The following is a 144,179-nucleotide window of genomic DNA, read 5'->3' on the forward strand; positions in this document are numbered from 1 at the left end:
GAGTGCAGGAGTCAGGAGTGTGTAATGCAGAGAGTACAGGAGTCAGGAGTGTGTATTGCAGAGAGTGCAGGAGTCAGGATTGTGTAATGCAGAGAGTACAGGAGTCAGGAGTGTGTAATGCAGAGAGCGCAGAAGTCAGGATTGTGTAATGTAGAGTGCGCAGGAGTCAGGAGTGTGTAATGCAGAGTGCCGTAATCAGGACTCTGTAATGCAGAGAGTTCAGGAGTCAGGAGTGTGTAGTGGCAAGAGTACAAGATTCAGGAGTATGTAATGCAGAAAGTGCAGAGCTCAGGAGTGTTTAATGCAGGGAATGAAGTTGTCAAGGGGTGTGAAATGCAGAGAGCACAGGACACAGGAGTAATGAAGAGAGTGCAGGATCCAGTTGTGTGTAATGCAGAGAGTGCAGAGCTTGGGAATGTGTAATGCAGAGAATGCAGGAGTCAGGAGTGTGTAAGACAGAAAGTGCTGGAGTCGTAAATGCATTTCACAGAGACTGCAGGACTCAGGAGTGTGCAATGCAGAGAGTGCAGGACACAGGAGTGTTTAATGAAGAGAGTACTGGACACAGAAGTGTGTAATACAGAGAGTGCAGGACTCCAAATGGAGGTTCAGGCCACACATAAGAAAGCAGAAATGGAGCCTCAGGCCGCACATCAGAAAGCAGAGAAAGAAGCTGAAGCCACACGCCAAAAGGCAAAAATTGAAGTTTTGGAAAAACAATGTGAACATGCCACAGCCATGGCAAGGTTACGGGTCTTAGAACAAGCCGCTCGTGAAAACGAAAGAGACAACAGTTCCAAACACTCAGTTGTATCTTATGTCTCAGATTTTTCACACACCTCTCCAGAACATCAACTCCCTGTCACAGCAGCCAAAGTACTCAATCAAAGTCTCTTCTCTGCACCTCAAGACCATTTGCCCTTATATCCTCCAATGCATCAGACTGCAACATCTCAGCTAGCCGCAAACACTGGTATGTATTTAATAGACCGTCCATCTTACTTTGGCACCAACAGAGTACCTCCTAGGAAACGCACCACTCTACAAACCAACATGCCAATAGACTTTAAGCCAGCTCCGGCATTGAATGCCTTAGCAGCAACATATGTTCCCAAGTCACTCCACGTAAGTCCACCAACCGTCAAAACCAACTCTGTTCCACCTGCAGTCATGCACCCAAAATTTGAAAACACAGACTTGTCACAGTTTGCTAAATACATGCTCCACAGAGAGCTTGTTAAGACAGGCCTCACCAAGTTTGATGACAAGCCTGAAAATTAAAGAGGCTGGAAATCCACTTTTAAGGCCACAATGAGTGACCTAGACATCAATGCCACAGAGGAATTAGATCTGCTCATCAGATGGCTAGGTTCCCAGTCCACTGATCGCATCAAGAGGCTCAAAGCAGTTCATATTGACAACCCTGCTGCAGGCCTTAATGCTGCTTGGGGCAGACTTGAACATACCTTTTGCAGCCCAGAGGCCATTGAAGATGCTTTATTCAAAAGGTTGCAAAGCTTCCCAAGAATTTCTGCTAGTGACAATCTAAAGTTTCAAGAACTCAGCGATGTTCTATTAGAGCTTTAAATTGCTAAGGCTGACATCAACTTATCTGGTCTCAGTTACCTTGACACCTCTCATGGCATCAAATCTATTGTTCTCAAGCTACCATATGGAATTCAAGAAAGATGGGCAGCGCTTGGATCAAAGTATAAGGAAGAACATAGGGTTGCCTTTCCTCCTTTTTCCTACTTCTACGAGATCATCAAAAGAATTGCAGACACTAAGAATGACCCAAGTTTCTCATATGGGGAATGTAACCTTCTCAGTACACTCTCTCCAAGATCTACAAACACACGTATGTCGCACAGAGACCATAGAGGTCCAGCGTTAGTGAAAAGGACGAATGTTCTACCTGCACCTGCTACAGTTCTTGAAAAGACTGATCAAAAAAGAAAATTGAGGACCCAAATCAGCAATGTCCAATACATAACAAACCACATCCACTTAAGAAATGTATCGGCTTCAGAAAGAAAACCCTCCAAGAACGTAAGGAACTTTTGAAGAAATTTGGGGTTTGCTACAAATGCTGTGCCTCCACAGAACATTTTACAAAGGACTGTAAAGCGCTCATCAAATGTATAGAGTGTGACAGTGATGACCATGTGCAAGCTCTTCATCAATATTCGCACAACTCTACTACGCTCACAAACAATCCTCCAGAGGCAAAGCAAGGTGGGGAGAGCCCAGATCAAGCAGCACCTAGCATCCCAGTGTTCTCTACATGTATAGAGGTCTGTGGAGAAGGATTCTGTGACAAATTCTGTGCAAAGATATGCTTGGTATGTGTATACCCCAAAGGTCAACCTGAAAAGGCCATAAGACTGTATACTATTCTGGATGATCAGAGTAACAGATCTCTTGCAAGAACTCAGTTTTTTGAACTGTTGAACTTAACTGGAGATGCTCTGCCTTATACTCTAAGCACTTGTTCCGGCACTACAGAAGTCTTAGGTAGGAGAACCAGTGGTCTGGTAGTTGCTCCTCTGAATGACAATGTGGAAATATCTTTGCCCACTATCATTGAGTGCAACCAGATTACAAACACCAAAGAGGAGATCCCTACTCCTGAAGCTGCTTTTCACCATTCTCACTTAAAGCACATAGCCAACCAAATACCAGCCCTCGATGAAAGTGCTGATATCCTGCTGTTACTCAGTCAAGACATCCTAAGGGTGCACAAAGTTCGTCATCAAATCAACGGTCCACACAATGCACCATATTCTCAGCGTCTGGATCTAGGATGGGTCATCATAGACAATGTCTGCCTAGACAAGGACAGGAGGTCCCACTCAGTCTCTTCCTTTAAAACACATGTCTTGTCAAATGGGCAAACAACTTGTTCTTCACAACGACCACATAAATATATCGTGAAAGAAAGACTGTTTGAAAAAGGTGCACAACAGCACATCATACAAGGCAAAAAGAAAGCTCTTAATCTCTGGGATGACAACATCGGCAACACAGTGTTCGAGGTAACCACTAAAGACAATGAGTTGGCAGCTACCATAGAAGACAAAGAATTCTTGAAAACCATGAGTAAAGAGTTCTACCAAGATGATTCCAACAGTTTGGTAGCACCTCTACCGTTTCGTACCCCAAGAAAGAGACCACCAAACAATAGGGTACAAGCAGAATCACGATTTGTTTCTTTAAATCACAGTTTGAACCAGAAGCCTGAGATGAAAAAGCACTTTGTGGACTTTATGCAGAAGGTGTTTGAGAAAGATCATGCTGAGCCTGCACCTTCTCTTACAGAAGGAGAAGAATGTTGGTATCTACCATGCTTTGGTGTCTACCATCCTCGCAAGCCTGATCAGATTAGGGTGGTCTTTGACTCAAGTGCTCGTCATAAAGGTGTCTCCCTCAATGACAATCTTCTTACTGGCCTAATCTGAACAATCTCATAGGAGTTTTACTTCGCTTCAGACAAGAGCCAATTGCTGTTATGGCTGACATTCAGATGTTCCACTGTTTCATCATCCGTGAAGAGTACAGAAACTTCCTTAGGTTCCGATGGTACCCCAATAATGATGTCAACGATGAAGTTATAGACTACCGAATGAAGGTACATGTTTTCGGTAACAGTCCTTCTCCTGCAGTAGCAATTTATGGACCAAGGAAAAAAGCTCAAGAGGGTGAGAAAGAATTTGGATCTGATGCAAGACAGTTCATCGAAAGGAAATTCTATGTAGACGACGGACTCAAATCTTTGCCCAATGATGAAGAAGCTATTGACCTTCTTACTAGAACCCAGAACATGCTTGCCACTGCAAACCTTACACTTCACAAAATCATCTCTAACAGCAACAAGGTCATGATAGCCTTTCCTTCTGATGACCATGCTGTCAGTGTGAAGAAATTCCAACTAGGATCGGACCTTTCTGTTACACAATGCAGTCTTGGATTTTTTTGGAATGTTAAACAAGACACATTCACATTTCAAGCATCAGCCTGTGACAAGCCCTTCACAAAGCAAAGAGTTTTGTCTACAGTGAACAGCATTTATGATCCCTTAGGTTTCATTACATCTCTCATCATTAATATTGTTATTATACAGGACTTACTGTATATAGCGCCAACAGTTTGCGCAGCGCTTTACAATATAAGGGAGACAGTACAATTACAATACATTTCAGTACAGAAGGAATGTGAGGGCCCTGCTCATGGAGCTTAAAATCTAAAGGAAGGGGGAGGTGATACAAAAGGAGATAGCTGTGGGGGATGATCTGGTGGAGGTGATTCAAGTACAGTTCTTAGGAGGAGGTGGGGTAGGCTTCCATTGAATAAGTGAGTTTTCAGGGTAAGATACTGCTAAGACAACTTACTTCTGAAAGCTCAGACTAGGATACCCCCTTACCCAGGGAAAAACAACAAAGGTGGGAATCCTGGAAACAGTCTCTAAAAGCATTAGAATAACTCCAGATACCACACTCTTACACCCAAGCATCCTTAAAGAATGCCACCAGAAAAGAGATTCATGTCTTCTCCGATGCATCCAACGAAGCCATTTCTGCGGTGGCTTATCTTCGAGCTACCCAGAGGTGAAGTGGGTATAGAATTTATCATGGGCAAGACCAAGCTCACACCAAAACCTGGACATAATATTCCAAGGCTCGAACTTTGTGCAGCTGTGTTAGCTGTGGAAATTGCTGAGCTTATAGAACTTGAAACAGATATTGAAACAGACTCCTTTGACCTTTATACAGACAGTAACATAGTGCTAGGATATATACACAATCACACAAGACAGTTCTACGTGTATGTTGGCAACAGAGTGGAAGCATAAGGAAGTTCTCTACACCTGAACAATGGCACTATGTTCCCATTAGCCTTAACCCTGCTGACCGTGGTAGTCGTGCAGTACACACTACTGCATTTCGGGGCACATCTTGGCTATATCCACCATGAAAGAAGGTTCAGCACACCTTTACTTCAGGCCCATAAAGGAACTAGTACTTCTTTTGCCCAAAGAGGAAGACAAGTCATCGACTTGATTTAAAGGGAGGTAAGAAGGAATAGTGCATGTTGCTGCCTTCCCCTCTGAATATAGATTTCCATGTCTCAGCCTGGACTTTCGAGACCAACATCTGCAAGTATTATGCTAAATGTTTGCATTGTTTTCCTTTTTCTTCCCTTCCCTCTTGTTTTGCAGATGTTCCTGGAAAGAATCTTCATTTCTTATATTGGACTAAAGTTTGTTATATTAGAAATCATAGATTTCGACGGGGAGTGTCATGTTTCACATGACTGTCATATGCCTTTAAGTGTTCTTTGTATTTTGTCTCTGCTCCTCCCTTTCCTTTGGTTTAATTAATGCTGTATAGATCGCCCACCCTGTGGCAGGCGCAGCACCCTTTGGTGCCTAGTGCACTGTGGCATTAGAAAAATTATGCAATTGCTGTTTCTTTGATTAGACTGACTTTACTCTGTAATTTCTCCAATGCCGCTCTATGGATGCAGTAGGTTTAAAGAGCACACCGAATACTTTAGTTAACTTCTTTAATAACTTCTATCTTCTTCATATAACACTGCTTACAATGGCTTGTTTCTTTCATATTACAATGGTTTAATTCGTATTACATTGGGTTGATTCGATAGCTTATCTCGATAGATTCGATAGGATTCCTTCGATTATGATTACTGTACAGTGACTTGATTCGTTAAATTCGTTAGATTACTCTACAGTGACTTGATTCGTAAGTTCGTAAGTTCGGTGGAACTACAAGTAAACACACTTACAACAGTTTTTACATACAGATCTACCTGCATTACTAAACAACAGAGGAACACACAAGTGCATTAAATACCTATTTGGCCTTCTCTGTTTCCATGGAGCTTCTCTGATTGGAACTCTGTCTGTTTCCTCCTCTGTCTGGTGAGCATGTGTCTCTAGAAAATCCTAGCAGGGAGTTTTACACAGGCATAAATGTGAAACTGGCTGGGATTGGTTAAGGCTCTGTACAGTGTGAGGCTGTCTGTGATTGGCTCACCTTTAACTAACTCTTAAAGGCATATTTTCCTTTTTCTGCTTCTGCTAACACAATGAATATATAAATGTCATATAACAATCAAAGACATAAATTACAGCAATGATTCTGCTCTTGGCTCTAACATATGCACATATATACTGTACTGAGGTTATTGGCAGGTTTGGTATACACATATATGTGAACCATATTAGCAACCTAGGACTGGTCTTAGCTGGCCAGCTACACTCCCACCAAAATTACCTATAATTCTATGTTCTCAGTAATAGGATTCGAACATGAATTTGAGGAATTTTCCATCAGTTTCTCAACTCTCAAGTGTCTTTGTTACTCTCAAGCAGAACAACTAACTTTTGTATTGGACGTTCCAACTTGAGTGGAGTTGTGAGACGTTTTCCCTTTTTGTCCAGTTTTGAGTCTCCCATTTGTAACAAAACTCTTCTTACTAGTCCTTCTTCATCCTTTCGAGCTTCTAGGACTTTGGCCAATTTCCATTGACTTCTAGGTAAGTCGTCTTCCTTTACTAACACTATGTCATCAACATGAACATTTCTTCTAGGCGTTTGCCATTTACTTCTTAGTATGAGATGAGCTAAGTACTCCTTGCTCCATCTATTCCAAAACTGCTCTGATAGATATTGAACTCTTCTCCATCTTTTCCTTGCGTATAAATCCTCTTTGGTGAAGTTGCCAGGTGGTGGCTGTACGTAATCAGACTTAAGGTGAAGTAGATGGTTGGGAGTTAGAGGTTCCAAACTTGTTGGGTCGTTGATGTTGTTGACTGTAAGTGGATGACTGTTAACAATAGACATTACTTCATAGAATAGTGTCCTAAGTGAAGCATCATCTAATCTTCCGGTGTTCTTTTTCAACACTGAACTTAGTACGTTTCTTACAGTTCTGATTTGCCTCTCCCAGACTCCGCCTGTATGGCTTGCATGTGGAGCATTCATGTGAAAATCAAACTGTTTCTCTAACAAGTACTCAGTAACCTTTTCTTTATCAATCTCTTTTAAAGCCTTGTTCAATTCGTTCTTTGCTCCAACAAAATTAGATCCTTGGTCAGATCTAAGTTCTCTGACAGTACCTCTAATGGCTATGAAACATCTTAAGGCGTTGATAAAGGCGTCGGTTGACATATCTTCCAACATTTCCAGGTGAATTGCTCTGGAGCTTAGACATGTAAATATCAGTCCACATCTCTGGTACTCCTTGCGGTTTTGTTTGGTGATAAATGGGCCAAAGCAATCCATTCCGCTATAAAGAAATGGTGGTGATGGGTTTACACGATCAGCTGGTAGATCAGCCATTCTTTGTTCTTCTGTAGGTCTACGTGCCTTTCTACAGATTACACATTTGCTTATGTACTTTGCTATAACTTTGCTTCCTTTCACTATCCAGTAACCACCTTCTCTCAAACAGCTTTGAGTAAAGCTTCTTCCTTGATGCAAGGATTTGTTGTGGTAGTGACTGATAATCAATCTTGTGAAGGTAGACTTTCTGGGTAGAATTGCTGGATGCTTAACTCTGTTAGGTAGCGACGCATTTTCCAGCCTCCCTCCCACCTTCAGTATACCATCCTGCAGAATAAGATTAAGCTTGTACAATGGGTGGTTGTTTGGAAGTCTCTTAGGTTCTTGACTAAGTCTCTTCAATTCTTCACTGTAGAATCTTTGATGAATGAGTCTTATAACCGTTTCTTCAGCTTTCACTCTTTCCTCTACATTCAACGATTCTTTCTTTCTGATTCCTTTTGCTAAGCGTTGAATTTGAGCTACAATGTTTATGACTGTATTCCACTTTGAACATCTGGCTAGTCATTCAAGTATGTCATCTTGACACTTGGCAGCAGTGCTCAATGTTTGAACTACCTTTACTTCTGGATCACCCATAGACAGTTCTGTATAACCTTCACTGGGTATGATTTCCCTTTCCCAAAGGAACTCTGGACCGATGAACCAGTTTGAATTCTTCAATTCTGTTACATTTAGGCCTCTTGAAGCATGATCTGCCGGGTTTTGCTTTGTGTCAACATAATGCCAATGTTCTGGATTCGTTGCTTTTCGAATTTTTTGAACTCTGTTAGCGACAAAGGTGTGGAATCTTCGAGCTTCATTGTTTATGTAACCTAGGACAACTTGTGAGTCTGTCCAAAAATGCTCTTCATCTATTTTCAATTCCAATTCTTCTTTCAGAAACTGACTTACTGATGCTGAAACGACTGCTACCGTTAGTTCAAGTCTTGGTGTTGTCTGAATATTGTTGGGTGCTACTCTGGCCTTTCCCATAACTAGGGCACAGTGTATCTTTTCTTCTCCTATTACTCTGATGTAGGAGCACTGACCATAACCATGACTACTGGCATCTGAAAAGTGATGAAGTTCTATTTTCTTGTACTTTCCGAAATCAGGAGGTACAAAACATCTGGGTATCCGAATTTCTTTCAAATTTTGCAAGTCTCTTATCCAACTCTCCCACCTTGGCCTCAAGCCTGCAGGTATGGATTCGTCCCATCCCAACTTTTGTCTGCATAATTCTTGCAGTATTTCTTTTGCTCTGAGGATTACTGGTGCCAAGAATCCCAACGGATCATATATTGAGGCTACTGCGGAAAGCATGGTACGTCTAGTTGGAACTTTCTCTTCCATGGATATTTCAAAGAAAAAAATTGTCGTTTTCTACATTCCATCCCAATCCGAGTATATTCTGAACTGGAAGAGGATCATAGTTAAGATCCACATTCTTTATTGTTGATGCACGTTCGGAGTCACTGATGGATTCTAGTACCTCTCTGCCGTTTGAGATGAATTTGTGAAGACGCAGGTTTGCCTTTGCGCATAACTCTTGGCTCTCTCTCACCAACTGAATTGCCGATTCTGAGGATTCTAGGCTTATAAGACCATCATCTACATAAAAGTTTTTCTTCAAAAAATTTGCTGCTGATGGACAATCCTTTTCATTCTGATTGGCCAGATACTTCAAACCATAATTGGCACAACCTGGGGATGATGCTGCTCCAAACAAGTGTACTTTCATCCTGTATTCCGCTGGCTCTGTATCTGTATCTCCGTCTTCCCACCATAGGAACCTCAGGAAGTCTCTATCTTCTTCCTTCACATGAAATTGGTGGAACATCTTTTCAATGTCGCACATGACTGCTATGGGATACTTTCTGAATCTACAGAGTACTCCAGGTACAGTGTTTGTAAGATCTGGTCCCTTAAGTAGATGATTGTTCAATGCAACATCATTGTACCTTGCTGAGCAATCAAAAACTACCCTGATCTTATCCGGTTTCTTTGGGTGATAGACACCTTGATGTGGGATGTACCACACTTCTCCATTTTTAGGCTGACCATCAACTTTCTCTGCGTGCCCTTCTTTGAGGATATCTTTCATGAATGTCAAATAATCGTCTTTGAGTTTGGGATCTCTTCCCATCCTTTTCTTTAAGCTTTTCAATCTTGCCAGAGCAAGATCTCTGTTATTTGGCAGATGAGGTCATTCTCTAAAAGGTAGGGGCATTTCAAGATAACCTTGTTCATTTTGCTGAATATTATCTTCTAGAACTTGTACAAACTTTATGTCCTCTTGGGAGACACTCTTTTCATTAGAACTTACGTCTGCAAAGTCGGATTCTAGAATTTTGAGTACTTTCGCTGGACTTACAGTTGGTAACTCTTGGACAGATATTCTATGACACAATCCTGTCACCTGTCCTGAATCTGCAATCTGTCATTTTCCTCCAACAACACCCCATCCTAGATCAGTTTGGACTGCATAGGGTTCACCCTTTCCTCCTGCGATTATCTTTCGTGGCACCAACGCCTCAGGACAGTCGTAGCCTATCAACAGTCCAACACCAAATTCCTTCAGCGGGGACATTTCATGAGATATGACAGATAGGTGTTCCCATTTGTTGGCTGTTTCACAGGTAGTTTTGCGATCTCGATCCAGAGGTATGTCGTCTTTTGTATAAGCTGGAGGTAGATCTAATATGCAGTTTGAGTGGAGTCCTCTAACTCTCAGTCCTTTGACTCTTTGACTGTTCACCAATGTGTCTCTTCCTGTCATTGTGGTGAGTTTGAGTTTCACTGGTTCTGTGGCCACTTGTAATTTCTTGCAGATTTCTTGATCAATGAAGGTGACGTCACTCTGGGCATCCAGTAGGCATAGGCGTATACCTTCTTGTTCTTCCTTTTAGGATTTGAAATACACACTGGTACAACCATTGACGTGCCATTGATTTCTCTTTCTCTCACTCTGCAAGAGAATACTGTTGCTTTATTTTCTTCCTCAGTGTCCTTGGGCATTAAGGATTTCTCTTTCTTTGGACGTTCTTCATGTAGTGGTGTAGGATGACGTCCTTTACAAACGCTGCAAGTGGCCTTTTTCTTGCATTCTTTAGTAATATGGCATTTTCTGAAACATCCAAAACACAGCTGATTATCAAACACAAACTTCTTCTTTTCGTCTGGAGACCTTTCCTTCAATCGTTGGCACTTATGTATGGAGTGATTCTCTTCACAGAACATACACTTGAAGGTTCAAACTCTTTACTGATCCCAGTAGTGATGTTGAACCTGCTCTCATGGGCATCTGGACCTTTAGTAGCTGTGTTGGTTGCAAAGCTAGTTGCTCTTGAGCGTCTTATCTTTCTTGTAGGCCTTTCTTCTAAGGGTTTTAAGACATAAGATGCTGTTACTGGATTACACGCTATTCATGCTTCCTTATTGACAAATTCAGAGAACTCTTTGAAACTTGGGAAGTTTTTGCCGTTATCTAACTGTTCAGTCACATAGCGATTCCATCCAGAAGCCACTTGTTCTGGTAGCTTGGCTAGCATCCTGTGGTTTTCTAGATAGTCGTTCAATACTTCTAGTCCTTGAACATGTGGGATAGCATTGCTGCATGCTTGCAGGAAGTCGCCATACTCTTGGAGCTTGAAGTGTTCTTTAGGACCTATTTTAGGCCAGTTTATCAACTTCTCTCTGAAAGCTCTTTGTACTAAGAAAGGATGACCATATCTTGCATTTAATTTTTCCCAAGCTTGCTTGTAGGCTTCTTCATCTTTCCTATAGAAGTTACCTTCAAGAACCTTTTTTGCTTCTCCGCCAGTATACCGCTGGAGGTAGAATAACTTGTCCACTGGACGGGAGCAATGACGTTCAATGATCATTTCAAAACTTGCCTTCCACTCTATAAACTTCAGTACGTCTCCGGAGAATACAGTAGGTTCCGGAACAGGAAGTCTAGTGAGAAATATTCTCTGAGGTTTCGCCGGGTCAACAGTTGTAACTAGAGATGAGCGAATCGAACCAGGCGAACCGGAATTCGAGTCGAATTTCAGGAAATATTCGATTCGCGTCGAATCCGAAATTTTGCCTACTTCGGGTGCGCGAATCGAATATTTCCCGATCAGCCGGCAAAAGTGTCCCTGCAGTGAGCTCTGCTATTTCTGACAGTTCTCTGACAGAAGGAACACATGTTTAGCGGTTGAAACATTGTATCTATTAGTTTCCATTTAGGATACAGATGTTTCAACCGCTGTACATGTGAAGAAGCTGTCAGAGAACTGTCAGAAATAGAGGAACTCTGCACATACACTTTTTGCCGGCTTGGAATTATTCTTATTTTCATCCTACTTCTTCTTCTTCTTCTTCATCCTCATCCTCTTCTTCTGAGGATGAGGATGAAGAAGAAGAAGAAGAAGTAGGATGAAAATAAGAATAATTCCAAGCCGGCAAAAAGTGTATGTGCAGAGTTCCTCTATTCTGCAGATACACTTAGAGGAGCTCTGCAGATACACTTAGAGGAGCTCTGCACATACACTTTTTGCCGGCTTGGAATTAATCTTATTTTCATCCTACTTCTTCTTCTTCTTCTTCATCCTCATCCCCAGAAGAAGAAGAAGAGGATGAGGATGAAGAAGAAGAAGAAGAAGTAGGATGAAAATAAGAATAATTCCAAGCCGGCAAAAAGTGTATGTGCAGAGTTCCTCTATTCTGCAGATACACTTAGAGGAGCTCTGCAGATACACTTAGAGGAGCTCTGCACATACACTTTTTGCCGGCTTGGAATTAATCTTATTTTCATCCTACTTCTTCTTCTTCTTCTTCATCCTCATCCTCATCCTCAGAAGAAGAAGAAGAGGATGAGGATGAAGAAGAAGAAGAAGAAGTAGGATGAAAATAAGAATAATTCCAAGCCGGCAAAAAGTGTATGTGCAGAGTTCCTCTATTCTGCAGATACACTTAGAGGAGCTCTGCACATACACTTAGAGGGACTCTGCACATACACTTTTTGCCGGCTTGGAATTAATCTTATTTTCATCCTACTTCTTCTTCTTCTTCATCCTCATCCTCAGAAGAAGAAGAAGAGGATGAGGATGAAGAAGAAGAAGAAGAAGTAGGATGAAAATAAGAATAATTCCAAGCCGGCAAAAAGTGTATGTGCAGAGCTCCTCTAAGTGTATCTGCAGAGCTCCTCTAAGTGTATCTGCAGAATAGAGGAACTCTGCACATACACTTTTTGCCGGAAACCGCTGTATGGAGTGAATGTCCCAGAACTGTCAGAAATAGACTATTTCTGACAATTCTGGGACATTCCTTCCATACAGCGGTTGAAACATTGAAACATTGAAACATTGAAACATTGTATCTATTTGTTTCCATAAATGGATCCATTTATGGAAACAAATAGATACAATGTTTCAACCGCTGTATGGAGTGAATGTCCCAGAACTGTCAGAAATAGTCTATTTCTGACAGTTCTATGACATTCCCTCCATACAGCGGATGAAACCGCTGTATGGAGTGAATGTCCCAGAACTGTCAGAAATAGACAGAAACTGTCACAGAACTGTCCTTCTTCTCATCCTTCTCCTTCTTCTCATCCTTCTTCTCATCCTTCTCCTTCTTCTCATCCTTCTCCTTCTTCTCATCCTTCTCCTTCTTCTCATCCTTCTCCTTCTCCATCTTCTCATCCTTCTCCTTCTCCTTCTTCTCATCCTTCTCCTTCTCCTTCTTCTCATCCTTCTCCTTCTTCTCATCCTTCTCCTTCTCCTTCTCCTTCTTCTCATCCTTCTCCTTCTCCTTCTTCTCATCCTTCTCCTTCTCCTTCTCCTTCTTCTCATCCTTCTCCTTCTTCTCATCCTTCTCCTTCTTCTCATCCTTCTCCTTCTTCTCATCCTTCTCCTTCTTCTCATCCTTCTTCTCATCCTTCTCCTTCTTCTCATCCTTCTTCTCATCCTTCTCCTTCTTCTCATCCTTCTCCTTCTTCTCATCCTTCTCCTTCTTCTCATCCTTCTCCTTCTCCTTCTTCTCATCCTTCTCCTTCTCCTTCTTCTCATCCTTATCCTTCTCCTTCTTCTCATCCTTCTCCTTCTTCTCATCCTTCTCCTTCTCCATCTTCTCATCCTTCTCCTTCTCCTTCTTCTCATCCTTCTCCTTCTCCTTCTCCTTCTTCTCATCCTTCTCCTTCTTCTCATCCTTCTCCTTCTTCTCATCCTTCTCCTTCTCCTTCTTCTCATCCTTCTCCTTCTCCTTCCTCATCTCCAAGGGCATTTAAATTAAAGGTACAGTGTTCTGCACTAATTTAAAGGCTCTCTGAAGCCTAGCAACCCTTTTAATAAGTTAACTTCGTAGCGAATTAATTCGCATCGAATCGAATTTCATACTGGAATTCGCCGAATCGAATTTTTGAGAAATTCGCTCATCTCTAGTTGTAACATTCTCGTGACCACTGCCATGACATATGGGAGTTGAATTATCTGGTTCTCTTTTTCCACTTTGCTCCGAATCAAGTGAGTCTCTCTTCTTTTCTCTCTGAGCAGGGATGGAAGGACTATGACTTATTTCTTCACTACATGCTGGAGATTTCCTTCCATTTTCCTGGGCGTAAGGAAGAACGTAGGAGTCAGCTTCTCCACTTAGCACTGATTTGGATCTATGACTACCCTGATTCGTATCCTCTTCATGCACTCTGAGTCTGGCTTCTATAATCTTAACTTCCTTCTGCCTTTCCAGACTTTTCATTTCAGCTTCCATTTTATGACGCTGAGCATCCATTTTATGGTGCTGAGCTTCCATTTCGGCTTCCATTTTATGACGCTGAGCCTCCATTTTATGGTGCTGAGCTTCCATTTCCTGGCGCTGAGCCTCAATGGCAGATTCCATCTCTACTTCTGCTCTTTTGGCAGCGAGTTGTTCAGCTAATTCCTTTCTTTTGGCTGACGTACTTAAGAACTCTGTTATGTGGCTGGCGCTTCTGCTAGTGATGGAAGTCACACTTGAGATTGTGGTTCCTCCTAAGGACCTAGCATAGTCTTTCATGAAGAGCTCATTCATTCCCTTTTGTGCCTTGACTTCATCATAATTTGCTGCAGATGATAGTTCTCTCATAAGCTTCACTAAATCCCTAGTGACTGCTGTACATGTATCCATGTTCCTTACAATATCCTGGGAGGGTGTCAAGGACGACCGCAAGTTGACTTATGCTGTCATAAGCTCTGACTCAGAATCTTCTACCGTCTCTATTATTTAACTCAAATTCTCCTTTATGCTTTCTTGTTTTAGCTTTCTGCGAATGTCTTTGATGTATGCTTTCCACCTCTCATATATTCGGACAAACTTTTTTCCTTTCAGTGCTGCCTCTTGCTCCAAATTTTCTAGCACCTTTTGGGTCGGTTTTCTGTCCCGTGATGAACGTCTTAGTTCACTTGTTTCAGCTATATTTGTATGGGGCGAGACTAATGTTACATTGCACCTTTCAGATTCAGACAGGTTCTTTTGCTCTTCATCTTCTACCATATCTATCATTGCATCCGCTAACAGTGGGGTGGCAATGCTAGGCTCAGCCATTTCTGAATGCTATAACAATTAATATGAAAAATAAGGACCTGTCACTTTAAATGCAATACTAACAAATGCAAGAATAAATGACTTTCACTTTACATGTAATAGCACCAAAATGCAGGCAATAAATGACTTTCACTTTAAATACATCAGAATCATATACTATAACTGTCTCTTTTTTATTAAAAGTCTGTATTCTCTTGAGCACAAAAATGTCTCATGCAGAAACCTATGTGCATAAGTGAGTAATAAAGGAAAGCTCTGACCTTAATTGAAAAGCAGGATACCGTGATCTGAAGGTTGCAGAAACAAACGTCAGTCTTAAAGGAGACTTTTCTTTTCTTGCGGTGACTTGCGATGCTCTTCGGTGACTTTGCGATGCTCTGCGGTGACTTTGCGATGCTCTGCGGTGACTATACGATGCTCTGCGGTGACTTGCAATGCTCTGCGGTGACTTGTGATGCTCTGCGTTGACTATACGATGCTCTGCGGTGACTTGCGATGCTCTGCGGTGACTATACAATGCTCTGCGGTGACTTGCGATGCTCTGCGGTGACTTGCGATGCTCTGCGTGAACTCTCTGGATGCAACACGTGGTCTCTTGATGGATAGCGGTGCGGGCAGTCTAGCTCTGGACTCTGGCCCTCCCCCCATGCATCTCTTTCTCTCTCTAGGGGTGCAGGAGGTTTGGCGCTCTTTCTCTGACTGTCTTGCCTTTGCCGTTATGCCACTTTAAGAGTCGTCTGCAGTCTGACTAATGCACACGTGCTATGGCCTGTACTGTTGTTCCGCTGAGGTGTCTCCGCGTGGCGGTATATGCTGGCACTCTATTTCTTAGTGTACTCTTTACTGTGCAAGTTGAGGAGCGCTGTTGCTTGACCTCTGAGGGTAATAGTTCCACTATGGCAGGCGCAGCACCCTTTGGTGCCTAGTGCGCTGTGGCATTAGAAAAATTATGCAATTGCTGTTTCTTTGATTAGACTGACTTTACTCTGTAATTCCTCCAATGCCGCTCTATGGATGCAGTAGGTTTAAAGAGCACACCGAATACTTTAGTTAACTTCTTTAATAACTTCTATCTTCTTCATATAACACTGCTTACAATGGCTTATTTCTTTCATATTACAATGGTTTAATTCGTATTACATTGGGTTGATTCGATAGCTTATCTCGATAGATTCGATAGGATTCGTTCGATTATGATTACTCTACAGTGACTTGATTCGTTAAATTCGTTAGATTACTCTACAGTGACTTGATTCGTAAGTTCGTAAGTTCGGTGGAACTACAAGTAAACACATACAACAGTTTTTACATACAGATCTACCTGCATTACTAAACAACAGAGGAACACACAAGTGCATTAAATACCTATTTGGCCTTCTCTGTTTCCATGGAGCTTCTCTGATTGGAACTCTGTCTGTTTCCTCCTCTGTCTGGTGAGCATGTGTCTCTAGAAAATCCTAGCAGGGAGTTTTACACAGGCATAAATGTGAAACTGGCTGGGATTGGTTAAGGCTCTGTACAGTGTGAGGCTGTCTGTGATTGGCTCACCTTTAACTAACTCTTAAAGGCATATTTTCCTTTTTCTGCTTCTGCTAACACAATGAATATATAAATGTCATATAACAATCAAAGACATACATTACAGCAATGATTCTGCTTTTGGCTTTAACATATGCACATATACACTGTACTGAGGTTATTGGCAGGTTTGGTATACACATATATGTGAACCATATTAGCAACCTAGGACTGGTCTTAGCTGGCCAGCTACACACCCCTTTTCCCAGAAATGCATTGCAGCTTCTAGCCCCATGTCATGAAACAGATCACATTATGATCTTTTGACCTATCCAATGTTCGTTGATGTAAGATTCTCTCAGTTTATGGAATAAACTTCACAAGATCTACAAGATGTCTTCTGGATTGAGTCACTGCCTGTGATATTCAACTAAGATTGGAGCTATCGCTATCTCATCACAACTGTAAGTTACAGAGATCACACTTTCAATGCTTAGATTGGAGAGACAGAACAAATAGTGTATTGGTACATAGGGGAGCTGGATTAAAAAAGAAAAAACAAAAAACGCAGACTTAGACTTTAAGCCCCAGTCCCAAGGTTTGACAGCAAGCATTATATAAAATGATTAGGCAGTATAAGTGGATTTGAACTCTTGAAAAAAAAATTAAAACCTGTGGCATTTAATAATACCCAAACTATTCTTTTTAACTAATGTATTTTAAAAACTCAGTGTCTTGTAACCTTATTTTTTTGGCAAGTATCCCTATGTTCTTCAGTCAGGGGTCTCCAAATTTTTCAGTATGAAGACTACATTATATATTTTATTATTAATCATGGGCTTGAAAAAAAATCTCCTTTAAGGTCCCTCTTGCATCTTGGTTCATATCAGGGTTCCCATTTACATCAGGGTCCCTATCAGAGTTCCTCCTTTTATCAGAGTCCCCTTTAGAGCCCCTTCTTTTATCAGGGTCCCGATTAGAGTCCTTCATTATATCAGGGCCCCCCTTAGATTAGAGCGAGAAGTACATATATCATCAGCACACCTTGATCTCCAAAAAACAGGTCCATAGTTTTATTCAAAAATCATATCATGGTTTTTATACTGATGTTTCAAAGCCATGCAGGACCCATTCATCAGACATAACGGGTTCCTGCATGGCTCCAAAAAATTCCTATAATAACCATAGTGTGATTGTTGAATAAAGCTTTGGATCCATGTTTGGATATCCTGGTGAGCTAGTAACATACTTCTGACTTTGAACATTCTTGTTTCCAACCCATGATTACTGCAGCCCCCACCTATATCTACATGCATTTTTAGGAATGTATTCATTAGGAATATTGTACTCCCCCTAGATTAGGGTCCCCATCAAAGCCCCCCTTATATTCAAAGAGGAGACCATAGACAGCCTCTGCGGACCTTCGGTCACAAGGAGTGCACATTGAGGATATATCACTGACCCTAGCTGAGGGCCAGATAAAATCTTGTAGCAGGTCAGATGTGGCCCTTGGGGCCATAGTTTGAAAACCCTTGTTCTAAGTAATATACTGGGCAAAGGGCTTTGTCCAAATTGAGAATTGTTTTATTTCCAATTCTGAGAAACTTCTTCCACACTTCTTACCAGATCAGCCAATCAAGGAACCATGGAACCAGAAGAAAAGAGGAAGGATGGAGCAACTGTCAATTATCATGAAGAATGATTCCCCCTTGACCTTATAAGAAATGTTTGGTAACTGCATACGCATTCATATTATAATATCAACATTTTAACAGCAATACAATACAACATGTTATATTTGACAATCCAATATCAGCTTACCTAAGAAAAATCTCCTTTCATGTGAGTACCGCCTGTCTGCTGACTTCTAAAGAGAAGCCACAACTTCATTGATTCCGTGCATGCTTTGAAGCTTCTCCTGCTGTTCTTCTGCTGTTTACTTTAAATTTCTAAGGACTACCCATATGTAAGAAAAATATATTTGGAATATATTTTAAAAATATTCTTCCCAAATATACAGTATTGCCATATATTTGATATGCTACAATTTTGGCCATATTCAATATATTTCAATAAAAATCTGAAGAATATATTTAAAAAATATATATACTTTTAAAATATATTTTTTTAAATATATTCTTCAGATTTTTTTAAACATATAAAAAAGTAATTTTAACATATATTTTTACATATTTTTTTTTTTTGGTTCCAAAAGAGTTTTATTGAAATATGAAAGGCAAAACAAGTCATAGACAGATACGGATCACAGTCCGCGCACATCCTCTTACATGTTCTCCCGTAACACAGACGGGCTCATGACATTTAACTAAATTGTAGATCAACCAGAAATGAAGTCCCACAGTAAGGCAGATGCAAAATATATAACCATAGCAATAATGATAACAATATGTAATTTAGATAAATACGGTGTACACTATTCCTTGTGTAGGGAGAGCTCAAGTAACAGGACTGTGAAGTGCAAGACAAAAGTGTCATCTCAAGGCATATGTGTCCTATGTTTCCATATCCGAAAAGTGTGGGTTAGTTTTGTGGATTATTGTTACACCTGTACATCTATGAGTGCTCCGGACCTTATGAAAAATATAGTTAGTTAGAATATAAACAAGGGGTGCGAAAGAGAGAAAGAAAAGAAAAGAAAGAGACGAGCGCGGGAATGGAGGAAGAATATGAAAGGTAATATTATAATGAGGTAGGGGGGAACAAAGAGGACAAATATATAGGGAAGAGGGGAGAGAGAGAAAAAAAAAAAAGGGGGGGGGAGGATGAGGTTTAAAATTAAATAGGCATAACCAAACCAATCACATCAATAAGCATCGGCCAGGCTGTAATAGATTCTATCTTTAATTAGGGATATAATTCAGTTAAAAGTCCATTCATGGAGCTATTTCTGAGGTGAAAGTTCTAGAGGCTTTCCGTGTCTCCAAATCTTTTCTCGCTCAATCCTTCATTAAACCATGATAAGTATCAGTAGTTTGGAAATGAGTCCAACAAGCCCAAGTCTTCCTGAATCGCTCGGGGTGTTCTTTTGCCACTGAAATCAGCTCCTCCATTTCCGCAATCTTAATAATCCTAAGAATCCACTCTCGCACGGTGGGAATATAGTCTGATCGCCAATGAACAGGAATACACTGCTTTGCCGCATTTATCATGTGTAATGCAAGCGACTTACGATACGTCCTCACAGGAAGTGAGGAGTGATGGAGTAGACATTGCGCTGGGGTAAAGTCTAGGGTGTATGTAGTTACTTGTGCGATAATGTCCAAAACTTTTCTCCAGAAGGGCTGCAGCAGCGGGCATTCCCACCATATATGTAGAAGAGTACCTGTTGCCTGGCAACATCTCCAGCATAAGTCTGAAACGTTAGGATCAAATTTATGAATCACCGACGGAACTCTGTACCATCTGGAAAATAATTTATAGTTGCCTTCTTGTGTAGAGACACATATGGAACCTTTAATATTTTTACATATATTTGTAAATGCATTCCAAAAATGTGGATTTGTATTTTTAAAGACATACAGTATATTTGAAATGTATTTTTAAAAATATTTTCATATATTTTGTAATAAAAATGCATTTCAACATGCAGTGTGTATATTTTGACTATGGCCAAAATTGTAGCATTTCAAATATATGGTAATATATTTGGGAAGAATATTTTTAAAATATATTTCAAATATATTTTTCTTCCATGTGGGTACATACTCCATGGTACCTTGCTGCCTGCAAACGGTGCTTCCTGTACTGACTCCACCTCCTGAAACTCCTCCTCTCAGCCCTCCTGTAGACTCCATGAAACAAGTGACACAACAGTGCCTACCCATAGAGCATAGTGAATACATGTCACAAAATTCAAGGGATTAAATGCGTGAGGATCTTCACAAAGTAATTTTAAAAACTTCAAGTTCATCCAGAATAATAGAAGTAAAAGGAGCAGGCTAGAAATAATTGAAATTCAATATAGAAGTTAATATATGATTTTACATTTTGACCATAGATACGCATTAAGTTAGAAAACATAAAAGGTCAAGATTGGCTAAGGTCAAATAGGGAAGGTAGTTTAACCGCATGCCGCCCAGCCACTGTACATATATGGCGGTAGGGTGGCACTCGCAGGCAAAACCACGTTTTAAGACGTGTGTTTTATAAACAAATAGGGGGAATTTGTTTCCCCCTGTAGTTCAGAGGGTGATCCGCCCTATCTGTCCTGCGGATCACCGCTGCAGATGTCAGTCGCCAGGTCACAGCCGCTCGTTAGCGGCTATGTTCCGGCGATCGGCGGCAAACAGTGACAGACAGCACAGCTGCAGTAGCTGTGCTGTCTGTCACTTCCCTGTCAGCTCGAGGATGAGCTGATCGAGAAAGAAGAGTTTCTCTTTCTCGATCGGCCTTGTCCCGCCCAGTACACACCCCTCCCCCTAGTAAAACACTCCCCTCACTCCTATAACCCTTCCCTGCAAAATAAAGTTAACCCCTTCCTCCCCATTGCCATTAGTACAGTGTCTGTGTTTTTTTTATTGCACTGATCACTGAATTAGTGTTTTTTGGGGATGTCAGTGACCCCAAGTCAGTACCCCCCAATGTCAGAATGTCCGCCGCAGTCCCGCATTCCCGCAGTCCCACCATAAGTCGCTGGTCGCTGCCATAAGTCCCTGATCGCTGCCATAATTCGCTGATCGCCGCCATTATTAGTATAAAAAAAACCCTAAAAATCCCAGTATCTTTCCCGCCATTTGTAAACGCTATAACTTTCACGTAAACCAATTAATTTACACGTATTGGGGTTTTTTTTTAGCAAAGACATGTCGCAGAATGCATTTTGGCAGAAATTTATGACTAAATTTGATTTTTGCATTTTTTTTTACTGGACATGTTTTATAGCAAAAAGTCCAAAATATATTTTTTTTCCTCAAAATTGTCATCCTTTTTTTTTATAGCGCAAAAAATAAAAACCGCACAGGCGATCAAATACCACCAAAAGAAAGCTCAATTTGTGGGGAAAAAAAGGATGTAAATTTCATTTATGTACCGTATTGCATGACCGCGCAATTGTTCGTTAAACTAGCACAGTGCTGTATAGCAGAAAAATGGCGTAAATTGCAGTATCTATACCATAGTTTGTAGACGCTATAACTTCCACACAAAGCAATCAATATACACTCATTGGGATTTTTTTTACCAAAAACATGTATCAGAATACATTTTGGCCTCAATTTATAACCAACTTTGAGTTTACTATATATTTTTTATAGCTGAAAGTAAAAAATATTGTTTTTCTTCAAAATTTTTGGCCTTTTTATGTTTATAGCGTGAAAAATAAAAAGCGCACAGATGATCAAATACCACCAAAAGAAAGCTCTATTTGTGTGAAAAAAAGGACGTAAATTTCGTTTGGGTGCAGCATTGCATGACTGCGCAATTATCAGTCGAATTAGTGCAGCGCCGAGTAGCAAAAAGAGGCCTGGTCATTAAGGGGGGTAAATCCTCTGGAGCTCAAGTGGTTAAGAGGCTGTAAAAGGGGCTGTAAAAGGGGATGATCTGCCATCAAGCAAGTGCCTGTCCACCATCCAGTTTGAAATGTATTTATTATTTAGGCCAGTGGTCTTCAAACTTTTTAAACAAAGGGCCAGTTTACTGTCCTTCAGGCTTTAGGGGGGTCAGACTGTGGCCAGAGTGGAAAATGGCTCTGCATAAGTGGGAGTAAACCCTGCCCCATCATTGGTTTTACCAGGAGGAATAGTGTCCCAGCAATAGTGTCAGTGGGAGAAATAGTGCCTCAGCGATGGTATCAGTGGAAGGAATAGTGCCCCAGCGATGGTATCAGTGGGAGGAATAGTGCCCCAGGGATGGTATCAGTGGGAGGAATAGTGCCCCAGCGATGGTATCAGTGGGAGGAATAGTGCCCCAGGGATGGTATCAGTGGGAGGAATAGTGCCCCAGCGATGGTATCAGTGGGAGGAATAGTGCCCCAGGGATGGTATCAGTGGGAGGAATAGTGCCCCAGCGATGGTATCAGTGGGAGGAATAGTGCCCCAGCGATGGTATCAGTGGGAGGAATAGTGCCCCAGCGATGGTATCAGTGGAAGGAATAGTGCCCCAGCGATGGTATCAGTGGAAGGAATAGTGCCCCAGCGATGGTATTAGTGTGAGGAATAGTGCCCCATCATTGGTATCAGTGGGAGGAATAGTGCCCAAGCAATGGTGTCAGTGGGAGGAATAGTGCCCCAGGGATGGTGTCAGTGGGAGGAATAGTGTCTCATCATTGGTATCAGTGGGAGAAATAGTACCTCATCATTGGTATCAGAGGGAGGAATAGTGCAGCATCATTGCTATCAGTGGGAGGAATCAGTGGGAGGAATAGTGCCCCATCATTGGCGACAGTGGGAGGAATGGTGCCTCCTCACTGGTGTCAGTTGGAGGAATAGTGTCCCAAGGGCTGCATAAAAGCAAACAAAGGGCTACAGTTTGGAGACCACTGCTTTAGGCTATAAGTCCTATTGGTTTGCTGGACGCCTGTCTGGAGCTTACAGTGAAGACTGGTGTTTAGACAATGTTATACTGTTAAGGTAATACGGGGTGATTGCAGTATGTGGGCAGACAAAAGAGAAACAAGGTGCGACTAGCAGGTGCATGATCCAGAGTTGCCCATCTGTTGAAAGTCTCATTGAAGAAATTGATCCACACTACCACCACCACACTAAAATCATCCTTTATTGCATTAACCACAGAAAATTACATCAAGGATACAGTAGGTTAGCATTATAGGTTATGACAAAGGCTGTGTAGCTGAAACATGTCAACCTACAGTATCCTCAATGTAATTTTGTGTGGTCGATGTAATAAAGGACGATTTTAGCGCAGTGACAGTAGTGCGGATTAATTTCTTCACTGTAATCACAGTATACCTGTGACCTACACTAACTTATGATGAATTTATGTTTCTTTAAAAAGATGTTGAGTAAATTGTGGTTTTGAGTCCAATAAACTGTGGCCTTGCCCTTCCAACAACTCTGCACTGAGTATTATTCCATAAAAGTCATGGAGACACATGATGGGGTGAAAGGTTCTACAAGGGGTTTTGTACACCAATATTTCTCAGCAGTCAGAGACTGTATTAGGTGTAATGCACAGTGGGCAGCACAGTGGCTAAATCGTTAGCACTTCCACCTGGCAATACTAGGGTTGCTGGTTCGAATCCCAACCACGGCACCACCTGCCTGGAGTTTGCATGTTCTCCCTGTGCCTGCATGGGTTTCCTCCTGGTACTCCGGTTTCCTCCCACACTCCAAAGACATGCTGGTAGGTTAATTGGATCCTGTCTTAATTCTCCCTAATATGTATATGAATGTATGTTAGGGACCTTAGATTGTACACCCCTTGAGGGTTAGGGACTGATGTGAATGTACAATATATATGTGTAAAGTGCTGCATAAATTGACGTCACTATATAAGTACCTGAAATAAATAAAATAAAAATAAAAGCACCTACATGGAAATGATCTGCCTCTTTATCATAAGTTACAACACTTTCTTACTTGAAAGTGACTGTCACTATGGAGCCTTGTAGTCTAGCAGTGGAGAAGGTGACAACGCCTGAAATTTCAAAGAGCACATTACAGTTATTTTTTATGAAATGCATCGGTAGAAGACTAGTATGCTGATTTCCTCATGCCTGCTGATGTGAGTGCCACTGATTTTATCCCCTGTATACTTTTATGTTCATGAGTACAAATTGGTTTTAATAAATCCACACAAATTTACTGGATTGCCCTATGCGCAGTGCTTTCTTCCTCTTTTCATGGTTTAGGTTGAGTTATAGTCTCTGAGGCATCTATTAGTCCTTGGGGGATTGCTACAGAAGTTGCCCAGTGAGGACCAATAGGTTTCATATGAGCATATGACCTCGGTTAAGTAAGTTTGTGTGATCTGCAAAGAGGTTTGAAATTATTTTCTTGGTGGTGGTTTGAAAAATCAGTGGATTTGACACGTACTGTATGAAAAATCTGTTTCACTTTTAGAAGATTTGAAAACATAATAAAGACTCATGAACAACAACAACAACAAAAAAGATATTATGTGATTAAATGCTTGTATGCTGCTAAACCTAAATCAGTGCACCACATACCACGCTATAAAAATTGCAAAATTAATTGTTTCAGACCTGAACCAATTTATTTTACACCTTTACAAGATTTATTTTGGATGTGGATTATCACATACTGTATTATTACGGGGGTTATTATGTTTAACTGAAGCAGTTATATTTCACTGGATTACTGTCAATTTTATTACATTATAGTACATTATGTTGTTTAATTCACATAGTTTTAACAGAATATTTAGTTTAAGACGTCTATTATCTTGTATTCAGATATTTTTCATGCAGCCTTCCAATTGAAATTCTAGTTACAGTTGCAAGAAAAAGTATGTGAACCCCTTGGGATTACGTGGAGTTTTGCATGAATTGGGCATAAAATGTGCTCTGAACGTCATCTAAGTCACAACAATAGAAGAACACAGTCTGCTGAACATAATACTACACAAACATTAGATGTTGCCATGGTTTAATTGCACATAACATGTAAACATTCACAGTGCAGGGAGGAAAAAGTATGTGAGGCCCTAGCTCAGCAATGGGCAAACTACGGCCCGCAGGCCATATACGGCCCGGGGGACCTTTTAATCCGGCCCGTGGAGCTAGGCTCCCGCTAGGCTCCTCTCACAGTCCGCCCTGAAGACTGGTGTAGCATGAAAATCTGTCTCCTATGAGGATCTGTCCCCCTCGACGTATCTGCGCATGTGCCGGAGATCGCCGATCGGCTGCTAATGCCTGAAACTGGCACATGCGCAGATACGTCGAGGGGGACAGATCCTCATAGGAGACAGATTTTCATGCTACACCGGAACGGCGCGGGAACATGGCGAGAGGAACGCGTGGAGCAAAGGTAAGTGAATTGACACAGGGGGGACTTGGGGACTTAATATGGGGGATGAATTAATATGGGGAATGAATTACTATAGGGGGGATGAATTACTATATGGGGGATGAATTACTATATGGGGGATGAATTACTATGGGGGATGAATTACTATATGGGGGATGAATTACTATATGGGGGATGAATTACTATGGGGGATGAATTACTATATGGGGGATGAATTACTATGGGGGATGAATTACTATATGGGGGATGAATTACTATATGGGGGATGAATTACTATGGGGGATGAATTACTATATGGGGGATGAATTACTATATGGGGGATGAATTACTATATGGGGGATGAATTACTATGGGGGATGAATTACTATATGGGGGATGAATTACTATATGGGGGATGAATTACTGTGGGGGATGAATTACTATATGGAGGATGAATTACTGTGGGGGATGAATTACTATATGGGGGATGAATTACTATGGGGGATGAATTACTATATGGGGGATGAATTACTATATGGGGGATGAATTACTATGGGGGATGAATTACTATATGGGGGATGAATTACTATGGGGGATGAATTACTCTATGGGGGATGAATTACTATGGGGGATGAATTACTATATGGGGGATGAATTACTATATGGGGGATGAATTACTATATGGGGGATTAATTACTATGCTTACTATGGGGGAATATTACTATACTTACTATGGATGACACATACACATCATTCATCTACTCTTGGTCCGGCCCCCCGGGTCCAATATATGAACCCATTGCGGCCCTCAAGTCAAAAAGTTTGCCCACCCCTGCCCTAGCTTAATGACTTCTCCCAGAGCTAATTGGAGCCAGGAGTGAGCCAACCTTGACTCCAATCAGTGTGATGATATCGGATGTGTTGCTGACAGCTGTCCTGCCCTTAAAAAACACACACCTGTTTTGGGTTTACTGGTTTCAAGAAGCACTGTATGATGTGAACCATGCCTCGCAGAAAAGAGCTCTCAGAAGACTTACGATCAAGAATTGTTGACTTGCTTGAAGCTGGAAAGGGTTACAAAAGTATCCCCGAAAGCCTTGATGTTCATGTGTCCACGGTAAGACAGACTGTCTACAAATGGAGAAAGTTTAGCACTGTTGCTACTCTCCCTAGGCGTGGTCGTCCTGTACAAATGACTGCAAGAGCACAGCGCAGAATGCTGCATGAGGTAAAGAAGAATCCCAGAGTGTCAGCTAAAGACCTACAGAAATCTTTAGCACATGCTAACATTTTTGTTGACACATCTACAATAAGGAAAACATTAAACAAGAATGGAGTACATGGAAGGACAACACGGAGGAAGCCATTGCTGTCCAAAAAGAATATTGCAGCACGTTTGAAGTTTGCAAAAGAGCACCTGGATGTTCCACAGCACTACTGGCAAAATATACTGTGGACAGATGAAACCAAGATTGAGTTGTTTGGGAAGAACACACAACACTATGTGTGGAGAAAAAAAGGCACAGCACACCAACATCAAAACCTCATCCCCACTGTAAAACATGGCGGAGGGAGCATCATGGTTTAGGGCTGCTTTGCTGCCTCAGGGCCTGGACGGGTTGTTGTCATTGATGGGAAAAATAATTCCAGAGTTTATCAAGACATTTTGCAGGAAAACGTACGACCATCTGTCCGCCAACTGAAGCTCCGCAGAGGATGGGTGATGCAACAGGACAATGACCCAAAGCATACAAGTAATTCAACAAAACAATATCTGCAACAGCACAGAATACGCCTTCTGGAGTGGCCCAGTCAGAGTCCTGACCTCAACCCGATTGAAATGCTGTGGCATGACCTTAAGAGAGCGATTCACACCAGACATCCCAAGAATATTGCTACACTGAAACAGTTTTGTGAAGAGGAGTGGTCCAAAATGACTCCAGATCGTTGTGCAGGTCTGATCTGCAACTACAGGAAACGTTTGGTTGAGGTTATTGCTGCCAAAGGAGGGTCAACCAGTTATTAAGTCCAAAGGTTCACATACTTTTTCCTCCCTGCACTGTGAATGTTTACATGTTATGTGCAATTAAACCATGGCAACATCTAATGTTTGTGTAGTATTATGTTCAGCAGACTGTGTTCTTCTATTGTTGTGACTTAGATGACGTTCAGAGCACATTTCATGCAAAACTCCACGTAATCCCAAGGGGTTCACATACTTTTTCTTGCAACTGTATATATTTTTATTTTAATCACACTTTTTTGGTACATTTTGTTTGTTTTGTTTTTGAGTACTGAGTGCAGACTTAACACATTTTAGTTTATTTACACATAACAACATAGTCACTATACACCAGACAGTGAAAAAGAGAATGTGAACCTGGGAAGAAGTTTACTCATGAGTTCATTCTATTATACATTTAAATTTCCATTTTTTTTCCTGCACACACCCTTTACATTTTGAGTATCTAACAAAATAAAACTATTGTCCTTTGAGGTACAGCACTATAATTATACATTTTGTTGTAATAGGGAGGCAGGAGCCTATTGAAGTAAAGGGTGTACTTATCTTTTAATATAAAATGTAATTTTCAGCAGAAACACTTTATTTTCCTTTGTCCCAGCAGCATGCTCAAAAATCTGTATAGCAGTAATCACCGATTTCAGCCACCAGTATAGTTTAAATACTTTTCTCGTTTTTTTCTGCAGCCATTCTTGGCCTGAAATGGTAATGTTATGTTCAGACTAATGTAGAGGCTGCTTCTTATATCCCAAAAGTGTCTACATAGGTCAGTGGAAGTGGCCTCTGCAAAAAAAGACAACACATATTAACACAAGGGAATTAGAATTCTATTTTTGTTGGGACTTTAAGGGCACGCACCTTCAGTTATGTTCAGACCAACTGAAGGTGATCTTCTGTGATCTTGGTAACTGCTCTACCGCCCCTGACGAGGTCAGGTGTTTATGAGCCTTCATTGAGGGAGGGACCTTTGCTGTTATAATTCAGGCTTATTATTTGTGTTCTAACACCCTTTGTATATGTATGGCTACTCCAACCCCTTGAAAAAGAATACATTTGAATTTTGAAATGCATTGGAAATTTTTATACATCATTGTAAGGCTCCATGTACACGGGACGTTTGGAAAACACTTCTGAACGATGGAAACTGATTGCTGGAAAACGTAGGTTAAAAAACATCTGTTTAGCCACGTTTACATACCGCATTTATGCACGTTTATGAGCATTTGTGTTTAGAAGCGTTTTTTAAGATAACCTCAGGAGACCTTCCAAAATGCCCAGAATGCACTGAAAAACAGTAAAAAATTTACTATTTCAGACATTTTGATAGAAATAGAGAGAGCAGAAGCAGAGAGAGCAGTATGTGTTGAGATGACCTGTCTTTTCCAGTTGTTTTCACTATGGATCCCATCATGAGCATAATGCAGCACGTTCTACCATTTTTTCTTTCACGCAAAACCTGGAACTGACTGCGCTGGTGTACCGGGTCTATTTGAATACATGGAAAATCCTTTGAATGCATTCCTGATGATGAAAAAAGGCTCTGGACAGCATTTGGATATGGAACAGTTAAAAAACGCTTATAAACGCAAATGCCTATAAACGCAGTTAGCCGCGTTTACATGCATTTACAAGAGTTTGGCCTTTGAAACGCTGATAAAATCTACTCCTGAACGCAAGTTAGGTGCGTTAAAAAATACGACTGTAAACTCAACTGCCTGTAAATGACTAAACGACGATGTGTACATGGACACATAGGAAAACATTAGGGAGAGTTCAGGGGCTGCTGAAAAAAATGCAGAAAAGCTCCTAAACGTGAGTTTATCAGCTGCAGTGTACATGAGACCTAAGAATTGTCTTATTTCATGTTCCCATGTAGCAATCAAAGTGGATAGGTGATATATATACACATGTCTAAAGGGGTATGATAAACTATATACCAGCTATTGATCTTTTTTATCCTAATGGTTTTACTTCAAGTTGCGTAATAGTAAATAAAAAAAAAAAGTGTGTATATATATATATACACACTGATACTATCTATCTATCTATCTATCTATCTATCTATCTATCTATCTATCTATCTATCTATCTATCTGTGTATCTAGAGGTCCTTAAAGTCCCAACAAAAATAGTCTTCTAGTTCCCTTGTGTTAATATGTGTTGTCTTTATGCCACTCCAGCTAACCTGTGTAGACACTTTTGGGATAAAGGAAGCAGCCTTTATATTGGTCTGAACATAACATTACCATTTAGAGCATAGCCCATCTCAGAAAAGTCCAAGAGAGGGTCTATATGTTCCTACATATAGTGGGTCCAAGGAAAACAAAGGTAGCCAACCAAGGTTGGCCTTAGATGGATAGGATTTCAAATGAAAATTCTTAGGAAAGTTCACAAGAATATTTTCAGAACATTAATTTGCCATTCAAAAGATTTCATTAGCTTTTAAAATTTAATTTTGGAATAAATGGACTTTACTAAACAACAACAACATACATCGTTAGAAAAATGGAGAAACATTTTTCATCCTGCTCCTTCAAATTTTCTTGTAGCTGCCGAAAATGAAAGTCAAATTTAAGCCACTAATAATTAGGAAAATTAATAAACTTTCTTTGAACCTTTTGTTCCCATGAATTTTCATTTCAATTTTTTCCATCTATGGTCAGCTTAATAGGAAGTCGGATAAGGAATTTGGAGATTTGGAGGAGCTGAGAGCAATAGAAGGGACTTTTTTGAGTTAAGAATACATACTTGAGTAGAATTTTTTTAAACAAAAATTTAGAGTCACTTTAAACCCATCACTTTGTAGAATCAGGCATCATTTTATATTATACATTTTAGAGCTTTCTAGTGACCTAATCCATATGTAGACTAATAAAAGGTAAATTAACCTGCCTAGCGGTATTCCCGAGTGTAGCTCGGGGTAAAATGTCAGTGCCAAAAGCGGTAACCCCGAGCTACACTCGGGCTTACCATGCAGCGCTGCATAGGGATTCCCTGCAGCACTTACCTTGTCCTTCGCTCCCGCAATGTGTCCCCTGCAGCGTCCCCGGCCATCTCCTCCGGCCGATGCCGGCATCCGGCTTCTGTGTTCCGGTCCCTGTGACGTCAGGATGTACGGGCGCCACCGGCGGCAGGAAATTTGAAAATTTTAAATGTCATTTTTTTCCAAACAAATTTTACATAGTAAAACATTGCTGTTTCAACCCATTTCACATACATTTTGTCCCGAGTGCTTTGTCCTGTCCCCTGCCTGCATTTTGACTGTTCTTTCTGCCTGGAAACTTAGAAGAGTCCATGGCGTCCAAAAAGTGGCCCTTTAGGTCAAAAGCGGTTTTAGACCAGCTAGAGAACAGCGATAGTAAATTAGAACCACTTGCAGAATTGAGTGATAATGATTCGTGGGGAAAATTCGTCATCAGACACTGAAAACGATTCTGTGACTTTGCTCAGCAATGTGCGAACTTGGCACTCTATTTCAAATTTCAGTGTTTTCGGTTTGATTATATTATTGAATTAAATGTATTATTATTATATTGTTATTTTTTATGATTATTTATTAAATTATAATTTATGATTTCGTGTTTCAAATTTTATCATATCCGGGATGTTTAATAGACTCTTGTTCGGACAGATTTCAGTGAGTTATTCCTAAAAATTACAGGCCTACAGTAAAAAACTACATATTTCCATGCAAAATAATGGTACCGCTTTCAGCACCAAAAATCTGAAATAATCATACCGCTAGGGAGGTTAAAGATGCAGGCTTGGCCCTCATAAATTGTTAAATGCAGTTTAACTTTTTTTCCTCCTTTATGAACAAAATCAGGAAACATTTTTTTTTTCCTCCGGCATTTGAAATTGTATGCATGTTTCCATCTGAAAGGAGGTAAAAGAAACAATGACTGTAAAACAATAAACATGGGGAAAGTGCACAAGTTAAACATAATTTATAAATAATTCTTGCTTTAAATCAACAAAAAGTACTCTGGAGTACATGTTCAGCTTTAAAAGCCTTATAATTACTGTTCTCCCACCAACAGATTTATTTTTTGCTTTAACTCATCTGTATGCACATTTGTATTTTTCTGGCTGGCATTTAAATCCACTAATTAATGATTGCATCCAACATGTCAAGGATTATTTACTTAGAAGAGGATAGAGTATTAACATTTTAAAAGGATGATGAATGTATGATTGGAAATCATATTATATCATTCCAAGCTTACATCATAGCTGTAGGAATGTTAGAATGCGCAATGTCTATTTATATGCATATGTGCTGACTCTCTTGTTTCTATTTATCCTTTGTTTGACTATGTGAGGGTGATGTTCAAACCTCTGACCTGTAGATGTCACTATTTACAGTTATAACACTGATAATACTTTCTATAATCTCTTCCAGTTAGTTGCTGTTGCTGCTATGATGCACTCAGGAGCCTTCATATGTACCAGGGGCGGACTGACAACTCATGGGGCCCCCGGGCAATAGGGGATCATGGGGCCCCTGTGTCCTTGCCCAAACTCAAAAAAGCCTATGAAAAAGGTACCAGGGGCATCTCATGGGGCCCCCTACTGACCCCAGGCCCTCGGGCAGTGCCCAAGTTTCCAAATGGTCAGTCCGCCCCTGATATGTACTATGGATGCCTGAATTACAACATATTAATAAAGCACTCTATAATTACACTGCTTTCCAGTCTTCAGGACTCAATAAGATTGGTGATGAGGATGTCTCCTCTATTTCTACAGTATCCTGCATTTTTTCTTCTACACCCTGGTGAGTGATCAATGCCTTTTATTGTTTGAATTCATATGTTTGAAAACTTTTACTATCATTTTTTTAATGTATTTATTCTATTATATTTTTTATTAAATTTTCTTTATAAAATACACTACAAAACAACCATATATTCTTATTACATCATACACATACACAATATCCCCATTCCCTCTCAACACCCCCAACCCCCAAGAACAAAAATCCCATCCAATTTCATCTTATCATCTCTTTCCCCTCCTATTAGTCTAACCATGTATATAGATCTATTTAACCATTTAAATTCTCTGACTCTGCTACCTGGGAACCTTTTATTTTTAAATATTTTTCTGATGTTTTAAACTCATACTATCTACCCCACATCTTTGTAAAATTTCCCATTTCATCTTTCTCCATGTAACAAAGTTCCTCCATCCTATTAACATATTCAATTCTGTCTATTCAATCCCTCATTGTTGTAGGGTCCTGAGCCTGCCAAAACTTAGGGAGTAAACCTTTTGCTGCGCTAATCAGATGGTATAATAAGCTATTTTTTATTGTTTGACTGATATCTCTGTTTTATAGAAAAGACACACTCACAGATCCTTCTGAATAGATGTCCCCCAAATCTCCTGTATATGATAAATTATCTCTTGACAAAATACCTAAATTTTTGGGGACTCCCACCACATGTGAGCCATTGTCCCTATTGCCCCACATCCTCTCCAACATAAAGGTGATACCTCTTCACGCTGCTTATGTGCCACATTCGGTGTACAATACCATCTAGACAAACATTTATAATTCATCTCAACTATATTCATGTTCATCACCCTGTGCATTACCTTAATCATTTTTCTCTTCTGTTGATCATTCATTTTTGTACCAAATTCTCTTTCCCATCCCTCTAAGAACGATGTGGGAGGGATGGGAAAGAGGGATGGGAAGATTCTCTTTCCCATCCCTCCAGCTCCCACCAGTTTAACCAGGATCTTATAAATCCTAGATATTATATGTTCTGTCTATAGTTACACTGCTATAGTTACACTGCTATCCAGTCTACACAATGGGGTTTATTTACTAAAGCTGGAGAGTCCAAAATCAGACTCCCTTCTGCCTAGAAACCAATCAGCTTCTAATCTCAGCTTGTTCAATGAAGCTTTGGCAATGAAACCTGGAAGCTGATTGGTTTCTATGCAGAAGGGAGTCTGATTTTGGACTCTCCAGCTTTAGTAAATAAACCCCAATATGTTGCCTCCTCACCACCTGATTTAAACCCATGATTGCCATGCAATGCATGAGATTGCAACAGTATGGCAATTAGAGATCTAAATCAGGTGTGAGGAGGCAACACTGGGCGACACTGTGCCTGGTGATCTTTGACTTCTCCCACGTTGCTCAGGTAGATCTCCACCTCTTTATGGTTGCCTATCCCTTACGTACATGTACGTGATCCGGAGAAGAAGAGCAGCTGCCCCGCTGTTTAAATACATGGGCAGTTGGCAAGTAGTTAACCACTTGCCAACCAGCAGTTAAACTTTTACTGCTGGCCAGCGGCTCTGTTGTTCCCTCTAAAGGTACCTGTACGTCGTGGGGGAACCTTCAGGTTTCCAGGCGCTAATGCACACCCCCTGATGCTCATGCCGTGGTTGGACACAGAACAAATTTTTTAGCAGACAAGGATTTTGGCTGTGAACCTGCTGACAGCTGTGCCCAACCATAGCACAGAGATCAGTGTGTTAGTAAACCCAGAACACAGATCTGGCTGGTTCTGCTTCCGGATCTCATTTACTGTTCACAGCTGAGATCAGGGAGAAAAAACAGGCAGTCTGTGAGTAAAATCAGCACCCCTTGACTGTCCTCCTGATCACTCCTGTGACCCAACCAGTGTCAATAGTACAGTGAGAGTGTACAGTTTTATTATGGATCACTGTATTAATGTCATTAGCAATGTCAGATAGTGTCAGTTAGAGTCAGTGCCCTCCCAGTCAGTATCAGTTAGCACCAGTCCCTGATTGCCTGCCACACTATCACAGTCACACTATAAGTTGCTGATCACTGCCATTACTAGTATAGTGTCTGTCACTATCCTGTGATCAGTATTCTAGTCACAGTGAGAACTATACTAGTGTCCGAATATTATAGTGTCCCAAAAAACACTATTAGATGTGAGGTTTATTTTTACCACAGACATACATTTTGACTTAAATTTCAGAAAAAAAAATTATTTTATTGGATATGTTTTATGACAGAAAGTAGAAAATAATGTTAATTTTTCAAAATTTTCAGTCTTTATCATTTATATAATAAAAAAATAAAAAAAACGGTGGTGATCAAATACCACCAAAAGAAGCTCTATTTGTGTGACAATAATGGTAGAAATGTAATTTGGGTACTGTGTTGCATGACTAAGCAATTGCCAGTTAAGCAGCACAGTGCTGAATAGGAAAAAATGCACTGGTAAAACCGTCCCGTTGTCAAATGATTAAAGAACTTAAAGTGGAACTTTATCCATAACACATAACAACTTGATAAAAAAAATTAATGATCTTTAGCAAGGAACATACATTCAACAAAACCAGTGTGCGCTGTCCAATGCCACCAGCATTGTTCCTGTTTCTTCTTGCTAGAGGTTGCCATTTTGCTGAAGCCCAGAGCCCCTGAGCAGCAGTAAATCTATAGGCTGTCAGCAAATTAGCCTCTACATTTTTGACATAGTGCCAAAAATAGAGAGCAGTTGAGCATGTGCATAGCAGGATGAGACAGTGTATTACAGGACTATAAACATCATAGGCACTTATTTTTAATGTTTTACATAGCTATACCTGCAAAAGGGGCCAGCCTGAAATGATCTAGCAGAAGTTAATTTTCTGACTAAAGTTCCACTTTAAAAACTTGATTGCAAATCAATATAATTTTTTTAGCAACTTTGAGAGCATTGGTGGTTAGCTGTGAGTTTTGTACTCAAAAGGATTAAATGATTAGAGACCAAAACATAGAAAAAACAAAGTCCTGATTAGAGAAAGGTTGCTCTTGAAACATGATTTAACTCTATTGAAGGCTATTGCAATTTCAATCCAAAGTGAAATTGTAGTGATTGAGGCAAAACCCCTCAGTCAGGGGACTACTGGCCCCATACAGGCTGTGAATTCAGAATCTCAAAAGTCACATATTCAGGCCCGATACAAAGGTCCAAAGGGAAATTCATCTAAACTACAATGCAGATCTGCTCATATATTGTACAAGTGATATGTTATGCGTGGCATAACACAGGACATTGCAAACTATGCAACATGCCCTGCAAAAGTTTCATGTACTCTATATGACAAAGGGCATTTTCCTTTTATTTAAAAAACATTTTTTGTTTAGCTTTGGTTTTTATCAATAATATAAACACACCCCCACACGTCACAAAATAATGTAACATGGACAGTACGTGTAAGTAAGTTGTACATCAGGATATGCAAAAACTGAACACGATACAGATCAAATTGTAATTACTGGACTATGAGGAAATAAACAGCTAAACATAAAACTTACACATATGAATTATCATTCAGTGATAATATACTTGAGTAACATGTTGCTGCTGGTACTGAAGTCCCCCCCCCCCCTCCCCCCAAGAAACCGAGAATATTCAAGTCCTTGCAATCTGCACAGTAATAGCATAGAGTATTGTGTGGAAAAAAGAGAAAAAAGCCAGTAGAGGAAGAAGAGGGGAGAGGAAGGAAACTTGGTAGAGTAAATGTATAATCCTCCTGCGCTTAATGGATAATCTAACCAATCTCCTTAAAAAGCTGCCAGCACTAGGTCTGATACCCAACAGTTGGTTTAAAATGTATAAAAAGGTAGTGCAGTACTACACAAAAAATATACAATTAATAAAAATAAATATAAATCACACATAAATAGATAAACGAATAGATAGTGACCAGACACATAGGAAACTAACAATAGCCGTGCCCCCCTCACTCCCACTCTACAAAATAGTGTGTGAGATAGGTATATAAAACACAAAGTTCTCAGTGAGTGATGGTGCCTGCACCGCAGTAAATCTTCATCCAAAGTGCAAGAATAGAAAACTCGGGTGATGGTGAGTGACAATCCTCCTCTGGCTGAATTGCCCCCTCACCTTAATACAACGGCCCAATGGACCTACACGCCTTCAAGATCACTAGTGGGATCTTAATCACACTTGCTGTCGGATCAGCTCCTCCACGCCTTGCATCATTTAGCGATAGATACACTGGACACCTTGGTTCCTGATCTCAGCTGTGCTCATCCACTCGTCAGACACTTTCATCTCCAATTAAGAGATTAAATGAGCAGATGGTGTTCAGATCCCACACTGACACCCAATCATTAGATGTGGTGTCAGCTTTAGTTTTCTTTTCTTGGGCTTTTTTCCCTTTGTTTTCACCCAGTGATTTGAACAGTAACACACTTCAGGTATGAGAGGGCCCTGAATCCAGCGGTAGGCGTGTCAGACCGTTTCAACAGAACAAGCTGCGCTGCAGCTGTAGAAGTTAGATGGTTGAGACAAACCATTTACCACTGGAAGGGTTGCTAACAATGATCAGCTTTTATTTATTAATTTAAAACTTTTATCCCAAAACAAAAAAAAACCTAAAAAACTGTTTGCTGTAACTGCTTATAAAGTGTTAGCTTGAGTTTGGCTTCAATTTGTTAGTGTACCTCAATCTGCTAGCACATCTAACACTCCCCTCCCCCCAGACCGATAAAGCTGCTGTGCCCCCAGTGCTCTTTCATCTCTAATACAGCAGGTGGTTACTGGCCAGATCGCCAGGTGACAACAGGGGGAATAAAGCCTAAAAAATAAAACTAATGCAACCACCACTTCTAATGATTGGTAAACTACAATATGTTACATTTTTGTGTATATACTGTATATGAGTGTTACATAAATGGACAAATCAAACACTCACCCTTTCCTACACGTGCCTTTTCACTCGCTCCATTTTATTTTTCTGTCACTTCTCCCTTACACTTCTGTCACTTTTTGCTTCCTTCTCCCCAATTTTCAGTCCCATGCCTGCTCCCAGTTCTCTCTGATTTCTTGCCTCTGGCACCGTTTTGCATTTAAAAAGGCACCTAGTCACTCCAGCGATAATATGCTGCCAGAATCAGTTTTATTCCGCCTGTAAATCATTCATTATTTTTATATTATTTTACTTTTATTTTTGACTCTAGGGTATAGTTTTTTGAAAGTTTCTTCTTTTTATAGTTCTCTTGGTTTGTTTTCTTTTAAGTCTTGACAGTGTTTTCTGTTTAATTTCTCCCAGACCTCTCTTATTTATTGACCCAAACTGAGTCCTGTTTTTAAGCTCACCGAATATTTTACAGTATTCTTTAATTAGCGCTGACATTTGACATACCCATTTTTATTCCTAACATATGATTTAAAGATGTTATATACCATCTTATTAGTTGAAATATTCTTTAGGACAAAGTGCTACATTTGAAGTATTGGTTAATTAAGGTTTGAAGTTTCTGATACATTGTTTGAAATTTGTATTCAGCGACCGCTGTTCTTATTTTTGATCTTTTATTAGGACACCTTTCTTTGTGTTCAACAGACAGTATGTCATCTTGTTATAATGATAGAAGATTTCAAACTTTCATTGTTGTGCCAGCAGAACTTTTTTTTCTAAGCATGTGCTGTCAGCAATATAAATTGTTTTTGATATTAAGTAACAATCAACACACAACAATCACATACCAATCAACAACAAACAATCAACATTAATGCATATATATATATATATATATATATATATATATGTGTATATATATATATATATATATATTTATTTATTTTTTAAACTATGAGTGTTGAATTGTATCTTAGCTGTTCCTGATGTCATCACGCCCATAGACCGGTTTTGGATGTGAAACTGGATTTCTTCTTTAAATTATTGAAAATATAAAATAAAAAGTACACAATAAGAATTTTCAGCTTCTCATTAATTTTTCAGCAAGCAAAAATGATCAAGCAAAGATACAATTCAACACTCATAGTTAAAAAATAAATATATATATATATATATACTGTGTATATTTTATATATATATATATATATATATATATATACACATACAGTATATATAATTTTTTTTAACTATGAGTGTTGAGTTGTATCTTTGCTTGATCATTTTTGCTTGATGAAAAATTAATGGGAAGCTGAAAATTCTTATTTTGTACTTATTTTTTTATTTTCAATAATTTAAAGGAGAAATCTAGTTTCACATCTGAAACCGGTCTATGGGCGTGATGACATCAGGAACAGCAAAGATACAATTCAACACTCATAGAAGAAATACTTTTCTTTTATTCTGTCCACACTGCGTGGGTTGAATGCTTGTTTTTGTGAAGGGGCTCAGAAAGTAAAGATATACTTACCTAATTTGCCGATGCTCCGAGTGCTATACCAATCCCTGCCACTCCTGCTCCCCCCCGCACACTAGTGATCTTGTGAATGGGCTGTTCCTGATGTCATCATGCCCATAGACCATTTCCAGATGTGAGGACAGCAGGTACAGTCCACCGCTGGGTATGGGGGAGCGTGGTTTTCCAGAGGATCGGTGGAATGGGTAAGTATATCTTATCCCTGAGCCCCTAGACAAATCGAGCACTTAACCCATGCAGTGCGGGCACAGCCCCACAGCATGGGAAAGTTACATTTTTAACCAGAGTTCTGCTTTAAGATACACAATCTAAAAAAAAAATCAGCAATATAATCAAGACCACTGAACGGGTTACACAAGTGCAAGATATAGCATTAACACAAAAAGAACAGAAAAAAAACCATATGATCAAATATAAGCCATCAGTAGTTGCTAAGTATAATAAGTTTATCCACTTGAGCTCCGAAAGATTTTACCCCCTTCATGACCAGGGCATTTTTTGCTATTCAGGACTGCCCTGGCACACTAAACACTGTTTATTTACTTTTTTTTGTACGTTTTTATTATATTCACTGGTGATGCAAAATTTCATAATATATTATATTATAAGTTTTTAGGTTTGGGTATATCAAAGTTTGTTTGCCAGCAGCCACATGTGCTATCACAGCGCAAATTCATTATGATACGTTCATTATTACCCTTGATATCAGGTGATTGCCTAGTGCGGGGTCCATACATATATAATACATATATATATATATATAATACATAAAACAAAAAGTACAAAGTGGGCAGCCATAACAATTTCCATCACTATTCTAAAATGAAGTGGAGGTGTCATGCGTTAATTTGAGGTATGCAGATTGGGATGAGTAGAGATGTGTAATAGCTATAGAAAATGGACCAGTGATTTGTACGTGAATTATTATTTGTATCAAGAAGGGCCGACTAAGATGATCAAAGGTCTTTCCTTGGTCTAAGCTTCAAATAAAAGTTTCCACTTTAGTGCAGTTGACTATGTTGATTACATTAACAATTCAATGGGCGTTGTGTTCTGTTTGACTATTAGTCAGGAATCCAACTTCTGTATGAATAATATCAGGTAAAAGTTAAAGCTGAACTACATGCAAAACCTTTTTTTTTAATTTTGGATAGAGTAAGGAAGGGTTATAACCCTTGTAAGATTTTTTTTTCACCATTTGCGTGCCATTGCATTTCCTTTTACTTCCTGTCCCATAGCCAAAAGTCAGAAGAAATCCCTGCAAATTAAGGAAACTCCTTGGAAGATTTCCCCTCTAATACTTTTCTGGGGACAACCCAAAATGTGGGATTTCCTTTTACTTTCACTTTCAATGATAATGGTAAACAGGACAAATAGAGAGGGTGAACCTCCCTAACAGGGGCACATACAGCAATAAAAAAATGGCATGTATTCTAATCCCTCTCCACTCCATCCAAAACTAAAAAAAAAGTTGTGCCTTTGCTTATAATTTAAGTCAGCCTTTTCTCCAGAATTTTAGTAAAAATATTTAAATGCGTAATAAAGAATGCTATGGGCCAATAATGTATACAGAGTGCTGAGTCTTTGGGGTTGATTTATGAAAGGAAATTGGCTTTTGCAATGAGGGTTTTTCTTAGAGCTCAGTAAATGCCATGAAGCTCTGCTGATTTTCATCATCCAAACATGTAAAAGGAAAAATGCTGTGTTTTTTTTTTACTTTCCTTGCACGCCATTGGGTATTCTTTGCAAAGTGAAATTTCGCCATTTTTCTAAACTCTGGAGAAATTTCTCTTGCAAAATGCAGTTTCCCTTTCAAAGTGAATAAATCAATTCCTTTGTCCAGTATAGGCATCACTGTGACATTAGAATATAGCATTGTGTTTGGGATTGGTTGGTCCTGAAGAAAAGCATCATATAAATAGTTGAGGAACAAGAATATGTAGAAATATTTTATAGTAAGAATAGGTCAAACCATCAGGCTCGGAATTTCCCATTATGGAGACAGAATCTGCAAGTTATATGTTTGGTATGCCACACTGATTTAAATAGCTGGTGTTGCGAGTGTCAAGAGTTGCACTGGTTTTTATCAAAGGCTGGATCTTTGCAATTATATAGTTTATTATGAAATTCATGGAATATGTCAACGGTTTTTGATGGATGTCGGTGTTCTACTCCCTTTGTGTCTCTAAAAGCATGTATCTGTTTAGATCCACTAAAGGCAAGTATGATTTATGTCATCTCTCATAATATTTCTGCTTTAAATAAATCATGTATTCTTATACTTGATACAGTTGTAAGTGTATATGTATTATGTACTGTGTGTACACGTTGGATTTGTATATACAGTTGCAAGAAAAAGTATGTGAACCCCTTGGGATTACGTGGAGTTTTGCATGCATTGGGCATAAAATTTGCTCTGAACGTCATCTAAGTCACAACAATAGAAGAACACAGTCTGCTGAACATAATACTACACAAACATTAGATGTTACCATGGTTTAATTGCACATAACATGTAAACATTCACAGTGCAGGGAGGAAAAAGTATGTGAGGCCCTAGCTTAATGACTTCTCCCAGAGCTAATTGGAGCCAGGAGTGAGCCAACCTTGACTCCAATCAGTGCGATGATATTGGATGTGTTGCTGACAGCTGTCCTGCCCTTAAAAAACACACACCTGTTTTGGGTTTACTGGTTTCAAGAAGCACTGTCTGATGTGAACCATGCCTCGCAGAAAAGAGCTCTCAGAAGACCTACGATCAAAAATTGTTGACTTGCATGAAGCTGGAAAGGGTTACAAAAGTATCTCCAAAAGCCTTGATGTTCATGTGTCCACGGTAAGACAGACTGTCTACAAATGGAGAAAGTTTAGCACTATTGCTACTCTCCCTAGGCGTGGTTGTCCTGTAAAAATGACTGCAAGAGCACAGCGCAGAATGCTGCATGAGGTAAAGAAGCATCCCAGAGTGTCAGCTAAAGACCTACAGAAATCTCGGGCACATGCTAACATTTTTGTTGACACATCTACAACAAGGAAAACATTAAACAAGAATGGAGTACATGGGAGGACACCACGGAGGAAGCCATTGCTGTCCAAAAAGAAGTTTGCAGCACGTTTGAAGTATGCAAAAGAGCACCTGGATGTTCCACAGCACTACTGGCAAAATATACTGTGGACAGATGAAACCAAGATTGAGTTGTTTGGGAAGAACACACAACACTATGTGTGGAGAAAAAAAGGCACAGCACACCAACATCAAAACCTCATCCCCACTGTAAAACATGGCGGAGGGAGCATCATGGTTTGGGGCTGCTTTGCTGCCTCAGGGCCTGGACAGATTGTTGTCATTGATGGGAAAATGAATTCCAGAGTTTATCAAGACATTTTGCAGGAAAACGTACGACCATCTGTCCGCCAACTGAAGCTCCGCAGAGGATGGGTGATGCAACAGGACAATGACCCAAAGCATACAAGTAATTCAACAAAACAATGGCTGCAACAGCACAGAATACGCCTTCTGGAGTGGCCCAGTCAGAGTCCTGACCTCAACCCGATTGAAATGCTGTGGCATGACCTTAAGAGAGCGATTCACACCAGACATCCCAAGAATATTGCTACACTGAAACAGTTTTGTGAAGAGGAGTGGTCCAAAATGACTCCAGATCGTTGTGCAGGTCTGATCTGCAACTACAGGAAACGTTTGGTTGAGGGTATTGCTGCCAAAGGAGGGTCAACCAATTATTAAGTCCAAAGGTTCACATACTTTTTCCTCCCTGCACTGTGAATGCTTACATGTTATGTGCAATTAAACCATGGCAACATCCAATGTTTGTGTAGTATTATGTTCAGCAGACTGTGTTCTTCTATTGTTGTGACTTAGATGACGTTCAGAGCAAATTTTATGCCCAATTCATGCAAAACTCCACGTAATCCCAAGGGGTTCACATACTTTTTCTTGCAACTGTATGCTCTGGTGTATGGTTGACAGCATTGGTTTAGCGGCTAGTTGTTACATAGTTAGTCTGGCAGAAAAAAGACAAAAGTCCATCCAGTTCAACCATTAAAAAAAAAAAAAAGTTATAATCCTATAACAAAAGTTGATCCAGAGGAAGGCAAAAAAACCCAGCAAAGCATGATCCAATTTGCTCCTGCAGGGAAAAAAATTCCTTCCTGATCCCCCGAGAGGCAATTGGATATTCCCTGGATCAACTTTACCTATAAATGTTAGTATCCAGTTATATTCTGTGTATCTAAGAAACAATCCAGGCCTTTTTTAAAGCAATCCACTGAGCTGGCCAGAACTAACTCTTGAGGGAGTCTATTCCACATTTTCACAGCTCTCACTATGAAGAAACCTTTCCATGTTTGGAGATTACATTTCTTTTCCTCCAGACGTAAAGAGTGCCCCCTTGTCCTCTGTGATGACCTCAGAGTGAATAGCTCTACACCAAGTTCACTATATGAACCACTGATTGTTGATCACGAGTAAGTAGTTTGTGCTTTAGGCTTGTAATTGAGTTGTTAAGTAATGAGACTTAAGAAATATAACATCCTCAAATCACCGATTTATGAGCTTCCCTTACCTTCCCTCATTATTTGAAAGTATTGTTTCAGAGCATGTGCCATACGTAGTTTAGTGTGATCCTTCACCAGTGACATTGCTTTATTATAGAGGGATTACAGAAAACTGTAAGGTCGGTGTTATGAAAGCATGGGCTGACCACAGTATGGTTCCTATTTTTGTAGAAATTGTATTCTTAAGGACCAGAGTAAGTAATCAAGTCTGATGTGTGCCATGTACATGAGAGAAAAATGAATACCTTTCTAATGGAATTTCATCGATTAGATGGAGTATCCTTCAAGAATCAGGTAAAGAGTTCAGTCTCAATAATTGGTGAAAATGTTTGGACTGTAGCAAGCTAGTTCTTGATAAGGTTTGTTACGTAGTGGTAGGTGATCCAGGGTTATGGAGAGCTGTCTCCTCCAACTATCAAATAAAAGTAAATATGTTGTATATAGGTGAGCGCTGGTAATAAATAAATAAATATAAAGCTGCTAGCACACAAGGTATAGGTAACAATCCCCACAAATATAAAATATAAAAAAGAAAAAAGTGCGCTAATATTACAGTAAAAAGCTTAATAAATCAAGTGGAACAGTAAAGTGCATCTTATAAGTGCAAATAAAAAAAAAAGAATATTATGGTAAGAATGCCCATGATTACAAGTGATAATTAGTTAGGCAATAAAAATAAATAAACTGGTATAGTCCAAAAAAGTATAAATAAATGTCCGTAGGATCACAAGGTGCAGCAATCTTAGGTGCAAAATATAAATGCGGTAATGATCAACTGAGGGAATTCACCACCTGTGTCAGATGTAAACTCACCAGGAAGTTACTGGTAATAGACATGTATGTATATCATATCTGAAGACCTGGAGGCAGCCAGGGGGTTTAACACAAACTGCTCCGTCATAGGCAAAGATGGAAGATGAGCCCTTGTCCTAGGGGAGATACCTCACCACAGGAGCCAGAGATCATATATAGTGTAGTCATTTTTATTATAATGCAAAAAAAAACATCCACGTGGAGTAAATATAAGAACAGGTAAAAAGGAAATACCAAGATGGCTGCCGCTCTATCTTTCGGCAGCGGCAGGGTGACGTCAGCAAGTGTGGCTCTGACCGACGCGTTTCGTGCACATGCACATCTTCAGGGGTACAAGTTGAGTTAACCATTGGTAGTACCCTCCATAGGTGATTAGATGTCACTGTCCATGCTGTCACTGTCCATGCAGTTATATCAAATAAGAGTGCTCTCAGTTAGAAATGTTAGCAAATATTTTTGAGGGAATTGTGATTAGTTTGCATTGCGGGCATATATATTGCTAATATATTGATAATATTTGTATCAAGCCTCTTCCCACTGAGCAGAATATATATTTCCAGTTTGTTAAGGAGAACATTACTGGTTTAAAAGGAAGAGTCTTTTTCACTAAATGGCCACTTATGATTTTTCAGGTTTAGCAGAAGATTCATAGATTCTTTGGTAATGTTTGTGGTTAAATTTAAAGGAGCATTTAGAGTCAAAATGAGTCCCTTGTGTTAGGATAATATTAGTCCAGGAGGCTTAGAACTTGTTAAAGGCAAACCTCTGTTTAGCATTAGAGTTCAGTCCATTTACATTGAAAAGGACAGATGACAGTGCTCCCATGGCTACTACAAGGGAACAAAGGAGGGACAGCTGTCTGGGTGCAGTGTGTTCATGGGCTAGAGAGGGGCATTGCGTGCTGAGCTACAGTCTGGTGCCTGGATGCCAGCAGCCCATCATGATGAACCCACTGGCACTGCTGGCAAATTGGGAGAAGCAGAGCTGCAAATGAGAGTGCACTGTGTGGGTAAAACAAACTGTGGGAGGTACTAGAACTGGACTGTCTACTGAGAGTTGTTTTTTGGAGAGGTAAACACGAGGACTTAGGGGGAGGTCAGACCTGAGAAGTGGTGCAGAAGTGAGACACGGATTGGGAAGGAGAGGTAAGGAGCTGTGGAAGAGGGCTGCAGAGCTTAGCTGTTGTGAGTTGTAGACAGAGAAGTGCATAGGTTAGTTGCCGATGGGGGGTATAGAATTAAATTGGTGATAGGGTGCAGAGGTGAATTGTAGATGGGGGATGCAGAGGTGAGTCGCAGATATGGGAGTGCTGAGGTGAGCAGCAGGTGGAGAGGTGCAGAGGTGAGCTGTGGATGTAGAGTGCAGAGATGAGTTGCACACAGGTGGGTGCAGAGGTGAGCTGTGGAATGGGGTGCAGAGATGGTTGTGAACAGGAATGCAAAGGTGGAATGCCGAATGGGGGTACAGAGGTACAGATGTGAGTTGTGGGTAAGGGTGCAGGGTGAATTGTGGATAGGGGTGCAGAGGTAAGATGCAGCCGACGCAGAGAGGTGTGTTATGGGCAAAGGTGCAGAGGAAACCTGTGGACAGAGATGCAGAGGTGAGCTGCGGACAGTTGTGGATGGGGTTGCAGAGGGTTTTTGTGGATAGGGGTGTAGGGGTGAGTTGTGGACGGAGATGCAGAGGTGAATTGTAGTTGGGAAGTGTAGAGGTGAGCTATGGATGGCGAAACCAGAGTAAGTTGTGGCTATTGGGGTGTAGAAGTGAGCTCTGGAAGGAGGGCAGAAGTGAGTTGTGGACAGTGGAGTGCAGAGGTAAAATGTTCCCTTTAAGACCTGCCCATAGTCAGTGCAATGCACCCAACATTGGTACTACATCCCTCCCCCCTCATTCTCTGAGAAAAAAAGCTATGGGTGAAAGTGATGTTGATGTGCGTGAGACTGGATGGAAGGGGTAGCGGGACGGAACAGTTTAAGAGTAGATATTTCTGCAAAACAGGTTAACTACTTGCCCTCCTGAGGATTTACCCCCCATCCCGACCAGGCCATTTTTTGGGTTATGGTGCTGCGTTACTTTAACTGACAATTGCGCAGTCATGCAACATTGCATCCAAATGAAATGTACGTCCTTTTTTTCCCATGAATTGAGCTTTCTTTCAGAGGTATTTGATTGCCTGTGCTTTTTTTATTTTTTGCGCTATAAAAAAATGACCGACAATTTTGAGAAAAAAACAATATTTTTGACTTTTTGCTATTAAAAATGTCCAGTAAAAAAATTAAACAAATCAAATTTCATCATAAATTTAGGCCAAAATGTATTCTGCTACATGTATTTGCTAAAAAAAATTCCCAATACATGAAAATTAATTGGTATACGTGAAAGTCATAACGTTTACAAATGGCAGCATATATACTGGGATTTTTTTTTTTTACTAGTAATGGCAGTGATCAGTGACTTATAGAGGGACTGCAGGACTGCGGCAGACATTCTGACACTGGGAAGAACTGACTTGGTGTCACTGACATCCCCAGTGACACCAATACAGTGATCTGTGCTAAAAAAAAGCACTGACACTGTACTAATGGCACTGGGCAAGAAGGGGTTAACATGAGGGGCGATCAAAGGGTTAACTGTGTGCTAGGAGTGTTTTACTAGATGGCCGTGTCTGTGTGCTTCACTGTAAGCACACTGCTTGACAGCCACGGCGGCACAGGTAGGGTGCATGCCCCCTACCCAGAAATGCAAAATCATGTATATATACATGATTTTGCGCCCCGTGCCGCCCTGTAGCAGTATTTCTGCAAAAGGTCGGGAAGTGGTTAAATACAGTTTAACATCATACCAAAATCAATCCTAACATAACAGTTGAGGCTGGTGCTGTTATGTTGTCCTAGAAGTCCTGGCACTTTTGCTTTTCCCCATGGCCAAGGAATAGGAAGCTGTAGAACAACAGTGGAGCTGAGGGATAGTGCAACCACTCAGAGAGCCACCCAGCCATACCCTATGTGTTGGTATGTCTAACCTGAATACTTACCTGAATGACAATAGATTGTTGCATTAGTACAGATGTTGACATTATTTCTGCAAGTTTGCAGAATTCTATTCTACAATATTCAGGATATATGACTTTTTTGTCCTTTTTTTTTGTACTTTTTGTACTGTGGATATTGTTGACAATATTACAGGACACATTTTTGGAGATACTGATATTCCTTGTTTTCTTTGCTGTGTATATGTACAGTATATGTGGTATGCCTTTGAAGACCTTGGCTCTTGAGCATTTTATTGTTTTTATATATGGTGGACCTTTTTTAGGCATATTTTTTAAATTATATGAGATATTTCTAATACAACTTTTGTACATTGTTTCAAAATATTTCTCTTGTTTACAAAGCAAAATGTTATAGCTGTGGAGGAAATAATAATTTTGCTTGATGTTGTACTGTAGGTTCCATTATTATTATGATTAAAAGCAGGAATGAAAAGCCAAGAAAAATAAACTCTTTGACTTTTGATATTATAAATCTGGCACAAGATTGCAAAACAAGATGACTGTTAAATAATGGCGTGAATCCAAAATACTGGGACTGTGGTTAAATTTAAGCTAGATATTGGATCAGAGTCTAATGTGATGGGTGCAATGGTTCATCGATTGCCTACAGCTGTAAAAATTGAACCTACACCAAAATATGAATGTCAGCTATTAGGCTGATTCCTAAAGAATTAATAAGTTGCAAGTGATGGAAAAGATCTAGAAAGCAAATCTCTTCTTTATTACACATAGGAATGAGTGAATGGGGCAACATTTGGTTCACAGGAGGTTTGTCAAACCCAGCAAAAAGTCCACTAAAGTCAAATATTGAATCAAACCCCATTGAACTCTATTGGAGCTGAATGTTTTTTTTTCCTGGCTTTTATCAAACCGTGGATAGATGGGGACTGCCATGGAGGACAAATCCAAACACACTATTCCCAATGCACACATTCCTGCAAAATGGCTATGAATGTAGATGAGTGCTGCAGCGACAACCAGCTAGAAACCAAAGACATTCTAAGTGAGAGTATATCACCAGCACACCATAGATATCCAGAATGGGTCCAAAGCTAACATTACATGCCTGAGCAAGGGGTCTTGTGATGCTCTAAAACATTACTTCAGTTATTATATGATCGCCGAATAAAGCTTTGGAACCATTGGGGGGAGATTTACTAAAACTGGAGCACTCAGAATCTGGTGTAGCTGTGCATGGTAGCCAATCAGCTTCTAGACTCAGTTTGTTCAATTAAGCTTTGACAATAAAACCTGGAAGCTGATTGGTTTCTATGTAGAGCTGCACCAGATTTTGCACCATGAAAATTTAGTAAATAACCCCTTGAGTGGATATCCATGGTGTGCTGGTGACATACTTTCAGTTTCAGTACCATGGAGGACAAGCACCAGTGCAAAAAAATCTCAAGAAATACCATTCAGGAGAGAGTCTTTTAATGTAGATGAATTGGTAACAATACAAGTTTTTTTTTTACACATAGCAACCTTGAAATTGTCATTTAGTGGCACTATTGCCACCAAACAAAAGATCCCCTGCCAACTTCTGTCTGTAAACAAAGCTGAGAATCCTTCATTTAGCAGCTGTAGCATTACCACCAGTTAATGACAGATCTCCACCAGCTTCTGTGTGTAAACAATGGTGTCAGGGATCCTGGGTGACATCATTAACTAAATATGGTCATGACTGTGTTTGGTCAATGATGCCACCCAGCCTCCCCAGCCTCCCCAGCCTCTATGCTTACATACAGAGGTTGGCATTTGTTATTTGGGATGGTAGTAGAAGGCAGTGAACATTGTGAGGTGTGGAGGGCTGCAGGTCATCATAAATGATCAGGATCAACATCACTGAATGCAATGACTAATGTTGTATATTTATTGGAGGACACTGTTTATTTTTTCTAATAAAAGGCCTTTTCACAGTATGGGTGATTTTATTTACTATTCCGATTTTTTGTGAATGAGTGACAAGTGGTATTGTGTACCCCATACTTACTTATTCACATAGGGGGATTTCAGAAACTGATAAGTTCCCCTCCTAGAGATCCCACATAATTTTGGGGAGAATAAATGTGGGGATGAAAACCTTGTCTTCATCAACATAGATACAAGGGAGGAAGGCCTTGTTATTGCCTTATAAAGTACTCTCCCAATGTTAAGGGTATGTGGCCTGTACAATTTAAAGGGGGGGGGGGCACATGCTAGCCATCCAGGCTTCATTCATGTCTTATGAAACTTCAGGGGGACCCCATCCGTATTTTTGTTTTTTGTTTTTTTTTAAACGATACTGACACAATAACAAACTGGCCAGTTTGTTTGCTCATCCACTAAACTGTGAACAAGTTATGTTCAAATCGAACTCATATCCAACCTGAACCCAAAGCTCATCCCTATTTACTTATTGAGAACTGTTTACTTGTTCTGGGAAGATAAATCTTTATAGTACTGCACCTTTTAATATTTTTAACAATATTAACATAATCATGCTCCTATACAACTAGAAGAACATTTCATGAGAAAGAGGTTATGGTGTGCATTCTACTGAACTAAAAAGTCATAAACTGCTACAGACGCTAAAAAAGAATAAAAGAATGATGTCACTTGGCAGTAATAGTTATAATAAAATTCAACTGTCTCCAATTTATAGTATATGTGTCACTGAATCATTAATTGTCAATGGTCTCCTTATGTCAGGCAGTAGGTGTACAATATCAAAAGCAGAACTCAACACCTCCTGCACACGAGTGTGAAAGTCTAGAAACAGCTCTTCATGTACATTTGCTTCTCAATACGGAAAAGAAACATGCCAAGCTTTGCTGTCCTCTTCGGACTGGGGGGGTCAGAATCACACTACGAAAACACAAACAGAAGAGGGAGCTCCAACCTAGAGCCTTATCCCATGCATACTTTATTATTAAACACAAATCATATGATAAAAACAGCATATCAAGCTAGGCATCTGTATCATGGTTGCTCATCCCACTCAGCGTACTCCAGGATGGGGGAGAACACCATCAGGATCCTAGCTGACCAGGGGCGGACTGACCATTTGGAAACTCGGGCACTGCCTGAGGGCCCGGGGTCAGTAGGGGGCCCCATGAGATGCCCCTGGTACCTTTTTCATAGGATTTTTTGAGTTTGGGCAAGGACACAGGGGCCCCATGATCCCCTATTGCCCGGGGGGCCCATGAGTTGTCAGTCCGCCCCTGTAGCTGACTTATGCATTTTGAGGGCTGTGCACTCCTCCTTAGAGCCAAACCCTGTAAAAGAGTGGCATATACAGTATGATATTCTAGGAAAGATATACATCTCCATATCATATATATTGACATATTAAAGTGGTATTGAACCCAAAACAAAAAATATAATATATTTCAGCTCACCAATCATTGGATACTGTGACTGCATCTATTTTCTTTTATTTGCCTTTTTTTTCCTCTGATTTCACATGGTAAACTGGCCAGTCACATACCTCCTGTATTAGTGAAAAACATCTGTGGATGAATGAGCACAGGAGGCACAGCAGCACTGTCAATCTGGAGGGGGGGTGTTAAATGTATTATAAGATTTAAAAATAGTAACTAATTGAAGTCAAACTCCAGCTCACACTCTATAATCAGTTACAGCAAACTGTTTTTTTTTACTTTTGGGGTAAAGGTTTTACATGAATAAGCAAGGGCTTGTTCACACCATGGTGCAGAAACATCGTTTTTTCTGCATGCATTCTGCCTAAAGTCAATTGTTCTCTATGTGCCCCGTTCACACCACAACATTAATATCATGTGCAGATTTGTTTCTGCGCAGGAATCTGCAGCGTGTAGAAAACTCATTTGCATTAAAACGGATGTAAACTGATTTCTCTGCAAGTGAAATCTGAGCGTCATTTTCCATCAGTTTTTCTGCATGTAAGGTGTGAATGAAGCCTAGATGCTGATCAGTTCATTCACCCGTGCCAGTGTTAAATGGTTTGTCTTATCTATTTAAGCTGATACATTCTGCTGGAGAGCTTGTGCTTTTTCAAAATGTAGCACTACCTCCTGAAATTGCTGAAATTTTGGGTCCCCCTGTTGTCCTGCACAGCCAGGCAATACATATTAACCCACCGACTTGCATTCAGGAGTCAGATTTTATTAGGGGGATTTCAACTTGGATAGGGTAAGGGGTGTACGGGATGCCCAATGGAACTGAGAGACTGAAGACAATTTCATGAGCTATGTACAAGTGGTCACAGAAAACTGTCTCTTCTGCAGAGCTAGCCAGCATCTCCTATAGTACCACCCCAGACCCTAGATACTCCTTATCCAGCTGCTTCAGGCAACATGTCTTTCTTAGTCAGGGATGAATACTTTTGCACTACAATGGACAATTCAGTTAGTTCACTCTGGTTCTGGATACCTCTAATCTAATCAGCAAGTTGAGAGAATAATTCAGACTATAAAACCATTTGGTACATGTACTAATTTAAACCCAGTACTTCTGAGTGTGAACCGGTAACAACTGCATATGCTAAGTCTGCAAACCAACCGATGGAGAGTGTTTAGATATACTCTACCTGAAACAATAGATATTCAACAATAAATAACAGACAAACATCCCAAGTTGGTCTAAAAAAAGGTTGCTACTGCCAATTAGTGGTTAATAAAGCACTCACCTTATATCTAATGTAGCACCCTCCTAAATAAGTTGCTAGTAGAATTAGATAGATTTAGTTTTTGGCTCCTCTGTAGCAGGGTTCGATTGCATTCGGCTAGTTGCAGGCTCAACTACTTCCCCCATCTTCTACTGAGTTCTAGAATAGCGTGTGTTGGAAGAGGCAGACCCTGGGCTGAATATTGATACAGCCTCAGTCAATTCCTGGTCAAGTGCATGGCCATCAGGGGGCCATCAGGTGGCTGAGGTGTGTATAAATAGACTGTGGCCTGGAACAGCAGGGTCCTTGTCCTGGAGGAGAAGCCCCGGCTGAAGACTGCAGGACTTTCATCAAAGTCCACTGAGGATCTGACCTGGAGGTCCACGGTACAGGGTCTGGCTAGTACTGGAAGGAGGCATCCATGTAAACAGGGACACAGTGAGTAGAGGTCTGAGAGAGAGAGAGAGAGAGAGGGATCCTAATGACTGTTGTTTAACCCTGGGAGATACTGTTCCAGAACTGCTGCCTGAGGGCTGCTTCCATAGTGGGAGTCCCTTGAACTATATGTCCACTGTCTCTTATCAAAAGAGGCCCATCCTGAAGTGTTGAGCTACTACCGGAGTATGTCCTCTGTTACAGTTGCACTAAATGTGGAGTATCCATTGTAATGCCATAGACAGTCTCTGCCCCCCTCTCTCCTCAATCTCTCTCCCCCCCCCTCTCTCTCTCTCTCTCTCTCTCTCTCTCCCTGCTCTTCCTCTCTGCTCTCTGATTCTCTCTCTTTCTGCTCTTTCTCTACCTCTATGTTCTCCTTTTCTCTATCTCTCTATCTCCCTCTCTCTCTCCGCTCTCCCTCTTGTTCTCTCTCTGCTCTCTACCTTCCTCTCTGTTCTCTCGCCCTCTATCTCTATCTCTGCTTTCTCTCACCCTCTCTCTCCACCAGGGGCGAACTGACAACTCATGGGGCCCCCGGGCAATAGGGGATCATGGGGCCCCTGTGTCCTTGCCCAAACTCAAAAAAGCCTATGAAAAAGATACCAGGGGAATCTCATGGGGCCCCCTACTGACCCCGGGCCCTCGGGCAGTGCCAGAATTTCCAAATGGTCAGTCCGCCCCTGCTCTCCACTCTCCCCCTCTCTATCTCTCTCTCCACTTTCCTTCTTCCTCTCTCTCTGCTCTTCCTCTCTCTATCTCCTCCTCTCTCTCTGCTCTCCCTCTCTCTATCTCCACTCTCCCTCTTTTTCCGCTCTTCCTCTCTCTATCTCTCTGCTCTCTCCCCCCCTCTCTCTCTCTATCTCTGCTCTCCCTTTCTCTATCTCTCTCTCTCCCTCTCCTTCCCTCTCTCTCTATCTCCCCTTCTCTCTCTGCTCTCTCTCTCTCTCCCTCTCTGATATCTCAGCATCTATATCTCTCTCTCTCTGCTTTCTCTCTCCCTCTCTCTCTCCACTCCCCCCTCTCTATCTCTTTCTCTGCTCTCTTTCTTCCCCCCTCTCTCTCCCCGCTCCCCCTCTCTCTCTTTCTCCCCCCTCTCTCTCCCTCCCTCTCTCTGCTCTCTCTCTCTCTCTCTTTCTCTTTCCCCCTCTGTCTCTCTCCTCTCTTACTCTCTCTCTCTCTCTCTCTCTCTCTCTCTCTCTCCACTCTCCCAGTCATTCCTAATGGCACCCCCACACATCTAAAAATGAAGCATATTTTCTGGTGTTGGAACATATGGAAATCTTATGGTGGAAAAGCACCATGTGATTTCCCAGCCATTGCGGTTCAAAAAGTTGTATTATTCATTTAAGGACATTATCTATATTAGTGATTGATAACTTGTGATCTGCCCAACTTTTTCTGCTCATTAGCTATCCTTATTGTTAATATGTTTTATGTGCAGCCCAAAACAATTCCTCTCCTTCCAAAGTGGCCTCAGAAGACCAAAAGGTTGGATATCCCTTGCTCTAATATGTTTTATCTCTGGTATTTTATGTTAGAACTCTACATTACAAGTGTATGTTTAGGTGTGCCCATTAGTCCAAGTTTTTTTTTATAACATAACACTGATTATGCCAATTCTATCTTTATTACAAGCAAACATTAATGAAATAGAAGTGTTTCTGTGCAAGCATTTATTTTTTGTTTACAGCCCCACAGTGGGATATTCACATTTCGGGTAAATCCACCAACAATCCAATCCATAAGGGAGGAAAAACATAGCCAGAAACTCTAAAAATAATGGGAATTCTTTATTACTAAAAGGAAGCATGTGTTATAGAAAATATAATGTCAGACAGGTGCAGTTATTAAAAGAATAAAGTTTTCTTGGTAATATTTGATACATTGTCCCATACACACAGACACACACACATGCAATGAAAATCTATACAGCTAGAAAATGCATCTATTGGCTGTTTCCCTTCTGAGAAAATATTTTTTTCAAATGTGTTTTGTATCTATGCCCGTTTATTTCAAGTACTGCTTACATTCCAACTTGTTTTCTAGTTTGTATACACCTATAGTAGTAGATGCCCAGTGCCGGATTACCAAATAAGCAGAGTAGTTACCAGCCAATGGGCCCCATGATGTTTAATGGCCCCACAAAAAAGGATCAAAATAATATTGATTTGATCTTGAAAGCACATTATAATGAAGCTTTCTTTAATTGTTTACAAGAGATAGAAGAAAAAAGAATCTACTCAAAGAAACAAAACTTTTACATTAAAGACTCTATAGAGAAAATACCATATTCATGTAATGCACCCAATAACAACTTAAAGTACATAAACCATAGACATTGGGTTCACATTACAAAATATATATATATATATATATATATATATAGTGGGGATCGAAAGTTTGGGCACCCCAGCTAAAAATCTCCAAAAGGCATCAAATTACAGATTAGACATTCTTATAATATGTCAACAAAAGTTAGATTTTATTTCCATCATTTACACTTTCAAAATAACAGAAAACAAAAAAATGGCGTCTGCAAAAGTTTGGGCACCCTGCAGAGTTAATATCTTGTACTGCCCCCTTTGGCAAGTATCACAGCTTGTAAACGCTTTTTGTAGCCAGCCAAGAGTCTTTCAATTCTTGTTTGAGGTATCTTTGCCCATTCTTCCTTACAAAAGTCTTCCAGTTCTTTGAGATTTCTGGGCTGTCTGTCACGCACTGCTCTTTTAAGGTCTATCCATAGATTTTCAATTATGTTGAGGTCAGGAGATTGTGAAGGCCATGGCAAAACCTTCAGTTTACGCCTCTTGATGTAATCCCCCGTTGATTTCGAGGTGTGTTTAGGATCATTATCCATTTGTAGAAGCCATCCTCTCTTTAACCGCAGCTTTTTCACAGATGGCATCAAGTTACCATCCAAAATTTGCTGAAATTTTATTGAATCCATTTTTCCTTCTACTCGTGAGATGTTCCCTGTGCCACTGGCTGCAACACAACCCCAAAGCATGATTGATCCAACCCCACAATTTGACATGTGTTGGTAAAATCGTACACATCATCACAACTACTTTGTGCATCCAAGTAATTTTTACCTTGTTTTTTCAGGTCAAATTGGGCTTTCATTTGGTGGTGAATAGTAATGGAAATCTCTCTTTTTTTTTTATTATCAAAGGAAAACTGGCCCAAAATAGTAAAAAAAAAATATTTTTTTAATTTTACTTGCATATTTCTTTCTATTACCATAACCCACCACCAAAATACAACTGAAAATAAATTTTCCTGCTCCTGATGATCGCAGTGATACCACATACGGTATGTGTATATTAGTTGTTGCTTGTACCCATAGTATGGCCCAGAAACAATAGTGCACATTTTGCTTTTTATCCTGCCTAAAATACACTAACTGACACTGATACTAATTTAAAAATTAAAAACAAAAAAACCTGACCAGAAAAAAATATATACTGACTCTGACCCTTGACCCTGACCTTTGACCCTGACCCAAGCTCTAACCCTAGCACTGACCTAGATCAAACCTTGATCTAGGTATTTTTTAGTTAATTATTTATTTTTGTTTTTTCACATACTTTTTTTTCTCTATGAAAGGACAGAGAGAGATACAATGTATGTTCTCTCCTCCATTCAGAGAGAGAAAAGACGGAGGCTTGCTTCACAGTCACTAATCACTGTGATAGCCAATCAAAGGCTATCACAGCGATTAGGTGACCCGGAATCGGGAGTTAGGAGTCTTGATCATTACCATGGCCCCTGGGCTCTCGATGAGACCCCAGTCTCTGTGCTGGGAGCGTGCCATGTGGCGTGCTTTCAGCACAAAGACAGGTATGCAAATATGTGGCCCCACGTAAAAAAAAAACAGTCCAGTGGGGCCGCATATTTGCATACGGTCAGCCTGAAGGGGTTGAATCCTCCTGTGCTGCCAATCTCTAACCCAAGTGTGCGAGTTGCTGCAAGCACCTAATTGTGTTCCCACAAATAAAATAAATCCAGCTAAATTGATGCTGCGCTACTCAATAATATAAAACTAACCCACCATCAGTAAATAAATAAGTAATGAAAATAAATAAATAATAAACACTCTACTGAGCACCTCTCCTAAAGTGAAAAAATAAAGTAACTAATGTACAATCAATTAGCGTCACACATATCAATTATAAAACCTCAAACCAAATCAGTGTCAATAAATGCAAAAATAAACACCTGGCCCCTCTCTTATGAATGAAAATATTGTGACTAAAAGGTAATAATCACATCTTCTGTACAAGAAACTAAAGCATTTAATAAAAAAATCAATGTAGGTAAATGTATGTCAGATAATATTCAATAAACACCAGGCCGAGCACCTCCCCTAAGGGTGAGGAGGCAGTGAAAAGAGCTAAATCAAAACTAATAATGTTCAGTTCCAATGTGAAGTCTTCAATATGGAAAATATAAATTAGTAAACACCCAACTGAGCAATCTGCATAGGTTAAAAAAAGTGCAAGAAATATAACAGTGTAAAGTCCCAATAAAGCGTAATGTGAAAAAAACCCGTCAATATTCATGGAAACCACCAGTGAACACCACTTGTGCTTCTCCACCAACTAGAATCCTCCTCTGTAAGGCTTCAAATGACTCCTCTCTTATGGTCCATGCTCAAAACAACAAATCTCTTCCCATAGTGTAATACGTTCTTCTTTACTTAACCACTTGCCCTCTTTAGGATTTACCCCCCTTGCTGACCAGGCCATGTTTTGCGTTAAGGCGCTGTGTTACTTTAACTGACAATTGCGCAGTCATGCAACGCTGCACCCAAATGAAATTTATATCCTTTTTTTCCCACAAACAGAGCTTTCTTTTGGTGGTATTTGATCGCCTGTGCATTTTTAATTTTTTGCGCAATAAACAAAAAAAAGACTGACAATTTTTAAAAAAAATCTATATTTTTGACTTTTTGCTAAAGAACATATCCAGTAAAATTTTTTTAAAAAATCCAATTTCTCCATAAATTTAGGCCAAAGAGTACGAGTTCTGCTACATGTCTTTGCTAAAAAACAAATTAAAATACAGTTAAAGTTAAAGCGTCTACAAATGGCACAAATGGCGGTATATATACCGGAATTTTTTTTTTTTATACTAGTAATGGCGGCATTCAGTGACAAATAGCGGGACTGCGGGACTGTGGAAGGCATTCTGACACTGGGGGGGAGCTGACTAACTGTCACTGACATCCCCAGTGACACAAATACAGTGATCAGTGCTAAAAAAAAAACACTGACACTGTACTAATGGCACTGGGCAGGAAGGGGTTAACATCTGGGGCGTTTTACATAGTGTGCTGTGTGTGTTTTACTAGAGAAGCATGCTGCTGTGTAAAGCAGTATGTCCTTGCTGGCAGGAGAGAGACCTGTGCTGTTTACACACAGGTCTCTCCCCTGTCAGTTTTACTCAGCGATCGCCTGGTGTCGGTGGGGAATCTCCACTCTGGACCCGGGGATTGACATCCATAGCCACCAATGGCGCACGCCTTCTACACAGAAATGCAAATCATGTATATACGTGATTATTTGCAGCCCTGCCGCCCTGTAGCAGTACTTCTACTATAGGGCAGCAGGCAAGTGGTTAATATAAAACAGATAAAAACATTCTCCCATTTTAAAACTGGGTCCAAAGATCCTTACAGGCATGTATAGTATGGAGTTTAGGGATGAATGTACCAAGATGGTGGATGCGGTCCGAACCAGAATTTACGTCACCACACTTCTGTCCGATGCACTGCATCACAAATCACATAACTTCCTCAGAGTCCCCAAGGAAGAATATTTCTCTAAAATGTGTACTTGTCTCAGCCCTGAGCACTAAGTGTCATTTCTGTCTGCTGCCTTGTTCCTCTGCTATCAGATCGAATCATTTCTGACACATTTTTCTGACACCGAGAGAAAAATGGTCACAGGGGAGGGATCTGCATCAGATTTACGGCCTTGGCTATGTTCCTGTGTGCTATGTGAAGGAGGGGATGTCCCTTCCATCCAATCAGCTCTCAGGGCTCTCTTCATTGAGTATAACTTCAGCTCTCCGCCCCCCTGATTTTCAGAGCTGGGAGATCCTGTGTAAATTTTACACTGTGAATGGATGTAGGGGAAGATGGGTATAGATAAACAGGTGCAACTTATGTAGGTTGATTTGTATAATTTCTGTGTATCTCCTGAGGCCAGTCACTTCACTGGGTACAGTTGCAAGAAAAAGTATGTGAACCCCTTGGGATTACGTGGAGTTTTGCATGAATTGGGCATAAAATGTGCTCTGAACGTCATCCAAGTCACAACAATAGAAGAACACAGTCTGTTGAACATAATACTACACAAACATTAGATGTTGCCATGGTTTAATTGCACATAACATGTAAACATTCACAGTGCAGTGAAAAAGTATGTGAGGCCCTAGTGTAATGACTTCTCCCAGAGCTAATTGGAGCCAGGAGTGAGCCAACCTTGACTCCAATCAGTGTGATGATATTGGATGTGTTGCTGACAGCTGTCCTGCCCTTAAAAAACACACACCTGTTTTGGGTTTACTGGTTTCAAGAAGCACTGTCTGATGTGAACCATGCCTCGCAGAAAAGAGCTCTCAGAAGACATACGATCAAGAATTGTTGACTTGCATGAAGCTGGGAAGGGTTACAAAAGTATCTCCAAAAGCCTTGATGTTCATGTGTCCACGGTAAGACAGACTGTCTACAAATGGAGAAAGTTTAGCACTGTTGCTACTCTCCCTAGGCGTGGTCGTCCTGTAAAAATGACTGCAAGAGCACAGCGCAGAATGCTGCATGAGGTAAGGAAGAATCCCAGAGTGTCAGCTAAAGACCTACAGAAATCTCTGGCACATGCTAACAGTATTATATCATTCAGAGCTCCTTGAACCACCCAGGAAAAGTAATGACTAATGAGATGAGCAGTCTCTGATCTGCAGCTCATAACACTAGAATGTGATGAATGTGCACTGTGACCACAAATCGATCATTCAACCTGGAAGGGGAGCAGCATTGGACCTCACAGCTGTGATTTTGCAGGGGTCCGTGCCATAGAGGAGTTAAGTATTGCAGCTGATTTTTCTTTTTTTTTTTTAAGCCTGGACTGTATTTATAAAAAAAATAATAGTAATTATTATTATTATACAGGATTTATATAGCACCAACAGTTTGCGCAGCACTTTACAATATAAGGGAGACAGTACAATTACAATACATTTCAGTATAGAAGGAATAGGAGGGCCTGGCTCATGGAGCTTACAATCTAAAGGAAGGGGGAGGTGATACAAAAGGTGATAGCTGCGGGGGATGATCTGGCGGAGGTGATTCAAGTACAGTTCTTAGTGTATATTGCAGTTTACTAGATCTTAGATATGGTGACTGCATTCATTTGTTTTGGTTTCTTCCTGGACTTCAAACATGTCTACTTTGTTCATCTTCATTGCATGGTTGTTGGTGAGATTATTAGTTTATGAAAGAAAAACAATACCATTGTTTTTTGCTGTCTTTACAGCACAGAAGTTACAAAGACACTGGTCTGTACTTGCTGAAAATATTGCTGAAAAATTAAAACTAATGCAGCACTACATCTAAGGACTGGTAAGTGACAATAAAGAATATGACACCACCTTCATGTCACCCATTTGAAAGAATTGCGTTTCTGGAAAAACATGTTTTTGATCAATTTATAGAAAATTGAGCCAAGGTGAGAAGAGGTCAGTTTGTAGAGATGTGTCGTAGACCTGCACATCACTCATACAACCAGGCTGATGCGTTTTGAGGCATAAGCCCCCTTCTTCAGAGCTTCTTCTCATGCTGTGAAGAAGGGGGCTTGTCCCTGGAAAGTGTCAGCCTGATTGTATGAGTGTTGTGCAGGTTTTGATGACACATCTCCACAAACTGACCTCTTCTCAGGTTGGCATCTTATATACTGTGCACACCACACTGTAGCCTGTGGGCATTTTGTGAGTATGTTTTTGGCTTGTCTTTGTTTCAATAAACTTTTTTTTGGGGTAATGCACTAGGCCTTTGTGCCCTCTTTTTTTTGTTTTTTTGCATTCTTTGATTTAGTAGCAAGATTTTCCTCGGAAAAAGGCTGCAATGGTAAAGCATTCCTGTGCAACACAAGGAGTAGATGAGTTTCCTATTTTGACGCATGACTTGGCCTCAACATTTATTGAACATTTACCTGAGAAATATTGAAGATGCAGCTAAATAGACATTTACGGAATACAACCCCTGACAAACAGTATGGAATCATCACTCTTGGAAAATGTTCATTGTAACTTTATTGAAGATTTAATGACTGTCATCTCCCCCATAAATTTATATTACCAATGATTGTACAAAATTAGCATTTTTTCTTCAGGCAGTCGTCTTTATACATTTTACTGGAACGGCACCAAACAAAAAGTTCCAGCATCATCACCCTGCCCAATGCAGATTCGTGATTCATCCCTGAATATCACTTTCATCCAGTCATCTCCAGTTCAGGATTGCTTTTCTTTAGCCCTCTGTAACCTTGTTTTTTTCTGTTTAGGTGTTAGTGATGGTTTTCCTTTGGCTTTTCTGTATGTAAATCCCATTTCCTTTAGGTGATGTCTTACAGTTCGATCACAAACATTGACTCCAGTTCCTGCCATTTGTTCCTCATTTGTTTTGTTGTGCATTTTCTGTTTTCAAGGCATATTGCATTCAGTTTTCTATCTTGACGCTTTGATGTCTTCCTTCTACCAGTACACTTCTCTTTTACAACATTCCCATTTGATTTGTACTTGGGCTACATTTTAGACACAGCTGACTGGGAACAGCCAACATCTTTTGCAACATTCTGAGATGATTTACCATCTTGAAGAAGTTTTATAATCCTCTTTGTTTCAATTTTTATTTATTTATTTCAGGTACTTACGTACATAGCGCTGACAATTTACGCAGTGCTTTACACATATAAATATATATATTGAACATTCACATCAGTCCCTAACCCTCAAGGGGTGTACAATCTAAGGTCCCTAACTTACATTCATACATACACATACTAGGGACAATTTAGACAGGATCCAATTAACCTACCAGCATGTCTTTGGAGTGTGGAAGGAAACCGGAGCACCCGGAGGAAACCCATGCAGGCACAGGGAGAACATGCAAACTCCATGCAGGAGGTGCCGGCCATCTCTCATGTTGGAGCCATGATTCATGTCCATCAGCTTGGTGCAACAGCTCACCAAGGTATACAAGCACTTTTTTTTAATTGCAGACTAATTAGCAGATGGAATCTGATGCAGATGTTTGTTTTAGAACTGCAAAGTACATGGTGATTCCATAATATTTTCCTGAGAATTGAGTGATTCCATATTTTTTCCTCTGCTTGATCTGAAAAAACACTACAGCCGTCCTCTTTGTCAGTGATTGCTGGTAATCGCTGGGCTCCAGTGGGTAATCACCAGCCGAAACTCGGTGATTGACACCCACGGCTGCGATCGGTGGTGCAGGTAGGGCGGTCGCGAGCCTCACGTGCGCCCCCTACTCGATATGCAAAATCACGTATATATACGGGATTTTGTGCAGTGGTGCCGCCCTGCCGCAGTAATTGTACTGTGGCTGGTCGGCAGCCGGTTAAAGCCAGAAGGTTGGAATGTTCAATGAAAATAGTTTTGAGGCATGTCTGTGATTGTTTTTTTTCTACACAATTAAAGAATTAAATGAACATTTTCCAAGAGTGGTGATTCCATACCTTTTGCCAGGGTGGTAGGAAAGGGGAGGGCAGACTTTAATTACCAATTGTAAAAAAAAATAATAATAATACAGTATATTGCAGTTTACCAGTGCTTAGATATGGTGGCTGCATTCATAGTTCAGTCATAATTCAGTTGAAGTGGTTGTAAACCTTACCATATACCTAGTGAAGTGTCTAGCCTCAGATGATACACAGACCTAAAACAAATCCTCCTTCAAATGTTGTACCTGTTTATCTGCATCCATTTGCCCCCTACATCTATTCAGAGTGCAGATTTATAAAGCTTGTCTGAGAGTTCAAAGAAAGGGGGCAGAAAGCTGAAATTACACACTGCAGAGCTCAGTGAGGAGAGTTCTGGGAGCTGATTGGAAGGAAGGGACACACCTCCCTTCACACAGCACACAGAAACAAAGCTGAAGCTGTAAATCTGCTGGAGGTCCCTCCCCTGTCAACATTTTTCTCTTGGTGCCAGGAAAACTTGTCAGAAGTGATTCATGCTGATAGTAAAGAAATGAGGCTGCAGACAGAAATGACACTTAGTGCTCTTAACCACTTGCCTACCGGGCACGTATACCCCCTTCCTGCCCAGACCAATTTTCGGCTTTCATTGCTGTCGCACTTTGAATAATAATTGCGCGGTCATGCAACACTGCACCCATATGAAATTTTTATAATTTTTTTCTTTTGGTGGTATGTACTCACTGCTGGGTGTTTTATTTTTTGTGCTATAAACAAAAAAAGAGCAAACATTTAGAAAAAAAAAAGTTTTTCTTTGTTTCTATTATAAAATTTTGCAAACAGGTAATTTTTCTCCTTCACTGATGTGCGTTGATGAGATTGCACTGATAGGCAGCACTGAGGAGCACTGATAGGCGGCACTGATGAGGTGGTACTGATAGGCGACACTGATGAGCTGGCACTGATATGTAACAATGATGGGCACTGATAGGCAGCACTGATGGGTACTGATAGGCAGCACTGATGGGTGGCACTGACTGGCGGCACTGCCCAGCACTGATGGGTGGCACTGCTGGACAGCACTGATGGGCAGCACTGATGGGTGGAACTGCTGGGCACAGGTGGGTGGCACTGCTGGGAACAGGTGGGTGGCACTGCTGGGCACTTGTGGGCAGCATTGCTGGGCACAGATGGGTGGCACTGATGGGTGGCACTAATGGGCACTGATCATCTGACAATTGCTGGTTATCGGCAGTACTTTCCTCACGCTGTGACAGCATGAGGAAAGTGCAGCCAATAACCGGCAACTGCATTTTTTGGTGATCTGCTGTGTCATTGGACATGACTGATCACATGGTAAAAGGCCACTGTGACAGCGTGATCATGTGGTAAAAGGCTGCTGTGACAGCATGAGGAAAGTGCAGCCGATAACCGGCAACTGCATTTTTTGGTGATCTGCTGTGTCATTGGACATGGCTGATCACGTGGTAAAAGGCCGCTGTGATTGGCCTATTACCACTTCACGTGATCAGCTGTGTCCATAGAACACAGTGATCATTCAGCTATCTGTGGGCAAGTGGTTAATAGAGACAAGTACAAACTAAAGAAGGATATGCTTTGTTCATATTTCATGTCTGAGGTTTACAACCATTTTAACAGATTATCATGTTAGCTTTGCTCAAATCAGTTTTAAAATGCTGACTAGCACTGAGCTGAGTATAGAAGTCTTTGATGATCATTAAAATATGTGTAATTGCATTTATTCCTTTGAAAGCGTACAAGCATCCAATTTTCTGGAGTCTCCTAAAGACCTTATATTATTTATTTGCTAAAACCGTGATTCTAAGATTAATGTAAGTGATAAAAGGATACCTTTGAAGTGTACGCAGTCTGATTATCCCCCCGAGGTGCACTTACCGTAGATTTCTTTAACTTACTGGTAACTCTGTAGCAAATTACTAACAGCATACCAGTCACATGGAAATTTAAACTTTTCATTCTCAACTTTGTTTTCTATGTGTTTTCTTGCTTTTAGTTTAACTTCCATATTTGGGTTTTCTCCAAGTTGTCCATTATTCTCTCAAACTTCATTTCATACTTCTCGAGGGAGGAGAAAAGTGGAGTAAACATATCCATCTGACAACTCATGTATACAAAGATCTCATCATAAAATCTGTGTGAAACTACATGTAAAGGCAATGTGCATGCTGGCATTAGGACAGAGTCGAATTAACAGATGTTGTTCCGTATATAACTTTAATGTACACCTAATGCCTTCTGGAAGTAAGAGACACAGTTGTCTGTGGTTCATCATATTTATGTGCTTCCTCATTTTAGTAAAATATGAAGATGCACAGCTTTTCATACATTTTTTTTTCTTTGATTACCAGCTAACCCTTTTGAGGCCAGAGCCATTTTTGCATTTTTTCACACCTGTTTAAAAAATCATTTAGGCCTGAAGATTACATAAAACTCCCAAAACATTATATATTTTCTGAAAGCAAACACCCTAGAGCAGTGGTTCTCAACCTGGGGGTCGAACGAACCTTTCACAGGGGTCCCCTAAGACCATCAGAAAACACATATTTCCGATGTGTAAAGAGCAGCTACTGTGTAGAAAGCAGCTGCTGTGTTGAAAGCAGCTACTCTGTTAAAAGCAGCTACTGTGTTGAAAGCAGCAGTATTGGAGGTAAAACGACACTCATGAATTATAATTACTGGGTAAATAATTTTATGGTTGGGGGTCACCACAACATGAGGAACTGTATTGAAGGGTCACGGCATTAGGAAAACTAATTAGGAAATTAGGAAAGCTACTCTGTTAAAAGCAGCTACTGTGTTGAAAGCAGCAGTATTGGAGGTAAAACGACACTCATGAATTATAATTACTGGGTAAATAATTTTATGGTTGGGGGTCACCACAACATGAGGAACTGTATTGAAGGGTCACGGCATTAGGAAGGTTCAGAACCACTGCCCTAGAGAATAAAATAGTGTCAGGAACCATAATCCAGGTGGAGACAGAAAGTGCAGTTAAAAGCGCACATTTACTGAAATAGCAAAAATAACACAGTTCAGGAACGTAGTTAAAACAGAAGCCAGAGCGGGTAATCAGATGAGCCAGGGTCAGGAAACCAGAAGTCATCGTAGCCAGGAGCCAAGAATCAGGAACAGGGACTGGAAGAGAAGTCAGCCAAACCATGTTGTATACAGAAACACAGACAGGAACACACTGGAGATCATAGACCACACAAGGGAAAGGAGGAAATGAGCTAAGCTGCTAAAATAGCAAAAAGGGCTGGCTGTAGGTTGGACTAATGAGGCGAGTAACGGTATCCAGGTGAGTCACTGTGGAGATAACAAGTGGCTGGTAATAACCAATATCTGAGCAGCTTCTGGGCACTAAAAGAAAAGAGTTGCTCAGTAGCCTCCCTGGCGGTATTCCCGAGTGTAGCTCGGGGTAAAGTTTCAGTACCACAAGCGGTAACCCCGAGCTACACTCGGGCTTACCATGCGGCGCTGCTCCGGGATCTGTTCTTCTCTTACCTTGTCCTGTGCTCCCGCGATGTCCCTCCTGCAGTGTCCCCTGTAATGTCCTCCAGCCGATGCCGGCATCTGTCTTCCGGGTTACGTTCCCTGGGACGGCAGGACGTACGGGGGGGACGGAACGGCGGGAAATTTGAAAATGACAAAAAGTGACATTCACTAATTACACTAAAATCACATAGTATAACATTACTGTATCAAACCATTTCACATACATTTTCTCCTGAGTGCTTTGTCCTGTGCCCTGCCTACATTTTTACTGTTCTTTCTGCCTGGAAACTGAGAATCGTCCATGGCGTCCAAAAAGCATCTCTTTAGGTCAAAATCGATTTTAGACCAGCTAGAGATCAGCGATAGTAAATTAGAACCACTTGCAGAATTGAGTGATAATGATTCGTGGGGGAAATTCGTCATCAGACAGTGAAAACGATTTTCCGACCTTGCTCAGTGACGTGCAAACTTGGCGCTATATTTCAAATTTCAGTGTTTTGGTTTGATTATATTATTGAATTAAATGTATTATTATTATATTATTATTTTTTATGATTATTTATTAAATTATAATTTATGATTTAGTGTTTCAAATTTTAACATACCCGGGATGTTTACTAGACTCTTGTTTGGACAGATTTCACTGAGTTATTCATAAATTACAGGCCTACAATAACAAAAAATACATACAGTTGTGGCCAAAATTATTCAACCCCCACTGAAATTGAGTGTTTTGGCCAGTTTGACATTGCTTTTGATCATTCAGTCATCTTGCTTACATTTACATTAAAGAGGCACTTGTAGGTCAGACAAATATAACATAACAGTTATAATGAAATAACCACAAATGTCTTTTCTGTGCTCACAGCATTATCAGTTTTATTCAACCCCCAAGTGACATTCAATCTTAGTACTTAGTACAGCATCCTTTTACAGTTATAACAGCTTTTAAACGTGAAGCATAGCTTGACACAAGTGTCTTGCAGCGATCTACGGGTATCTTCGCCCATTCTTCATGGGCAAAGGCCTCCAGTTCAGTCACATTCTTAGGCTTGCGCACTGCAACTGCTTTCTTTAAGTCCCACCAGAGGTTCTCAATCGGATTTAAGTCTGGTGACTGCGATGGCCACTCCAAAATGTTCCAGCCTTTCCTCTGCAACCATGCTCTAGTGGACTTGGAGGTATGCTTGGGATCATTGTCCTGTTGAAAGGTCCAACGTCTCCCAAGCCTCAGGTGTGTGACGGACTGCATCACGTTTCCATCCAATATCTCCTGGTACTGAAGAGAATTCATGGTACCTTGCACACGCTGAAGCTTCCCTGTACCTGCAGAAGCAAAACAGCCCCAAAGCATGATTGACCCTCCACCATGCTTCACAGTAGGCAAGGTGTTCTTTTCATCATAGGCCTTGTTCTTCCTCCTCCAAACATAGCGTTGATCCATGGGCCCAAACAGTTCTAATTTTGTTTCATCAGTCCACAGAACACTATCCCACAACTTTTGTGGTTTGTCCACATGGCTTTTGGCATACTGCAGTCGACTCTTCTTATTCTTTGGAGACAGCAAGGGGGTACGCCTGGGAGTTCTGGCACGGAGGCCTTCATTACGCAGTGTGCGTCTTATTGTCTGGGCTGAAACTTCTGTACCCACATCTGACAAATCTTTTCTCAGTTCCTCAGCAGTCACACGGGGACTTCTCTCCACTCTACGCTTCAGGTAGCGCACAGCAGTCGAAGTCAGCATCTTCTTTCTGCCACGACCAGGTAGCGTTTCAACAGTGCCCTTTGCCTTGAATTTGCGAATGATGCTTCCTAAGGTGTCTCTTGGTATGTTTAACATCTTTGCAATCTTCTTATAGCCATTGCCCTTCCTGTGAAGAGAAATCACCTCTTCTCTTGTCTTCCTGGACCATTCTCTTGCCTTCACCATGTTTGTAACCACACCAGTAAATGTCTAGAAGGAGCTGAGTATCACAGTCATTTTAAAGCTGCCTAATTGGTGCTTATTATGCTTGATTGCTGCTCGGTGACATCCACAGGTGTTTTCAATACCTGATGGAAAGCACCTGTATGAACCTCTGTTCTTCAGAGTGGTAGTCTTTAAGGGGTTGAATAATTGTGGCAATGAAGAAACCACATAAGAACCATTTACTACTGTATTACATAAACAATTGATGTCATTTTAGTTGCATTTGGGTAGTTACAACGTCCTTGTAGGATTTGATTCTGAATACAATTCCAAATGTACACTATAGTCCCTAAACCCCTTTACAGCATTGGGGGTTGAATAATTTTGGCCACAACTGTATTTCCATGCAAAAAAATGTACCACTTTGAGCACATAAATATGGACATAATCAGACCGCTAGGGAGGTTAAGTAGCAGGAGATCAGCCTTGACAAATAGTGGTAGTTCCAATTTCTTATGTCACACAATATAACCGCAAATGTTTCAGATAAAGATACCCTAAAGTTTATTTTGGGCACACAAATGCAATAAATTACCCAATTATTTGGTAAAATAAAAAAAATGAGGTTACACCGAGTAAATAGATACCAAACATGTCAAACCTTAAATCTGCATGAAATAGCAACAAACTTCAGTACCCCATATTTTCTGCAGGTGGTGCTTTAAAAGACTATGGGTCATCAATGTAGCATTACAGAGGAGGTCTGGTGCTAGAAATATAGCTCTCACTCTGGCATTTAGGCGATATGTAACATGTGTATCAAAATCAATGTTTTCATGCATAGGCAACCCCGGTGCAGGGGTTTATGTTTGTATGTATATATATGTGAGGGTAGGGGGCCTCAGAATTTTTTGGTGGGGTATTTTACATTGGTGAAAATTAAATTCTTTACAATTAGAAAAAAAATTAACCTACTGTAACTCTTTTTTTTGGTGAAAGGCTCTCTATAATGAGACATCCAGGGTTCAAAAGAACCTGGATGTCTCCCCTGTGGTCCATAGAATGTAATACAAGGCAGATTGCCTTGCATTACATTCTTTTTCGGCCATGCTGGGACAGGGGTCCCAGAAGAGAAGTGTCAGCAACAAGAAGGGGAAGAGAGAAGACGTGCTTCTACTCTGCTCCACTCCCCCTACCCGTTGGCACCCACTATGCTGGTTCCAGTCCCGCAGATGAACAAGTGAAGCCAGAGATACATGGCGGAGCTGGCGTGCATGGGTGGGAGGCATTACTGGGTGTCTGGAAGCAATTGGGCAGCAGTGCAGCCGCCAGAAGGCGTCAGTATTTCAGGCAGATGTATGCATCTACTTGTCAGATGTACAGACGTACAGTGTGTGTAAAACCCCCTGCTGTCAGGTCTGTACGATGTATGAACCTGCCAGCAAATGGGTTCAAGGAAACCTTTGCTGAGAAATATGCAAGTTATATGGTCTACCTCTCCTTCTAAAATGACTTCAAGTCCTAACTGGGAACAAGATTTCAGATAAAGGGGTTGACTTATTAAGGCAAATAGGCAAATGTTCACTTTGCAAGGGAATTTTCCATAGAGCTTAGTGAATGTTTGCTTTTACATGACTGGATGATGTAAGTCCACAGAGCTCCACCACATGCACAAAGTTCTGGAGAAAAAGTCCCTTGCAAAGTGAACAGTCTTTTCTCTTTTAGTAAATCAACCCCAAAGAGTTTTGTCTTCACCCTTACTTCACTTACAAGCATGTTCTTGATCATTGACTCAAGCCAGAGAAAGCTAGATTCTTTGGGTCAGCTATAGCAACATTCTTTGGGTCAACTATAGCACCCTCAGTATTTCTATCATGCAGTTTATTTTATCCATCAAGCTATGAATTGGGCATATATTTAAAAGTAAAAATACAGTATATTTGCATACTTTGTCTTGAAATTCTTGGAGGAAGTTGTCTTTTTTTACCAAGCTTGTATCTCAGAATATGCACATGGCAGGCCAGGATGCCATTTTTTCCACTTCCAACTCCAAGTCTGCCAAGCAGCTGCTCCAGGCAGAATGCGTTATGAGACTACCCTCTCAGATTTGACTTCCCTTCCTTAAGATAAATCCTGTCTTCCTACTTAAAGAGTCACGAGAGTACTCTTTCCTTGCTCTATCAGTTGGCTTGGTCCTTTTCTTGATAAAACAAAAAACATGTAGAGACGACTGCCATCACGAGAAGCAGTGGATGAAAATGTAGTCACCCTGGTGCTCTCCAGACTACAGGTTCAGAGAAAGTGTCTGTTGTGTCTCTATCATGAAGGAATCCCTGATAGGAACTCCATGATTGCATATGTCAGGGTAAACTTTTGCTGCCAGAGTCATTATTCTCCATGCTTTGCACACATTTTAAAATGCACATTTTAGGCCTGAAGATTGCTTAAAATCCCCAAAACATTATATATATTTTATGAAAGCTGAGACCCTGTAGAATACAGTCATACATACACATACAAGGGCCAATTTAGAGTGGATCCAATTAACCTACCAGCATGTCTTTGATTTGTGGAAGGAAACTGGAGTACCCAGAGGAAACCCACACAAGCACAGGGAGAACATGCAAACTCCAGGCAGGTGGTGCTGTGGTTGGGACGTGAACTAGCTACCCTAGTACTGCCAGGTGAAAGTGCTAACCATTTAGCCACTGTGCTGCATTGCTACTTTTTATATTTTCAGTAAAAAATGCACTTAGGCTAATTTTTGTGTGTGTAAAAAGTAAATGAATAAACCTCTCAGCAATGCTATTACTAGGCTGCAGCTAGAGGGAGAGCTAATGATTTGTAATATGACTTCAGGAGACTAAACCAACAAGCTCACATTAAACTCAGAATGAGAAAGTGAGCAACTCATGTTTTTGTTCTCCTCTTTGATACAGGTTAGTCACTGTTTGTTTATGCTTTATTCAGTATCTGTTCTGACACTCACTGTCTCAGTTTAGCATCCTATGTGTTAGTAATGGTAATTCTCTAACATAAATTAATGTGGTTTTCTATGTGGCCTGCAATACCACTATAAATAAAGTAATTATCTGTATAATGCGATTTATTTCTGTTTATAATTTTAAACTCGGAGTGAGCAGGTGAAAAATGTGTTTTCTGTTTTCCTCTTGATGCAGGTACTGCAGGCTGCATTTTTGTCATACCACACACTCAGATCACCAATAATCCTGCAACATGTGCACAAACAAAAACAAATCTGCAGATTTTCTGTCAAATATAAAGTATGAGATGAAGTTGAATAAAAACATACCAAATATGTGCCACAAACTGCAATACCCAAAACCATAATGATGGTTTATAGAATATGTAAACCCAGCATTTCATATTCCTGATATGTGCCTGCTGTACCATGTACTTGTATGAAGAAGTATCCTGTTCTCTTTGCATTGCTTCTTTTGTATGGAATCCTTGGTTGTCCTGCCAGTCCCTCTGCGTTCCTATTAAAAACTGACCACAGGCAGGAAAGCCCAGTGTGGTCAGTTTTCTGGCTGTGCTGAGACTCAGCCTCTCCACCAATGATTAGATTCTGTAGACATACCCTCCCCTTATAGCCATTCACTGGGAAGATCAGTATTCTGCTGTTTCTCCTCCCTTAGCGTCGTATGCAGCTGATAACAAAAGATATGTGATATAAAAGGGGGAAAAATGGTATTTACAATGTTTTTTTATATGTTTACACAAATGTTCGCCCTTCATTTCTATTTTAAACTGAATGGGTTATTTTACAAGGTGAGGGTCCACATATACTTTAAAAGCCTTTACAGGTCACAAGCTTAGACCAAAATGATGTGCAACCCTTGTTTATGTACACGTGTATGCTATACCCCACAGTGTACGAAAAGGTGACAGGGGTACATTTTTTTTCTTTGCTTTTTTACTATTTTTAGTGTGCATGTGTTTATGTGTATGTATGTGTATATATATACATTATATACAGAATTGATGGATGGTGTCATCATACAATCATAGAAGTTGCATTGTATCTATCACACTCTTTACAGGCTTGCCCACAGTTGGTGTAGGGTGCAGTAGTGAATTGTTGGATGGCGCTGTTGAGTTCCATGGTGGCTCCATCCACCAATAAACTACAACACCCTATGGGACCTGCATGCAAGCCTATAAGGAGTGCAAGGGATGCAATACTACTTCTCTGATTGTGTGGAGGCTCCATCCACCAATTCACTACAGCACTGTACACGAGCGACAGTGCGACAGATACAATTCTACTTTATACCAGTTTCTTGCCAGAGTGGCTTTACATATTTTAATTAAATTCCAATGGGTATATATCTACAAAAAGGATAATGTTGAGAAATTTCTATTACAAGCTGGATTTGGAGAGAGGAAGAGAACGGTTATTATTAAACACAGCACTGTCTCTTATCCACCCAGCATTATCCTGTAATTTCTCCCAAATGTCTTATAGGTGAATTCTAAGTTACAAATTACATAGCAAGACAGTAACTTGCATTGGATCCAATTGGTTATTTCAAAATCCGAGCATCCCTCAAAAAAGTATTAAAACTTATCCCACTTGTTAATTTTATGTATTTTGAATATGTCTGGATTTCTACATTACTAATCTACATTATCAAAATAACAGTAATTTTCTCTGTAAATCTGGCACTTGCAGTCATCACTGAGTTCTTTTACTGTTTGTGGTATTACTGAACATCCTAATGACAGATCTCACAGTGCTGTTGAAAAAAAAAAAAAACTTGGCAGCTACTGAAACACAAATCTGCAGCGTTTGTGCAGGAGATATTAGCTTGGTGTAAAGATGTTTTTGTAAATCAAATTAATGTCCAAATGACCTGGATTGTCTTCTCTTGTCTACAGGCTCTTAAAGCATTATATAGCAAGCAGTTGATCTTGCTGCACTTCACAAAGAATTTAGTTTAATTACATGTTAAAGAAATAAAATATATCAGTCATGAAGAATTTGTCCAGGAAATGGGAACATGTTTCAAAATATCAACCAAACCTCTCTCTTTGGTCCTCCCAATGCCCCCTGCTCGCTACTTACCATTTCACCTCCTCCCATTCTCATCTCCAGGACTTCTCCTGAGCTTCTCCCATCCTATGGAACGCCCTCCCCCAATCTGTCCAACAATCTCCTAATCTATCCACCTTTAGACGATTCCTGAAAACTCTTCTCTTCAAAGAAGCCTATCCTGCATCTAACTAATACACTGTTTGTATCACTTGATCCTTCCTCTTAGATTGCAAGCTCTAATGAGCAAGGCCCTCTGATTCCTACTGTATTAAATTTTATTGAAATTGCACTCTCTGCCCTTATGTTGTAAATATATATCTGTTGTATATATCCAGAATATTATTATTATTAATAATATGGATTAGTCCACATTTAAAGTAAAACAAAAATCTGATTCATTTCCAGGAACAACTTTTTGGATATTTAAAGATCAAGTCTGCAATTATTTTCAGTTTTGTACATTTTACAAATTGTATTAGAACTGTATTGTCTGCCTTCATTTTGTAAAGCACTGCACAAACTGTGGTGGCACTATATATATATAAATCCTGTATAATAATATAATAATAATAATAGTGATGTCAGTTTGTGATCCACTAATTCACTGACCATCAAATTCATCAAATTGATGATAAGAGTTGAATTTGACAATCATAGAAGTTGCATTGTATCTATCACACTCTTTACAGGCTTGCCCACAGTTGGTGTAGGGTGCAGTAGTGAATTGTTGGATGGCGCTGTTGAGTTCCATGGTGGCTCCATCCACCAATAAACTACAACACCCTATGGGACCTTCATCAAAAGATCATCAAATTCAACAGTGAACAGTGAGCCATGGATTTGCTTGAATTTGTGCAATACATTTGGTGTGCTTAGTCAAATTTTAAAGTCAGCCTTGGAGTTTTCCATTTTTAATTATTTTTGTAAAATGATACATCTCCTGGCTGCTATGTTGGCCTTCTTACTCCCAATCATGCCACCACCTGAATGTGTAAGCAGGTGCAGTTAGCTAGCTGGTCACTAGATGGCTCTGTTTCCTTTATAGCCTGTATAGAGGAAAGTTATTTTAAGCAATAGCTTCCCTTTTAATTAGAGCCCACCTATAGTGATGTCATGGGTGAGTCAGGGTCCATATATAAGGTGAGTCATGGTCCATATATAAGCCAGGTTGGAAGGATCCTTAGTGCAGTTGGGGCAAGGGAGCCAGAGACCCAACCACCAGGCAGATGTAGCCAGCAAATGGAGGCCTGCACCCAGAAGAGCCGGCTGTAGACTCTTATGGAGATGGGGGCTAGGATAGGTTGCACAAGTCGTTTTAGGCCAGGCCAAGAGTTCACCAGAATGAGGCCCCCAAGAGGGTCCCAAGAGAGGTGCACCCATGGAGAGGTGACTGCAGAGATCCCATCTTAGTGAGTACTAATGACCCCTGAGAGACTGTTTAAAGGAAGATGGATTACTTAAAGTGTTGCATATTCTTTCACATGTAACTTCTGCGGAAGGTCCACTAAATGTAATTGGCAATATACTGTCAAGTGACTCTGTATTGTATTGTATCTTGATGTGATATCACTGTTTTGTTTTCCTAGCACCACTAATAAAGAGCGGCAACCTTATTTGCAGCTACTGTATGTGTGGACATTCCTTCTTTTGGGCATAACAATGTCCAGGAATTTCGTGTGGAGGCTTCTGGCATGGAGTGAGGCACACTATAGCAAATGGTATAGCTTCAGGAGGAGGGTTAGATTTCTAGAAAGGACTGGAGCAGGGCAAGGACTTGTGCTCTTGGCACCCATTTCTAGCCATTCACCAGAACTCCAGAAATGGAGTTTGCATGTTATTCTTGTGCCTGCTGGGGTTTCCTCCAGGTACTCTCATTTGCTCTTGCAATTGAAAGACATTCTGGTAGGTTACTACAAAACATCCTAAAGGCTAAGATGACCTTTAAAAAAAATACAATTTTGGAGATAAAAAATTTTTTTTTCCACTGGAGTCTGCAGAGCATTGCACCCTCATTCAGCAGATCGTGGGTACAATGTGAGACTCCTGCACAGTATTCCTCTAGATTATTGGCCATATCCCTATACAGGCTTTCTGTTACAAAGATAGAGGAAGAATGAATGAACTATGAGTGTACTGAGCAGAATGCTTGCAGCTCATTCAGACTACTGCCACAGTGCCATATGGCACTTGTAGTTCTTTCATTCACAGATGAATGTGAATGTGTGGCACAGCTGTGTGGGTAGAGCCCCGCACAACCTTGCTGTTTTCAAAAAGTGATAGGGAGGAGATCCCCAACTGTCACAGAGGGGAGAGCTCTGGCAGTAGTAAACATAGGTACATAGTAGTAGTCCCTATATCTCAAGAACATTGTACATGTAAAAACATCTCAACAGTAATTGCATCATCATTACCTAATATAGCTACAGTATATCAAAACATACACTCAATTTATTAGGTACACCTGTTCAATTGCTTTGTAACACAAATTGCTAATCAGCCAATCACATGGCAGCAACTCAATGCATTTAGGCATCTAGACATGGTGATGATAACTTGCTGAAGTTCAAAGTGAACATCAGAATGGGAAACAAGGGGTATTTAGGTGCCTTTAAACGGGGTATTTAGGTGCTTTTAAACGTGGCATGGTTGTTGGTGCCAGACAGGCTGGTCTGAGTATTTCAGAAACTGCTGATCTACTGGGATTTTCACGTACAACCATTTCTAGGGTTTACAGAGAATGGTCCGAAAAAGAGACAATATCCAGTGAGTGGCAGTTGTGTGGAAAAATGCCTTGTTGATGTCAGAGGTCAGAGGAGAATGGGAAGACTGGTTCAAGATGCTAGAAAGGCAATAGTAACTCATGTCAGTATGGACCAAAGTCTCTGAGGAATGTTTCCAACACCTTGAAGAATCTATGCCATGAATAGTGATGGACTTTATGTTTGAGTCGAACATTGGCCGTTCGTGTGTTTGCTGAACACATGAATGGTAAGGGTGTTCGCCCACCACGCCCCACAATGCACTGCGCCCTAACATTGCATTGTGATTGGCCAAAGCAACTCACCTGACCACAGGTCAGTTGCAATGCTTTGGCCAATCATAGTGCATGATTTTGTCACAAGGGGCAAGGGGTAACCCCGCTCCCTTGTGACATCATCACAGTATTTAAGAACTGTCATTGCGGCACAGCTCTTGGATAGTTGGGAGCTAGCATCAAGAGCGGAGCATTTTTATTTCTTTTTTCAGGTCTGCAGTGGTGGCAGGCATTGTGATTGATGTTGGATCTACTTTGGGGGACAATTTTTTTATTTTTGTTTTTATTAAAGGACTTGGCAAAGTCTGTCTCCTGTCATTTTTACACTACCCTTTTTTCTTGTGAATGGTTAGTGGTACCATGTACCACATACTCATTCACATGGGGGGGCTCACTTGTTAAAGGGGGTTCCAGATTCCAATAAGCCCCCCCATGCAGAGCCCCACAACCACTGGCCAGGGTTGTGGGGAAGAGGCCCTATCAACATGGGGACACGGTGCATTGAGGGGGAGACCCCCTGCCCCAAAGTACCCCCCCATGTTGATGGCATGTGGCCTGGTATGGTTCAGTAGGGAAGGGTGCTCACTCACCCCCCCCTTTCCTGACATGGCGGACTGCATGCTCGATAAGGGTCTTGTATGGATTTTGGGGGGACCCCCACGCCATTTAAATAAAAAATTGGCATGGGGTTCCCCCAAAAATCCATACCAGACCCAATGGGCTTGGTATGGATGGGAGGGGGGACCCCATGCCATATTTTAAACAATGTTTTAATTGTCGGCAATGCCAGCAATTCTTTTGACATTCAGTTGTCGGTGGGGAACTCCGCTGACAGCTGAAACATTAAAGAATGTTAGTAATATAACTCATGTGGTATCTTAGAAGCTGAGCTGTATCTTACCGCATACTCAGTTGCGGTAAGATACTGCTCAGTGAATTGTCCCTGTTCGAAGTTCGCAGTCGAACTTTCGGTAGGTTCAAATGTTTGACCGCGAATTGAAAGGGGGTGTTTAGTCCATTACTAGCTATAAAGAATTTAGGCAATTCTGAAGGCAAAAGGGGGTCCAACCGGATACAAGCAAGGTGTACCTAATAAAGTGGCTGGCCAGTGTATAAAAATTGTTAAACCTTTAGTGCTTAAATCAACCAAATGCCATTGTTTTAAATATCAATGTTTCAATGAGGAATTTTGGTTAAAGGTTATATAACTTATTTATATGTACAGTATACTTACCTTCTTGTTAATAATCTAGATTACCTCTTGTTCTTCTGAAGAAGAGAACAACGAAATGCATTGTAACTGGTTGGCCACCACACTTAAAAATTTTGCTACATAAAAATATCCAGCAATGAGTGAAAGTATTTTTTCTATTTGTACCATATGACTATGTTAGGTGGCAATGAAGCAATCAACGTTTTCTCGTGTACAATGTTCTGGGGATACTGTATGTATGGACTACTAATAAATCATTAATTTTAAATTCTTTGTGTATTTGCAATGTAATAATCATTACAATGTATTTTATGTAAAACTGTATGTGGCGTAGGTTTTGGGAGCTCTCATCCAGTTAAATGATGGTTTGTAGTATGCAATGTACAGTTGTGCTCAAAAGTTTGTATACCCTTGTAGATATTGTGAAATTTTGGCATTTATATTGACAATATGACTTATCATGCCAAAAATGCTCTTTTATTGAAGGATGATGATCATATGAAGCCATTTATTATCAAATAGTTGTTTGGCTCCTTTTTAAATCATAATGATAACAGAAATCACCCAAATGGCCATGATCAAAAGTTTACATCCACTGGAATGTTTGGCCTTGGTACAGACACACAAGGCGACACACACAGGTTAAAATGCCAATTAGAGGTTAATGTCCCACATCTGTGGCTTTTTAAATTGCAATTAGTGTCAGTGTATAAATAGTCAATGGGTTTGTTAGCTCTTATGTGGAAGAATTGACTAAGCTAGATACTGAGCCATGGGGATCAGAAAACAACTGTGAAAAGTCCTGCGTAACAAGGTAATGGAACTTTATAAAGATGGAAAAGAACATAAAAAGATGTCCAAAGTCTTGAATATGCCAATCTGTACTGTTAAATCATGTATGAAGAAGTGAAAAGTTTGGGGATCTCTTGATACCAAGCCAAGGTCAGGTAGACCAAGAAAGATTGCAGACACAACTGCCAGAAGAATTGTCCGGGATTCAAAGAAAAACCCACGGGCAACCTCAAAAGAAATACAGGCTGCTCTGGAAAAAGATGGTGTAGTTGTATTTAAGGAGTACAATAAGGTGATACTTGAACAAAAATGGGCTGTTTGCTCGAGGTGCCAGAAAGAAGCTTTTACTGCACCAATGCCACAAAAAAGCCCGGTTACAATATGCCTGACAACACCTTGACATGCCTAACCGGGCCTTATTGTGTCATTGATGCAGTAAAGGCTTCTTTCAGGCACCTCCACCATGCAGCTCATTTTTGTTCAAGTGTCATCATATTGTGCTCCTTCAAAACAACCACACTGTCTTTTTCCAGAGCAGCCTGTATTTTTGTTGTGGTTACCTATGGGTTTCCCTTTGTATCCCAAACAATTCTTCTGGCAGTTACGGCTGCAATATTTCTTGGTCTACCTGACCTTGGCTATGTATCAAGAGATCCCCGAACTTTCCACTTCTTAATAGGTGATTTAACAGTACTGATTGGCATATTCAAGGTTTTGGACATCTTTTTATGTCCTTTTCCATCTTAATAAAGCTCCATTACCTTGTTACGCAGGACTTTTGACAATTCTTTTCTGATCCCCATGGCTCAGTATCAGGCCTAGTCAGTACTTCCAGGTAAGAGCTAACAAACTCATTAACTATTTATACACTGACACTAATTGCAATTTAAAAAGCCACAGATGTGGGACATTAACCTCTAATTGGCATTTTAACCCATCTGTGTCACCTTGTGTGTCTGTACCAAGGCCAAACATTCCAGGGGATGTAAACGTTTGATCATGGCCATTTGGGTGATTTCTGTTATCATTATGATTTAAAAAGGAGCCAAACAACTATTTGATCATAAATGGCTTCATATGATCATCATCCTTCAATAAAAGAGCATTTTTTGGCATGATCAGTCATATTTTCAATATCAGTGCCACAATTTCACAATATCTGCCAGGGTATGCAAACTTTTGAGCACAACTGTATATAGGAATGTGATGCCCAATGACCACCACCTGCACCAACAAATTGTAATGATGCTGGTTGGTTAACTGGCTCCTGCATAAATCACCCTAGTATGTGTATATATGAATGTGAGTTAGAGATCTGAAATTGTGAGCCTATTGAAGGCAGGGACTGAGGTAAATGTACAATATATGTAAAGTTCTGCATAAATTGTTGGCGCTCTCTAAATACCTGTAATAAATAGATAAGCATGCAGATAATGGAGTTAATTTACCATAGAAGTAAAGCTGTTTACTTAGCAGAGTGAATTTTAATAAACAAGGTAAACACGTGTTCACTTTGAATACCCAACCATGTGAGAAATTAAAAAAAGAAGGGAAGATGATTGGGTTTTCAAGGTTGACACAGTTTCACCTTGTTTAAAAACAATCACTTAACCAATTGAACACACATTTGCTAAGTGAACAGCCCTTTACTCCCTATAGCCAAACTGAAGGCTAAATTCCTATTTTTCAAAATATATACAAGATATTATCTGATTTCAATGTTGCCCAGGTTTACTCAACCTAGAAGACTGAGCAAAGGCTGTAGGTGCAGGACATCATGACTCCACCCCCACAAGGGTGCCACCAAGTACTGGTGCAGAGATCTGAGCAGACACCATCACCTAGTGTTGCTGTCTGCATCATTTTGGACCACCAAGCCTTGATATGAGGTGAAGCTGAACCTTCAGTGTCACATGACTGGTTTGAAGATTTCAGAAAAGATCAGTATTAAAATATGAACAAACAAAAGCATATAATATTGCCAGGGGGGCCACAGGGGAGGTGTGTGGGGGGTTAAGCCCAGAGTTTAGCTTTAATTCATATCAACACTACTGACCCTTGACTTTCTCTGACAGTCATGATTAGCATACTTATTCCAGGTGTGATAGATATTTTGGACCTACATTTTTAACATAATGGTGAACTTTTGATAGGGGTCTAAGTCTCAGTTCCTGCAAGTTGCCTAAACTGCAATTTCTAAGTGGACATTGACTGTATATACAATTTACCATCCATTTCATCACCTCAACACCCCCCCCCCCCTTTGAATGTTTTCTGTAGAGGTTTATAGCAGTATGGCCACCTGGCTGATGTAAGTGAATAAGCCCTGGAGTCCTCATTTCTAACATCTCCTAGGGAGTAATGTCATAGATCTTCCTGCGGGAACTGAATTCAAAGGAGGTATGCTCAGCTGGACATTGGCATATCATAAATTCCATCTGATGAGCTACAATTGGCCAATATCTTTCACAAGTCACAGAGCCCCCCTATTGAACAGAAATAGCAAAATACTGGAATTTATTGAAGGGTGTGACTATACCTGGAGGGTATAAAAATAAGACATTGCTCTCTCTCTCCCTCTTTTGAAGCCCAGTCATCAGGATGTCTGTGTAACATATTATTCTGTTTCTTTTCTGTAACTTTCTTTCCTGTAGTTGTCTCTATGTATTGGTAACATTCTGTATTTGCATAGTAACATTACTACTATGACCGAATGGTGGGCGGCAAATGTCATCAGCGTTCTGGGTGGACGCCATATGGCGTCCTCCCGCATATGCGCAGATTGCGCTCCTGCAGAGCAGCGCAGCGGCGTGATCTGTTATTGGCCGTGTACCTTGGACACGGCAGATGACAGATCTGAGTATCGGCCCCGTTGCCAGTACCATGTGACCTGCTGTGACCAATCACAGCAGGTCACATGACAGTTGTATACAATGGATGGCTTCATTCATGCCATCCATTGTATACTACTGCCTAGCTGTGAATGGTTACAGCTAATCACATGCACACGTCATGTGATTAGCTGTGGCCAAATCACAGCTAAGCACAAAAAAAAAAAAAAAAAAAAAAAAAAAGCCCTGAATGAATCGATGTCATTCAGGCAAATGCTTGCTTATAGCAAAGTAATTCTTTGCTATAAGCAAATTGTGTAAAAAAAAAAATACTGATCACTTCCCCAAAGTAGTACAATGTTACTATGGTAACATTGTACTACTTTGGTCATAGTGAAATATGAAAAAAAAATCTTAAAAAAAATAAAAAAAAGTAATAAAAAATAATAATAAAAAAAAATTTAAAAAACAAATATATATATATTTTTTTTCATACTGTCACCAGTCAGTGTCCCTGATCACCGCCATGCCAGTTATATGATGACGCTGTACTGCACTGGTGACAATATGTAAAAATAAAATAGTGAAACTAATTTTTTTAATTTTTTCATTTTCTGAAAAATTATGACAAAAAAAATACAACTTCAAAAACTTGCCATGCCTCTTATGAAGTACGTCAGACTGTCTACTTTGCAAAAAGGGGTCATTTGGGGGATATCTGTACTGTTCTGACATTCATGGACCTCAAGAAATTAGATTGGCTGTCAGTACTTCAGGATTGATCAATATTCAGATCTATACCATAGTTTGTGAACTCTATAACTTTCCTACAATCTAAAAAATACATCTTAATTTGGGTTATTTTCACCAAAGACATGTAGCAGAATACATCTCGGCCTAAATTTATGAAGAACAATTATTTATTTGCAAACTTTTATAACAGAAACAAAGAAAACATTTTTGGTCTTTTTTTTGTTAATTTAGCAAAAAATAAAAAACCCCAGTGGTGATTAAATACCACCAAACGAAATCTCTAGTTGTGTGAAGAAAATGATAAAATTTTTAGTTTGGGTACAATGTTGTATGACCGCGCAATTGTCATTCAAAGTGTGAGAGCGCTGAAACCTGAAAACTGGCCTGGGCAGGAAGGTGTAAAATTGCCCGGTATTGAATTGGTTAAAGTTATTCCGGCTACATTATATTTTGTTATAATTGATTAATAGCAAACTTCTTTTCTGTGAAAATAAATTAGATCTTTATTTTTGCAGAGTTGTTTTCATTTGGTATTAACTTTATTGGTAATAGCCACATCACGATTGGCTAGATTCATGTATAGACAAAAGGTTGTAATCACTTATTATATGTATCATCAAGTGAATAAGTGAGGTAGCAAAGTTGCCAAAACACCGGTCAGTGCATCTAGTGGGGTGGCATAAAATCCAGGCAGCTTGTATTTTCTGAAAATGTCATCAATGTCAGCTCTCATACATTTCCTATGCCATGTTTCCTTGAATACCATTTAATGGCATTAAAGCTGAACTTAAAGAAAATATTGTCTAAATATAGTGCTACCCCTGAAGAGACCACTGGTAAATTGGGTTCTCTGACCTTTGCCACCCACTGCTCTACTGACACATCTTGTCTTTGTTTCTATCCTTTGGACAAGAGCTTGAGCACACACACACATTTCAAGACTTTGTATCTAGCAAAGACACACAATAGGAATGGAATAAATGACCTGGCTGGTAATTATTTAGCAAAGTGGACATCTACCAAATGCTAGCATAGTCATCTATCATTACCCAAATGAGTACCCTGGATGAGCTATAGTCACCATAGTACATACAATGTATAAGTAGTAGTTAATGATGTAGTAGCTCCAAATCAGCATAAGCAGCAGCAACATGGCCCTGAATACCTGGCAGGCAATGGGAGATCTTTTTAGAAAGTGAAAGACTATATTGCCCACAAGATCGTATGGTGGCTGTGCTAAATCTAATCTGGTTAGAAGGTTTTACTTCAAACAGAACAGCATGAACAAAAGTTGTAGTTGTCTGTAAATTGAACAAGAAGGGCAAGAAAGATTTTCACTGGCTAACACTGAGACCCAGTATTAAACCATCGGTGCATATACGATGGTGGTTGTATCCTGCAGACAGTGAAAATGCAGTATTTCTTTTTTGACTGTGCAATATACCTGGCATTAGCCAGGGGGAGGCTTAATGGGTTGTGTTGGAATTATATCCTGAAGTCGCAATATATGGAAAAGAGTATAGAGGTAAGAGCCAAACCATGTACAGATCTGTCTGCACCAGAGAAAGGAAAAACAGATAAATGTCCTGCTCACAGCTATGTATGTAGGTTGGCTGGTAGTCTGCTCACCAACTCCACTGGGTGCCAAAGATGTCTGTGATGAAGGGGGCCCCTTCCTCAAGAAAGGGTTCTGAGATGGTGGCTGTGATAGTGACAGCTTGCTTAGGAAATTCAGTGGGTCTGGAGAGTAGGTTGATCGCTAAGCTGAAGGTGAAAGTAGATGTGGTGGAATCAATGACCTCTCAGTTACTGCTCCAGTAGGTGGGCTGCATGAGAACACTTTGACCCTGGCCTGAGCACAGGTACACTGCAACAGGTCTGAACAGCTCAACTCTCACATCGCCAACATCGCAGGCTTTTCCCAGGCAACCAATATATCCTCTCCCCTGGCTCTTCCTGCTGAAGAGGCCATTGAGGTTTGTAGTCTGAGGTAGCTATCACCCCATGACATGGTTGTCATCTTGGATTACAGCTCCCATCACTACAAAAGTTTTGTATTACAGATCCTTGGGTTTTGAGTAACTTGGCTCCCCCACCCCCTCCCCTGCTGGCAGGAGGAGAATGTAGCAACAGCATAGCAACTTATTGAGGGCAGCAAGTCAGATGTATTCTAATTCAAGGTATTTGCAGGGCTGGGCCACATAAATACAAGAGGTATATGTATTCCTATTTTTATCATGGTGTTATTTATATTGCTTTCAGATCTGTGCAGTGATCCACTGTGAAACTTTCCCTCTGTACAGGAGCTTCTGGTAATATGAACAGGTCACTGTGGCTCTCCCTCTTTGTGCAAGGTGATTGGTCTTGTCTCCACCCACCCTGTAGTTTTCTGCAGTTAGCATATCATGGGTGGGGCCTGCTGGGTTTCTACCACAGCTCTGCTCCCTGCATAAGATATGCACAGCCTAGTCATGATGTCACCACTAATAATAGAAGGTAATTATTAAAGTGTTGCTAAACCCTGCATTCACTATATCTGGTCTCCCCGGACCCTGCATTCACCATATCTGGTCTCCCCGGACCCTGCATTCACTATATCTGGTCTCCCCGGACCCTGCATTCACTATATCTGGTCTCCCCGGACCCTGCATTCACTATATCCGGTCTCCCCGGACCCTGCATTCACTATATCCGGTCTCCCAGGACCCTGCATTCACTATATCTGGTCTCCCCGGACCCTGCATTCACTATATCCAGTCTCCCAGGACCCTGCATTCACCATATCCAGTCTCCCAGGACCCTGCATTCACCATATCCGGTCTCCCCGGACCCTGCATTCACCATATCCGGTCTCCCCGGACCCTGCATTCACTATATCCGGTCTCCCAGGACCCTGCATTCACTATATCCGGTCTCCCTGGACCCTGCATTCACTATATCTGGTCTCCCCGGACCCTGCATTCACTATATCTGGTCTCCCCAGACCCTGCATTCACTATATCTGGTCTCTCACAGTACACAGAGCATAGAAATTCAATTATTTTAGTAAATATAAACTGCTAAATACCTTTTCTCATCAGCAGTATATAATAGTCTTGTGACGTCTATCAATGTCCAGCAGAGCACTGGTTAAAGCTTGTAGGGGTAGTTTTCATTCTCCTCTAGGAGGATGCAGGACCCCTGACCTCTGTCTGGACAGTGTTGATTGGCCCTGTGCTGATTACATGCACTCTCCCAAGAAAAAAACAAACTCCCTAGGAATACACTCCAAACTATGCTTACCTGCTCTGTGCAATGGTTTTGCACAGAGCAGCCCCGATCCTCTTCTTTTTAGGTCCCCTGCCTGTGATCCAGGCTCTTCCCCCCTGCCAAGTAATCCCAATAGCAAGTCTCTTGCTATGGGGCACCTGAGCATGTTTGCTCCTGAACCATGCTCTGTGTGTCCATTTGTCTGTGTACCAGGCTGCCCTTCACTTTCTCCTCCATGGCTCACTGGCAGCGATTGACAGCAGCTGGAGCCAATGGTTTCCACTGCTGTGCGAGCCAATGATGAGAGAGAGAAACTCCGGAGAGCTGTACACATCTTTGGATCGAGATGGGGCTCAGGTAAGAATAAGGATGGGACCAGGGGTGTGTGGAGAGGCTATCTCTAGCAATACACACCAAACTGAGGATGTACAGAGTGACTCCAAACCTCTATTCTATAAGGAGATATTGAGGGGACACTGGAAAAAGGGGAAGATCAGAGAAGAGAGGATCAAACATCCTTTTTACACAATGTGGAGATCTAACCCCTTAGGTTCCACAGTGAATATAACAAGCATGCTTTACTGCATATACTGATCTTACTGTTGTGGGTTTAGTGACACTTTCAGTTTGTAGGTATTTGATGTACACAAAATATATTGCTATCCCTGGTGGCTGCTGAGGAATATACCTAATTTAACTGTTTTGTTTTGTTTTTTTAACTCTGTTCCATTGCATAACTAAATATTTTGTATATATTCAAGCAAATTGTTTAATCATAGTTTACACGTTTAAGCAAATTAGATCCAAGTGGATTGGCAGGTAGTGATTTTTTTTAAATTTTTTAAATGCATAAATATTTTTCCACGCTAAAGACAATCAAGCAATTAATTAAAATGATTATCTAGGTTGATAAAATATTTTCTGCATACCAGGCAAATCTACAAGGAAATATTCAGTCAAAATAAAACCAGACAAATCAATGATTTTGCTGATTCAATCACCATCGGAATACAAGGATTTCCTCTGTGGGGGTCTGCCAGGAATAGATTTTTCAATATGGACTTTTCCTTAGAGGGAAGGAGGAAGGAATTGCTGTGGGGGTATTTGCTGTGGGAGGGGATTTTTGAAAGAAGTGATAGATACTTGCCAGGAAGGATTTTGCATGCAAATTTAAAAAAAAAGTTTCAGCTGTAAATACTTTAGACAATAATGTAACATTTATTTTGTGGATACATTGACTATGGCTTATGTGTGCTGTTTATATAGCAAATAGGTTATAGATCCAATTAACAATGCCCAGTTAAACCCTCCCCCCTGCCAGTGCCAGCTGTTCGGCACACCATAGTATGAGCACTATATAATTTGCTTCCTTATGCAGGCCATAGATGGGTCGAAAATCGGCCGATTTTTCGGCTGAAAATACAATCGGCTGATTTTCAGATCGTTAGTGGGCTAAATGTTCGGCCGTTTTTCGGTATTTTGGCAGATTTTTTTTATCGGTAAAGTTGGAAAAAAAATCGTCCGATTTTGCCGATCAGATGATTTTCGCGGCAATGATGGGCAAATTGGCCGATCTTTTACCGATAAAAAAATCTGCGCATGAGCAGTGACCTGCAAGAGGAAGACAAAAAGAAGAAGAAGATAATGAAGAAGAAGAAGAAAAGGAAGAGGATGAAGAAGAGGATGAAGAAGAAGAGGTAGAAGGAGAAGGGGAAGAGAAGAAGAGGATGAAGAAGAAGAAGAGGATGAAGAAGAGGAAGAAGAAGATGAAGAAGAAGAGGAAGAAGAGGATGAAGAAGAGGATGAAGGAGAAGAGGAAGAAGAGGATGAAGAAGAAGATGAAGAAGAGGATGACGAAGAAGAAGAATAGGATGAAGAAGAAGAAGAAGAGGATGAAGAAGAAGAAGAGGATGAAGAAGAAGAGGATGAGGAAGAAGAAGAAGAAGAGGATGAAGAAGAAGAAGAAGAAGGGGATGAAGAAGAAGAGGAAGATGAAGAAGAGGAAGAAGAGGATGAAGAAGAAGAAGAGGAAGAAGAAGAAGAGGATAAAGAAGCAGAAGAGGATGAAGAAGAAAAAGAGGAAGAAGAAGAAGAGGATGAAGAAGAAGAGGAATTCCAGTCCGGCAAAAAGAGTCCCTGCAGAGAGCTCCGCTATTTCTTTGACAGTTCCTTGACATTTATAGTGGTTGCAACAATGTTATCTATTTGTTTCCAAATAAAAACATCTGTATCCTAAATGGATACAAATAGATACATTGTTGCAACCGCTATAAATGTCAAGGAACTGTCAAAGAAATAGCGGAGATCTCTGCAGGGACTCTTTTTGCCGGCTGTAGACGGGATGAAAATCGGTTGATTTTTTTTTACTGTTGCTGGCAACGTTGGCCGCTTGAACGACCGATTTTTCATTTTTTAAAAGAAAAATCGGCCGATTTTCGACCCATCTATGGCCTGCATTAGGCTACGTTCACACTAGCCTTGTTTGCAAGCGGCAGACAGGCATTTGGGAAGCGTTTTTACCATTTCCCAAACCCCTGTGAAAATTCTGCACATTGCAGCACATGGTACCGTTCACACGAGAGCATTAGCGTCGCATTGCGTCACGTCGCGGCAAAACGGACGCCTCTGGATGAGTCAGGAGGAGTTGAAGCCTCCTATGCAAGTCTATGGTGCGGTTGCGGAGCGTTTGCAGGGAGTTTGCAGAGCGTTAACACCATTCAAACTTCATAGTAGGCATTTGTGGGGTGTTTGTAACGCTTGTCAAATGCCTAGCAACCGCCGCTAAACCGCTCATGCGGCGTTTGCGGAGCGTTAGAAAATGCTCCACAAACGCTGGACCAACGCTTGTCAAACGCTATAGGGGCATTCGGCAAGAGTTGGAAAAACAGTCAAGTGTGAACGAGCCCTTATATTACCCAAAGTGCCCCAGGTCTTCCACCATCCTTTTAATGCCTCCAGGAGCACTTAGGCTACGTTCACACTAGCGTTGTGTGCAGGCGGCAGAAAGGCGTTTGGGAAGCGTTTTTACCGCTTCCCAAACGCCTCGGACAATTATGAACATTGCTGCACATGGTGCTGTTCTAACGGGAGCGAGCGTTAGCATCGCATCGCGGAAAAACGGATGCCTCTGGTCAAGTCAGGAGGCGTTGAAGCCTACTATTTTAGTCTATGGTGCCGCTGTGTGGTTGCGACGCGCTTGCGCGGTGTTTGCGGAGAGGTAACACCAGTCAAACTTCATTATAGGCATTTGTGGAGCGTTTTTAACGCTCAGCAATTACCTAGCAGCTGCCGCTGAACCACGCATGCAGCGTTTGTGGAGCGTTTGCCGAGCGTTAAATGGAGCAACGCTTGCCAAACGCTATAGGGGCGTTTGGCAAGAGTTGGTAAAGCAGTCAAGTGTGAACGAGCCCTTATTCTCTTAAAAAGAACCACCAGCTCTAATGTTACAGAGATCCATTTCTATGCAGGTGAAAAACACTTCCTGACATAATTCATTTTAGGTGAGTGCTCCAGCCACACCATCTGGCTCATATGATCCACTCATGTGCAGTTAATTGTGGAGTCCTGGGGCTTCATTGTAACAGCTCAATAAGTCCAATAAACCATCACATTTGGCAGCAGTGCTTGAACACATAGACACACACAGCACTGCTTTGCCCACCCCCCAGCTCCATACTAACAGGATTTGATTGACAGTAGGAGCCAATGGATCCCTCTGCTGGCTCTATGACCTGTGAGGAGAGGAACCCAGACAAACACCGCTGCAAACAGGCACAACACTGAACAGGGAGAGGACTCAGGTAATTATATAGGGAGGTGGGGGCCGTACAACTACTGGGGCATTTATACCCTAATTCATTAAAGTATACTAAACCCAGGACCCATCATTCACTATATCCAGTTTCTTAAAGCACACAGAACATGGAAATGCAATTATTTTAGTAAATATAAACTGCTAAATACCTTTTCTCATCAGCAGTATATAGCAGTCTTGTGACTTCTATCAGTGTTTGCCTGAGCACTGGTTAAAGAAGGAGTTTTCATTCTCCTCTAACTGTCCTATGAGGCTGCATGACCCCTGAACCCCTGTCTGGACAGTGCTGATTGACACTGTGATGATCAAATGCACCCTTCAAAAAAAAAGAAGAAAGGAATATAAAAAAAATAAACACAGTTTCTTACACCATCCAAGTATCTAAATAAACTCAAAAGAACATTGGCTAAATACATTTCAAATTCCACCATTATATTATTCAGAGAGAGAGAGTTATAGAAATGTTTTTTCTTCCCCACGAGCTATTAAAGCCATAAATGTGAAACTTAGGCAGGTAACCAACCAGTCAGGTTAGTGTTTTGTTATTTTAGGGGTGTTTGTTATTTTTTTTTATAATGTTTTATAGATGTGTGTGATATATTGCTTATGTTTTTAAACGTTATGAGGAGTTACTTTTGAAATTTAATTGGAACTGTTGTTTGCAATGGCAATAAACCTTCTCTATCTATCTGTCTGTCTGTCCATCTATCTATCTATCTATCTATCTATCTATCTATCTATCTATCTATCTACAATATCTATTTAATCAGACACTCTGGATTTGGTTTACTAAAACTGGAGAGTGCAACTCTGCATAGAAACCAATCAGTTTCCAGTTTATTTTTTTTGTCAAAGCTTAATTAAACAAGCTGAAGTTAGAAGCTGATTGGATACCATGCACAGCTACACCATATTTTGCATTCTCCAGTTTTAGTAAATCAGCCCCTTCATGTGATACACCCCTACCAGATGGAGAGGGACACATTATAATGTAACACCTCTAAATTAAAAATAATGTCCTAAAATATGTGGTAGAGGGGATGAGGCCCCAAAGTGAACTCAATGTGCGGTCAGCAGAGGCATCCATTAAATAATAAAGGTGCTTCCAAATAGATTCTTCAGAAAGTTTATATTTATTGATCATAAGAACAGTTTAATCATCAACATGTTTCATGGCTCTGTAGTGGCCACTCCATCAGGAAAAGGTGTACTGTGCACTGGAGGAAATACATAAAAATATAAAATAATGTTCAGGCTAAATCCAATGGGCGAAAGATATATATATATATATATATATATATACGCACACAAATAAAATATAAAAAGGGGTAAAAAGATTCTTTAGAGTTTACACAACAGAAAACGTTTTTTTGTTTCAGATTAGTTTGTAGTTAATGTAGTTCAAGTGTTATTAAAACCACAACAGTAAAATTAGTCCATATATGCAGTAAAGCATGCTTGTTATACTCACTGTGGAACCTAAGGGGTTAATGCTCCACAATGCTTAAAACAGCTGTTTGATCCTGCCTTATCAGATCCTCCCCTTCTTCCACAGTCTCCAATTCATCTGCTGATAGAACAGAGCCTTGGGGGAAAGCTGTACTTGCTCAATTTGGTTTGTATTGCTAGAGAGGTTTTTTTTCTTTTTCTTGGGAGAGTACATGTGATCAGCACAGGGCCAAGCAGTACTGTGCAGACAGAGGGTCAGGGGTTATGCAGCAATCCGAGGAGAATGAAAACTCCTCCTACAAGCATTAACATGTGCTTCGATGGACTCTGATATAAGTTACAAGACTGCTCTAACTGCTGATGAGAAAAGGTATTTGGCAGTTGATATTTACTAAAATAATTGCATGCCCATGGCATGTGTACTGTGGGAGACCAGATATAGTGAATAAAGGATCCTGGGTTTAGTAACACTTTAATGTAGGCAGCACAGTGGCTTAATGGTTAGCACGTCCACCTGGCAGTACTAAGGTCGTTGGTTCAAATCCCAACCATGGCACCACCTTTATGGAGTTTGCATGTTCTCTCTGTCCCTGAGTGGGTTTACTCCAAAGACATGCTGGTAGGTAAATTGTATCCTGTCTAAATTTTTCCTAGTATGTGTATGTATGAATGTCAGTTAGGGACCTTAGACTGTACACCCCTTGAGGGTTGGGAACTGATGTGAATGTACAATACACACATACATATATATATATAAGCACTGCATAAATTGACAGCACAATATAGGTACCTAAAATAAATAAATGTAGTTTTAGTTAATAATTTCATTAAGTCATATTCGTTATGCTGGGATGGTTCATTTTTTAAATGTGTTCTGTATACTTGGATTACTTCATGTCCATAAGAACTAGAATCTATAGCAATAAGTCCATGAACCGTGGTTTCCAAGAACTACATCACAGCACTGATCCTCATTGGTCTACTCCCACACCCGTACCCTCTGAGGATGGTCCATATATATATATATATATATATATATATATATATATATATATATTGTATATTACCCCCAAAGACCCCCCAGGACACATCTGCAGGGGAAATTAGTTGTGCATAACCTGACCCCCACAGCCTCAGCCAGCAATATTGAAGGTAACAGTGCACCTAAGTAAATGCAAAATGCACAGTATAAAATAACACAGAATACAGCAGAATACACACATACATTATAAACATAATCCACAATAACAGTATATACCAGGACATTCCATTTTCAATATCACATCTATCTGGATGACAGTATCACATAAAATATACAGTAAAACTATTATCACTGACACTTTTCCCATGTTCTATCACCATAGTTATCATACACTGTAAATATAGATATGCATGATTGTGGCTTCAGTCTGTGTTCTCATAATTGGATGCTAAGAGCCTGCCTAGGCTTATTTCAAAGCAGGGTGGATAAAAATCAATGATGTTTTAAAAAAAATAAAAAAAATCTGATTTTTTTTATTTAAATCGGATTTTTTTAAATAAAATGCTTTTTGAGGAAAATATATTAGCATCCAAAGGTTATTCCATCATGAAATAAAGATTAGTTTTTTAATTATGTAGAATAAGGCTGTATATGTTTAATTTTTTTGGTAAATAAATGCCATGAATCCATTCACAATGTCATGCTCTTCCAGGGGTTTTTGTAAGATTATTGGGCAGTTTCTCTGCCTACAAGATATTATCACAGATGCTCGGTTTACTTTTGCAGTTCTCAAAACTGAATTTGACTCAGCGGAGATCACATGCCTCTTCTTCACAGCAAAAATGCTATAACATGAACAGAGTTAAGAAAAAGACCTTCATCCTAACTTCTACAAACCTATGAATACAGAATCAACCCCTTCAGTGCTAAGTTTCAAGAAGTTCAGTGAATAGAAACAATATTTTTCTGATTGTTTGGAGTGGAATAGATCTGCACAAGAAGAAAGTGAAACTAAGTGTGAGGAGGAAGGGGCTGACAGTCTAAGTTTCTTAAAATATATATATTTTGTTTAGCCAAATTAGTTAACAAACATGGATGTTTGCTTAGGAAATACCATATGCTGGAATGTTATTGTTTCAGATGAATAAATCTATTTAAATTGTTATTATTAAGGTAATGATTATTTTTCTCCTTCCTAAGTACAACAGAAAAGTTGTCCAAATATGAATGATTAACCTATTAAACTGGGGATAAAAAAACTAATATGAAAAGTTGTTATTCTAAAAATCTTCATCTATTTGCATATTAAAGTTATACCAGCAAGAATTAGTCTTTATGTAGAAAACTAGGATTTAAATCAAGCCTTACTGACTAGTGATTTAAATCGTGATTTAAATCGTGATTTAAATCAGTTTGATTTAAATCAAATCCACCCTGTTTCAAAGTATCCAACAATGTCTATATAAGTTAATGGTGGAGAATGAACATTGTTATTTAATAAGGGAATATAGCTACTCTAAAAGCTTTGTTTAGTCAAATATGTTATTTAAAAAAATCAGCTGAAAGGGCAATACTTATGCAGGCCATAGATGGGGAGAAAAACGGCCGATTTTTCGTCCGAAAATAAAACCGGCCGATTATCTTATCGTTAGTGGACGATTTTGTCGGCCGTTTTTCGTGTATTTTGGACGTTCAGATTATCGGTGATGTTGGAAAATTTTCGAAAAACACCCGACTTTATCCTCATTGATGGTCAAAAACGAACGATTGTTTTCCGAAAAAGGATCACAAAGGCCACAAAATGACATCATTTCCCGTTATAGGTTACTCATTAATCGGCCGATTTTCGTAATAATTGGTGGTCAGGTACGTTTTTTAGACCGACCGATAGTTCGTTTATCGGCCGAAAATCTGCCGTTTTTCTCCCCATCTATGGCCTGCATTACTATCAGTGTGGAGTGTCCCTTGTGCTGATGTGCTGAGGATTGGGAGAGGATGTCCTGCATAGTTGGTTGTCTTGGTATGTGTCTTTGCTAGGTCCTTCGGTCCCCAGCAGCCCCAGAAGATTAGGGGGATGGGGGGTGCAGAGGATGGAAATATTTCAACTAAAGCAACAGACATTAGCACCTGGGGCACTTTGTATTGATAAAAAGTACCAACCCTTGAGCTGAATTTATAAAAAAAAAAATGTTTGAGTAAACTTAGGTCCTAACGGGCAGAATTTGTGTGCAGTCCTTCAGCCTGGAGTTCTAAAATACCTAAAACTGCATTTAACCCCAAAGAAAACATTTATTATATTGCGGCTTTCCACTTCTTAGATGCGACAGCTGCATTCCTTTTCTTTGTTAGGCTTTCTTCTATTTTCACCTGGTGATCTAGTCCAAGGGTCTCCAAACTTTCTAAACACAGGGCCAGTTTACTGTTCATCAGACTTTTGGTGGGCCGGACTGTGGCCATTGGGAATAGAAATTGTCCTGGCATCAGTGGGAGTAAACAACACATCTTTGGTATTGGGGGAAGAATAGTGTCCCTTTATTGGTGTCCAGGGAGGAATACTGCACCATTATTGGTGTCAGTGAAAGGAATAGTGCTCCATCATTTGTGCCAGTGGGGGAATTGAGCCCCATTATTGGTGTCAGTGGGAGGAATAGTACCCCATCATTGGTGTCAGTGGGAGGAATAGAGCCCCATCATTGGTGTCAGTGGGAGGAATAGTGCTCCATCATTGGTGTCAGTGGGAGGAATAGTGCCCCATCATTGGTGTCAGTGGGAGGAATAGTGCTCCATCATTGGTGTCAGTGGGAGGAATAGTGCACCATCATTGGTGTCAGTGGGAGGAATAGAGCCCCATCATTGGTGTCAGTGGGAGGAATAGTGCTCCATCATTGGTGTCAGTGGGAGGAATAGAGCACCATCATTGGTGTCAGTGGGAGGAATAGAGCCCCATCATTGGTATCAGTGGGGGGAATTGAGCCCCATTATTGGTGTCAGTGGGAGGAATAGTACCCCATCATTGGTGTCAGTGGGAGGAATAGAGCCCCATCATTGGTGTCAGTGGGAGGAATAGTGCTCCATCATTGGTGTCAGTGGGAGGAATAGAGCTCCATCATTGGTGTCAGTGGGAGGAATAGTGCCTCATCATTGGTGTCAGTGGGAGGAATAGTGCCCCATCATTGGTGTCAGTAGGAGGAATAATGCCTATTATTGGTGTCAGTGGGAGGAATAGTGTCCCATCATTGGTGTCAGTGGGAGGAATAGAGCGACATGATGTGCTGATCACATGCACTCTCCCAAGAAAATTAAAAAAAAACTATCTAGCAATACACACCAAACAGAGCATGTGCAGAGTGACTCCACAAGACATGTATTATCTGGAGATAAGAGGGGGACACTGGAAAAAGGGGAGGATCAGAGAAGACAGGATCAAACAGCAGTTTTACACAGGATTAACTCCTTAGGTTCCAGAGTGAGTATAATAAGCATGCTTTACTGCAAATACAGACTGATTTTACTGTTGTGGGTTTAGTAACACTTTAACAACTTCCCTCCTGGCCTATAGCAGATTGACGGTCAGGCGGGATACTCCTCCTTGTGACTGGGCTTCATATGACGTTCTGTCAAAAGGAGCCGTTCAGGTGGCCACGGGGCCACGCAGTGATGCGATCTGTCACCGGCTGTGTCCATGGGACACAGCTGATGACATATCACTACACCGGCCTGTTGCCAGTGTCACGTGACCCCTGTGACCAATCACAGCAAACCATGTTAATTGTATACAATGGATGGCTTCCTGTCATTCCATCCATTGTATTAAATTGTGTTGTTAGCTGTGATTGGTCAAAGCAGTCACATGGTATAGACAGGGCCAATCACAGCCCAACTGTATCATGAGCTTTGATCAATCACAGCTAATCACAACAAAACACTGAATTCATTCAGTAACAATGGTTACTAATAGAGATGAGCGAATCGAAGTAGGCAAAGTGGAATTCGTTTCGAATATTGGAAAATTTTCGATTTGCGCCGATTTCCTGATGTTACAAGCGGATAAAGGTACTCCCCTGTGTAACTTCGATGTCAGCCATTGGCAGCTCATGCGTGACACCTGCCGCTTGCTCAGGCCCTTTGAGGAGGCCACGCTATTCGTGAGTCGGCAGGACTATGGGATGAACGACGTCATTCCTCTGTTGCACGTCCTGGAACAAATGCTGTTAACAATGGCTGGTCAGGGTGCGGTAGACGTGGCGCACAGATCTCAATGCCACATGACCCCTGTGGGGGCAGGACAGGAAGAAGAGGAGGAGGTAGAGGAGGACATTTGTGCTCAGGAATTATTGAGTGAAATGGGTGGTTTTTCCACTCAGCGGACAGGAGTGGAGGAGCAGGAGCATCTGGTAGAGGAGGAGGAGGAGGAGACAGAGGACCCAGACGCACCGTGGCAGTATGCTGTGGAGATGGAGGCAGGGAGTCCCTCGCATTCCTTGGCACAAATGGCCCATAGCATGCTCGCTTGCTTGCGTAGCGACAGCCGAATAATAATCATCAGACAGAGGGATGACTTTTGGCTGTCCACCTTGTTGGACCCTCGCTACCGTTCAAAAATGGTGGCCTTTTTCACACCTGCTGAGAGGGAGGCCAAAATAACGTACTATAAAAACCACCTATGTAGTCAGTTGGTCTCTGCCTTTGTGCGCCAACGTCCATCCTCAGACACTGTGGGCCCTGTGCGCTCGCGTTCCGCTGCCGTGGCAGCAGGGGAGGGGTGGGGTGGTAGGAGCAGTGGCAGCTCCACCAGCAGCGGCTGCCTCAGTCTGCAGTCGATGATGAGTAGCTTTCTTCACCAGCGCAGTGAGGAAACTACTAACCAGCCGCAGCAGCAGCAGCATCAGGTGGACCTGGAGCAGGAGCTCAAACAACAGGCTTGGGCCTACTTGGACAGCACCCTGCCAACCGAGGTAGACAATCCCCTTGACTACTGGGCAATGAAACTTGACCTTTGGCCCCAACTAGCTGAATTTGCCCTTGAAAGGCTGTCATGCCCGGCCAGTAGCGTGGCATCGGAGCGCGTGTTTAGTGCGGCAGGAGGTATTGTAACTCCGTGGAGGACACGACTGTCCACCCAAAGTGTGGAGAGACACACGTTTGTGAAAATGAATCAGGCGTGGATTAGTCTGGATTTCAAACCACCAGTTCCTGACACAACTGACTAAATCCGCCATGAATCATGCCCCAAACATGTGCCACTTTCAGGTCTCCTCACACTGCTGGTGTGTTGAATTTTTTGACATAGGGTGCTGGCAGATTACGGGCCTCCCATAGCTGCTGCCAGGCCCCTAATCTGCCATGGGCCCCTATATACCGCCTCCGCATGCTGCTGCCAGGTCCAGAGTCTCTCATGGGTCCCTGTACGGCCTCCCATTGCTGCTGTCTCCATCGCCACACTCTGCCATGTGCCACTTTCAGGTCTCCTCACACACTGCTGGTGTGTTGAATTTTTTGTCATAGGGTGCTGGCAGATTACGGGCCTCCTATAGCTGCTGCCAGGCCCCTAATCTGCCATGGGCCCCTATACCGCCTCCTCATGCTGCTGCCAGGTCCAGAGTCTCTCATGGGTCCCTGTACGGCCTCCCATTGCTGCTGTCTCCATCGCCACACTCTGCCATGTGCCACTTTCAGGTCTCCTCACACACTGCTGGTGTGTTCCATTTTTTGTCATAGGGTGCTGACAGATTACGGGCCTCCCATTGCTGCTGCCAGGCCTGTAATCTGCCATGGGCCCCCGTACCGCCTGGTCACGCTGCTGCTGGGTCCACAGTGTGACATGGGTCCCTGTACCGCCTCCCATTGCTCCCACTCTGCCATGTGCCACTTTCAGGTCTCCTCACACTCCTGCTGGTTTCCATTTTGTCATAGGTTGCTGGCAGATTACAGGCCTCCCATAGGTGCTGCCAGGCCCCAAATCTGCCATGGGCCCCCGTACCGCCTCGTCACGCTGCTGCTGGGTCCACAGTGTGACATGGGTCCCTGTACCGCCTCCCATTGCTCCCACTCTGCCATGTGCCACTTTGAGGTCTCCTCACACTCCTGCTGGTTTCCATTTTGTCATAGGTTGCTGTATGGCCTCCCATTGCTGCTGCCTCCACCGCCACACTGTGGCTCCAAACACTGGTTTTGGCCCCGTGACTGGCCAAATGAGTGAAGTGTGCGGTGATTCTAAGATCGACGGCACTCATCTGCATGTCATACTGACTGACAGTATTATTTCTCTTCCCCAGCAGACTCCAAGGGCATTTAAATTAAAGGTACAGTGTTCTGCACTAATATTAAGTCTCTCTGAAGCCTAGAAACACCCTTTTTTAAGTTAAATTCACAGCGAATATATTCGACTCGAATCGAATATTGTCCACGAATTCGCCGAATCAGTCGAATCGAATTTTTGAATACTTCGCTCATCTCTAGTTACTAATATCAATTAAAGACATTGGTATTAGCAACCATAATATGTAAAAAAAAAGAAAAAAAATCCTGATCACTTGCCCAGAGTAATTCAATGTTACTATGGTACTATGTGTTGAAAAAAATAGTAAAAAAAAGAAAAAATGTAATAAAAATAAAAATTAATTAATTATTATTTAAATTTTTTTACATACTGTCATCAGTTAGTGTCCCTGATCACTGCCACGCTAGTTTTATAATAACACTCTACTAGACTGGTGACAATATGTAAAAAAAAAAATTGTGATTTTGTTCTTTTTAAATTCTACATTTTCTAAAAAATTGTAACAAAAAATTACAACCTCCAAAAAACTCACCATGCCTCTTAGTAAATAACTTGGGTTGTTTATTTACCAAAAATGGTTTATTTGGGGGATATTTGTTCTGTCCTGGCATTGTCAGGCCTCAAGAAATGAGATGGGCCATCACTACATCAGGATTGATCGATTGCCAGATATATATACCATGGTTTTTGGACTCTACTTTCCTACAGACTAAATAATATACATTAATTTGGGGTATTTTCACCAAAGAAATGTAGCAGAATACATGTTGACCTAAATTTATGAAGAAATGTTATTTATTTGCAAAATTTTATAACAGAAGCGCAGAAAATGGTGTTTTTAGTTTTTTTTGTTTATTTAGCAAAAAATAAAAAACTCAGTGGTGATTAAATACCACCAAAAGAAAGCTCTATTTGTGTGAAAAAAAAGTTATAAAATGTTTTTATGGATACAGTGTTGCATGACTGCACAATTGTCATTCAATTGGCGACGACACTGAAAGTTGAAAATTGGCTTGGTCAGGGAGGAGGTAAAAGTGCTTGGTATTGAAGTGGTTAAATACAGCTTTTAATACTTTGTGAATATTCCTCAAGGGAGCTAACAGGATCGATTTTTCTTTATCCCCTCAGAGACCCCCGGTCTATGGAGAGATTCCTGGCTTATCAGCAGAATTCTGGGAACACCTTATGAACATGGAATAACAGCAGGCAGCTTATGTTCAGAGATGTTCAAAGTTTATTAGACATTACTAAAGTTATATAGGATACAGAAAAATTAAGGGGGGGGGGGCGAGTTTCAAGACTGTAACTTGTAAGTTTCCATCATGAGCTAACTACATGAAACATGACATACACGTTTCTTGGTATAAACTGTTTTTACTAGCTTTCTTAGAATCAGCTGGACACAGAAAGCTTCAGGGTCATCTTATCATTGTTTATACATTCTTGTGCAAGCTGGAACAGTTTCATTAAACTTCCTATATATCTGCAAAAAGCTAACTTAATACTTAAAATGGCGTACATCAACAAAATGGAGGTTATTTAGATCCTTTCAGTATCCACTGGTATATGAATATAGGTTCTACTTGGTTTGTATGGGATTGTATATTATATCATGTTTGGGATGTATATTATATCACATTGGCAAGAAGAAGCATACTTCTGTTTTTATTAAAGAAGCAGAAACAAATAGTCACACTGAAAGTGAAAGTCACTAGAATCAGTTAATTCATAATAACTGTGATGCTTCTCCACCTCTTGCAATCTTTCAGAGGGTATAGTTCCTCCAAGCATGATGACGTCTCAGGAACTTCATCATGCTGGACTTCCTCAGGGATTGAACATATAGTACAGACTGCAGGCTTTAGCGTGACAGTCAGCAAAGGTCCATGAGAAGATGGCACCATGTGGTACTGGTTCTGGCCCATTAGAAATTGTTCGAGAGCATTACTAGCTTTTAGAAAAGAGGGAGGAGAAGCTGGTCAATTTAATTAACATTGTATACAATGCAAGAAGAAAGGATGGAAGGAGGGAACTGATGTTTCTTCTCATAGTCTGCATGCTACTGCACAGGGGATTACTAGATTATACAAAAATAGATTTGGGTATTTACAATAATAGCATTTAAAAATTAATGTAATTATTTTTATTGAGCACTTAACTGTATTAAATGGTATATTTTTATATCTGCCTGAAATTCGGCTTAAAATATATAATTATAGTTATCATGTAATTGGCCAATTATGCTCAAAAAAGAAATTAAGCATAAAGGTAATATGTATTCATAGAACATGTCAGCTAGAAGTTTACTTTTACAGAGATTGATGGTTGATCTAAACAAAACCTTGGCCTAAATGAATGAGCTAATACAATATTTGGAAACATATTTCATAAAATGTACAAAACTAAAAATAATTTAGGCTTGATTTTTAAATATCCAAAAAGTTGCTCCTGGAAATAAAATAGATTTTTGTTTTTACTTTAAAAGTGGACTAATCTATATATTATTATTTTTATTATTATTCAGGATTTATATAGCACCAACAGTTTATGAAGCACAATAAAATGTAATACAATAGGAATCAGAGGGCCTTGTTCTTTAGAGCTTACAATCTAAGAGGGAGGGTCAAGAGATACAAAAGGTAATAACTTTGGGGGATGGGCTGATGGAGAAAATACATGTACAGTTGTTAGGTAATGGCAGGATAGGCCTCACTGAAGAGATGATTTTTCAGGGATTGTCTAAAAGTGGACGGAGTAGGAAATAGTTGGACAGATTGGGGTTGGGAATTCCAGAGGATGGGAGAGGCTCTGCAGAAGTCCTGGAGATGAGCAGGGGTGACAAGGGAGCTAGAGAGCAGGAGGTCTTGGGAGGAATGTAGAGAATGATTTGGTTGGTATTTTAAGACTAGGCTAATGATGTAGCTGGGGGCTGAGTTAAGGATAGCTTTGTAAGTTGTTGTTAGTGTCTTGAATTGAATTCATTGAGTGAGCGGAAGCCAGTGGAGGGATCAAAAGAGAGGGACAGCTGACACTGAGCAGTTGGGGAGGTGAATGAGTCTGGTGGCAGCATTCATGATGGACTGAAGAGGGGGTACCCTATGTAAAGGTAAGCCAGTTATGAGGGAATTGCAGTAGTCAAGGCGGGAGATGAACAGGGAGTGAAATAAAAGGTTTGTGGTGTCATTGGTTAGGAAGGGGCGTATCTTAAAGATACTGCTGAGGTTGAGGTGGCAAGCTTTGTGATTAGATGTGGGGCCGAAAGGATAGTTTAGAGTCCAGGATTGCACCTAGCAGCCTGGCATGTGGGGACGGCTTGATAGTTGAGCCGTTGAGTATGATGAAAAAGTCAGGGGAATGGGGCATGTGGGGGAGGAAATATTATGAGCTCAGTTTTGTATAGATTGATTTTCTGGAAGTGGTGTGACATCTAGACTGATATGTCTGTTAGTAGATTAGTGACTGATGGAGTGAGCTGAGGGGTAGAGAGATAGATTTGGGTGATATCATCATAGAAATGGTATTGAAAGCCATGAGAAGCAATCAAATAACCCAGGGAGGAGGTGTAGATCAAGAATAGGAAAGGTCTGAGAACAGAACCTTGGGGACCCCAACAGAAAAAGAAAGAGGAAAAGTGGAAATATAATTGTAAGTGACACTGAAGATGGAGTGGGATAGGTAGGATGAGAACCAGAGAAGAGTCCAGTAGCAAAAACCAAAGGAGTAGAATTTTTTGAGAAGGGAGTTGTCCACTGTACCAAAAGCAGCAGAGAGGTCCAGGAGTTGGAGTACAGAAGAGTGTCCATTGGTTGACCATGTCATCTACATGGGTGTTTTTCATAGGGGTGTAACATAAAAAGTAGGGATGAGGTTTTGATTGACTGCTACCAAGGGTTTGCAGCTAATCCTGCACAGTCCAGTGTATTCATGTCTAAATTCAACAGAGCAAATTTTTTAAACCAGAATACACTGCATTTCTTTGGAATCATGACCAGTAGGCTTAGAAGAGCCAATAAAGGGGCATTTGGATAAGGGGGTGGGCATAGAGAAGTCATAGCAAAGTGCATTGGAAGCAGCTGTAGGGAAAGGATAGGAAAGCTGGAAGACTGCACAAGGAGAAATTGGGGTCAGTCAGCAAACAGTATTTTAATTCTGTATGAAAACTTCTTTATTAACCGCTTCCTGACTGCCCTGTAGCAGAACTACTGCTACAGAGTGGCAGGGCTATGCAAAATCACATATATATACATGATTTTGCATTTCTGGGTAGGCAGCTTCAGCTGTCGATCACCGTGTCCTGGCCAGTGATTCCCCACAGGCACCCGGGGATCGCTGAGTATCACTGACGGGGGAGAGGTCTGTATGTAAACAATACACATCTCTCCCGTGTGAGCTTCAGAATGCTGGGCAGCGTGCTTACACAGTAAAACGCACACCGTTAACTCTTTGATCGCCCAAGATGTTAACCCCTTCCTGCCCAGTGCCATTAGTACAGTGTCAGTGCTTTTTATTAGCACTGATCACTGTATTGGTGTCACTGGGGTTGTCAGTGACAGTTAGCAAAGACATGTAGCAGAATACATTTTAGCCTAAATTTATGACAAAATTTGATTTTTTTTTTTTTTACTGAATATGTTCTATAGCAAAAAGTAAAAAATATTGTTTTTATTTTCAAATTTGCCAGTCGTCTTTTTTCATTTATAAAATGCAAAAAATAAAAATGCACAGGAGATCAAATACCACCAAAAGAAAGCTTCATTTGTGGGAAAAAAAGGGCATACATTTCATTTGGGTGCAGTGTTGCATGACCGTGCAATAGTCAGTTAAAGTAACGCAGCGCCGTATTGCAAGAAATGGCCTGGTCAGGAAGGGGGGTAAATCTTCTGGAGGGCAAGTGGTTAATCATCCCTTTTACCAACCTTTTGTTTTTAATAATGTATTTTTTTGTGTGTAATTTTATTTTGTGGTTGTTTTGAGGTTGCTTTGAGGCTAATGATCACTAGCTGCTGTCCTGTCCATAACTTTTTTGCACCTCAGACTGTCCAGGAGCTCAGTGATGCCTTAGTCCAGATCTGGGAGGATATACCCCAGGACACCATCTGTTGTCTCATTAGGAGCATGCCCCGACGTTGTCAGGCATGCATACAAGCCCATGGGGCCATACAAACTACTGGGTACCATTTTGAGTTGCTGCAATGAAATTTCAGCAGAATGGAATAGCCTGCTGCATCCTTTTTACACTTTGATTTTCGGGGTGTCTTTGAATTCAGTCCTCTGTAGGTTTATAATAATAATTTCCATCAAACGATGGAGCATCCTTACATTCCTAACACATTACCCATCCATATCAGTATAGAGATCCAGCAGGAGATTTTTCCCCATTGAGATCTGATGTATTTTCAAAGTGTCCCTTTCATTTTTTTGAGCAGTGTATATATTTTGTGTATCCACTCACATATAGATGTAAAGCAAGTGCACGTAATAAAACCACATATTCAAGTGCTCTGGGGTGTATTTGATATACATATATCACAACTATCCATAAGGATTCAATATTTTCAAACACAATGGAATAAATAATGCAAAATTCAGCAGCCCCAAATATTTCAAACGTAAGATTTTCATTAGACTGTGGAACTGAACTGACTGACTATGACAATTACAGATTCAATTTAAATCACAAAATTTATTTCATTTCCCCTTGGGACTGAAGTACTATTGCATCATGTGACATCATCCAAATTAAACAAATACATTTTTTTATTTCGTTATATCTTTTTTCGGGTTTCATTAACATACGTTACTATATCCATAATATATCCATTCAGTGATTTGTATACATCAAATTCTCCGAAAATCAAATCTTCATCTAAAAATGTCATGTCTGACCCATACAGAATATCAGCGGATCCTCCAGGGGTAATGCCCCGTACACACTATAAGAATATTGTATGAAAATTTTCGTACGAGGACTGATCGTCCTATAATTGGATCGTTAGTACACAGCTTTCAAGAGCCGATCACGACAATTTGTGTGACAATATCCGAAGGGACAAGCACAAAATTTTTTCTCGTACAATACCAGATCATACAATTTTCATTTAATCAGCACAGTAGTCGTCCGAAAATACAATACAAATACAATACATGACATCACTTTCGAAATTATTTTCTTTCATAGGAGAATTTTCATATCTTTAATAACCTTTTCACTTTTCACTTTCGATGTGAGACTAGCAGGCGAAAAAAATGGGCGATCGTTCGTCCGATATTCTCATCGTGTGTACGTGGCTTAAGTGCTGTGGGTATTAGGTAAAGTGTATTTTTTTTCTATTTTCTGAACAAAAAGATAAATAAACAGGTCAAATTATTGTAAGTGATGATGATATTTTTGCAAACCTCTTCTTTCTACTAATGCTCAGATGGCTTTTAAAAAGCGAACTGCTTAACCTAGAAAATAATAGGTAAGGGCAAAAAACTGGCTGGTTTTAGAACTCATTACTCAGAAGTCGCTCCAAAATTAGATGTTTACTCTTTCACCTTATTGCATAAATGCCTCTTAGCTCTAAAATAAAACAGAAAGAGAAAAAATACAGTCTTTTAGGCTTTCTTTTAGTATAATGGGTATATTGCCTTAGCACATATTTTCTTAGGTTGATTGAAAATCTAAAAGCAATGAATCCTTTGATCCTACACAAAAGTCTGTCTGCTAGCACATAACACTGTTGTGCAGCCTCTTGGTGAAATGAAATGATTTATATTCAGTCTATAAAGTGCGATACTTGGAATTAAAAAGCAAACGGTAACTGCTGGACTCCTAAAAAAAAAAAAAAAAAAATCACAATTGCTGCTTTCTGAATTGTATTAATAATACAAAGGATTCTGGTGGCAGATCTGTCACATCAAAGCTATTATCAGTTGAAAGTGCAATGGTAGATAGACAGAACGGCTAGGATTTTTTTCTTCTCGTAGCCTGTGGTCAGAAGAATATATAGCTGTTACTATTCCTGTTGAAGATAAAGCACTTTGCATAAAAATAAACTTCATGATTTATTGTTGAGAGACCAGAAACCAATTAGTGCTTGAGATGATCAGTTAGATTACATGGATGTAGACCATCAGGGGGAGCTCAACCGCAGTTTTGTAATGTCATCCAGGCAAGATTTAATTATTTCCCTTTCTGAGCTAAAAATAATAATCATGTATTTCTTTTCACTACTAGAAAATTATATATATAACTGTTATATGGAGATTATATGGTGTTTTTAGGTAGAACTACAATCTGATGGGTGAAGGTGGTCTCTTGCCGTAAAGTATGAACAGCATAATTAGAGTTAGTAACAAAGTCAATTATATTTAGAAATATATATATAAATACCTTCTCTGTGTATACAAATGGGGACAGTATTGACATAGTCCAAAAAGAAGCCCAATGGCTCAAAATTGAATTGGTCCAGAAACATTAATAAAATAAAGGTGAATAAAACACCTGGAGAAAATGACTTACACCCATGTGTCCTCAAAGAGTTGAGCTCTGTTATCTTAAAGCCATAGTTTCTAATTGTTAGAGGCTGTTCAATTAATGGTAGGGATTTGCAGAATAGAATTTTTTTTTGTTTCGTTTTGGATTCATTCATTCATCATAGTAAATAATTTAGTTATTTTCATATTGTGTGAGAATAATTCATTTTGGTAATTTGTTTCATATATTCAGATTATTTTCGTACATTTGTTATTTTAAAATCAATTGGAAACTCAAAATTTGAATGTTGGAAGACAGCTATATTCATTCTATTTTGCTCTATTCTAATATATTCTATTTCATTCTATTCTGTTCTTTTCTATTTTATTCTTTTATGTTTTATTCTATTCAAATTTATTCTATTCCTTTTTTCTATTCTATTCTATCCTATTCTGTTTTCATTTATTTCATTCTGTTCTATTGTTTTATATTCTATTTTTTCATATTCTATTAAATTGTATTTCTTTCTATTTTATTCTATTCTATTCAGCAGCCTAAGTAGGAATCATTTCACTTTTAACTTCAAATAGTTTTTATTGAAAGGTTTTTTACACAAATGCAGTAATACAAAACGTAATACACTGTGGTTCACATTAGAATGAGGTGGTACATAAGGTATGTATAACCTGAGGATGTATTTTCCCACCAATTGGCTGGGAAAGATGTGGCCCTGTTTTCATATTATTGGTAGATAAGAATAAACTAATGTGAATCTAGTAGTTTCGGAATACATTGTGAATGGGGTTGGACGGGGATGAAGGAAGGGAGGGAGGGGAAAGGGGGGAGTACCAGTCAAGCGTTATGTACTTAGTAGTAATGATATTATATGGATGTCAGTTAATAGAGCAGTTAGGGTCATTGAGCCAACGAGACCATTGGAGTTGGAATTTATGGTATGTGAGGTTTCGTGATGCTGTTCTCTTTTCCATTTCGCATTGGTAATTTAGGTCATTGATAAGGGTTGAGTAAGCAGGAATTTTGGTGGACTTCCACAATCTGGTGACATTATTTTTTGCCGCTGCCAATATGTGGATTATGATAGTTCGTGTGTTTGGGGGAAATTTGTCTATTCCTATATTTAAAAGGGCTAAGGCTGGATTTGGGGGGATGCGGGATTCTGCTATTGAAGAAATTAGTTGAAACACTTTATTCCAAAATGATGTAAGAGATTTACATTGCCATAGTGTGTGAGTGATCGAGCCTAATTCTCCGCAGTGCCTCCAACATTTAGGCGAGTGTTGGGGGTAAAAAAGAGCGAGTTTAACTGGTGTTAGGTACCATTGGTGTAATGTTTTTAAGTATGAATCCCAGTGGGAGCTACACTTGGAAGCTTTGTATGTAATGTTGAAGGTTTTTGCCCATATATGTGGGGAGATTGATTGGTGAAGATTGCTTTCCCAGTTAGTGAGCGAGGTGGTGTTTATGGCAAATTGGGCATTAGTTAGTAGTTTATAGAATGTCGAGATTCCTTTTTTAGGACACTGTGTTTTGTGAAAAAAGATATAGGCCGTGGCGGGGATTGTTAGTTCTGAAGATACGGTCATTGTGAATAGGAAGCGGGATATTCTTAGGTAATTAAAATTTTCATTATCAGGTAAGTGATATTTTGTTTGGAGAGTAGTGAAGGAATTTAGTTTGTGGTTGGTGTATATATCTCGTATATGTGTTATGCCGTTGGATTCCCATTTTAAAAGGTTCAAAAAAGGGATGAGTAGATGCAGGGTTGAGATAGGTGCATAGGTACTCTTCAATTCAGAATCTGGGTGTTTTGATGATAAAAATTCAAACCAGGCTTGTAGGGTGGCCTTCATACAGGGGTGTTTGATTTGTAGGAGTGTTTTGGAATTTTGTGGTATGAACAATAATTTGTCAAGTGTATATTTTAGGGGAGGAAGGTTTTCCATGTTGGACCATGTCTTGTCTTTAGTAGGGTGCCACCAAAAGAATAATTGATCTAGGAGTGTGGCATTGTAGTAGGATTTTAGATGAGGAAGTCCTGCACCTCCCTTAGAGGGCGAACGTATTAGTAAATTTGTCGAGTATCTAGGTTTTTTGGAGTCCCATGTGAATTTATTGAGGATCGTCTGGAGTTTGGAGAAAAAGGAATTGGGAACTGGGATCGAAAGAGTTCGGAAGATGTAGAGTATTTTCGGCAAAATACACATTTTCAATGTAGCAATTCTGCCCAGTGTTGAGAGGGTAGATGTACGTAAATGCTTAAGTTCTCGCGGAATAGAGTTGAGTAATGGTTTGTGATTAGCATTATATAGTTGGTTTGTTGTATTGGTAAGTTTAATTCCCAAATAAGGGATATTATATTGTTCCCACGTAAAAGGGAATTGGTTACGGATTAAGTTCTGGATTCTAGGTGGGGTGTATAAGTTCAAAATGGAAGATTTTGGCTCGTTAAGTTTATAGTAAGAAATGTCTGAGTAATTGTGGAGATGAGTGCGTATCGTACGGAGTGATTTGTAAGGGTTGGTAATCATGAGAATAATGTCATCGGCAAATAGACTAATTTTATGCTCTGTTCCAAGATGGGAGATACCTGTAAAGGAGGGGTCGTCTCTGAGTTTGGATGCTAAGGGTTCAATCAGTAATGTAAATATTATGGGTGATAATGGACATCCCTGTCTAGTGCCATTGGAGATTTGAAAGGTTTGTGAGAGAGTGCCGTCGGTTAAAACTTTGGCGGAAGGATTGGAGTATAGGGAGAATATTGCTGATAATAACCAATCTATAATCCCAAATTTCTGTAAGGTGAGTTTCATGAATAGCCAATTGATTCGGTCAAATGCTTTTTCGGCATCTAGGGACAAAAGTAGTGAGGGCTGTTTAGTAGATTCTAGGTTGTGTATCAGGGATATAATTCTCCTAGTTGCGTCAGGTGCTTGTCAGCCAGGGATAAAGCCCACTTGATCTGGGTGGATTAGTGTAGGGAGGTATGGAAGTAACTAGAGATGAGCGAATCGAAGCATCCGAAGTGGAATTCGAGTCGAATATCGGAAAAATTTCGATTCGTGCCGAATCCGAAAAACAGCCTAATTCGGACGCGCGAATCGAAATTTTTCCGAAAATGGCGGCTGACATGTGCGGCGACGGAGCGGGGATGTCGGGGAAGGCGCGCAGACAAGGCGCGCTGCCCCATAATGCATTCCTCAACGACATGTGATCGCATCAGCCAATCAGCAGCCAGCCAGCCAGCACTGTGTAATGGTCGAGGTATATATAGCGGCCATTTTGGAAATCTTCATTTGCCTGCAGTCATTGAACAGAGGCAGACCGCTCTGTACTAGGGACAGGGACAGAGTTAGGGCCACAGAAACGAGAATTGGGGACAGAGAGAAGTTACTTAGGGACAGAGAACCATTACTCAGGGACACAGACTTGTTAATGAGGGCCACAGAATCGTTATTTAGGGACAAAGAAACGCTAGTTAGGGCCACAGAATTCATACTCAGGGACAGACAGAATTGTTACTCAGTGCCAGAGAATTGTTACTTAGGGCCACAGAAACGTTATTAGGGCCACAGAATTTTTACTCAGGGACAGACAGAATTGTTACTGAGTGCCAGAGAATTGTTACTCAGGGACAGACAGAATTGTTACTGAGTGCCAGAGAATTCTTAGGGCCACAGAATTCATTCTCAGGGACAGACAGAATTGTTACTCAGGGACAGACAGAATTGTTACTGAGTGCCAGAGAATTGTTACTCAGGGACAGACAGAATTGTTACTGAGTGCCAGAGAATTGTTACTCAGGGACAGACAGAATTGTTACTGAGTGCCAGAGAATTGTTACTCAGGGACAGACAGAATTGTTACTGAGTGCCAGAGAATTGTTACTCAGGGACAGACAGAATTGTTACTGAGTGCCAGAGAATTGTTACTCGCACAGACACAAAATTGTTACTTGCACAGACACAGAATTGTTACTCGCACAGACACAGAATTGTTACTCAGGGCCACAGAATTCATACTCAGGGATAGACAGAATTGTTACTGAGTGCCAGAGAATTGTTACTCAGGGACAGACAGAATTGTTACTGAGTGCCAGAGAATTGTTACTCAGGGACAGACAGAATTGTTACTGAGTGCCAGAGAATTGTTACTCGCACAGACACAAAATTGTTACTTGCACAGACACAGAATTGTTACTCGCACAGACACAGAATTGTTACTCAGGGCCACAGAATTCATACTCAGGGACAGACAGAATTGTTACTGAGTGCCAGAGAATTGTTACTCAGGGACAGACAGAATTGTTACTGAGTGCCAGAGAATTGTTACTCAGGGACAGACAGAATTGTTACTGAGTGCCAGAGAATTGTTACTCGCACAGACACAAAATTGTTACTTGCACAGACACAGAATTGTTACTCGCACAGACACAGAATTGTTACTCAGGGCCACAGAATTCATACTCAGGGATAGACAGAATTGTTACTGAGTGCCAGAGAATTGTTACTCAGGGACAGACAGAATTGTTACTGAGTGCCAGAGAATTGTTACTCAGGGACAGACAGAATTGTTACTGAGTGCCAGAGAATTGTTACTCGCACAGACACAAAATTGTTACTTGCACAGACACAGAATTGTTACTCGCACAGACACAGAATTGTTACTCAGGGCCACAGAATTCATACTCAGGGACAGACAGAATTGTTACTGAGTGCCAGAGAATTGTTACTCAGGGACAGACAGAATTGTTACTGAGTGCCAGAGAATTGTTACTCAGGGACAGACAGAATTGTTACTGAGTGCCAGAGAATTGTTACTCGCACAGACACAAAATTGTTACTTGCACAGACACAGAATTGTTACTCGCACAGACACAGAATTGTTACTCAGGGCCACAGAATTCATACTCAGGGACAGACAGAATTGTTACTGAGTGCCAGAGAATTGTTACTCAGGGACAGACAGAATTGTTACTGAGTGCCAGAGAATTGTTACTCAGGGACAGACAGAATTGTTACTGAGTGCCAGAGAATTGTTACTCAGGGACAGACAGAATTGTTAGAGTGCCAGAGAATTGTTACTCAGGGACAGACAGAATTGTTACTGAGTGCCAGAGAATTGTTACTCGCACAGACACAAAATTGTTACTTGCACAGACACAGAATTGTTACTCGCACAGACACAGAATTGTTACTCAGGGCCACAGAATTCATACTCAGGGACAGACAGAATTGTTACTGAGTGCCAGAGAATTGTTACTCAGGGACAGACAGAATTGTTACTGAGTGCCAGAGAATTGTTACTCAGGGACAGACAGAATTGTTACTGAGTGCCAGAGATTTGTTACTCGCACAGACACAAAATTGTTACTTGCACAGACACAGAATTGTTACTCGCACAGACACAGAATTGTTACTCAGGGCCACAGAATTCATACTCAGGGACAGACAGAATTGTTACTGAGTGCCAGAGAATTGTTACTCAGGGACAGACAGAATTGTTACTGAGTGCCAGAGAATTGTTACTCAGGGACAGACAGAATTGTTACTGAGTGCCAGAGAATTGTTACTCAGGGACAGACAGAATTGTTACTGAGTGCCAGAGAATTGTTACTCAGGGACAGACAGAATTGTTACTGAGTGCCAGAGAATTGTTACTCGCACAGACACAAAATTGTTACTTGCACAGACACAGAATTGTTACTCGCACAGACACAGAATTGTTACTCAGGGCCACAGAATTCATACTCAGGGACAGACAGAATTGTTACTGAGTGCCAGAGAATTGTTACTCAGGGACAGACAGAATTGTTACTGAGTGCCAGAGAATTGTTACTCAGGGACAGACAGAATTGTTACTGAGTGCCAGAGAATTGTTACTCGCACAGACACAAAATTGTTACTTGCACAGACACAGAATTGTTACTCGCACAGACACAGAATTGTTACTCAGGGCCACAGAATTCATACTCAGGGACAGACAGAATTGTTACTGAGTGCCAGAGAATTGTTACTCAGGGACAGACAGAATTGTTACTGAGTGCCAGAGAATTGTTACTCAGGGACAGACAGAATTGTTACTGAGTGCCAGAGAATTGTTACTCAGGGACAGACAGAATTGTTACTGAGTGCCAGAGAATTGTTACTCAGGGACAGACAGAATTGTTACTGAGTGCCAGAGATTTGTTACTCGCACAGACACAAAATTGTTACTTGCACAGACACAGAATTGTTACTCGCACAGACACAGAATTGTTACTCAGGGCCACAGAATTCATACTCAGGGACAGACAGAATTGTTACTGAGTGCCAGAGAATTGTTACTCAGGGACAGACAGAATTGTTACTGAGTGCCAGAGAATTGTTACTCAGGGACAGACAGAATTGTTACTGAGTGCCAGAGAATTGTTACTCAGGGACAGACAGAATTGTTACTGAGTGCCAGAGAATTGTTACTCAGGGACAGACAGAATTGTTACTGAGTGCCAGAGATTTGTTACTCGCACAGACACAAAATTGTTACTTGCACAGACACAGAATTGTTACTCGCACAGACACAGAATTGTTACTCAGGGCCACAGAATTCATACTCTGGGACAGACAGAATTGTTACTGAGTGCCAGAGAATTGTTACTCAGGGACACCTAATCGTTGAATTAAATAGTATGTCAGACAACATGCAGAGGAGTGGCAGAGGAGGCAATGTTTTAGGAGCGAGCAGACGTGGCAGCAGAGGAAGGGGTCGAGGCAGCAGTATTCGCAGCCAGAGGCCAGTGCTCCCGGTGTCATCCAGCGGTCGTGTCTCCACCGACAACCCTGCCGTCATTGATTGGTTGGCTCGGTCGTCTTCCTCTTCCCAGGTCACCTCTGACACCTACAGCCAACGGTCGGTGGGTACGTCAGACACAACCGTTAGTTGGCATGGCCCGGGACCAAGCCCACTGAAATCACGTGTCCTCTACCTGCCCCTGTCCTTTGCTGTTCCCTCACCAAGCGAAGTATCGCATGCTGTGGGCTCAGCCCCACTGTACAGTGAGGAAGAGCTAACAGAGGGCGGTCAGGAACGGGGGGAGACATCGGCCTTTTCAGCAGCCAAGCGAACAAGTACTGGCGAGGAGAGTGGCTCGGTAGCCGGTCTAGAGACAGGTCTGTCTCCTGACCCAGACGCAGCCGAGGGGGCTAGTAGTGAGGCGGAGACCCTACTTGATGATGAGGAGGTTGATCGCACTTGGCAGCCTCGTCGTCATCAGGCAATTTCTTCCGCATCATCAGGAGAAGAGGGTGGCAGCTTGGCAGCGAGCAAAACAGTCGGTGGGTTGCCCAGGAGACAGCAGCAGGGTCGCATCAGTGTCAGTGGAGCCAAACGTCCACGGAGTAGAGCACCAGCTCCACTGCAGCCTACCACCACGGCCAGTAGTGGTGCCGTTGCGCACGGAGGAAGTAGCAGTCAGCCAGTGAAGAGTAGCGGGGGCAAAGTTTCCTACTCGGTGGTGTGGCAATTTTTCCTCAAGCCGCCCGAGGAAGTAAACGTAGCCGTATGTCGACTATGTGGCCAGAAATGCAAGCGTGGCCAGGGGGCCCATGTTGGGACTACAGCGTTGCGTCAGCATATGCAGCGTCACCATTCGGTGGCCTGGGAAAACCGTGATAAACATACGGCGGTTCTGCCTGCCCCAGCCCCCGCTCCATCACCCGCTCCGTTACTTGCTCCGTCACCCGACGTCGTCAATCGCCCTCTATCAGCCAGTCAAGGCTCCAACACCTCTGCTGAGGGGAGTTGTCGCTCATTGGCATCTTCCGCTCGTTCAGATGCTCCTTCTCCTGCTACTCCTCTTCTCGGATTCCGTCAACAGTCTTTCTTGGAATCCGTATCCAAGAGACAACAGTTTGCGAGCACGCACCCGACGGTGCAAAAGCTGAACGTCCTCCTGTCCAAGTTGCTGGTGCTGCAGTCCCTCCCTTTCCAACTGGTGGACTCAGCACCTTTCCGAGAAATGATGGCTTGTGCCGCGCCGCGGTGGAGAGTGCCAAGCCGTCATTTCTTTGCCCAAAAGGCAGTGCCAGCCCTGCATTCACATGTAGAAGAGATGGTGGGCCAGTCTTTGAGCATGTCGGTCTCTGCCAAAGTGCACGGCAGCGCCGACGTGTGGAGCTGTAACTACGGTCAGGGACAGTACATGTCATTTACGGCCCACTGGGTGAACGTGGTGCCGGCACAGCCGCACCAGCAACTTGGACAGGTCACGACGCTTTTGCCTCCACGTTTGCACGTCCTTGGTCCAGCAAGCATGTCCGCCTCTACCACCTCTTTTTCCGCCGTGTCCTCAGCCGCCACCCCCGTGCCAAGTCCCATTACCCGACCGGCATATCACATGTGCAGGGCGCAACGGTGTCACGCTGTGCTGCACCTGGTATGCCTTGGCGAACGTAGTCACACAGGGGAGGAACTGCTGAGTGTAATGAACAGAGAAATCGACAGATGGCTGTCTCCGCGCAAACTAAAAATCGGAACCATGTTGACTGACAACGGAAAGAACATGGTGTCTGCTCTGCGTCAAGGAAGGTTGTGCCATGCGCCATGCATGGCTCACGTGTTCAATCTGGTTGTCAAGCGGTTCCTAAAATCCACCATCCCACTGCAAGACATCCTTAAAATGTCACGTAAACTGTGCATGCATTTCAGCCATTCCTACACCGCAAAGAACACCCTCATTGAGCTGCAGCGTCAGAACGGAATTCCACAGCATCGCCTGATCTGCGACGTTGCAACAAGGTGGAATTCAACCCTACACATGTTAGACCGCCTTTACGAGCAGCGAAAGGCCATCACCGATTTCCTGATGTTACAAGCGGATAAAGGTACTCCCCTGTGTAACTTAGATGTCAGCCATTGGCAGCTCATGCGTGACACCTGCCGCTTGCTCAGGCCCTTTGAGGAGGCCACGCTATTCGTGAGTCGGCAGGACTATGGGATGAACGACGTCATTCCTCTGTTGCACGTCCTGGAACAAATGCTGTTAACAATGGCTGGTCAGGGTGCGGTAGACGTGGCGCACAGATCTCAACGCCACATGACCCCTGTGGGGGCAGGACAGGAAGAAGAGGAGGAGGTAGAGGAGGACATTTGTGCTCAGGAATTATTGAGTGAAATGGGTGGTTTTTCCACTCAGCGGACAGGAGTGGAGGAGCAGGAGCATCTGGTAGAGGAGGAGGAGGAGGAGACAGAGGACCCAGACGCACCGTGGCAGTATGCTGTGGAGATGGAGGCAGGGAGTCCCTCGCATTCCTTGGCACAAATGGCCCATAGCATGCTCGGTTGCTTGCGTAGCGACAGCCGAATAATAACCATCAGACAGAGGGATGACTTTTGGCTGTCCACCTTGTTGGACCCTCGCTACCGGTCCAAAATGGTGGCCTTTTTCACACCTGCTGAGAGGGAGGCCAAAATTACGTACTATAAAAACCACCTATGTAGTCAGTTGGTCTCTGCCTTTGTGCGCCAACGTCCATCCTCAGACACTGTGGGCCCTGTGCGCTCGCGTTCCGCTGGCATGGCAGCAGGGGAGGGGTGGGGTGGTAGGAGCAGTGGCAGCTCCACCAGCAGCGGCTGCCTCAGTCTGCAGTCGATGATGAGTAGCTTTCTTCACCAGCGCAGTGAGGAAACTACTAACCAGCCGCAGCAGCAGCAGCAGCATCAGGTGGACCTGGAGCAGGAGCTCAAACAACAGGCTTGGGCCTACTTGGACAGCACCCTGCCAACCGAGGTAGACAATCCCCTTGACTACTGGGCAACGAAACTTGACCTTTGGCCCCAACTAGCTGAATTTGCCCTTGAAAGGCTGTCATGCCCGGCCAGTAGCGTGGCATCGGAGCGCGTGTTTAGTGCGGCAGGAGGTATTGTAACTCCGCGGAGGACACGACTGTCCACCCAAAGTGTGGAGAGACTCACGTTTGTGAAAATGAATCAGGCGTGGATTAGTCTGGATTTCAAACCACCAGTTCCTGACACAACTGACTAAATCCGCCATGAATCATGCCTCAAACATGTGCCACTTTCAGGTCTCCTCACACACTGCTGGTGTGTTACATTTTTTGACATAGGGTGCAGGCAGATTACGGGCCTCACATAGCTGCTGCCAGGCCCCTAATCTGCCATGGGCCCCTATATACCGCCTCCTCATGCTGCTGCCAAGTCCAGAGTCTCTCATGGGTCCCTGTACGGCCTCCCATTGCTGCTGTCTCCATCGCCACACTCTGCTGCCATGTGCCACTTTCAGGTCTCCTCACACTGCTGGTGTGTAGAATTTTTTGACATAGGGTGCTGGCAGATTATGGGCCTCCTATAGCTGCTGCCAGGCCCCTAATCTGCCATAGGCCCCTATATACCGCCTCCTCATGCTGCTGCCAGGTCCAGAGTCTCTCATGGGTCCCTGTACGGCCTCCCATTGCTGCTGTCTCCATCGCCACACTCTGCTGCCATGTGCCACTTTCAGGTCTCTTCACACTGCTGGTGTGTTAAATTTTTTGACATAGGGTGCAGGCAGATTACGGGCCTCACATAGCTGCTGCCAGGCCCCTAATCTGCCATGGGCCCCTATATACCGCCTCCTCATGCTGCTGCCAAGTCCAGAGTCTCTCATGGGTCCCTGTACGGCCTCCCATTGCTGCTGTCTCCATCGCCACACTCTGCTGCCATGTGCCACTTTCAGGTCTCCTCACACTGCTGGTGTGTAGAATTTTTTGACATAGGGTGCTGGCAGATTATGGGCCTCCTATAGCTGCTGCCAGGCCCCTAATCTGCCATAGGCCCCTATATACCGCCTCCTCATGCTGCTGCCAAGTCCAGAGTCTCTCATGGGTCCCTGTACGGCCTCCCATTGCTGCTGTCTCCATCGCCACACTCTGCTGCCATGTGCCACTTTCAGGTCTCCTCACACTGCTGGTGTGTAGAATTTTTTGACATAGGGTGCTGGCAGATTATGGGCCTCCTATAGCTGCTGCCAGGCCCCTAATCTGCCATAGGCCCCTATATACCGCCTCCTCATGCTGCTGCCAGGTCCAGAGTCTCTCATGGGTCCCTGTACGGCCTCCCATTGCTGCTGTCTCCATCGCCACACTCTGCCATGTGCCACTTTCAGGTCTCCTCACACACTGCTGGTGTGTAGAATTTTTTGACATAGGGTGCTGGCAGATTATGGGCCTCCTATAGCTGCTGCCAGGCCCCTAATCTGCCATAGGCCCCTATATACCGCTTCCTCATGCTGCTGCCAGGTCCAGAGTCTCTCATGGGTCCCTGTACGGCCTCCCATTGCTGCTGTCTCCATCGCCACACTCTGCCATGTGCCACTTTCAGGTCTCCTCACACACTGCTGGTGTGTTACATTTTTTGACATAGGGTGCAGGCAGATTACGGGCCTCACATAGCTGCTGCCAGGCCCCTAATCTGCCATGGGCCCCTATATACCGCCTCCTCATGCTGCTGCCAAGTCCAGAGTCTCTCATGGGTCCCTGTATGGCCTCCCATTGCTGCTGTCTCCATCGCCACACTCTGCTGCCATGTGCCACTTTCAGGTCTCTTCACACTGCTGGTGTGTTAAATTTTTTGACATAGGGTGCAGGCAGATTACGGGCCTCACATAGCTCCTGCCAGGCCCCTAATCTGCCATGGGCCCCTATATACCGCCTCCTCATGCTGCTGCCAAGTCTAGAGTCTGTCATGGGTCCCTGTACGGCCTCCCATTGCTGCTGTCTCCATCGCCACACTCTGCTGCCATGTGCCACTTTCAGGTCTCCTCACACTGCTGGTGTGTAGAATTTTTTGACATAGGGTGCTGGCAGATTATGGGCCTCCTATAGCTGCTGCCAGGCCCCTAATCTGCCATAGGCCCCTATATACCGCCTCCTCATGCTGCTGCCAGGTCCAGAGTCTCTCATGGGTCCCTGTACGGCCTCCCATTGCTGCTGTCTCCATCGCCACACTCTGCCATGTGCCACTTTCAGGTCTCCTCACACACTGCTGGTGTGTTACATTTTTTGACATAGGGTGCAGGCAGATTACGGGCCTCACATAGCTGCTGCCAGGCCCCTAATCTGCCATGGGCCCCTATATACCGCCTCCTCATGCTGCTGCCAAGTCCAGAGTCTCTCATGGGTCCCTGTACGGCCTCCCATTGCTGCTGTCTCCATCGCCACACTCTGCTGCCATGTGCCACTTTCAGGTCTCTTCACACTGCTGGTGTGTTAAATTTTTTGACATAGGGTGCAGGCAGATTACGGGCCTCACATAGCTGCTGCCAGGCCCCTAATCTGCCATGGGCCCCTATATACCGCCTCCTCATGCTGCTGCCAAGTCCAGAGTCTGTCATGGGTCCCTGTATGGCCTCCCATTGCTGCTGTCTCCATCGCCACACTCTGCTGCCATGTGCCACTTTCAGGTCTCTTCACACTGCTGGTGTGTTAAATTTTTTGACATAGGGTGCAGGCAGATTACGGGCCTCACATAGCTCCTGCCAGGCCCCTAATCTGCCATGGGCCCCTATATACCGCCTCCTCATGCTGCTGCCAAGTCTAGAGTCTGTCATGGGTCCCTGTACGGCCTCCCATTGCTGCTGTCTCCATCGCCACACTCTGCCATGTGCCACTTTCAGGTCTCCTCACACACTGCTGGTGTGTTACATTTTTTGACATAGGGTGCAGGCAGATTACGGGCCTCACATAGCTGCTGCCAGGCCCCTAATCTGCCATGGGCCCCTATATACCGCCTCCTCATGCTGCTGCCAAGTCCAGAGTCTCTCATGGGTCCCTGTACGGCCTCCCATTGCTGCTGTCTCCATCGCCACACTCTGCTGCCATGTGCCACTTTCAGGTCTCTTCACACTGCTGGTGTGTTAAATTTTTTGACATAGGGTGCAGGCAGATTACGGGCCTCACATAGCTGCTGCCAGACATGTAATCTGCCATGGGCCCCCGTACCGACTCCTCATGCTGTGACGTTGCAACAAGGTGGAATTCAACCCTACATATGTTAGACCGCCTTTACGAACAGCTAAAGGCCATCACAGATTTCCTGATGTTAAAAGCGGATAAAGGTACTCCCTGTGTAACTTAGATGTCAGCCATTGGCAGCTCATGTGTGACACCTGCGCTTGCTCAGGCCCTTTGAGGAGGCCACGCTATTCGTGAGTCGGCAGGACTATGGGATGAATGAGGTCAAATCGGCCATGGGCCCCCGTACCGCCTGTTCACGCTGATGCTGGTCCCACAGTGTGACCTGGGTCCCTGTACGGCCTTCCATTGCTTCCACTCTGCCATGTGCCACTTTGAAATCTCCTCACACTCCTGCGGTTGTCCATTTTGTCATAGGTTGCTGGCAGATTACAGGCCTTCCATAGGTGCCACCAAGCCCCATATCGGCCATGGGCCCCCGTACCGCCTGGTCACGCTGCTGCTGGGCCCATAGTGTGACCTGGGTCCCTGTACCGCCTCCCATTGCTCCCACTCTGCCATGTGCCACTTTCAGGTCTCCTCACACACTGCTGGTGTGTTACATTTTTTGACATAGGGTGCAGGCAGATTACGGGCCTCACATAGCTGCTGCCAGGCCCCTAATCTGCCATGGGCCCCTATATACCGCCTCCTCATGCTGCTGCCAAGTCCAGAGTCTCTCATGGGTCCCTGTATGGCCTCCCATTGCTGCTGTCTCCATCGCCACACTCTGCTGCCATGTGCCACTTTCAGGTCTCTTCACACTGCTGGTGTGTTAAATTTTTTGACATAGGGTGCAGGCAGATTACGGGCCTCACATAGCTGCTGCCAGGCCCCTAATCTGCCATGGGCCCCTATATACCGCCTCCTCATGCTGCTGCCAAGTCCAGAGTCTCTCATGGGTCCCTGTACGGCCTCCCATTGCTGCTGTCTCCATCGCCACACTCTGCTGCCATGTGCCACTTTCAGGTCTCTTCACACTGCTGGTGTGTTAAATTTTTTGACATAGGGTGCAGGCAGATTACGGGCCTCACATAGCTGCTGCCAGGCCCCTAATCTGCCATGGGCCCCCGTACCGACTCCTCATGCTGTGACGTTGCAACAAGGTGGAATTCAACCCTACATATGTTAGACCGCCTTTACGAACAGCTAAAGGCCATCACAGATTTCCTGATGTTAAAAGCGGATAAAGGTACTCCCTGTGTAACTTAGATGTCAGCCATTGGCAGCTCATGTGTGACACCTGCGCTTGCTCAGGCCCTTTGAGGAGGCCACGCTATTCGTGAGTCGGCAGGACTATGGGATGAATGAGGTCAAATCGGCCATGGGCCCCCGTACCGCCTGTTCACGCTGATGCTGGTCCCACAGTGTGACCTGGGTCCCTGTACGGCCTTCCATTGCTTCCACTCTGCCATGTGCCACTTTGAAATCTCCTCACACTCCTGCGGTTGTCCATTTTGTCATAGGTTGCTGGCAGATTACAGGCCTTCCATAGGTGCCACCAAGCCCCATATCGGCCATGGGCCCCCGTACCGCCTGGTCACGCTGCTGCTGGGCCCATAGTGTGACCTGGGTCCCTGTACCGCCTCCCATTGCTCCCACTCTGCCATGTGCCACTTTCAGGTCTCCTCACGCTCCTGCTGGTTTCCATTTTGTCATAGGTTGCTGTATGGCCTCCCATTGCTGCTGCCTCCACCGCCACACTGTGGCTCCAAACACTGGTTTTGGCCCCGTGACTGGCCAAAGGAGTGAAGTGTGCAGTGATTCTAAGATCGACGGCACTCATCTGCATGTCATACTGACAGACAGTATTATTTCTCTTCCCCAGCAGACTCCAAGGGCATTTAAATTAAAGGTACAGTGTTCTGCACTAATATTAAGTCTCTCTGAAGCCTAGAAACACCCTTTTTTAAGTTAAATTCACAGCGAATTTATTCGACTCGAATCGAATATTGTCCACGAATTCGCCGAATCAGTCGAATCGAATTTTTCATTTCTTCGCTCATCTCTAGAAGTAACCTTTGTGCAATAAGTTTGGCGTATAGTTTTATGTCCGTATTTAATAGTGAAATTGGTCTGTAGTTTTGAACTAATTGGGGGTCTTTATTTGGTTTGGGTATTGTGGTGATGATGGATTTTAACATTTCAGTGGGGAAAGTACCTGTGGTGTCAGCATGGTTGAATAATGAAGATAGGTGTGGTGTGAGGTTGGGTGCGAATGTTTTGTAGAATTCATTTGTAAAGCCGTCATTTCCTGGAGATTTGTTAAGAGGTAATGTTGATATGCAGCGTTGTATCTCTGTGGGAGAAATTGGTAGTGATAAGGATGTAAGCTGAGATGGTGTAAGACGCGGAAGATTGGTAGTGTCTAAAAATTTTTGAATGTTTTCAGTTGTGGGTTGGCATGTGTCAAGGTCATTATTGAGATTGTACAATTGTCGGTAGTATGTCGCAAATGCATTCGATATATCCTGTGGGTTAGTGAGTAGCGTTTGTGTGGTTGGGTGATGGACATTTACAATCTTTGATCTAAGTCGTTTTTGTTTAACTGTTTTTGATAGGAGTGAGGTTGCTTTATTACCTAGGGCGTAAAATAAGGATTTGGATCTCTGGAGGTTGAGATCGTATTTGTGTAGTAGAAGGATTCGTAATTTATTTCTATCTGAGGTCAAATTTGCCGCCGTGGAAGGGTTTGGGTTGGTTTTATTGGACACTTCACTTCACACCCGTTGGGGAACCTACCACTGAACTGCCCAAACCCTATCCAATTCGGCGGAGCCAAGCCTACCACGCGGCCTTACCACTCCCACCGACGCAGGGCCCCCAGCACCCCCAGTCGCTGGCCCACAACATCCACCTGCGCTGCTCACCTCACCCACGGACGCTGAGCCAGACTGCGACTAACCCACTGCACCTGCAGACGTCGGTCCTGACCACATCCTGCTAACGGCTCCTCTACACCGCCTAACGCCAGTCCCTTCATACACCACCTGATGCCGGGCCCTTCAGCGCCTCCCGACGCCGAGTCCTCAGCGCCTGGCCCTCAACATCCGCCTGCGCCGGCTCACTTCGTTCATGGACGCTGAGCCTACTACAGCTGCCATGCCTAGCCTACTCCACCTCCAGACGTCGATGCATACCACCTCCTGACGATGACCCTTCCACTCCTCCTGACGTCGGGCTCTTCAGCACCCTCAGCGCCTCCCGACGCCAAGCCCTCAACACCTGGCCTCAACTTCTCCGGTCTCCAAGCCGCCAGCATCACCAAATGCTGCATCTACTGCACCCCAGACGTCGCGCCCTATGACCCCTCCACTCAACGAACCACCGCACCGACTGATGACGTGCCGCCGCACCCACGGACACCAACCTACTTCACCCGCAGACTACTACCAACCAGCTGCTATCCCTGCTGCCCTCCATTCTCCCTCTCCCCTCCCAGAAGAACTCAATAGTCTCCTCCACAGTGCTTCAGACGCTCTGCTTCACCATCCCGGACTTGCACCCCCTCACCTCCCACGGTGTTTCGGACACTTCGCTTTGCCATCCCTGACCAGCACCCCCTCACCCCCTGACCTTTCCAGCACCCCGCTCACCCCAACATGCCGCCCGCGCTCCTCCTCCTCGTCCTCCTCTCCTCCATCCTTAAAACCGCCTCCCTCTACCCGCCCACCCCCACTAAGCAGCTCCATATCGCCCCCTCGCTTCTCCCCTCTCCCCTCTCCCCATTACGGCACCCACCACCTCCTCCTGCTACTCCACTTCCCCGCTGACCCATTTGCCACCACTTCCAGACCCACACGCTCCTACACCTCCCGTTCCCATGCCACCTTCCTCACCCTCCTCCTTCTCATATCAGCTGGGGACATCTCCCCGAACCCTGGCCCCTCACCACCTCACCCCCCCTGCTCACGCCAGCCGACGCGACCCCCTCAACCTCATACATGTACCCCTCCTCCCCATACCTATCCCCCCTCTCTCGGTTGCACTCCTGAATGCTCGTTCGGTTTTCAACAAACTTACCGCCATCCACGACCTCTTCATCTCCCGCTCCCTAAACCTCCTAGCAGTCACCGAAACCTGGGTACAGGCCACTGACTCCACTTCCCCTGCGGCACTCACCCATGGAGGTCTCATCTGGACCCATTCGCCAAGACTGAGCGCTCACACAGCACACGCAATCCTCCCCCCAAATTGGAGGGAACACCCTGGATCTCGTCTTCTCCCACCTCTGTACCCTCAGCCAGTTTTCTAACACCCCCTTCCCTCTCTCTGACCACCACCTCATCACTTTCTCCATCTCCCCTTCCCCCAACTCCCCCCCCCAAAAACGCCAAACCATCACCAGCCGCAATCTCCGCAACCTGAACCCGGCCCCCCTCCACTCAGCCGCAGACCGCCTACACAACAGCATCCTCCCACTGTCATGTCCTGACATAGCCACCACCTTGTACAACGACTCACTGTCACCTGCCCTAGACACTCTGGCACCCCTAACCACACGCATCATCAAACCTAGGCCGCTTCAACCATGGCAGAATGACAGCACTAAACGCCTCAAACGTCGCAGTAGCGCACTGGAGAGAATGTGGCGCAAAACCAGGTCCCCTCACGCATTCTCCCTCTACAAATCTGCCTTCCTCACTTACACCTCCTCCCTCCACGCCGCCAAGCAGGCCTACTTTGTTAACCTAATCAACACCCTCTCCTCCTGCCCTCGCCGACTCTTCTCCACCTTCAACTTCCTGCTCTCTCCCCCCCCTCCTCCACTCAGTACCTCACTCACCGCCCACGAGATTGCCACCCATTTCCGTAACAAGATTGACACTATCCGTAAGGACATTGTCAACTCGCAATCTACCTCCCCACCTAGCCTCCCCACCCCCGTCACCACTTCTTCTCCCCCCTCCTCTGCCCTCACAACCGCACTGCCCTTCACCGCTCCCAGGGCCCCGCCCACCGTAACCCCCCCTGCACTGCACTCCCTCAGCCCTGTCACTACTGAGGAAATCGTCAAGGTCCTCTCAGAAGCCCGCCTCACTACCTGCCCCCTGGACCCTATACCCTCTCAACTCCTCCGGTCACCCCCCTCTTCCCTCATCCGCTCCCTCACCCACATCTTCAATCTCTCCCTCTCTACTGGCGCATTCCCCTCCCCCCTAAAGCACGCACATATCACCCCCATCCTCAAAAAGCCCTCCCTGGATCCCGCGGACCCCAACAACCTCAGACCCATCTCCCTGCTGCCACTCACCTCCAAGCTCCTTGAGCGCATAGTCTACGATCGCCTAAGCGCCCACCTTATTGACAATAACCTCCTTGACCCATTACAGTCCGGCGTCCGTCCCCTACACTCCACTGAAACTGCCCTCCTCAAAATCACTAACGACCTACTAAACGCCAAAGCCAAGGGCGACTACCCTGTCCTCCTTCTCCTGGACCTCTCTGAGGCCTTCGACACAGTCGACCACCCCCTCCTCCTTAATAAACTACTCTCCCTTGGCATCAGAGGTACCGCTCTCTCCTGGTTCTCATCCTACCTATCCCAACGCTCCTTCAGCGTCACCTACAATGGTACCACCTCCCCCTCCCTCCCCCTCTCTGTTGGGGTCCCCCAAGGCTTTGTCCTTGGACCCCTTCTCTTCTCCATCTACACCTCCTCCCTGGGCACACTCATACACTCCCATGGCTTCAATTATCACCTCTATGCTGACGACACCCAAATCTACCTCTCCACCCCTCTCCTCACCCCCACTACCTCCGCCCGCATCACTCACCTCCTAAACGACATCTCAGACTGGATGTCGCTCCATTTCCTCAAACGTAACCTCTCCAAAACCGAACTCCTCGTCTTTCCCCCTGCCCACACCCCCCCCCAGCCTATCCATCACCACCACCAACACCACTATCATTCCCGCCCCGCAAGCCAAAGTCCTTGGCGTCATTCTTGACTCGAACCTCTCCTTCCTCCCTCATGTCAAATCACTTGCAAACACATGCAGGCTCCATCTCCGCAATATTGCCAAGATACGTGCCTTCCTCACCCCAGACACCACCAAACTTCTTGTACACTCCCTCATCATCTCACGCCTTGACTACTGCAACTCTCTTCTCATTGGCCTACCCAAGTGCAGGCTCTCCCCGCTCCAGACCATCCTGAACTCAGCGGCCAGACTCATCCACCTCACCACCCGCTCCACCTCTGCCACCCCCCTCTGCCTCTCCCTCCACTGGCTCCCCATTGCCCAACGCATCAAATTTAAACTTCTAATCCTGACCTACAAAACTGTTCATAACACTGCCCCTGACTACCTCACCAACCTGATCCCCAAGTACCACCCTACCCGCACCCTTCGCTCCTCACAGGACCTCCTTCTATCCTGCTCCCTGGTCTCCTCCTCCCATGCACGACTGCAGGACTTCTCCAGGTCCTCCCCTATCCTCTGGAACTCACTGCCCCAATCCATCCGACTGTCGCCTTCCCTCCCCACATTCAGACGCTCCCTCAAAACCCATCTCTTCAGGGAAGCCTACCCCACCCTCACCTAACGGCCATCCTCCCTCATTCCTCCCACCACTTCATCCCCCTCAGCCACTTCCTATTGTTCCACTTCCCCCTCCCTCCTAGATTGTAAGCTTGAAAGAGTAGGGCCCTCTTACCCCTCGTACGCTGTCTGTTTTTGTTGTACTGTGCCATGTATTGTCCCCCCTATTGTACAGCGCTGAGCAAACCCTTTGGCGCTATATAAACTCGATGTAATAATAATTAAGTTTGATGGAGGAAAGTAGTTGGTCAATTTGGTGGGATCTTTGTTTTTTGATACGGGAGTTAAGTTGTATGAGAATACCTCTCATGTAAGCTTTATATGTGAGCCATAGTGTTGTTATGGATATGTCTGGAGAGGAATTGGTGTCAAAGAATAAGTTGTGAGCATCTAATAGATGTTTCTAGTGGTCTAAGTCCTTCAATAATATAGAATTTAATCTCCAAATGGGCGGTAGGGTTGCGCGTTGATTGTCGTCTATCGAAACGTTGATGGGAGCATGGTCTGACCAGGTGATCACGCCGATGCTGGACGAAGTAATGTGTTGCAGTGTCCATTTGTCCTTCAGGAAAAAATCAATTCTGGAATAAGCAAGGTGTGTAGGAGAGTAATAGGTGAAGTCTCTTTCAGTTCCATGTTGGCATCTTCAGATGTCGTAAAGGTCGTGGTTGCGTAGAAATTGATTGAGGGATTGTTTAGGTGTTTTTCTGAGGAAGGATGAGTCCATTTGTGTATCGCCAATAATATTGAAGTCTCCTCCAATTAAAAGTCTGCCTTGTTTTAAGGATGTGATGGTTTTGTAAAGCTTATAGAACTTGATCTGATGTTTGTTGGGACCGTAAACGTTTACTAACGTATAAAGAATACCATTTAGTCGACAGATGAGGATATGATAGCGGCCTTGCGAGTCGGCAGTTTCGGAGACTAAGGTGAATTGGATGGAGTCTTTTATGGCGGTTATGGTGCCATTTTTTTTTTTGGGATTAGTAGCCAAGAAGATTTGCGAGAATCGGTTGAGGTGTAGTTTGGGAATTCTTTTTGTAGCAAAGTGAGATTCTTGTATAAAGATAATGTCAGCCTTAGATTTTCTCGTTTCCTTTTGGAGCATCGACCTTTTGAATGGCGAGTTCAGTCCACGCACATTGAGAGAGGTGATATTAATCATTTTGTATCTTTTGCGTGTTGAGTTGAGAGTTGCGTTGGAGTCTTGAGGGAATGAGAAGTTTCGTGGTTATTGGTGTAGAAGAGGATGTGTCGTTAGTTTGGTTGGAGCTTTTTAGGTTAAGTCTCGTATTTACGATGAGATCTTCACAAGAGTGCATCGGGGTCCGGTAATCAGTAGATCTATAGGAGATGACTATTGGTACTGAGAAGGAGGAAGAGGGAGGTGAAGGTGGAAGGGGGTAAAAACAATACTCGCAGATAATGCGAGTGATCTGAGTAGCTAAATTTGCTACTACAGCTGTGGGGGGTTTAACTAGGCTTTGACCATAGTAAAGGTCATGCCAACTCGAACTGGAAAACATGAAAAGTTTCTCAAAACATGGCCGACCGCCAGTGAATAATGATGTGTTATAGTAACTAGAGGTGCGAGAATGGTGAGATGACTGAGGTTGGGTGCAGGTGGATTATTCATCTTCCATATTTTGGAGTGTAGTAGGAGTGGGTTGTTGTTGTTCACCAGGGATGATATTCCAGGCTTTAAGGAGGTTGAGGCCTTCTTCAAGGTTTTTGACCGTAAAAATTCGACCTTGTTGTCTGATGGTTAATTTTGTAGGGAAACCCCATTGGTAGGCTATGCCGTGGTTTCTTAGGGCTTTAGTGATGTTTATAATTTTCTTGCGATTAAGTAGGGTAGTCTTCGATAGGTCTGCAAATAACCGGATATTGGCGTGTGACTGTGGGAGTGTAGTTGTGTTCCTGGCTGCTAGCATAATTTTGTCTTTGATGTGATAGAAATGAATTCGAGCTAATACATCTCTAGGGATAGATGCTGAAAGGAACGCGGGTTTGGGCAAGCGATGGGCTCGATCAATAGCCACTTCGAGGTCAGAAAGAGATGGAATGAGGAATTTCATGTATTGTTGAATGTAGGGAAGCAGTGTTTCATTGGTGACAGTTTCAGGGATGCCCCTGAATTTGATATTATTTCTTCTAGAACGATCTTCTAAATCAGCCAATTTCAAATTGATTTGATCAATTTCGGACGTGTGTTTGTGCGTCAATCAGATCGCTGTGTGCTGTCACAATGTCACTCATTTTAGCTTCAATATGTTGTATTCTGAGCTTCTGGCGTTGGACCGTGTTATCTATTTGTAGTAATGATGATGATATGTCATTGTGCAGGGTCTGTCTTAACGATAGAAGCATATTTTTCATTGATATTTCCATTAATGGCTGTTCTGCTGCTGGAAAAGCCTCTATTGCTGGGAGATCAGTATTGATTTGAGGCAGTGGGTGAATAGTGGCTCGGATTTGGTTAATGAAATATCCAAGAAAGAGACGTTTTGGATTTATGAGTTAAATTCCTTGCAGCCTTTTGGGTTAAATGTTGATATAGATTTAAATTGTTTTCTCACAAATTTTTAATAATTTTTTAATTTTATGTATTTGGTTGTTAACGATGATATAAAATTTGTTTGTGACTTAATTTTATTTTTTTTGCATATTTTTTGCATATTATTAGAGTTCCCCTTTATTTTTGTTTTAATGTGCTACTGGCCCTTTAAGGTTTTTCCTGATTAGTTTTTGAGATATAGCTTTGGAGGGTATTGGCCCGCTAATTGTATATTTATTTTATTTATTATTATTCTCCTTCATATATTCCCCTTTTTTATTGTTTATGACGATAAATAGATTATATATACTGTGTACCTTCTGCGGACACCTGTCATCCATGGGGCGGCTTGTCCGCTTGATTCCCCATTGATGTCAGCTGTTCGGTTCTTGTGCAGTGCATATTTAATGAGGTTGCGACGTCTCACATCCATCCGCTCCGTGAGGACGTCGATGACGAAACGCGTAGGGCGGAGCTTGATCGATGTGACGTCATTACGTTTGTCTACGAGCTACTGCGCATGTGCTGAGTAGCTAGGTTCGTTTTCTGTGATTGCTGTTATGCTGTTGATGCTGGTGTCGGCTGGGACACCTCCTGAGTTAAGTGCAATGAGTACCTAATAAAGGAATTTGGTTTTTATAATACTGCACCATGAAGTTCTCTTGTTTCTTTCGAGTGCCTGGCATCTTCTTCCTTGGATACGATTAAAGGTGGCTTTTCTGGAGAAGTGGATTTCCTTGATAATTTGAAAAGTCTTTTCCATTTTGATATTGGTCTATGTGGATCGGTGTTCTGCAGAATTTCATTTTCTGAAGATATACCTACGGATGATCTGCCATCATATCATCATTTCCAGAGCAATATTTGTTTTTTGTTTTTAGCTCTGGTGAGTTTATTTAGTTTTTTTAGGTTTTTGTTGGTGTTTTGTCACATTTAGACATTTCTTTGCACATTTTTTGTGTCATTTATACTTCAAATTGTGGACTTATTATTTGAACTTTTTCTTTTTTAATAATTTTTTCTTTTTTTAACTATATATATATATATTATTTATATTTTTTTGCCTCACGGATATATTCACTAGCACAAAATATTTATTGTAATAGTGGATGAATAGTGGCCTGAGATTTTGGACTCTGGTGATCTAGGTCTAATCTAGGTCTTGATTTGGCCGGGCTACTTGTAGTTGGGGACATAGGGGGAGACAACTCACCAGGGTCCCCTGGGTACAATGAGTGCTGCAGCCTGGGATCTGTCATCTGGCTCCGTGCTTCATTGTCCTGTCTGCAATCCCCTGTATGCCCGCCTCCGGCGCCATCTTGGCTTCCTGCCGTTATGACAGGAAAGAATTGGGACAGTTTTCCAGGCTGTCCCGGGGTTTTCCTCTGTCGTGGCATGCCTGTATAGGTGCGGGCACTCCTTATGTGAGGTATGGTGTGCCCGGAATTCCCTGGTGTCTCAGTGAGCCGCTCGTTTCACTGGCGGCTGGACGGAGAGCACCGCTCTAAGCGTCCATACGAGTGCCGGCCGCGCATGCGCCCCAATCATTTCACTTTTATACCTTACTGTATTATTGCAATATGTTTCCATTTCAAATTCATTCTAAATTCAAATTTGAATCAATTTTCTTGTTCAAATTTGGATAATTCATTTCATTTTTATTTATTTAAAATTTTTGAAATTCGTTACTAATTTGGAATACATCCTAATATCCGAATAACGAAAATTTTGTCCGAATTTTGATTCATAATGAAATGAAACACACGTGTCTAATGAGTGGCTTGGTACCACTAGACTGGCTCAAGGCCAATGTGGCGTCTATATTTAAAAAGAGATCAAAGATTTTCCCAAGTAATTACAGATTGCTTTGTTTACCTTCTAAATTTAGGAAGATAAAGCTTGATAAAAGATCATATAGAGGAGTTTTTGCTCTCAAACAATATTTTAAGCAACAGACAGCATGGATTCATGAAAGACTGAAGTAGTCAGACAAATTGGATTTCTTTTTTTAAGGAAGCAACAAAAAACTTAGACAGAGTGGCTATAGTACAGCATATACAGTAGTATGTTTGGATTTTACAAAAGCATTTGACACAGTTCCCCAGCTAATGTATACAGCTAATGTGTATCTTAAAGTCTATACAGTTGCAAAGACAGTATTCAGAAAGTAGTGATTAACGATTCATACTCTGAATGCTCTGTTCAGGTTCAGTGTTGAGACCCTTAATTTTTAATATATTTACAAATGAAATAGAGTTTGGGATTAAAAGTACAACTTCTGTGTTTGCAGATGACACCAAGTTATGCAGTGGAATGACGTCCTTACAGGATATCTCCAACTTACAAGCAGATCTTACTGCACTATTTAATTGGGCAACTAAGTGGCAGATGAGGTTAAGGCTCCATGCACACTACTGTTGTTTTTTTAAATAAAAAAAAAAGCTGGAAAAAACACTCGATAAAAAATGCTGGTAGTGTTGATAAATGTAAAGTTGTGCACTTGGGGGCTAAAACATGTATGCATTATACATTCTAAGAGGGGTACAACTGGGATAGTCAGTGATCATGAAGGATCTGGGTGTTCTAGTAGATCATAGACTTAGTAAAATAATGCATTGGCATGCTGCAGTCTCTAAAGTAAGCAACATACATTATTGTATTACAAGAGGTATAGACTTCAGAGAGAGAGAGACATTATTTCTCCTTTGTACAAAGCACTAGTAAGAGCTCATTTGAATATGCAGTTTACTCTTGGGTACCAGTTCAAAAAAGGGTATTGAGGAACTGGAGAAAGTGCAGAGAAGGGCAACCAAACTGATAAGAGGCATGGAGGAGCTCAGCTATGAGGAAAGATTAGAACTGAATTTATTCTCTCTTGGGAAGAGACAATTAAAGGGGAATATGGTCACTATGTATAAATACATAGGTGGTTCACATAGTGAACCTGATGTAACGTTTTTCAATTTCTTTCATTACAAAATACATGAGGGTATGCTTTATGTCTGGACAGACAACCCTAGGCGGAACGGATGGTGCAGAGCCGCATCATTCCATTGCGTGTTTCGCTCCAGCGCCTAAATTCAGAGGTGTAATCCTCTGCGGCCCGATGTCCTTGCTGTAAGGAATGTAGAGCTGCCTCGGCCGAAGCAGCTCGCTGCGGGTCGTCATATAGCTGTGCCATCGCTTTAAAGAATTCAGTAACGGAGTTTACGTGTGGATGGCGCACCTCCAATAGACGGTGTGCCCAGGCCTGGGGTTCATCCTGCAGTAGAGATATAATGAACCCTACCTTCACAGATTCTGAAGCGAACGTCCGAGGTTGTAGGTCAAAATAAAGCTGGCAGGAGTTCTAAAAGGCCCTAAATTTCCCTTGATCCCTATTGAAATGCTTGGGCGTTGGCACTCCAGGTTCTGGCGGAGGAATGGTGAACACTGCTCCAGCGGAAGGTTCTGCAAGACCCCTAGCAGGAGGTGAACTAACCGGGTCGGATGCCATGACAGCAGGTGCGGCTAGGGCCTGGACATGTCCCTCCAGATGCTTATATCCTTCCTCTAGCATTTTAATGGCCTGAGTGAGCGCTGCCAGATGTTGACACATCACTTCCCAAGGAGAGGGTCCTCCTCCAGACTCCGTCATGGCCGTATGGCTCTGTTAGGGACCGACCATTAGTATCCTCTAGCATCCCACAGACCAGGATTCCCCAGGGCGTGGAATCTAAGCTCCAACCTGCTTGTTCACCAGAGCCCCTGATGGTGGGGATGGACTTGGAGCAAGCCGAAACCAGGTCGCGACCCCTGGGTGCAACCAGCCGTGGTAGAGACCCTTTGCCGGTGGTATGTAGCAGGTGAGAGCCTGATGTGAGGAGGTAGAGTGAGCGAAGTCAGACAGGCTGGGTCGGTAACGGTGGAGGCAAAACGGTACAAGTGGCAGGCAGAAGGATAAACGGGTCACAGGCCAGGTTCAGCAACAGGAGGTCACCGTACAGGATGAGACAGGAGAATGGTCAGACAAGCCGGGGATCAGAGCAGTAGACAGTCAACGGATCAGGGTCAGGCAGGGTCAGCAACTAGGCAATCTCTCAGGACACAGGATAACAGGAAAAGACCATACGGCAATTTGAGCATAGTCAGAGCCTGTTTAAATAGGGTGCCCTGCACTCTCATTGGTGCCAGGTGCGTGTCCGCAATCGCAAGTGCGCATGTGTGACCGTCGTTGCCGTCGCGGGCGCCCAGGTCCTAGTGCCCGCACGCTAGTGCACCCCGGCATACCGCGCATGCACAGACTTGCGTGCTGCGGTAAAGCCTGGGGTCCCTGACAATACCCATGGAGGTTGGGGGCTTTCTCTCAGAAAATAATTAAATTGCAAATCTAAAACTGCATTTCTCTATCATTCATTGAAGGACACAACTGTTCTTGGGTTTTATGCCACCACCCTTAGGAGCAGGATGCTAGGTGCAAACCCCCCATCTGCCACACATGGTTCAGTTTTTGCCTAGTGTCCTTAAGAGTATGATGTTTTTCTTAACTCCTTTTTTTCTAATTTTTCTATGTTTCTTCTGGAGTTTTTTGTTTCAATTGACAAACATTATTTTGGCTGCGTATAATTTATCTAGGTAGTCCCCCCGTACCGCCAACAAGGGCATGTGGATCCCCATCATATGGATCGCTACAGTGACTCTGGTCAGCAGGGTCTCACCCAGGGCCATGGATACCGGGGTGTCACCAGTCCTCCTGTACGGGGCCCAGGCCAGCAGGGGGGCCAAGGCAGCTAGGTGAATCAGAAGCAGGGAGGGTGATTGACACAGTGGGGAGGGTTCAATTGCTAGAACCAATCCCCTGTATGGCTCTTTTTGCAGCAGTTAAAAGCTGGCTTCGTCTCCTCTCTCTCCCATTGGCTTTCAGCTGCTGTAGAGAGAGAAATATAGGGGATTAGTTCCAGTAATTGACCCCCTGTCACACCCATCACCTTCCCTGTGCGCTATATGTTTCCTCCTGCTGTCCAGGCCCTTCTGTGTGCTCCACATGAAGTGCTGATGGCTTTCCTCCTGTCCTTCCCACTGGCAGCTGCAAGCACTCAATATGATTCTAAAAGATGGAGAGTGGGGTAAGGGTCCAGTAAATATGTCACATGTACTAGTCCCTTTCTTTCCGATCACTCACCAATCACTCACTGTGTTCATTCATAACTAAAGCATAGTAAGCTGTGTTTTTTTTTTTTGGGTGGAGGGGGATGTCATGTTGGTTGTAGGGGGCCCCATGGTTTCTAACAGCAGCCCTGGGTAAGGCCGCCAATGGCTGCGTGGGTACCACATTGTGTTTAATTTACTAAAGGCAAATGGACTTTGCAAGGTGAGTTGCACTGTGCAAGGGGATTTACTAGTCCCTTTCTTTCCTGAATGAATACAATGAGTGATTGGTACCGATCATTCACTGTGTTTATTCATAACTAAAGCATAGTAAGCAGTGTTTTTTTTTTTTTTTTGGGGGGGGGCTGTCAAGTTGGTTGTAGGGGGACCCATTGTTTCTAACAGCAGCCCTGGTGTTGCCCCACAGCTGACTCGTATCAGTCAAAGTCACCCAGATCATTATAGGCTCAGAGATGTTTACTCCCATGACCTGGAGAACTGCAAGTTCCAGGTTTGTCCTCGGGACCATGAGTATTCTCCTGTGATGGGGATTGTGTGCTTGGATTTACTGTATAGGTATTCCCTTGCCCTTTAGTACTCCTCCTTGTACTCGTTTTGCTCTTTGGTGTGGCCCCCCTTTTTTGGTGTGCCTCCCTCCCTTCTGGGCTTGTATTTTCAGTAGAAGATAGGGGTTGTGTGCTGTTGGGTGCTGTCCGTGGTGTCCCTGGAAGCATCTCCTCAATTGGGCTGAGCTTCATGTCCTGGCCCTATCTGCAATTCACATCACAGGAGTTGCCAACTGGCAAGCAGACTATCTCAGTTAACAGAGGCTGGATTGAGGAGAATGGTCTTTGCATCTTGATGTGTTTCTACAGATTTGTGTTAAGGCACCCCAGACATCAACTTTTTTGCATCCAGGTTCAGTTAGAAGGTCCCCAGGTTTATGGCCAGGTCCAAGGACCAATAGTGATACAGTGGATGCTCTACTTGCTCCACAGAATGAGTAATCCCCTCTTTATGCCTTTCCTCTCCAAAAGATTCTCCCTCATTTACTCATATGGATAGAGCATGAGGGCATTCCATTCATTCTGGTGGCTCCAGATTGGCCATGCAGTGCTTGGTTTGTTAATCTTGTATGGCTGGTCACAGACATGCCTTAGTGCCTCCCTATTTGCCTGGATCTTCTCTCTCAAGGTCCGATCTTCTACCCTGCTTTACAGTCAATGGCTCTAATGGCTAGGCTGTTGAAATCCAGGTGCTGAAGTTTTAGGGCCTCCCTACAGCTGTTTTTTTCCACAATGCTTAGAGTTCAGAAGTTTGCTTCTCTTTTCATCTATTATCACAACTGGAAGGCCTGCTTCATTTTTGCAAGTGTCTTGGGTTCATCCCCATAAGTTTCTGGTTGCCTGCATTCTGACCTTTCTTCAAAGGGACATTGATCATCATTTGGACCTCAGTATTGTTAAGGATCAGGTCTCTGCTTTGGAAGTTCCTTATAAACATCTCTTGGCCTCCTTTTTCCTGATTCATACCTTTATCCAGGGAGTCACTTAGGTGGTTTCTCCTTCTAGGTCCCATTTACCACCTTGAGACCTAAATTTTGTCCTGTCAGCCTTACAAAAGTATCTCTTTGAAAATATCTAAGATGTTCTCCTCTTGCCTTTATTGCAAAAGGTGGCTTTCTTGCTGGCTATTACTTCTGGTTGTGGTTTGTCTGATCTCATACCTCTCTCCTGTAAGCAGCCTTATTGTTATGCACAAGGACAAGGTGGTGCTTCATCCTAGGCTGTCCTTTTGCTTAAAGTGGGGTGGGCTTTTCATCTAAATGAAGATATCATCTTACCTTCTTTGTGTCCATATCCCTCTCATCCAAGGGAAGCAGATCATTGCCTGGATGTGGTCAGGGACATTGGAGTCTACCTCTCTTCTATAGCCTCTATTCGGAAGACCAATGCTCTATTCATCATTCCAGAGGGTACTAGACAAGGTCAAGCTGCCTCTTCTCCCATCATTTCCAGATGGATTTGCAAAATGGTGATCGAGGCCTATGCTTTGTTTGGGCTTTCAGCTCTATTCCCAGTTTCTGAGCATTCTACCAGGGCTCTTAGTGCATCATGGGCTTTTTATCATTCTGCTTCTGTTGTTCAGGTTTGTAAGGTGACTATTTGGTGATCAATTCACATTTTTACCAGGTTTTTAAGGTTGACATCGCTGCCTCAGTAGATGCCTGCTTTGGCTGGAACATTTTGCATGTGGCAATTTGAATTCTGCCTGGGTTCAGTTCTATATTCTGTTTTTTGTTTATGGGCCCACCTCTCTTTTTCTGTGTTTCTGACACTGGTTTGGGATGCCCCATCCATTAAGAAGAACAGCTGTGTTCTTCAATGAATGATAGAGAAAATTGAATTTATGTACTCACCATAAACTCCTTTCCTCTGAGTTTGTTGATGGACACAGCACCTTCCAGTCTCTTTTTGACCATCTAAAACACACACAGTACCCTCTACTGGATATGTAAGGCATATAGCCTGAGTTACCACAAATGCTTATACAAACATTCACATAACTTATACTTTATGTTATACAGATGGGCTTCTCCAAATCCAGATGTCAATGCATTATGCAGTAAATTTGCTTAATCAGGACCAGAGGGCATGTAGCTCAAAGCTGAGTACATAAAATGACATGGATAGAGTAAGCAGTATATAAAGAACATATATCATTCTTACATCTTCAAAATTTATGAATAGTATGCTCACATTCTACACTAACCAATTGAGTTAGGTTAGTTAGTCAGTGGTCATGTTGCTCATCATGATTGATAATGGATCAACATTAGGGAACCATGTGTATTTAAAGTGGTTCTAAAGGCTGATGTTTTTTTACCTTCATACATTCTATGCATAAAGGTAAAAAACCTTCTCTGTGCAGCAGCCCACCTAATACTCATCTAAGCTCCCTCTCGATTGGTTCATTGGCTGAGACAGAAGCGGGAGCCATTGGCTCCCACTGCTGTCAATCACAGCCAGTGAGCCAATAAGAAGAGAGGGGGGAAGAAGCCGAGCCATGGCTCCATGTGTGAATGGATACACGGAGCAGTGAGTGCCCCCATAGCAAGCTGCTTGACAGGAGGGAGGGGCCAGGAGCACCAGCAGGGAACTCGAGAGGAGGAGGATCCTGGTTGCTCTGTGCAAAACCACTTCACACAGCAGGTTAGTGTGACATGTTTGTTATTAAAAAAATAAATAAAATAAATAAGCCTTTAGAATCACTTTATTATTATACAGTATTTATATAGGGCCAAAGGGTTTGCTCAGCGCTGTACAGTAGCAAGGGGGACAGAACATGAGACAAGACAGTAACAATACAATACACAAGGGGTTTGAGGGCCCTGCTCTTTCAAATTTACAATCTAGGAGGGAGGGGAAGGTGGTACAGGCGGAAATGGCTGTGGGGGATGGAGTGGTGGGAGAAATGGAGGAGGTTAGTTGTTAGGTGAGGTCAGGTGTTAGGTGAGGTCGGGGTATGCTTCCCTGAAGAGGAGGGTTTTCAGGGTGCACCTAAAGGTGAGGAGGGTAGGTGACAGTCTGATGGATTGGGGTAGGGAGTTCCAGAGGATGGGGGAAGTCCTAGAGAAGTCCTGCAATGGGGCGTGGGAGAACTTTATGTTTTTATATTGTGTGTTTATTTTATTTTATTTATTTTTTTGAGTGAATGAGTAACAAATGGTTTCAGGCCACATGCCCTGAAGAAAATAAAAGAGCACTGTGGGCTCACACTAAAAATCCATACCAGAACATTAATGGTCGCCCCCCCCCCCCCCCAAATAGAAAATAATTGCAAGGTACAGATCCACTCTGACTGGCTCTGTTCATTGTGACTGTGATCTGGGCTACCCATTGAGAATGAGACACATCCACTTCTGTGCTTTTTTTGCAATTTGGTGCTTTATGGAGGTTATTAAACATTCACCACACAGACTTTTACCACTCCAGCCCACCCTGCGGGAGGAAGCACAGACAGTAATTGGCTGAGAAAATATACTCTTTGAGATCATGCCTGCAAGATATAGATAGGCGTACTGCAACCCACTGCTTTCCACATAATTACAAAAATTACCTCTAGATTACATCCCTACATAATTGATTGGTTACGCTGCATCTATGACTGTTCCATAGTGGCACTGTTCTATCAGACTGCTTCAGGACCATGGACAGTTCAACATGTTAAAGGAATACCATAAAAATATGGGAACAATTTTATTGTATTTTGTGTAAATGTATTTTTTACATTTATTTATTACAAATAAGGGTTTATAAATAGTTGTATAGTGTTATGTTTATGTTTTTATTTTAAATTTTATTACTTACATTCATTTACCTATTAGTAATAGCATAAAGATTTTCTAAATTAATAAAAAATAGAATGATACTGCAGAGGATACAGCATTTTAAATTCACCTAATGCACTTTAACCACCCCAATCTTAAAAAAAAAAAACAAAATAAGGAGAAAAGTCCCCAGTTAGTATAAAATAAATAAATTCATTGTTGACAATTAGAGCTAGTTAACTTTTATTAATTTTATTGATTTAATTTTATTTCTTAAATACTTTAGTGGTGGTTATTGTGTATGGATACAACATTGTGCATGTGTATGCTGCCACTAATTCCCATCTTTTATGGGGTATCACCAGGGAGAAAGTACCATTGCTTCATTCTTTGTTGTACCATTTATGGTCTGTGACAGAGGGGTTGTATGGGTGCAGGAAACTGAGCATGCGTGGGGCTGCACATGCATCACATGCTTTGGTCACATGATATGTGGAGTTTATAGTGGCTGTACTTTGTTTCTATTTGTCTTTTTTGTTTTTTTTTACACATATATTGTTTATTTAATGTCTCATTAAATTTTTATAAGGTGGTGCAATTATTAGTCAGCATTGGGGGTTATTTACTAAAACAAGAGAGGGCAAAAACTAGTGCAGCTCTGCACAGAAACCAACCAGCTTCTAGGTTATATTGTCAAAGCTTAAAGTGTTAATAAACCCAGGACCCTGCATTCACTCTATCTGGTCTCCCACAGTACACAGGACATGGAAGTACAAATAATTTATTAAATATAAACTGCTAAATACATTTTCTCATCAGCAGTTAGAGCAGCCTTGTGACTTCTATAAGTGTCCAGCCAAACATTGGTTAAAGCATGCAGGAGGAGTTTTCATTCTGCTCTCGGAGGCTGCTGGACCCCTGACCTCTGTCTTGACAGTGCTGATCGACCATGTGCTGATCACATGCACTCTCCCAAGAAAACCCCTCTCTAGCAATACACATCAAACTGAGCATGTGCAAAGTGACTCCACACAATATGTCTTTCAGGAGATAAAAGGGGGGCACTGGTAGAAAAGGAGGATCAGAGAAGTCAGGATCAAGCAGCGGTTTTACACTATGCAGAGGATTAACCCCTTAGGTTCCACAGTGAGTATAACAAGCATGCTTTACTGCATACACAGACTGGTTTTACTGTTGTGGTTTAGTAACACTTTAATTGAGCAAGCTGACTTTTTAGAGTGAGGGTCTAGCACATAAAAAAATGCCCCCTTATTGACCAATCTAAGCCAATTGACCTAAGTACAGAGGCCAGTGAATGCTGTATTGGTAGCTAAGGCTGCGAACTACGATCAGGTTGTGTTCATCGCAAACTCAACCTCAATGCAAACCTGAAGCTCATCCCTACTGTAGAGCCTGCGCGAGTCCCATCATAGGGGTAGACACTCGGGGTACAGCTGACATGTTTCGAGCACTGATGAAGAAGGGACGCCCTTCGAAACGCGTCAGCTGTACCCTGAGTGTCTACCCCTATGATGGGGTTTGCGCAGGCTCTACAATTTTAAAGTTCCTTTGAGGACTTACATGCTTGATATACTTCGCTGTTTGTGAGTATCATTCTGTATTTAATAAAATTTTTGTTTACTAAGGTAATGCGCAAGGTTGGTGCGCTTTCTGTTTTGTTTCGCTTCGCAGTACTGGTCGGGCTTCCCCAGCCTTGTTTGGAGCTGCACAACCCCATATGCACTGGTGGTCGAATTTTTCAAGTTCTGGTTCCATCCATCCACCCCTTTTTGGGTCTCAGAGAGCAGGAGAGTTTGTTTCTGGCTCATCCCTACTGACCATAATAATAAAATAAATCCATTAACAAAACCACTGCATGTTATTTTTAAATACTTTCACTGTCGCAACATCACATGCTGCATGTGAGTCCAGTGCATATTAACAATCTTTACATAAACTCTAGCCCCTAGCTTGATTTTTAAAAATCTTTTGGAATGTGTTCATTGTCAAAGTGCATGGTATTTTGATGCAATTTTATCTGACCCAACCATAAAATGGGTACAATAGAAATGGTAAATGATAATCACATTTCCAAGCCCTTAACAGAAAAACAACTGTCATCATTTATAAGAAGCAGATTAATCATGCTGATAAATACTGCTCTTCGCCTCTTATCATTTTATGCGTGTTATGGCAAGATCTTAAAAATTCTAATGTTCATTCTAAATTTTATTAAAATTAGGACCTGGGGAGATAGCTTAGAAAAGTAGTCAGGAATATTACCCAACCATATAAAAGATGCTAATTAATGAAGTTCAAATGCCCAGAGAATATTTCAAGAAGATAAGCGAAGGTTTTGACCATAACACGACTAAATTAAAATACATTTGCTAGATACATTATGGGAAGATGATGATGACTTCTCTAACATACCAGAATTAAAATATTTAACAAAATAAAATACCAGCTCCAACTTCATACAAGGATAATAATTAAGTCTTGTTACAAGTGCAGGCACTGTGATGACAAATTATTTTAGATACCGCTAGTCCCCTGGTCATTAGGGATGAGCCAACTGTTCAGTCCAAAGAATGCTCAAACGTTTGCCCATTCACCCACCCCCCGTTGATGGGAGCCAAACATATATATCGAACTGGTATTTCTACTATTTCTATATATGACAGCTCCCTGCTATCAATGGTTGCTAAGGAAGACACAGGTGCTTGCGCCTACTGCATTCTTTGGAACCATTAACATTACCAGGAATCCCCGCCATGTAAGCAAAGGGACAGAGAAAGTAATGGCATCACTGCCCAAATATGGCCACTGGTATGGATTTCCTGGGATACCTCACACTTTTTTGTTTGTGCATGACTTACCCCCTTAAAATCCAAAAGAGTCTCCATGCAGGTTTTTTTTTTTTTAATTCTTGCTGTAGAATGTGCTACAAAAGTGACAATTACAAAGAAAAAAAAAACAGTTTAAATTTCTAGTAAATACAGAACTCGGACCCTTCCAAAGGTCCTCTAAAATACAAAGCAGAGTCTTAGGGGTCTGCTATGTGTTTTGGGAACCTTTGGGGTCTGTGTGCCTTTTTTTTTTAAAGAAGCCAGGAGGAATATGCCATTGGCTGTCAGTTTAAAACACTGTTTTCCTTTTGTAAATGTCAGTTCTCCTGACCAAATTGCCTAAAATTGGCATTTTTAATTTGACAGATCTGGTTTGCATTTTACTCAATGAATCATTCTGTGATTGGATGAAGTGGAGAGGAGAGGTGATGATGTTACAGTCTCCACCTCATCCAGTCAGAAAACACTTTGAATGCTTTGTTTCTAAATGTAAAATAATGCACCTAGGGAAACATCATTTAAAAAAACCATTTGCCCGGCAACTTACCATTTGGTAGAAAATCTATGGTTTCAGTTAACTCAGATCAGAGAGTGTAAATGGCAAATTTAATTGAGATAGCTGTTCTTCTGAGAGCACAGGAAGCTTCAATGTAGCTACAAATGCAGGTATACCAGATGCAGATAGTTGATTGGTCTAAGTATCATTTTTTAAAATGTATAGGGAGCCACAGTACCCTGCAAAGGAGTTTGAATTTTTGGGGGGATTAAGAATTTCTTGCTTATCAAGGGGGTGGATAAGGGTTGATATTTTCATCTTTTTACGTCTATTCGCCAAAAATTTCCCAGCCCTTTGGTCACTAGAATAATAGTGGCGCTTGAGACTGCAGGAGCATTTTTCATCTTGATCACACAATAAGCCGTCAGGGTTAGTTTTATTGTTTGAGATGTCATAGATAAGAGAGGTAAGGTGCTGTTTGCTTTGTTTCTTGGCTGCTCATACTTTTTCAGAATGATGTCTCTCATATATGTCTTATTCCATAAAATAAATGGATCAGACACTAAGGGAGCAATGACAAGAAAATATTCCAAGAGCTGCCAAGAGAGCAATGCAGAATTGCAAGGAATTTTCATAACACTGGTCTACAATGAGGTTGACATCCCCACAAACTATAGGACACCATTTCTGATGGATGTTACTTTCCAAAAGAGCCTACAAAGGAAATATAACTGATGTGAATTAGGGGCATATACTGTAGATTCACTAGCACGTACAGTTTTGCATTAATCTCACATAAGATGATTATAAAACTGCCTTCCAGATGCAAGACTGAGTCTTGTAGTGTGAAGGAAAGAGAGTTTCTAATTGCAAACAATGCTCCTTTATTCTTAAAAATATGTGGAATATCTTTGAGAGTGTATTTAGGGGTATTGAGTTGGAAGTAGGGATCCTGCATTAAAGATGATCTTTTTGACCAGGTGGTTCAAACCACGTACATTGAGGGATACTTTAAGTCCCATTATAGATGCAATCAAAAGAGAAATGAGAATTCATAGTATACAGCAAACTATCCAGTGTGGAGGCAGTGTAGGCCATTAGTAGAGGGAACCCCAGTCGAGGCATGTAAGTCTGAGGTGCAGCCAAGAGTGTAGAGCAGATCCTGAGTGTAAAGTGCAATTTATGCATTATAGAACTGAAACTGAGAGCAATAAATATAAAAAAGGCTTGGAGGAAAGAGCAATAAGGTGTTTGCTCCAACATCTAGGAAGGGAACAATATACAGTAAGTATAGCTAAACAGTCATGTACCTCCTTGAGAAGGTTTTTTTAATCTTACACTTGTGAGTGACCACTTGGCAGTCCAATGAGAGCATGGGTGGAGATGAAGGTGTTGACAGAGAAGACGGTGGCTCAGGGAGCATTTTCCATTCTCATAGGAGCTGAAGGCCTTCTTTCAAAGTAGAAACTAAAAAAGTGTTGCTGTTGATTGTGAAATTAATTTGGTAGGATAGCTGCAGTAGTACATCATCTTGTGGTTCTCAAGGCCTTAGTAATCGGCATTAGATTTTTGCACCACTGTAAAGAATGCTGCAGAAGATCAGAGAAGACCTGCAACTTTACCTTTGTTCTGGAAGTTTGCCAGATTTCTGATGATAAAAATGGTAAAAATATACACTGCTCAAAAAAATTAAAGGAACACTTTGAAAACACTTCAGATCTCAATGGGGAAAAATCTCATGCTGGATACCTATACTGATATGGACTGGGTAATGTGTTAGGAATATAAAGGTGCCCCATCGTTTGATGGAAATGAAAATAATCAACCTACAGAGGACTGAATTCAAAGACACCCCAAAAATCAAAGTGAAAAAATGATGCAGCAGGCTAGTCCATTTTTCTGAAATTTCATTACAGCAACTCAAAAGGGTACTCAATGGTTTGTATGCCCCCCACGTTCTTGTATGCATGACTGACAATGTTGGGGCATGCTCCTAATGAGACATCGGATGGTGTCCTGGGGGTATTTCCTCCCAGATTTGGACCAGGGCATCCCTGAGCTCCTGGACAGTCTGAGGTGCAACCTGGCATTGTCAGATGGATCGAAACATGGTATCCCAGAGGTGTTCTATTGGATTTAGGTCAGGCGAGCATGGGGGACAGTCAATGGTATCAATTCCTTCATAGTCCAGGAACTGCCTGCATACTCTCGCTACATGAGGCCAGGCATTGTAGTGCACCAGGAGGAACCCAGGAACCACTGCACCAGTGTAGGATCTGACAATGGGTCCAAGTATTTCATCCAGATACCTAATGGCAGTCAGGATGCCATTGTCTAGCATGTAGAGGTCTGTGCCTCCCTCCATGGATATGCCTCCCCAGACCATCACTGACCCACCACCAAAACGGTCATGCTGAAGGATGCTACAGGCAGCATAATATTCTCTATTGCTTCTCCAGACCCTTTCACATGTGCTCAGGGTGAACCGGCTCTCATCTGTGAAAAGCACAGTGGCGGACCTTACAATTCTGGTGTTCAATGGCAAATGCCAATCGAGCTCTATGGTGCTGGGCTGTAAGCACAAGGCCCACAAGAGGACATCAGGCCCTCAGGCCACCCTGTGGAAGTCTGTTTCTGATTGTTTGGTCAGAGACATTCACACCAGTGGCCTGCTGGAGGTCATTTTGTAGGGCTCTGGCAGTGCTCATCCTATCCCTCCTTGCACAAAGGAGCAGATACCGGTCCTGCTGATGGATTAAGGACCTTCTACGGCCCTGCCCAGCTCTCGTAGAGTAACTGCCTGTCTCCTGGAATCTCCTCCATACTCTTGAGTCTGTGCTGGGAGACACAGCAAACCTTCTGACAATGGGATGTATTGATGTGCCATTCTGGAGGAGTAGTACTGCCTGTGCAACTTCTGTTGGGTCCAGGTATCGCCTCATGCTACCAGCAGTGTCAGAAAAGATGAATAGGGAAAAAAATGTCAGTGGCCTCCACCTGTAAAAATCATTCCTGGAGGTTGTCTCATTGTTGCCCATCTAGTGTACCTGTTGTTAATTTCATTAACACCAAAGCAGCTGAAACTGATTAATAACCCCCTCTGCTACTTAACTGACAAGATCAATATCCCAGGAGTTTAATTGACTTGATGCTATATTCTGATTAAAAAGTGTTCCTTTAATTTTTTTGAGCAGTGTATATGTAAAAGTATATCTCGAGGGATATTATTAGACAAGTGTGGAGGTTTGGGAATTTGATGCACTTTGGTAATCAATTTCTTTTGCTTGACATATGGCAACACAGAATGATCACGTACATACTTTTGTAAATGTGCAGGTTGGACAGACTCAGGGATGCCATGAATTTTAGGATTAGTAGAGCAGGATCTGTCCTACAGATCCGTCATGTTGGCCTTAAGCCAGGACAGGTCCTGATCTTTCTCAATGTGTGCATCTAGCAGTGTGTTAAATGAGCTCTATCACCCAGCTCTGTCACCCAGGTCCTACACATCTATTCTAAACTGCTGCACACAGGTCATCATATCTGAGTGGGAAGCTCGCAGGGACACTGGCATATCTGTCAAGGTAGTAAGAGACAGACTGATTAGTAGTTGGGAAGGCAGATATATGATCAATGAGTAAATGGCAGCTGGAGAACGTTTAAGTGTGCTCACCTACTTGGCAGGTGCCCCTTCTGCACTCACAGCTGAAAGCATTTGGTCTAAATTTTGCTGGGCTTCTAATGGAGGGGTTAGATGCCCCTGAAGATGATGGTTGGGGGGTACCACAGTGTGCTGGGGAACTGCCAACAGAAGCCTGGCTGGAAGATACCACTAGAGGGCTGCTGGTAGCCTGTGTGGAGCTGCCACCTCTGAAGTCCTCTGGAAGACAGTGGGCAGCATAGTGGCTATATGGTTAGCACTTCTGCCTGGCAGTACTAGGGTTGTTGGCTCAAATCCCAACCATGGCACCACCTGCCTTGCATGTTCTCCCTGTGCCTGCGTGGGTTTCTTCCAGGTACTCCAGTTTCCTCCCACACTCCAAAGACATGCTGGTAGGTTAATTGGCTCCTCTCTATATTGGCCCTAGTATGTGTATGTATGAATGTGAGTTAGGAACCTTAGATTGCACATCCCTTGAGGGTTAGGGACTGATGTGAATGTACAATATATATGTAAATCACTGCATAAATTGTCAGCACTATATAAGTACCTGAAATAAATAAATAATAAGAAGAACTTTGACAAATTATATGGCTGCAGAACTTCTCCTGCATGGCATGGCACAGAGTACTTCAAGGTGTGAGGGGCAAGGGACACCACCAGAGAGTGACCAGAGGCTCTCTGTTTGATAAAGAAATCTCTGGCAGTGGAGCTCTGTTAGCAAACAGCAATTCAGTAGCACAATTGCCCAAACTCTGTTGACTGTTTTTAATGGTGTAGATATCATTACAATTTACACAGTATGCAAATATTTAAAATTGTATGTACCGTATTTTTCGGACTATAAGGCGCACCGGATTATAAGACGCAGTATTAGTGAACGGATCTATTTTCATATATAAGACGCACCGGATTATAAGGCGCATAAAGCGAAACAAAATACCGGTAGTCGGATAAGTCAGACTTTATTCAAATCATTAACAATACCTGTCAATATTACACAATAGATCCAGTCAGACCACAATATTACACAATATTAAAGCGAAACAAAATAGCCGGATAGGTCAGATATTACACAAAAGAGTATGCTCACTTTTTCAATCATTCATATTCTACGAATCCATCAAATTCCTCGTCTTCGGTGTCGGAATTTAACAGTTGGGCGATAGCGGCATCAAGCAAGCCCGGATCCCTCTCGTCATCATCCGATTCAGTCTCATTGCTGTTGCTTGGCTGTTCATTGATGATTCCGGCTGTCAGGGATCACGGCCCATGGAGCCGCGATCGCGGCTCCGTCCCTCGCGCATGCGCGGTGGCGGCAGATCGCGCCGGGACACAGGCACCAGGGCCCGGTGAGCCGCGGCTGACAGGACGCCGCGCATGCGCAGTAGGAGCCGCGGGCGCGCCTCAGGCGTCCAATGACAGCCGGGGGCGCGTCCTAGCCGGCCAATGACA

The sequence above is a fragment of the Staurois parvus genome, unplaced genomic scaffold, assembly GCF_062004578.1.
Source record: "Staurois parvus isolate SC_StPar_1 unplaced genomic scaffold, SC_StPar_1.0 ptg000432l, whole genome shotgun sequence".
In the NCBI taxonomy this organism is placed as follows: domain Eukaryota; kingdom Metazoa; phylum Chordata; class Amphibia; order Anura; family Ranidae; genus Staurois; species Staurois parvus.